This window comes from Diorhabda sublineata, chromosome 1 (assembly GCF_026230105.1).
Source record: "Diorhabda sublineata isolate icDioSubl1.1 chromosome 1, icDioSubl1.1, whole genome shotgun sequence".
NCBI lineage: Eukaryota > Metazoa > Arthropoda > Insecta > Coleoptera > Chrysomelidae > Diorhabda > Diorhabda sublineata.
In genome coordinates this window covers 16,869,382-17,013,140 of record NC_079474.1, presented here as the reverse complement: position 1 = coordinate 17,013,140, position 143,759 = coordinate 16,869,382, and the positions used below count along the sequence as shown (strand labels likewise).

General features: G+C 31.0%; 14 protein-coding genes and 1 long non-coding RNA gene across 25 annotated transcripts; 7 read left to right on the top strand and 8 right to left on the bottom strand.

The window, feature by feature from the left end:
* Positions 1-3,731: 3,731 nt before the first annotated feature.
* On the bottom strand, positions 3,732-17,218 carry LOC130444581 (LIM domain kinase 1). Of its 2 annotated transcripts, XM_056779801.1 has the most exons (14): positions 16,918-17,218; positions 16,292-16,409; positions 16,095-16,209; positions 15,910-16,040; positions 15,684-15,857; positions 14,794-14,889; positions 14,578-14,710; positions 14,119-14,492; positions 12,328-12,556; positions 12,044-12,269; positions 11,730-11,989; positions 9,499-9,653; positions 9,002-9,441; positions 3,732-8,629 (listed from the first exon to the last, which is right to left on the bottom strand). In XM_056779801.1, the coding sequence occupies exons 1-14, from the start codon at positions 16,937-16,939 to the stop codon at positions 7,683-7,685; spliced, it is 3,420 nt and encodes a 1,139-aa protein (XP_056635779.1). In that variant the 5' UTR covers positions 16,940-17,218; the 3' UTR covers positions 3,732-7,682. The 2 variants fall into 2 exon arrangements, with proteins under 2 accessions (XP_056635779.1, XP_056635788.1); XM_056779810.1 differs by lacking the exon at positions 14,794-14,889 and having other exon boundaries at positions 16,918-17,040.
* Positions 17,219-17,264: 46 nt separating this feature from the next.
* LOC130451734 (transcription initiation factor IIA subunit 2) lies at positions 17,265-20,218 on the top strand. Its single transcript, XM_056790952.1, has 3 exons — positions 17,265-17,472; positions 17,611-17,845; positions 18,863-20,218. Exons 1-3 carry the CDS (start codon positions 17,395-17,397, stop codon positions 18,892-18,894), a joined length of 345 nt encoding a protein of 114 aa, XP_056646930.1. The 5' UTR covers positions 17,265-17,394; the 3' UTR covers positions 18,895-20,218.
* A 144-nt stretch (positions 20,219-20,362) lies between these two features.
* On the top strand, positions 20,363-27,759 carry LOC130451728 (trimeric intracellular cation channel type 1B.1). Its single transcript, XM_056790940.1, has 6 exons — positions 20,363-20,529; positions 21,438-21,607; positions 21,959-22,115; positions 24,574-24,846; positions 24,902-25,187; positions 27,609-27,759. Exons 2-5 carry the CDS (start codon positions 21,487-21,489, stop codon positions 25,179-25,181), a joined length of 831 nt encoding a protein of 276 aa, XP_056646918.1. The 5' UTR covers positions 20,363-20,529; positions 21,438-21,486; the 3' UTR covers positions 25,182-25,187; positions 27,609-27,759.
* A 2,580-nt stretch (positions 27,760-30,339) lies between these two features.
* Positions 30,340-38,707, top strand: LOC130451721 (UDP-glycosyltransferase UGT5-like). Its single transcript, XM_056790926.1, has 4 exons — positions 30,340-30,742; positions 32,804-33,616; positions 38,123-38,342; positions 38,402-38,707. The coding sequence occupies exons 1-4, from the start codon at positions 30,490-30,492 to the stop codon at positions 38,688-38,690; spliced, it is 1,575 nt and encodes a 524-aa protein (XP_056646904.1). The 5' UTR covers positions 30,340-30,489; the 3' UTR covers positions 38,691-38,707.
* A 4,295-nt stretch (positions 38,708-43,002) lies between these two features.
* LOC130445497 (UDP-glucosyltransferase 2-like) lies at positions 43,003-51,095 on the top strand. Its single transcript, XM_056781146.1, has 4 exons — positions 43,003-43,283; positions 45,335-46,156; positions 48,560-48,779; positions 50,764-51,095. Exons 1-4 carry the CDS (start codon positions 43,034-43,036, stop codon positions 51,047-51,049), a joined length of 1,578 nt encoding a protein of 525 aa, XP_056637124.1. The 5' UTR covers positions 43,003-43,033; the 3' UTR covers positions 51,050-51,095.
* Positions 51,096-54,916: 3,821 nt separating this feature from the next.
* Positions 54,917-64,769, bottom strand: LOC130445504 (UDP-glycosyltransferase UGT5-like). The gene is made up of 5 exons (XM_056781159.1): positions 64,686-64,769; positions 62,443-62,623; positions 59,121-59,924; positions 56,329-56,548; positions 54,917-55,217 (listed from the first exon to the last, which is right to left on the bottom strand). Exons 1-5 carry the CDS (start codon positions 64,758-64,760, stop codon positions 54,932-54,934), a joined length of 1,566 nt encoding a protein of 521 aa, XP_056637137.1. The 5' UTR covers positions 64,761-64,769; the 3' UTR covers positions 54,917-54,931.
* A 5,424-nt stretch (positions 64,770-70,193) lies between these two features.
* Positions 70,194-83,037, top strand: LOC130445472 (UDP-glycosyltransferase UGT5-like). 2 transcript variants are annotated; one of them, XM_056781105.1, is made up of 6 exons: positions 70,194-70,281; positions 70,735-71,433; positions 76,438-76,618; positions 78,271-79,080; positions 80,064-80,283; positions 82,311-83,037. In XM_056781105.1, exons 2-6 carry the CDS (start codon positions 71,359-71,361, stop codon positions 82,585-82,587), a joined length of 1,563 nt encoding a protein of 520 aa, XP_056637083.1. In that variant the 5' UTR covers positions 70,194-70,281; positions 70,735-71,358; the 3' UTR covers positions 82,588-83,037. The 2 variants fall into 2 exon arrangements, with proteins under 2 accessions (XP_056637083.1, XP_056637091.1); XM_056781113.1 differs by lacking the exons at positions 70,194-70,281; positions 70,735-71,433 and adding an exon at positions 76,056-76,163 and having other exon boundaries at positions 82,311-82,615.
* Positions 83,038-83,279: 242 nt separating this feature from the next.
* On the bottom strand, positions 83,280-92,777 carry LOC130445486 (dynein light chain 1, cytoplasmic). 2 transcript variants are annotated; one of them, XM_056781133.1, is made up of 3 exons: positions 92,699-92,777; positions 89,747-89,885; positions 83,280-87,016 (listed from the first exon to the last, which is right to left on the bottom strand). In XM_056781133.1, exons 2-3 carry the CDS (start codon positions 89,852-89,854, stop codon positions 86,855-86,857), a joined length of 270 nt encoding a protein of 89 aa, XP_056637111.1. In that variant the 5' UTR covers positions 89,855-89,885; positions 92,699-92,777; the 3' UTR covers positions 83,280-86,854. The 2 variants fall into 2 exon arrangements, with proteins under 2 accessions (XP_056637111.1, XP_056637102.1); XM_056781124.1 differs by lacking the exon at positions 92,699-92,777 and adding an exon at positions 90,165-90,323.
* Positions 92,778-94,953: 2,176 nt separating this feature from the next.
* LOC130442012 (N-lysine methyltransferase KMT5A-like) lies at positions 94,954-97,528 on the bottom strand. Of its 4 annotated transcripts, none has more exons than XM_056775991.1 (5): positions 97,245-97,528; positions 97,016-97,191; positions 96,773-96,963; positions 96,686-96,717; positions 94,954-96,624 (listed from the first exon to the last, which is right to left on the bottom strand). In XM_056775991.1, exons 1-5 carry the CDS (start codon positions 97,252-97,254, stop codon positions 96,611-96,613), a joined length of 423 nt encoding a protein of 140 aa, XP_056631969.1. In that variant the 5' UTR covers positions 97,255-97,528; the 3' UTR covers positions 94,954-96,610. The 4 variants fall into 4 exon arrangements, with proteins under 4 accessions (XP_056631969.1, XP_056631961.1, XP_056631952.1 ...); XM_056775983.1 differs by having other exon boundaries at positions 96,686-96,732; positions 97,245-97,475; XM_056775974.1 differs by having other exon boundaries at positions 94,954-96,717.
* A 1,907-nt stretch (positions 97,529-99,435) lies between these two features.
* Positions 99,436-104,777, bottom strand: LOC130448175 (uncharacterized). The gene is made up of 2 exons (XR_008910307.1): positions 100,911-104,777; positions 99,436-100,862 (listed from the first exon to the last, which is right to left on the bottom strand). It is a non-coding gene; the product is annotated as an uncharacterized LOC130448175 (long non-coding RNA).
* A 1,877-nt stretch (positions 104,778-106,654) lies between these two features.
* Positions 106,655-108,708, bottom strand: LOC130440853 (hsp70-binding protein 1). Of its 2 annotated transcripts, XM_056774236.1 has the most exons (6): positions 108,273-108,690; positions 108,040-108,220; positions 107,767-107,988; positions 107,554-107,709; positions 106,828-107,036; positions 106,655-106,772 (listed from the first exon to the last, which is right to left on the bottom strand). In XM_056774236.1, exons 1-6 carry the CDS (start codon positions 108,459-108,461, stop codon positions 106,725-106,727), a joined length of 1,005 nt encoding a protein of 334 aa, XP_056630214.1. In that variant the 5' UTR covers positions 108,462-108,690; the 3' UTR covers positions 106,655-106,724. The 2 variants fall into 2 exon arrangements, with proteins under 2 accessions (XP_056630214.1, XP_056630205.1); XM_056774227.1 differs by having other exon boundaries at positions 106,655-107,036; positions 108,273-108,708.
* Positions 108,709-109,372: 664 nt separating this feature from the next.
* LOC130443736 (aldo-keto reductase family 1 member B1-like) lies at positions 109,373-112,257 on the top strand. Its single transcript, XM_056778514.1, has 6 exons — positions 109,373-109,587; positions 109,643-109,810; positions 109,868-109,984; positions 110,042-110,215; positions 110,271-110,489; positions 110,544-112,257. The coding sequence occupies exons 1-6, from the start codon at positions 109,513-109,515 to the stop codon at positions 110,721-110,723; spliced, it is 933 nt and encodes a 310-aa protein (XP_056634492.1). The 5' UTR covers positions 109,373-109,512; the 3' UTR covers positions 110,724-112,257.
* On the bottom strand, positions 112,095-122,945 carry LOC130443716 (ubiquitin carboxyl-terminal hydrolase 20). Of its 4 annotated transcripts, none has more exons than XM_056778492.1 (12): positions 122,863-122,945; positions 122,641-122,744; positions 121,301-122,586; positions 120,905-120,980; positions 120,732-120,848; positions 119,142-119,331; positions 118,074-119,045; positions 116,688-116,893; positions 115,430-115,576; positions 115,064-115,359; positions 114,239-115,007; positions 112,095-112,433 (listed from the first exon to the last, which is right to left on the bottom strand). In XM_056778492.1, exons 4-12 carry the CDS (start codon positions 120,974-120,976, stop codon positions 112,326-112,328), a joined length of 2,877 nt encoding a protein of 958 aa, XP_056634470.1. In that variant the 5' UTR covers positions 120,977-120,980; positions 121,301-122,586; positions 122,641-122,744; positions 122,863-122,945; the 3' UTR covers positions 112,095-112,325. The 4 variants fall into 4 exon arrangements, with proteins under 4 accessions (XP_056634470.1, XP_056634454.1, XP_056634462.1 ...); XM_056778476.1 differs by having other exon boundaries at positions 121,320-122,586; XM_056778484.1 differs by having other exon boundaries at positions 121,320-122,744.
* A 2,346-nt stretch (positions 122,946-125,291) lies between these two features.
* LOC130452363 (holotricin-3-like) lies at positions 125,292-126,541 on the bottom strand. Its single transcript, XM_056791573.1, has 2 exons — positions 126,393-126,541; positions 125,292-125,621 (listed from the first exon to the last, which is right to left on the bottom strand). Exons 1-2 carry the CDS (start codon positions 126,420-126,422, stop codon positions 125,292-125,294), a joined length of 360 nt encoding a protein of 119 aa, XP_056647551.1. The 5' UTR covers positions 126,423-126,541.
* Positions 126,542-132,654: 6,113 nt separating this feature from the next.
* LOC130444869 (ADP-ribosylation factor-like protein 16) lies at positions 132,655-134,118 on the top strand. Its single transcript, XM_056780194.1, has 2 exons — positions 132,655-133,054; positions 133,840-134,118. The coding sequence occupies exons 1-2, from the start codon at positions 132,743-132,745 to the stop codon at positions 134,020-134,022; spliced, it is 495 nt and encodes a 164-aa protein (XP_056636172.1). The 5' UTR covers positions 132,655-132,742; the 3' UTR covers positions 134,023-134,118.
* Positions 134,119-143,759: the final 9,641 nt, after the last annotated feature.

The following is a 143,759-nucleotide window of genomic DNA, read 5'->3' as shown; positions in this document are numbered from 1 at the left end:
CCCTATTCAAGAATCACAAGTACGCGAACAAAAATTTTAGCTTCAACTTTTAGTTTCTTGTTCAGTCTTCTAAAACGCTTCGTTTAATAATCCTTTAAAATATTAATTATCCCCTGTATCTTTTAGTGATTCATCTGGACCTCTTTATGAACCACTGATCTGAATGTATACCTGTTAAACCTCCCTTGGACCCATTGGGGATTCACCTGGACCACTTTGGAAACCACTGTTTCATAAAAATTGATTGTTTTGATATTTTTCATATCATTTTGACATAAAATCTTTCTTTTTCTCATTCATTTGTTGTTTTTACTTTTCTTTCTTGTCGTTTGAAGCCAGAGGTTCTCAAACTTTCAAAATATTACTAGTTTTTTTGATATTTTCATGCCATTTTGTCAAAAAATCTGAGAATATTTCAATCACTGACTCAGAAGTTCTGCAGGACTAAATTATTTTTCATCTTCTTTCCTTATATTTTTTTTTATTTCTTATCACTTTTTTTCTCATTTAATTGTTCTTTTCACTTTTCCCACCACCGAAAAATCCCTAGTGGTGATTCATTTCGGGTATTTTGAGAATCACCGTTTCAAGTTTTTGTCAAAAAAATCTAAAAAATACTTCAATTACTGCTTTAAAATAAAGAAAATATGAACTGATAAATGATAAACAAATCAGTAGTTTATAATGCAGCTGATCAATTTCAATTTTAGTTTGTTACAGTTTAGATGATTTGCTTCATTATTTAGTGTCTACCACTTTGAAATGAATCAATAAACTTTCAGCAACTACCTTTCTTTTTGTTTTTATTTTGATACACCTTGTAGATGAGACGCACCTATAAACTATGATGATGTAAATAATTTATTATCTCGGGAAAAACGTGGTTTATAAAAACAGTGAGAAATATCAAAGCGTAACATTAGCAATTATCAAAAAAAACCAACAACGATCATGGAAAAGAACCACATAAATAAAACACAGTTTTTTTATTAAATTTATATTCAATATGAGGGTTGCAACTTAAGTTTTAAGATAGACAAAAACAAATATTTATAATTGGACATGACTTTATTGTTTTTAGAAATATTATCTATTAAGATCAATACACTTTTGTATGCATTTGATCCAATTGTCGAAGCATGTTTACTATTCCGATTGAGGTACCTTCAAACCATGTGATTTGAACGCGTCAATCGCTTCTTCTTTATTACCAAAAATCGAAGCGAGGTAATCGGCACACTGCTGATAGTTTAATCCACGTCGAAAGTCATCGCACGAAAATGTTCGGATTCCATTTTTTAACCAAGAAGAATGTTTCAAGAATCTATAGACAATTTAAATAACACTCGTATACCAACACGTTCTGAGTACGTTCACCATAAAAAATGTCAAACTTCAGAATGACAATGTCAGTTTGACATATTCACATCAGTGTTATGTTTCAAAACTTAAACTGCAACCCTCGTAGAACGTATAGCTTCTACTTCGTATTGAGTAGCTATTAAGTAACACAAATGTTTTCATATTTTATAAACCAAATTTGTTTCGTTTTCATTCTCGTTTAAAAAGAGAATTAGGAGAAACAAATAAATGTAGATCTACAAGAAATGAGGTTAATAACGTCAGTCAACATTTAACTCGAGTGTGCTCATTCGGTGCTTAAAATTTTCGAATTTTTAGGATTCCTACGTATTTATGCATAGAAAAAAGGGGTTTTATAATATAGGTATTTATAGCTCATTCTTTTGTGATGAATTTAGTCAATAAAATATAAGTATAAATAGATTTAATCGTCAATAACACAACGATTACCTGGTGTTATGAATTCAAAATTTAATTACAAATTTTATATTGAATGAACTTAATAATATACATACAGAAGGTGAAATTTTTAATTTGTCATTAAAATTGTTATCCAGAAATACAATATTTATTTAGAATGTAGCACATTTAAGTAATTAATGTCAATATTACTGAGAAACACAATTATATTTATGGTATATTTAAAACACCAGGACTTCATAATCTATGGGCGAGATGGGGTGAGTACTTTTACAGAATAACGTGTCAGGGATAAAAGACTAGAGGGTATTTTGTACGATTAGAAAGTTACCTATTGATAATTAGCTATACAGTTATTAAAGTTCTGAGCTTTTCTGTTATCAGTGTCATAATGGTTTGCGAATACCTAACGAACTATAGATAAATACCAGAGCAAAAGAAAGATTACATTGTTGATAAACTAGCAAAAAAAGGAACCAAAACTATTTGGTGGAATCAGTGAAAGAATATTAGTAGGGATAAGACATGATACTGGGAACTACAACTCTTTGATGGAATCGGTAAAAAAAGTTAGACTCCTGCTACTGGAAACTAAGAGAATATTGGACTCTTGAGACAGCATTATAGAGCTAAGACAAGTTATTGATCTCTAAAATCCTTTGGTTGAATAATTGAAAAAATTTAGACTCTGAGAACTACACAGTAGGGCTGAGACATGCTACTGGGAACCAGATCTTTTTGGTGAAATCAGTAAAAGAATATTGGACTCGTGAGACAACATTGTAGGGATAAGACAAGTTATTGACCTCTAGAATCCTTTGGTGGAATAATTAAGAGAATTTTAGACCCTTAAGTCAACACAGTAGGGCTTAGACTAGCTACTGGAAACTAGAATCCTTTGGTGGAATTGATAAGAAAAATTTGAGACTCCTGGGGTAACATTGTAGTGGTGAGACAAGCTACTAGAAGCCAGAACTCTTGATGAAATCGGTAAGAGAATATTGGACTCGCGAGACAGCATTGTAGGACTAAAACTAGTTTTAGAATTCATTGGTGGAATAAGTCATAGAATTTTACACCTTTAAGACAACCCAATAGGGCTAAGACAAGCTACTGGAAAACTATGATACAAGAAATTGGAACATTGGATTAACTAAAGTAATTCTGTACTTAGGGTGCCAGCAGGTCCAATTGGACATTGTTACCTGAAGGAATCTCAGGACACTCATTTTTACATTTATTGTTAATTACTACGGAATCTAAGGGACCAACACTAGATTAATCAGAATGAAGCTGGCTTACGTTCTACAATTTTTAAATATTCAAATAGGCAAAGAGCGTGTTTTACGTCTCTGAAACGTCACCTCATCAAACATACACACACATAGAGACTCGAAGTTAGAATTTTAGGTGGTTAGGTTATGTCAGACTCGAAGTTAGAATTTTAGGTGGTTAGGTTATGTCGTTAAATTTTTTTATAGAATTTGTTTTTCTTAAAATCCAAAAGATACGCATATATCATGCTAAGGTTATTTAAATCAGTTTTTGTTTTATTAATACATTGATTATTATGAGCAATATGTTGTTTGTAAAAAGTTATTTTTGTTGTTAATACTTCGGCAGATTTATATTAGGTAGAATGGGACTCTATATAAAACGTGTATGGCGAGTGAACATCTGTAAAGGTATAAATAGCTGCCAGTTTTGTGCGATGTAATTTAATGGAATGACCAATTTTTTGTGTATCAATTATAGAAATATTCACTTCAAATCGTCCTAAAGAACTAAAAATTTGATAATTTTGAAAAAATAGTGTTTTGTGTTTTATATCGATGGAGAAAAATTTTAAATCCAAGTAGAATGTACTACTTTTGGAGTTGCTGAATAATTTTCGTGCATAACAATAAAGGAGCAGAGTAGCTAACTTTATTCATCATTTAAAAACATTATTACTGCGAAAAATTTATTTATTTACAGATTTCTTGATAAAAATATTTAAAAAAGATAATAGCAATATTTAAAAAAATGAATATACAATATTAATATATATCAGTACTTAAAAACTAGTAAAACTATTTTGTAATTAATATAAAAAAAATGTGGGACCCAATATACTACACGAAATGGCCACCTACAACTTTATATTAATGCGATACAAAAAAATTAAAAGAACTTGTTGATATTCATACCAGTACACCAACAATCAAATTTTTTTTTCTAATAAGAATTGTGAAAAATTTCATACCGACAGTTGAAAATATTTAAATAAATAATTAAATATTTAAACAGTTGGTTGGCGATGACGGACCTGTAAATTTAATAAAACCACAATTTCAAATATTTTTTGTGTAAATTAAGAAAATAAATTTACGATGGGGGGTAAGTTAGTTGTAGGGGGCCATTTAAATATCACAATAAAGAATATTAAAATGCTAGGCACGTTTTATAAAACAAAAAATTTAAACTTGGAATGATTTTATTCGATTATATATTTACATAAATACTAATTTTATCACAGCATGATTAGAGTTAATAAGAACAATGAGAAGAGAGCTAATTTATACAGCGCAATGTAATTTATTTTTATAAACACGCTGTACTGTTTTTAAAACTTTGTAAATAAATAATTAAAAAACCAACCAAATAAAATTTTAGAAAAACAATATAAATAAAATGATTTTGTTATATCACTGTTAATATATATATTAAATGATTAAAAAGACTCCAGAAACAATATTTTTAGATAGATAATGGTATCCACTGCTTTTTGTAAAAACACGAAATTAGCGCAGTCAATAGGATAAACTCCTTATAAAAACATACATAAAAGAGTCTTGTTTTTATTTAAAAACTAAAGAACCATTACAATCATCATAACCATCATTATAATACGAAGTGTCTCCAAAAGTATAAAAAAAATTATCAGGTTTTCGCAAAGAACCATTATAATATCAAAACCATCATTATAATACTCCAAAACTATAAGGAAATCATCTTCTATTTTTGTAAAAAATTCGAAATTGGCGCAGTTAATAGGATGAATTCCTTAAAAAGTACAATGCAGGATTATAAAACACAAATGAAGATTTTAAATGCAAAGGAACACGATTATTTATTATAATACAGAATGTTCCCAATACGAGCTATGAATTTCATCTGATTGCAGAGTTTTTACGTCATTGAACTGTAACAATACAGGAATATGTTTTTCGGTAGCTTCTTTTAAAAGGATAAGAAGATTCAATCGATAATGCCAGAAAATTCAATCTACCAAGAAAAATATACGAAAATTATCTTCAGTTTTCGCAAAAATCTAAAATTGGCGCAGTTAATAGGATAAACTCTTAATAAAAACATACATTTATGTAAGACATACCATCTTTATATTACAGAATGTCTCCGAAACTACAAAAATTATCAGGTTATCGCAAAAATTCAAAATTGGCGCAATCAATAGGATAAAATCCTTAGAAAAAAGACAGCGGAGGATTATAGAGCACAAATGAACAGTCTGGTAAATATTTAAGACAAAAGGAGGATTACTTATCATAATACAGAATGTTCCCAATATGAGTTTATTGGCGCAGTTAATACGATAAACTCGTTGTAAAAACACAAATTTATGTAAAACAAACGAAGATCTCGTTATATTTGAAAACAAAAGAACCATTGTAATCATCATTTTCATATCATAGCAATGCAAAGGAAGATTCTGCTTGTTATCAAAGAATGAAGAAAACAGGATTTTTGTGTAGGTTGTGTCAAAAAGATGAGGAAATTCGGTCGAAATTCATATACGTTATATACGGGAAAACTGTTAAACAGTAACAAAAACTGGCGCAGTAAATAGGATAACACAATTGAGGATTATGGTTCGTATTAAAGAATATAAGAAACAGGTTTATTATAATACAGGGTGTCTTCAAAGAGATCAATGAGTTTGGTAGAAGTACGTCTTATTACAGAATTTTTGTCATTAAATCGAAACAATATAGTTTTCATGTTTATATATAAATTTTACCAAAATTTGATCAAACTAACAATGTAATAAAATGTACAGGGAGCAATCGAAAAGATTTTTTCTTCGAAATATTTCAAGTTATATAGTTTTTCTTAACCCTTAAGTACTACCCTGTGTAGTTATCAAAACATGGCAACTAAGTATTTCTCATCGTAACTGATTCATGCGCTCTTTAGTATTCTCCTGACTGTCTATGAGGACGCGTGTTTGAGTGTTGCAGTATAAAATAAGCTACCTGAAGTACAATAGATCGCCGGCATTGGGTCAGATTGACCCGACGGTAGCAAAAACGTTATTTTATTTTGAAAAGTGTAGTCTATTATTATATTCTTTTTGTGGTTGTTTCGCGGTTATTTTCGTATAATCAAGTTTTTTTACTTCAAGAAAATGAGTCACAAAAGAAACGTTCCACTTTCTGATCAAGAACTGTTATAAATAGTGGAAAGTGATGATTTCTGGGAAGACATGGAATCAGAAAACCACGCTGAGTCACAGGTTGAATATCAATCCAGCGAAGAGTCACTGACAACAGATAGATTGCAGGCATGTACAGAACTTTTAGGATATGGTGACGAAAGTAACAAGGAAGAAGAAGATGTGGAACTGTTAAGTGAACACAATACAGATAGTGAGGATGACTGGGTGCCTAGTGATAACGAACTTGTATAGAATCAGAAAGACGACTGTGTTGAATTACTTGAAATAGAAGGAGAAAGAACTGATCAACAGAGAAATTATTGGTATGGAAAGAAAGATAAAACGAAATGGTCAAAAGAAGCTCCAAAAAGAGGAAAAACCTTAGCACCAAACTTACTTCAAGTTTTACCTTCCTTGAAAGGAAATGTTCGTCAGAATCCACCATTTACTTCTCTAGAGAGATGGAGATATTTTATTGACAGTACGATGATTGAAATTGAAAAACCAGAAGTATTCTTATTCTACAACAGAACTAAAGGAGGAGTAGACTCTTTAGATCAGAAATGTGCGAATTCTTCCACTTCCCGTAGAACAAGACGTTGGCCGATGACTATTTTTCATGCCATTCTGAACATAGGAGTCAATAGTAGAGTTGTTTTTCAGTTCGCTCAGAAAAGTATGTCAAGATCCGAGTTCATCAAAAAATTAGGCCGCGATTTATGCGTGCCACACATCCAAAATAGGTTAAGTAAAACACTGCCTCGCAGTTTAAAAGTTATAATGGAGAGCTTACTGGGTAATGCAAATCTTACACGTCCAGAACCTCAACAAAGAGGATTAGCTTCTAAAAAAAGAGATGTGCAATCTGTCCGTCTAAAAATGACAGAAAAACCAATACTACTTGTGAAACATGTCATTTACCAATATGCAAGCAATGCACTAGAAATTTGTGTTCTAATTGTATTTAACTAATGTCATTAAAAAATAAGTTTTTTCATATATTATAATAGCATTTTTTTCAATAAAACTTTTTGAAAAAATTTCCACCTTTTTTAAACAAAAAATCAAAATTGGGTCTATTTGACCCAGTAGTATTAGATATGTCACTATTTATAAACGGTAGTACTTAAGGGTTAAATAAATAGCCCGGAACGTATCCAGTGGGATATAATGGAAATTAGGAGAATAGATGAGTAGAAGCAACTGCTGAAAAGAACCAATAAAGACACTGTGAGTATATGTAAATTAGATCAATAAATATAAATAAATTTACGCGGACAAACTAAATAATTTTTCATTTGGAATATTTCAGATTTTAGCTATTTGGAGGTTATGTAACGAATTATAGTTATTCTAACTGCGTGTATCATCCTATTTCTATAGTGTTAATTAAAATACCTCGTATTATTGATACAATCGTGGTGAATTGACTTATGAAATGGATATTTTCGACTTATTTTCATCACAAAACTGTGTATTCGTCCGGACTGGGACTTCTACCGACTTTTTTAAGATTAACTTTATTGGAACCTGTCAAATTCAAAGAACATCTACCGAAGCTGCTCCTGTTTCCGAAACTCAACGGATTTTTTTTATTCAAACTATCCACCATGTTCCTTACGATACTTCCGGAGGCGGCCGCTACTAAAAACGGTTTTTTGTTAACGTTACCCGACGTATCTTCGATATTCAAAAAACCCGTTCGCCTCTGTAGATTAGGAGTTAATTTAGACAGCAGAGAAGGTTTTTCCATCAACTTTTCCTTAGAATCCGAATCAGGAGATTGTTTTTCTAAAATTTCTTCCGGATTTTCGGTTTTCGTAGGCGATCTTCTCTTCAAAATAGGAGTTCGTTTTAAAAATCTCACGTTATCTGAATCCTTGGTGTATCTTCTCCTAGTTAAAATGGATTTTCTTTCGGGATTTTCGTTGGTTTCGCTCATCGATCGATGGTATTTTGGATTCTTATTTAGATTAACATTTTTCAAATTGCTCACGAATTTTTCCGTCACTTGTGACGGTTGTGAGGTACTCACGCCGATACTGTTCAAATTTAAATTGGATACTTTAGCAACATGATCTGCATCGAAGCTTTTTAACTTAATTTTCTCTTCCCGCGCTTGGTTTTCCTTCATCTCCTTCACTAAACGGTTCCTCGTGAAATTTTTCGGAATCTTTCTTAAATGGGGAGAAATATTTTCTCTGAGGTTGTTGTCGGTGTGAGGGGTAGTAGCCGATTCGGTTCTAGGGGGGTCGCATTCTAATTTTTCGATGGCGATAGGTTTTTCTTGATCTCCTATATATACCATATCGTTTTTCAGGAAATCTATATTTTCGTAGTTGGGGAAACTTTTTTCTACATCGGAAATCATGAGACTGTTTGGAGATTTGGAGACGTATGCAGTTTCTCCTAAAAAATAAACGTATCTTAATTAAAATTATAATATATTATATTATAATAATTTTTATAATATATAATATTTATAATAATATTAAAATTATTAATTAAAATCCGATTTAAATCATTATTTTGGGGTAAATTGTACAGTTTGGTGGCTCAACTATCCTCGTAGGAGTTATTATCACTCCGTGTGCTTTTATCATAGTAATTAACTTAGTCAGCACTGAATATACAAAATTAGCCTCTTTCTACTTCTTTTTTTATCATTATAACCTCACATTTATCATAAGTTTCTTGTAATTTCAACTTGGAACCCTCTAAACTATAAGATCTCTTAAAACTTTTCCCACGTCGGAAAAATTCGTTTTTCCATCCACTTACCTTGTTTACCATTTCCATCTCCGAAATCACAAATCGTAATAACAGGTTTATCAACATTTTCCGCAGACGAGACTTTCATAATTGATCTGACATTCTCGTTGCTTTTACTTTTCCCGTTTCCATCGTCGGAATAAATTTTTTCGTTGCTCCGATTCCTGCTACTGTCGTAAATCCTATCGGAACTTCTACTCTTATTACAATCCGAGAATATCTTCTCGGAGCTCCTCTTCATATCGGCCATTTTGCCTTCGCGGATCGGTTCCAAAGCCGGACTGCGATGCCCTGAAGGTATCCCATCGGGAGTGGTACTCCCCGAAGAACTGGGACTCAGTCCGCGGAAATGTTGGATGTCGAAAAGGAGATCTGGAGGTAGAGGCATACCGACGCTGAGATGCATTGAAAGCGATTCCAACCACACTTCCATCACTTCGAACGGAGGGCTAAAATGTAAATAAACGTGTCGATATAATTTAATTTCGCATAAATAATTTCCTTACCGTTTATCGGGATTGAGATCTGTACAAAGAAAAGCGATTTTATAGAAGGGTTCTGGACAAGAACAGCAAAATTTTTCTTTGAAAGCCATTTGGTTCAATCCGAAATCGTTGGATCTCGGCATAAAATCCGGATCTGCTTGGATTCTACCTATTATCTAGGAAGTAAAAAAAACTTCTTAGTTTGATGATTTTTTGTTAGCGCGAACATAAAATTTTGATTATCAATCAGTTTTAAAAATGTAAAACAGTATTAAGCTTTTTTTTCACATGCTACCTTTTTATCTATGGATAAAATTCAAAAATTATACTTGATTTGCCCAGATCTAGCACCATGTGACTTTTTCCATCGCCATATAACTATTACTGTGGTTGAAATTTTTCTACTTTGATAAATTCGTTAACCGTACATCGTATTTTCCAGATCTGAATGCAGTGACTCCTTTTTCTATATTGATTTCAGTAACCATGCACCATATTATCCAGATCCGACATCTTATAACTTTCCATCGCCTGGTAACTTTTACCATCGTCACGGAATTTTCCAGATATGATACCAAGTAACTTTTCCATCGCCATGGTTATCATTTAGGAATTCCACTTTGAATTAGTTGATTATCACTGTATCCAGATTTGTCTCTTGGTGACTTTTGCCTTAACGCTGTGCAAATTCACGAATTCTGCTTTGAATTGATTGATTTAGCATCCACTGACTTATTCCATAGTCTACTAGTTATCTCCAAGGACAAAAATAAATTTTACTTTGAATTCGTTCACCTTACACCAAATTGAGTACCAGGTGACTCTTTCCATCGACTGCTAGCTTCAGCTAAAGCTGCTTCACAAATTGTGCTATGAAATGTTTCATGTGCAATGTACCCTACAAATTGGATACCAAATCCTCGAATTTGGGCACCCAATTAATTTTTCCAACATCAGCTAGATACAGCTGTAGCTGTAATTTACGAAGTGTAACTATAATTAGTTTACTATGAACTGTAATACTTTAGATGGAACACCAGGTGTTCCATCATCTGCCAGCTTCAGCTATAGCTAATTTACAAATTGCACTTTGAATTAATTCACTGTGCACTGTATCCTCCAAATTGGGTACTGAATCATCCAAATAATTTTTTTCAACATCAGTTAGCTACAGCTATAGCTGTAATTCACGAAGTGTACCTAAAATTTCTTCATCACACACCATATCCTCCAGATTGAGTACCAAGTGACTTTTTTCATCGTTTTCTAGCTTCTGCTATGGTTGTATCATGAATTGTACTCTGAATTGATGCGATGTACAACAGATCTGAAACCAGGTGATTTAGTTTATCATAACGAATCTATTTCATAAATTTGATGTTGTAATAATTGTCCAAACATTTCATTCTTCATATTTAGCATTTATATCAATCGCCCGCTAGCTCCAATCATGGCTATAATTCAAGAATTGTACTTGGGATTGGTTCAATATACACCATATGCTCCAGATCTAATAACAAGTGACATTTCCCTTTGTCATGAGCATAATTTACACTGACCTGTGTCCTTCAGACTGGGCATTGAGTGACTTGTTTCATCACCTGCTAGTTACAACCTAGGCTGTACTTTGAATTGGTTCTTCATGCACCATATCCTCCAGATTTGATACCAAATGACTTTTTCTCAACATTGTTGGATATATCTTCAGTTATGATTCAAGAATTGTACTTTGATTTCGTTGTTCATGCACCTTCGCCTCCAGATTTGATACCAAATGACTTTTTCTACTGTTTGTCAACTATCCCTATGGTTGGAATTCAAGAATTGTATTTCGGATTGGTTCAATATACATCATATGCTCCAGATCTAATAACAAGTGACTTTTCCTCTCGTCGTGGTCATAATTTACAAATTTCACTAGAAGTTATCTGACTTGTGCCCCTCAGACTGGGCATTGAGTGACTTGTTTCATCATCTGCTAGTTACAACCACGGCTATAATTCATGAAATGTACTTTAAATTGCTTCTTCAAGTACCAAATCATAAAGTTTGGACACTAAATGACTTTTTTTACACATTGTCAACTATGTCTGTAGTTAAAATTCAACAATTGTGATTTGATTTGGTTGACCGTGCACCGTATTCTGAAGATCTGGGCCCCAGTTACTTTTTCCTGCTTACTAATTCAAAAATGTTTTAAAACAACTTAGAATTGAATTGAATTACGGGGTTCATTGGAAAATGTCACTTACCTCACACAATATTATACCGAAACTGAAAATATCAACTTTTTCATCGTATTTATTTCCTTTCATCATTTCCGGAGCCATCCAATAAGGATTACCGACTACAGTGTATCGTTTTTTTCTTTCTTGACGTTTGGTATTAGTTTGGTTTTTGGGCGATACTTTTCTTGTACTGTTAGTAGCGTGAGAAATGATTCTGGCAAGACCGAAATCGGCTACTATCACAGTTTTATCGTCTCTAACGAGACAATTATGAGAATTGAGATCTGGAAAAGATAAAAAAGTTGATTTTTATGAAAATCAGAAAAAAAAATTAATACCTCTATGGATAATATTCATCGAATGTAGATACGCCATTCCGGCAGCTATATCTTTAGCAAAGGACACCCTTTGTTCCCATGGTAGGGGTTGACAGGAATCGTGTAATAAATCAGTTAAAGTACCACCGGAAATATATTCCGTCACTAAATGGAGTCGCCTTTCCTTATACAAAACTCCAATGAACCGTAGAACGTTATTATGATTTAAACTTCGTAAAACTGCAACCTAAAATATATATAAAAAAAATGTATATATATCCAGAAAATTCTATATAAATATTTACCTCTTTTAAAAAATTCTTCTGAGCTTCTTCGTCTACTCTATACAGTTCTTTCAATACCATAACTTCTTCCGTATCTCTAGTAGTTACTTTGTAAACTTGCCCGAAGAATCCTTGTCCCAATAACTCTCCTTTTACTAAATCGGAAGCCCTGAAAACCCTCTGTTGTGGTCTAGGTTCCAGAAACGAATAAGCTCGCGATAATTCCAAGCATCTCTTTGAATTCGGCGACCTTAAAAATATTACAAAACCATTATTAAATTTTCCTATTGACTGCGCCATTTAGTATTACTCGGACAACGTTGCCAGTTGTCGACAGCGTATCGCACCGCTTATAAATTCTAATTTTACAGGTATTCTCATTAGTGATGTAAAATCAACTGACAGCTTTAAAATTATTATTGTTTTAGTGATATGGCACTGCTGTTGATGTTAATTTTATTTAGATTTATTGAGTTAGGACTTAGGGCTAATATAAATCAGTGCCATATGATCATATAACATATAACAAGACATAATAATTTCCTATTTAAAATTAGGCAACAATGCACGAATGTCACTCAGACACAGATACAACCTCTTTTGTTGGGAACCATCAGGATCTGCTAATCATCTAGTTGAATGATACGAAGTGTCCCTTATTTTACCCTTTTACAGTGATGAATCATAAATTTACCTACCTACCTTCAATTTATTATTGTATTCGTTGAGATTTATTGTACACTCACCGCTCCTAATGGGAACCAACGTCATAGTTAAGCGATCCAAGTATCCCTTAGACACTTGAAGTTCCATTAACCTTTATTTTATATTGATGTGACTCTAACGACCATAAATATAATTATTTGAAGTTTTTATGTACGATAGGATTTTGGTATTTAAAACTGTTTGTGAACAAATACGACGTTCTTAATAGTTTGGTATTCGTCGAGTATGGTAGTCGGATTATTCAAGCAAAGTTTATATAATTATTTTTTTGTATAATAAATAGTTTTTTACATGGGACCAACGTCATAATTAAGCGATTTCAAGTGTCCCTTAAACACGGAAAGTTCCATTAACTTATCAAATTACTCTTATTTATATTGATGTGATTCTAACTACCATAAATATATTTATAGCTTTTGAGTTTGATAGGATTTTGATATTTAAAACGGTTTGTAAACAAATACAACATTCTTAATAGTTCGGTATTCGTCGAGTACGGTAGTCAGGTTATTGAAAGAATATTAAAATAATTATTTTTTTGCATAATAGTTTTTTACATGCCAACGTCGAATTAAGCGATTCCAAGTGACCTTTGAACATTATTATTTTTACGGTTTTGAGTTGACTGACAAAGGTTTTGTTTTAACACCATCAATTCTATTAGATTCACTCATTTTATCCACAACTCTTTAATCATTCTTGGAGTGATTTTATCTATGCCTGGAGCTTTTTGTGGATTCAGTAAATTTATTTCTCTACATTTTTTATTGTGCTACATTTGTCCTGGTTCTTTTCGTATAGATAGTTCTTTAATGCATTTTTGATCAGTTTCTATATTGTGTCTTTTGCTTCTTTGATCTTTGATTTTCACTTGTTGGTTATTAAAAAAACTCCATTTCAATCATACAGGGCGTTGAACTTGTTGCAGTCTCTATCTACAATACTGCTTACAACTAAAACACCATGTATAACAAAAAACTTTACATTGTTACAATGATAAAGTAGAAGAGATTCCATATTTGAAATGAAAAAAAAGGTATAGATCAAGAGTAAGACAATTTAGAACGTTTATAAGAAAAAACTCACTCATCTAATAGTCTGCTCATAGAAGAACTTCTCTCTTTATCCAAACATTGATTATCAGACAGATTATTCTTTCTTCTCAATTGTCTCGATCTAGTTCCGCTCATATAACCCTCGTCTTTTCTCTTGAATAATCTTTCTTTGTTTATCGCAGTGATATTAGGTTTTTCCGGACTATCAGGAGGTTTAAAAACATCTCTAGGATATCCTGTGAGAGAATCTGAAGAGCCGCAACATTTAATATTATCTTGTAATGTTTTTATATTTGGAATGTTGGTATCGCTAGCAGTGGTAGTTAAAGGTACATTCGAATGTCTTAAAGCTGTAAATTTGGCAAGATTATGAGATATCGTTTGCGGATCGTGTTCAATAGTCAACTGAAAAAAAAAAGAAAAACGTTTAAAAAATGTAAAATTTTCAATTGAATTAGTTTGTATGATTTGTAAGGAAATTTTAACATACCTGTAACACCGTATCGGAATACCTTAATAGATTTTCTACGTTTTCCAAAGAGGTATCTTTGACGGGCATACCATTTATTTCTAAAATTTTGTCGCCAATATGCAACGACATAAGATCGTTATTCACATCTAACCTGAAATATTAAAAAAAAATAGGAATAAAAATTAAATTTTAATATTTTTTTTTACTTATTAATACGATATTAATAGGACATACCTATAAGGGGGTAAAAAATAGCAGCAAATGTTAAAAGCAGATGTTAAAAACGCAAAAGCCACTCGTAGTAATTTCCCTTGTATTTTCCATAAAAACCTGGATCAACAAAGAAAAAATTTCTAAATTTCTGGATACGTCTATGATAATCAACACTAAAACAACATTCTACTACCACTATACCAACAATTACGGTCTAGTACTAAGTGGTAGCAAGCTGATTAGATTGTAGCCCAAGGTGACATATTTTAATGAAAACTTTCTTATTTCTTTAAGGGGGTAGTCTGGTCTGGAAATTAGAAAAAACCGATTGTTTTTTTACATATTTTCAAAGCTTAGACCCTTCATAATATGTCCTTAAATGGATTTTTAAAAATTCCCATTATTTCTGGAGATACAGTAGATTTTGTGACATAGCGTCTAAGCCAAGTGTTTGACATGATATCTCAATATCTACCTGATCGATTCCTTTGGAATTTGGTGGAAATCTTTTCTTATACATCTCTCTATCGCGTCTGCCTTGGATTTTAAAAAATTTTAATTTGGAGTATTTTTTAAAAATTCGAAAAGGTCAAAAAACGTAAGTGTTAGTACAGTAAAAGTACAAAGGATTCAAATAACCAATAGTTAGTAGAAAAATAAATAATCGAAACACGAAAACATAAATTAGTTAGAAATTTGAAAACAAATTAGCAAAGCGGTATAATTATATATATATATATATATATATATATATATATATATATATATATAGTGGGCGCAGAGTCGATTTTAGCCCCACTACTTCTTAATCCAACACTGTATATCATGCAGCAACAATAAAAAAGCATTTTAATAAATAAAATTAGAAATCTACAACAAAACAAGCAAATATATATTTAAACAATACTTACTCTGATATAGTGAAACATTGTGTATTACAACCAGGCTGTAGAGCATTTTTAGACAATTTAATGCCTTTTTGTCCCCCCGGTATCTCCACCAAACGTATAGAATGTGGTTTACGAGCAAAAGGAAACCCCGCAGTTTTCTGCAAAGGTTGCATTTGCCTTTTATAGCATTGTCCACTAAAAAAAAGTTTTTTTATCATATAGTTTAATTAGAAAATATTTTACTTACCAGTATAGTTTGGAACGTTCCACAAGGGCGTAAGAATCACCATCTCCTATAAATGCGCTACAAGATCCACAACAAAAACATTCAGGGTGAAATTTATGTTCTCCGGCTACCATTACAGGTCCTGTTATTATCTGAAATAATACATTTTATTAGTGTCATAATTTATGGTTAATAAAGTTATTTACCTGGCTACATTGTTGACAAGATTCTCCATAACGTGCCCAATAATCGTCTTTACAAAAAAGAAGACCGTCTTTTTCGAAATACCAGTTGGATAAAGAAGCATCACATGCGGAACATCTATATAAAGCGATTAAAAACAGTTTTACATACAAATTTAGCATTTATCATATAATAAACTTGAAAATTAATATTATCAAACCTGAAGCATTCCATATGCCATTCTTGTCCAAGCGCAGATACAAACTCTTCATCATCAATTGCATTGAGACACCCCGCGCATATTATTTCAGAATGAGGGGCACTGCTATCTTCTCCCTCTAAACAAATATATTAATCACAAGCGATAAACCCAAAATATTCTATTTAAATTAAAATTTTTCTATACAAAGATATGTACGATTCACTAAAGTAGACTTAAAATACATAAATGTAGTAAATAGTTTTATTATTATGGAAATAAAATTGTACAAAGCCTTTGTCATTTAACAAATAATATGGAAAATTAGAGGAAACGAAACCAAAATATTTTGATAAAACAATAAATTGACAGGAAAGAAAGAAGGACAACAAAATATTTATTATTGTTAAAATCCAATCGAGTTATTTGAAATGGGGTAGGTTATTCATATAGGGTTTGTTTTGAAATATTAGAAACATATTTTAATGTTTTCTTTGACGTTTCTATTGTCACCCACGCATTTTAGAACATTATCAAATATTGGATAATGGATATAGAAAAAAAATGGAAAATATGTAGATTTTTAACAAAATATTAATTGAATAATCTAATATTTAAATTATAAAATTTAGCCTGCATATACTTACCATTTTCACAATGGTCTTGCATATTTTCATGCAAGTTTTTATCAAATTTAATACAAAAACATGTTTGCAATGCACCAAACACTGGTACTTTTCCTTTTTTTAACACTAGATTTCATTTAGCACACATATTATACCAACCAAAAAAGGTTGAAAGATATGTAAATCCCCATAAATAATTTGAAATATGAAGATACATTTATACATAATTTTTTAGCAAATGTATTCATTTTAATAAATTTACAAATGAAATATTTCCTATTATTATTAATCTTAAAATGGTCTTCTATAATTTAATTGGCTCATATTTTCGTGAGTGGCAGTTATATTAATACTCGAAAAAGCTTGTCAATTCAACTGTCAAACGTCAAGTCAAAGAGCTCAAAAGATAAACACACTTGAAGAATTTTAATTTTTAATGTTTTTATTTGTGAAAGAGGGTTTTTTTCAAACTTCATAAACCATTTTTTTATTTAATTTATGATAATGTCGTATCAACTGTATAGAAATACCACTTTGGGACATACTTTACAAGAAAGTTTAGACGAATTAATTCAGGTAGATGTTGTAATTTTCATATAATAAAATATGCGCGTTTGTAATCTTTCATGTGGAACTGTGATATTTTTGCAACAAATAAATACTTGTACGTTTTATAGAAACAACTACAAAGTCTTATATTTTTGATTATTCCAGTATGGACAAATAACACCCCAATTAGCTTGCAAAGTATTATTACAATTCGACAAATCGATAAATCAAACTTTGGCCACAAGAGTAAAAGCTAGATTAACTTTTAAAGCTGGTAAACTCAATACTTACAGATTTTGTGATAATGTATGGACATTTATGTTGAACGATGTGGAATTTAGGGAAGTACAAGAAATTACTAAAATCGACAAGGTTAAAATAGTAGCTTGTGATGGAAAAAGTAAGTACTAAACAGTAAATTTATTAATTACAAATATAAAGTTCCAATCTGAGTATGTTGATGATGACTTATTGTTTCAATCACTTGATTAAATTTCACAAAAATATATGAAAGAACTCAAAAAGTTACCATTTTAAACAGATCTTTTAGTTTATTTTCTAACTACTTGAATTAATTTTTTTATTAATACTTTTTGCACAATATACACCAACCCCAGACTATAATCAAGTCACTACAATGCTTGATTGTTGCTACTATACAGTCTGGCATCATCTTTTCTTAGACACTAGTCCAATCTCAATGGGTATGGGCCCACTAATTTTGTGGTAATTTCAATGCAAGTGATTTGATTATGTCTTTTTAGACAGTTTTTTTATCAATTGATATAAGATAGGAAAGTCATGTGTATATTTTTACATTGCTTTGGTTAATACAGTATAACATCATAAATCCGGAATCACTGGGAAAGGATTCTGCACTGCAAAAAATACAAACCACAGATCACTTAAAGTTATAGAATGAAGCTACCGATACTGAGAAAGGGGTTGGTAAAATTTGGTAGGATAAGGAGGATTTTTATAAGGAGGAGTGTTTGTTGGAGTGGGCCCTGATATAGGAATTGCTCCTCTGCAGGGCTGGGGTTGTGGTGGTTCCATGGGGTAGTGTTTGCTAACTTTTCAGGAGTGGAAAAGCGGAGATTTTGGCCAGAAGAAAGCGAAAGAGAGCTTGCAAGCAAAACGTTTCTTCTCGCATTGGGTTTTTGAAAAAATTTTGTGTTTCTGTCAACTCGTTGAACCAAGTCATATGAAACGACAGATTTGCATCTTTAGCCCCCTTCATCATGCACATCATTATGGCCATCTTTAAACTTTCGACACTAATCACTCACAACACCATCGCGTTTGGAACTCCGGATTTATGATGTTTAACTGTATAAGTAAAGGGGAGATTAAAAAAAATGGATGTTCTCATAGAATTGTCAATTTTTTTTGTACGAAATATTAATTTTCTTTACAGATGTTAATGAAGAAGGAAGTTCTAAAAAGTAAGGTATATAGTAGATTTCAATTAATTATTGTGTACATAGACTGCTATCTGTATAATTTAGTTTATTTTGTTTACAACATCTTTTTAGAATTGGAATAAGCAATTATTTTATATATATATACAAAAATACAGCTTGGTTAGTTGCGTTGAAAATATTCTTATCCATGAATTTTATTTATGATTAAAAGTTTTATACAATTTTTTTTTCTTAGATCGTTGCTGATTTCAATTTCTATCATGACCTTTATGTATGAATTTTTATTAGGAAATAGAATTATCAATTATCAACTTTATATTTAAAGAAATTAATAAAAAAATTTAGTTAAAAAAATCTGATATATGATTGTGGATAATGTTTTTTTCTACATTTTTTAATTATGAAATTCAGCATGATGCTACTCAAAATTTAAATATATATAGTTCAGGAAATGAAGCTCAAAAAAGGCAAAACCACGCAATTTTTTTCGTCCTGCATCGATTTGTACAAAACTAATTTCACCCTCTAGTTCATTTTCTATATTAAACCGTTCTACGTTTTTTGTTTTTTAAAGATGAAAACTTCCCCTAAGTGTAAAAAATTATAAAATAACATTTTAAACCTTAACATGGGTAAAATTTGGCTTGGATTAGTTAAAGTTGAAAAATTATTCCCCTCTATCGAATCAATTAAGTCCTCAAACATCGTCAAAACATCACTGCACACGTTAAAGATGTTATTGACGTATCCCCTCCACGCTCAATATTATTGACAATATCCCCTCCACTTTTCGTTGTCAATACCAAACCATATTGTTAATATTATTGACCGTGTAAGGTCCGTTTTAGTTTTTTTACGGTGTATCGTACATTTTAATTGTGAATTCTTTGTTGTTTCTAAATAAAGTAGGACAAGTCAATGGCAGTACTTTTAAGTGTTGATTTGAATTTTATATTTCCTTTTTATTTTTTTTATTCTGTGTTAATTTCGTATTATCCTGTACCAGACAGTTTTCGAAATAAAAATAAAAAAACCATAATTGGGTATTAATTTCGTATTTTCCTGTACACGACAGAATTCGAAATAAAGGTAAAAAACTATAATTGTGTGTTAATTTCGTATTACCCTGTACATTTCTCGAAATAAAGATTAAAGAAAACTTTAATTGTGTGTTAATTTCGTAGCACCCTGTACATGATATTTCTCGAAATAAAGATTAAAAAAAACTTGAATTGTGTGTTCATTTCGTATTACCCTGTACATGACATTTCTTGAAATAAAGATAAAAAGAAACTATAATTGTGTATTACCCTGTACATGACAGTTTTCAAAATAAAAATAAAAAAAAATTTAATTGGGTATTAATTTCGTATTACCCTGTACTTGACAGATTTCGAAATAAAGATAAAAAAACTATAATTGTGTATTACTCTACATGAAAATTTTCGAAATAATCTAACGGAAAGTATGTGAGCGTTTTGGTAAGCGGCTAGACTTTATTTCAGACCTCGCCAGATCAACGAGAAGTTGAGCATACGCTCCAGTTTAAATTTAGACGTCTGGTAAAGCTTAAAAAAACTTCCGCACAGAATTCACTTCTTGACAGTTACGAGGTGTGGACCAATCATATAGTGTTTGATAGTCCAGGAAACTAGAGAAGGTAAAAGTGGAAATATATAATAAAATATTAATATACAAAATAAGGTTATTACGTTGAAAATAATTTTATTAGAATTATCAGTGAAGTTTTACGTAATACTTTCTAAACTAATATTATCAGGTTAAACATTTTATTATGCAACCAGTAATACACCTTGGTCACGTTCAGTGATTATTACGATGACTTTTTAATGTAGTTGTTCTTTATAAAAACAGCTTCTTTATTCGTGAATGAAAAAATTAATTGGATATATGTTTACATCGAAAGTTTTATGGAATTACATTGAAAAATTGTTTTAAATAAATCTTCGTACGAGGGTTGCTACTTAAGTTTTGAGATAGATAAGTAAAAACAAATATTTATAATTGGATATAGATTTAATGTTTTTTGACGTTGACCTCGTAATTTATTTTTAATCTACGGGAATAAGAAGAAATCATTGGGGGTCAAAGTACGGTTTTTGTTTGAACTGACTTATGAGAGTCTTGCATTGTCGTGGTGGAAAATGATTAGTCTTGTGTTATTGGTTTCCCTGATTTTTTCGAACACTTCTGGCAAACAAACACTCAAACTTGACCGTCCAAGTTGCTCTAACGTAACGTCCAGTTATTTCGGAAAAACAGGCGATCATTTGATTCGATGTGCTTGACATTGAAATCATTGTTGGTATATGACAAAACTTAAGTAGCAGCCCTCGTATTAATAAAGATGTCCAAACATTCAAACATGATATTTTCAATAGAATTATCCCTGGACTATAAAGATAAGTTACAATTTGTTTGGTCCACTTTTTTATACCGTTTTTCTTTACGTTAAAAGTGGTAAATACTTTTAAAATCTAGTAGTCCGTGGTCAGCCATTCCGAAAATGCATCAGCGCTCCAGATTTCAACATTTTTAAAATTTCAGCATCTAATCGAGTAGATTTGACGAAGGAAAATTTTAGTACGTTAAAAAAATGGATCCCGAAGCGTTTTTAGATATCGCCAATCAAGTGGTGAAACTGAAAATGTTTCCCTATTTTGATATAGCGCACTGCACGTTGTGTGCTTTGGGTGTACGAGAGGATCTTGGCAGTGGTAATAACTTTTATATACCTATATGTTTTTAAAACTATAATAATAATTATATGTAATCGAATTACTTAATTCCTCTAACAAAATTTATGGTATTATCAGTTTATTTCAGATAAGAAATACAAAAATTATGAAACAATAACACTGAGATAACCTTAAATCGTTTTATACGTTATACAGGGTGAATCAACTAACGTTTACTTCATTTTATTACGTTCAACATTTTAAATATCAATTTTTTTTGTATTAAAAAGACTTAACATAAGTAATAAATAAAAATATTAGTTTTTTAATTATTGGTATGAATAATTATGAGGTAATAAGTTTCTTAGATTCACTTTTCTAAATATCTAGGAGCTCAAGCGTTTTCTCGAAAGCATCCTCTTGCATGTTGGTTATCGTACATGCTGGTGGTGTTTGCTGGTGGTATGGTTGCCAACGGACTCCTCGCTGAACCGATTTTAGCTCCACTGAAAAACACTCCACAACTTTTAGTAGCTACAGCAGTATGGTAAGAATTATTTATTTTTAATCTTGAAAAAATAACGGTCGAGAATGATTATTCTCAATATGATTCGTTCAAAATTTATCAGCTGGTATACGAATACAATAAAATACAAGGACAAGACATTTAGTGAAAAAAATTACAAAGGCCCAAATTGTGGAGGAGTATAAAAAATTGTATAAAAATTCGTACGGACTAAAATACCGGGGGTATTGAGCTCATATTGTGAAGAAGTACTTCAAAAGGATGAATCTATCAGAAAAAAAATCAGAATCGTACTATGAAGAGTTGTAACACAAATACAGGGTGACAAAAAATTAAAAACTTTAAAAAAATAATCGGTTCAGTTATAAAATCGTACATACCGAAATAGTTTAGATATTGTACTAATATTCTGCATAAGAAATCTCAAAGGGTGTATAAATATAGAAAAAAATCAGGAGTTTTGTCGGTGAAGTAATAACCCAGATTCAGAGCGCCAAAAAAATTGTGTAAAAATTTTCAAAAAAAAACATTGGTTTAGTTATGAAAATCATATAGACTAAAATAATTTAGATACCGAGGTGAAAGTCTTAGAAAGCATTCTCAGAAGATGTTTCCGTCGATAAAAAAATCGAGAGCGAAAATAGAAACATGGTAACCTCCATACCGGGCGACAAAAAAATTGTGTAAAAATTTTCGAAAAAAGCGTTGGTTTAGTTATGAAAATCATACAAACTAAAATAATTTATATATCTAGCTGAAATTCTCAGACAATATTCTCAGAAGATGTTTCCATGGATAAAAAAATCGAGAGCGATAATGGTAACCTCGATACCGGGCGACAAAAAAATTGTAATAAATGTTTAGTAAAAACATTAGTTCAGTTTTAAAATAATACAGACTAAAAAAATACAAATATTAAGTTCAAATTTTGGTAAAGTTTTCTCCAGGGTTGTATCCAGAAAGAAATAAATCAAGAGTGGGATTGGAAATGTAAGGACCGAGATACCGGACGGCAAAAAAATTTAGTAGAATTTTCGAATTTAAATTCAAATCATTGGTTGATTTATAAAATTGTACAGATCAAAATAATTTATATATTGAGCTCATATTTCAAGTAAACATACTCAAAGGATTTATCTCTTATATCATAAATCGAGAATGAGATCGGAAAAGTAGTAAGCGAGATACAGAGTATCAAAAAATCGTAGTCAAAATTTCGTAAAAAAATTAATTCACTTATTAAATTATATAAATTATTACAAAATTATTCGGATATCAGAATGAAATTATGAAAAAATATTTCCATGATTAAAAAAAATCGGGAATGAAATAAGAAATGTAGTAAATATACTGGAGACACAAAGTGTAGAATTTTCGAAAAATCAATCAATTTTTCATAAAATTATTCAAATCAAAAGAATTGAGATATTGAGCTCATGTTTAAGGAAAGTATTTAAAAAAAATATATCCATAAAGACAAAAATCAAGAATAAAGTCGAAGAAATAGTAACCGAAATAACGGGTGCCAAAAAATTGTAGTGGATATTTCAAAAAAATATTGGTTTAGTTATACAATCATACAGACGAAGGCACGAGAGATTTTGAGCTTATATTTCAGGAGAGTATCATCAAAGAATGTTTTTCTAATAAAAAAAATCAAAATTGTGATCGCTATAGTATTAACCGAGATACCGGGTGCTAAAAAAATGTAATAGAATATATGATAAAACATTAGTTTAATCAGAAAGTCATACAGGTCAATACACGTGAGATATTGAGCTCATATTATGGAAGAGTGTTAATAAAGAATGTATTCATAACAAAAAAAATCAGCAACTATATCAGAGGATTGGTAACCAAGATACCGGGTGCCCAAAAATTGTAGTGGATGTTTCAAAAAAATATTGGTTTAGTTATACAATCATACAAACCAAAGTACGAGAGATTTTGAGCTTATATTCCAGGAGAGTATCATTAAAGAATGTTTTTCTAACAAAAAAAAATCAAAATTGTGATCGCTGTAGTATTTACCGAGATACCGGGTGCTAAAAAAATGTAATAGAATATATGATAAAACATTAGTTTAATCAGAAAGTCATACAGGTCAATACACGTGAGATATTAAGCTCATATTATAGAAGAGTATTAATAAAGAATGTATCCATAACGAAAAAAATTAGCAACTATATCGGAGGATTGGTAACCAAGATACCGGTTATCAAAAAATGTAGTAGAATTATACATAAAAAAAAGTTGGTAAAGCATTCCACAACAACCGTATTTGGGTTTAGATTTTCTTTCAGCTTGTGAAAAACATTGTTAATTTCATATTTTATAAATTTTCAAACCCGGACTATAAATGAAGTATTTCCGGTTGCCCTCTAAACTAGAACAAATTCAGGGAAACCCGAACTGTTGGCCATCCTTTTAACACGAATTTTCAGTAAAAGTATATAATAATTGTTTCGATGCTTTGCAGGTATGTGGTATTTTACACACCTCTTGACTTGGGATATAAATTAGCCAAATTTTTACCTGTGAAAATAATATTTTCAGCCATGAAAGAAATCTATAGATGTAAAAAAGTGTACGACGGTGTCACCCACGCCGCTAAATTATATCCCAACGCCTATTTGGTGATGATAATAATCGGAACTATCAAAGGAAATGGTGCCGGATTCACTAGATTATTGGAAAGGTTGATCAGAGGTGTTTGGACGCCTACCGCGATGGAATTCATGCAACCCAGTTTGTAAGTTCCATTTACCGACAAACGATTCACTTTTAAATCGATTTTTCTTCTTCAGTTACACCAAAGCTTGTATGGTGGGCTCTATAATATTCATCTTGGACAAAAAGACAGAATTGATTTCAGCGCCACACGCTTTGGTTTATTTCGGCATCGTAATTTTCTTCGTTTACTTCAAATTGTCCTCCATCATCTTGGGTATCCACGATCCTTTCGTTCCCTTCGAAAATCTCATGTGCGCCTTGTTCTTCGGGGGAGTCTTCGATACTTTGGCTAAAATCTTCGGCAGAGGGCAACTCAAAGAAGGCGAAAGTAAAGATATAAAGAAGACCAATTGATTAAAAGTATGTAAAGCGTTGCTTTTTTCCCTATTTTTGATTATTTATTTTGGAAAAAAAACATCTAGAAACATTGATATCTAAAAAAATCAAATTACCACTCGAGATATTTGAAATCAACGGTCGACTTTCTTTTCGGATAAGACATAGACAAAGCGCATAAGTTTAGGTGATTCCCCCCCTTTTATCTGTTGAATTTTTGGCCTCCAAGGGTTTATTTCAGTGATCCAAAGTGTGGTGATAAATTCGGACTGTATTGGGGGGTGTTCTACTATCTTCCGCCCAGTTCTGATATTATTTCAAACGTGAGACGTTGGATATGAAAACCCGCGTTATCCTCGAGAAGAATCGCATTCAACGATGAAATGCTTTCCAGTTTCGAGCGATAATCGGTTTTTTAATGTGTTTTCAAAAGGTTAGAGTAGAATGCAGCATTTATGGAATATCTAACATAACCCGCGGACCTGGTTGTCTTCGCTTAGTCTGACGCCTCTTGTATATGTACCATTTCCCATCTTCTTTTCATGGAGCTATACGCAGCAAATGTATGTCAAATGTAACACATCAATGATCCTCTGATATACGTATCAAATTTGGATTTCGCAAGCGAAAGATCCTACACATCGAGAAAGGAAACAGATATGAAGGGTCCAGGCATATTAACGTACTCTTTTGGACTTCTATTCTAAGGATAACACGATCAATGCTGAACAAGAACAAAAACCATCACTCGAAGTTCTCCAATGTTTAAGGTGGAAGAGGCTTGATTAACCCCGTTACCCTACAACGCCATCCAAAGTCTTAGACATCGAGAAACTGGATCAATGGTCACATCATCACGACCTCAAACAGCTGCATATTGTCAAAGAAGCTTTAAAAATCTGGCCTAATAGGTCTTTATCCAGAGATCGAAGGTTTCGTGATGGCTATTCGGGATCAAATGATCATCACTCAATCCGACGAATGCAGTGTCAACAAACAGCCGCAGAAGGTGCCTAGACCCTGGACGATAACATCGGCAAACATCTTCGACGACATTCAGAAGGTTGTGGAATTGAATACTTTCCACACAGTAACCCTGCAAATAACACCATATCATAGCCAAAAACCAAGTATTTGTTGAAGATGTTTAGTTGTTTGAAATCTTTTATGGGACGATTAATTTCCTACGCATAGTGATTTAGACATAATTCCGGATCGAATGAGACTTTTAGATTATACTACCAGTCCCGAAGAATTCGCTTCCGTAGACTTGTAGAGTAAACATCGAGCCAGCGATGTCGAGGTGGATAATGATTCTGCGATCTTTTCGAACACTCGCTGATGTACCATTCGAAATTGATCGTTCTGGAGACAGATTCACCAGAAACGATAGTTGCTACACAAGTTTTGATAGACAAGAACAAATATTTGTAATTGGATTTGCACGAGCATCGACCGCTTCTTCAGGTGTAGAAAAACGTTGAATTCGCTATTCATTTTTGATCTGCGCGAATAAGAAGAAACCATTGGGTGTCAAATAAAGATTGTACGCCGAATGACCTATCGATTCGATGGTTTGACTGTTCCAAAACGTTTTTGTTCGAACTGATGTACCAGAGCTCGCATTGTCGTGGTGGATAATGATGCGTCTTTTGCAATTAGTTTTTCCTGATCTTTTCGAAAACTTGCTGATGTATCATGCAAAATTGATCATTGTACGTTGCTTCGAAGTGTTTAGATCTACAATTCGTTGCCTGTCACAATCTTTGGAAGCACCGCGTTGGAGTTTTTTCTGCATTTCTTTGTATAAATCGACACGAGCTTTGTTTCCAACAGCTAAATATCATGCAATATTAAAAGTCTACTCTGCTGGGACTAATGCTCGAGTATGACTCAATCTCACGCAGTTTGCGCATAGAATCGATGCCTTTTAGCACAACAGCCGATTTTGGAAGACATTTATCCTGTAGCGAAGTGATTGATTTAGGAAAGGCAGCGGTGCTTCATCACCAAAATTCGAAGCGAGTTGATCGGATGCTGTTGATTTAATCCACGTCGAAATTGAATGTTTCAAGTAGTAAACATCTCAAATAGCACTAATTTTGAGTAGATCCATTATTAAATATAAATATTTGACATATTTACCTTTATATTCAGCGATATGTTACATGCGTTACAAGGAAGAAGTTATAAAATTAACCTTGATTTTCATAATTTTTTATCACGTTTAAATTACTCTATATAATAATGATTACTTATATTTTAACGTATTGACGTGTTTTTTTTTTCAAAACTTGTCGTAAAAATAATTACGTACGTTAAATTACATGAACGAATAACCGATTTTGTTATAATTGTCAATCTTCTAAACTAACTCGAATAAATTCCGTTTACATTAAAAAATACACGAGCGCATTTTATTTATTTTCTTTTTTTTTCTTTCAGCATTTCAACGAACATGGAAGAGATAAATTTGTCAAAAGTGCGGATCGTCAAATTTATCTCTTGATAATATATTTCACCATGTTTTTATGATTCTCAAAACAATTGTACCGAATTATTTATATAAATAAAAAAAATGTTATGAAACACGAAATTTTTATTTCAAATCAAAACATTTACCCGCAATTTGAAGTCAAAATGAACGTGTTAAGCCGGTTTTACACGTGATCAGCTCCTTGTTTGCACCACGCTCAATAATATAACATAATATTATTTTATTCGTGTGAGCCCATCTTAATAATCGATGAAAATGTATCTAACTTAAAGTCTAGTTTCCTATACTTTGTTCCTAGATTGATCTGCCTGCATTAATAGAAATCAAGTTGCCAAACTGAATACACCAACACTCACAATTACACTGTCTGATATGAGCGTTTCGATAACCTAGTTATCATCTTCAGAGACTAATCAACACTCATAATTACACTATCTGACGCGCGTTTCGATAACAAAGTTATCTTCAGAGACTGAAGGTAAACAGTTTAGTCTCTGAAGATGATAAATGGGTAATCGTAAGTGTTAGTGTAGTGCTAGAAATAAATAGTGTGTTCAGTATGAATATCAGCAATGGTTCCAGAAACTCCAACTTAGTTATAAGTTGGAAAATGTAAATGTTGGTAGTGCATTGGATTTCCTAGGTAGGGGCTGTATGTATTTTCTGGAGTTTTTTGTGTTTTACGGCTATTGAGAGTTGACCTAACTATTATTATTTTCTTCTAAAATATTGTACTTTCTATTATGAGATCATAAAGCCGGCGCTGCATGCAAAAATAATAATCGAAATACCAAAGAAACAGATTTTGGTTTCCAAAAAATAAAAAACGATTTGGCGAAACAGTTTATAGGACCCTGGGGTCGAGAGGAAAAAATTAATTCAAAATATGGTAATTGAATGTCGTAAATCACAAAATAATACATACACTTCTTATTTTTTCCAATAATTATACTTATTTTTTGTTGTTGAAAATTCACTTGTAGAATTTATTAACAAAAACGGTTTTAGTTTGGTTAACAATATTTAGATACGATACCTTTTCTTATGTGCTATTTATTTTAGAGCTTGTTTGCTTCATTCATTTCGATAGTTCCATATAATGCAACGTGACTACGTTTAAAACATTGTTTATTTACAACCATATATGCAATGCTGTCATTACTAACTAAATTGAAGGTTAGAAGGTGTTCTGAGTACGTTCACCATTAAAAATGTCAAACTTTAGGACAGATAACACGTTCTGAGTACGTTCACTGTTAAAAATGTCAAACTTTATAATAGAAAACACGTTATGAATACGTTAACTGTTAAAATATCAAACTTTATGACAGACAACACGTTTTGAGTACGTTAATTGTTAAAAAGGTCAAATTTTATGACAGAAAACACGTTTTTAGTACGTTAACTGTTGAAAATGTCAAACTTTATGATAGACAACACGTTTTGAGTACATTCGCTGTTAAAATGTCAAACTTTATGATAGACAACACGTTTGAGTACGTTCACTGTTAAAAATGTCAAACTTTATGATAAACAACACATTTTGAGTACGTTTACTGTTAAAAATGTCAAATTTTATGATAGAAAACACGTTTTTAGTACGTTAACTGTTAAAAATGTCAAATTTTATGATAGAAAACACGTTTTGAGTACGTTAACTCTTAAAAATGTCAAATTTTGTGACAGCTTTGTCAGATTTGATATATCCACATCAGTGTTGCCATATCTCAAAACTTAACTAGCAACTCTCGTTGTCATTCAGGGCACAACACAGAGATTATGAATTAATAACTAGACCATAGTAGACTAACGAAACATAATTATCAGTGCACTAAAAATTATTTATATTTGCCAACCGTATGTTAGGGGTCTCAAATAGGGCTTAAAACGGATTATAAAACTTTAACCTCGAGTCATCTACGTGAACCGTCTATAAAATGGATGCTTCGTGAAATATACAATTGATCAAATAGGTTATCATCTCATCTTCTCGATATAGCTGATATAAACAATAAATATTTATATTTTTTATATACAACAAACAATGTAATTATATAATACACTGGTGCCCATGATATAGGATCTATCGAGCCTGATCTAAATAATTGTATATCTTAACAATACCCTAATTAAAAAAAACATTGTTTTCAATGATTTTATGAATATTTTTGTGCTGATTCTTTTTTTTTTCAAAATATTCGTTAATTTAATGAAAATATTACATTTTTAGAATGTAATATTTTCATTTTTCATTTTCATTCTAAATTTCCTCAAATTAAGATAAGAATCTAGTGCTGCATAAAAATCTGGTGCAGATTTCTCCCGTAAAAGATCTTGTAATGGCGTTTGACATTTGTAATTTGATTAATTCAAGTTGTAAATTTTCTGGTGTCGTAGACACGTCCACTGACGAAGGATTTTCAAATGTGAAATTCCGCAAATCTGGAAATTGCAAAGTCTTAAACATTTTCTTTTTTTTTTGGAAAACGATCATTTTTCCTTTGTTTTATTATGAACTTATTTTACACAAAAATACATATTTAGTGTCATCTCGCTCGCGGGCACCGCTTGTATAGTACAATCTGGAATAAATTGAAGTGAACTCACTAATTTTTTCATTTTTATCATTTTTATCTTTAGTTATAAGTACAACTTGATTTCTATCTTCATTTTATGTTTATTATAGTTAAATTTGTGCGACTATGGAAAGTTATAAATAATCTGAACGTGTCTGTATTATCATTATCCGAGTCTAGGCACGTAGTTTATTTACTGCAATCTGTATACACGTTGAGGTCATTTTAATAAATATAAATTAGTTGTCTCAAAATGAACGATTGCTTTACAAAACTTTTATTTCTATTAGTACCTTTATTTTGTGTTAACGAAGTGATAGGTTATAAATATTTAGGGATATTCCCTTTTCAAGCTAAAAGCCATTATTTTTTGGGAAATGAGCTGATGAAAGGATTGGCCAGGGCTGGCCACGAAGCCACCATTTTAACTAGCCACGAAGAAAAAAATCCACCTAACGATAATTATAAACAGATTATTTTGGAGGGGTTTTTAGATCAACAGAAAGGTATGTGGAATTATTAAAAACTGAAAAATATTAGTGTAGGTTGTATTCTCTTGGAGTTGATACCGGTGGCCGCAGAAATCGGTTTAACTAAGGCCCAAATAAATTAATAAGACTGAATTACATATTTCGTTTTATCTTTGTTATCGCTTTAGTAGTAAAAGATAATTTATCTTCACATGAATCTCCAATTAGATCTTTCGGAATCAATCTACCGGGTGGACAAGAACGACCGTCGACCATAACTCAGGAACAGATAAAATTTTCAAAATTGATATTGTTTGAAACGGTTTTTGTCTGATAATACAAAATATATACATTCTAAGCCATTTAATCAGTATCTCATACACTTGTCTCGCTCCCTTTCCATTTTCAACGATCTTTTGTGATAAAATTATACCTAAAAATATCATTTTGTGTTCAAAGTTTAAATTAAATTTGAGAAATGCCTTTCTAACAGAATTGGACCTGGAAAAGCCTTTTTGCCCAAATAAGGGCTGAAAAACCCATTTTTGAAAAATGTAGACTTGAAAAATATATTTTTAGAGAAAATTCGACACATAAAAAAAGTTTTTCGCTTAAAATATATTTGAATTCGTTCTTTTGGGTTGTTCAAAGTTCAAATTAGACTGGAAAAGCTATTTCGGTTTCAAAATAGATTTAGAAAGCCCTTTTTAACGGTCTTTTGTGACAAAATTAGACCTAAAATCATCATTTTGGGTTGTTCAAAGTTCAAATTATACTTTGAAAATGCCTTTCTAACAAACTTGGACTTGGAACAGCTTTTTTGCCCAAATAAGGCCTGAAAAATCCACTTTTGAAAAATGTACCCTTGAATAAAGCTATGAAATTCGACATAGAAAAATAGTTTTTTGCTTAAAATATATTTGGGTTCGCTTTTTTTTAAAAATTTTAGATTTGGAAAGGTTATTTTGGTTTCAAATTAGACTTGGAAAGCCGTTTTTAACGGTTTTTTTGTGACAAAATTAGACCTAAAATCATCATTTTGGGTTGTTTAAAGCTTAAATTAGACTTGGAAAAGACATTTCTATAAAAATTGGAGCTGAAAAAGCCTTTTTGCCCAAATAAGGCCTGAAAAATCCATTTTTGAAAAATGTACCCTTGAACAAAGCTAGGAAATTCGACATAGAAAAATAGTTTTTTGCTTAAAATATATTTGAATTCGTAATTTTGGGTTGTTCAAAGTTCAAATTAGACTTGGAAAATGCTTTTCCAACAATGTTAGACTTAGTAAAGCCTTTTTGCCTAAATATATTTGGGTTCGCTATTTTTTAAAAAATTTAGATTTGGAAAAGCTATTTTGGTTTCAAATTAGACTTGGAAAGCCGTTTTCAACGATCTTTTGTGACAAAATTAGACCTAAAATCATCATTTTGGGTTGTTTAAAGTTGAAATTAGACTTAGAAATGGCCTTTCTATAAAAATTGGAGCTGAAAAAGCCTTTTTGCCCAAATAAGGCCTGAAAAATCCATTTTTGAAAAATGTACCCTTGGACAAAGCTAGGAAATTCGACATAGAAAAATAGTTTTTCGAAAAAAATATATTTGGAAAAAGCCATTTTTTCAAAATAATATTTGGAAAAGCCAACCGATCCACAAGAAACTATTTTTTCATATTTATATTATTTTATATTGATTTCGACGCTTAGCACACTCGAATATCAAACTTTTAATAACACAGGGTGGTCTGTTGAGTTTGATAGAAACCCTTTATTACCGAGTACACGATTTTGGGGGTGTTTTTTCCTTTCTGTCACAATGACATCCCTATGACTTGTGACACCCGTGCCCCCCTCTCGCACCCGCCTTGGTACGCTTCTGGGGAAATTCAAAGATTAGCCTCTATAATCAATTTATTGAAGTAACTTTGAATGTACTCACTTTTTTTTTAATTCTTGGTATTACTCTGGACATTACGCAACAATATTAAATTGTTTATATTTGATTTTATAACCTATTTTATAGTAATACTGTGTAAAGTATTATAAAATTAAATTATGTCTGTAGAACGAGCTACTGAGAAATAATTTCTTTTTTTTTTTAGTACTTCTAGACAAATTAAAACACCTCCACACCAACAGCAGTATTTTCACGAATCCCGCTAAAGGCTTCTTCACTTTCATGGAAACCCTCGACTTGATCACCGAAATGACGTTGAATCATTCGACTACTCAAAAAATGATCAAAGAAAAACCCAAATACGATGTCGTCATTATCACGCATTTTAATTTCGAAGCATTAAAAGCACTAGCTCCACATTTTGGTGCACATCAGGTGGTTTTCTTCAATCTCGGTGCTAGCAATTGGATAAATCATTTAGTTGGTACTCCTAGTCTTCCTTCTATAGATCCGACGTTGATGTTACAATATACAGGACAAATGGATTTCAAACAAAGATTGTTCAACACGATTTTTTGTACAATTCAATATTTATATAACAACTTTGTTGTATATCCTCGTCATAAAGAGCTGGTGCATAAATATATATCTGAAGATCTAGATTTGGACAAAATATTGTACAATGTTTCTTTGGCTTTATACAATTCGCATGTCAGTTTGGATAGACCGACCGCCGAAGTACCTTGCACTAAGAATATAGGAGGTTTTCATATCAGACCCCCGAAGAAACTACCGGAAGATCTACGAAAGTATTTAGACGATGCTAAAGATGGAGTAATTTATTTCAGTATGGGTTCAACTGTACAAAGCGCAGATTTTCCTCCGAGGACTAAGGAAGCCATACTGAAAGCTTTTTCTAAAAGAAAAGAGAAAGTTTTGTGGAAATTCGAGGAAGATCTACCAGGGAAGCCTCCAAACGTTAAAATCGACAAATGGTTACCTCAAATGGATATATTAGGTAATTTTTTTCTAAGTGATTCATCTGGAATTTTTTTATACGACGTGTGATCAAATAGTAGGGCGAATTAATTTATTTAGATCAGTTTTTGGGGGAATCAAAGGTCACAATGTAATAAATCTGACGAGGAAAGTTTATTTGAACAGACTTGGAGACATTTAGTAACTTGGGATGGAGCGTTGTTATAATGAATAATTGCCTTTGGATCCTTTTCCGAATCAATCAATTTTATTATGCAAGACATCACTATAAAATAGAAAGATTTCATTGATTAAAAATTTGAATTAAAGTTCTTCAAAGTACTACCCTTAATTAGCATTACACTTCTTATAACCTTTTGTGACGAAATTAGACCGAAAAATTAATTTTGATTCAAATTAAACTTGTAAAAATCATTTTGCTCTGAAAAGGCTTGAAAAATCCATTTTTAATAGTGGAGATCTATTTTTAGAGGAAGTTGAACCCAGGAAAGAAATTTTTTCATTGAAATTAACTTAGGAAAAGCGATTTTTATTCGAAATTATACTTGAAACACCCTTTAAATTCAAAAGTATACTTTTGAAAATATTGGTAAGAAAAATAGACTGAAAAAATAATTTTTTGGTTCATATTCGACTTTTATTACAAGATTGAGACAATTTTTGTTTATGTTAAACTTTTTAAAAGTACACTAGCTATTGGCAGAAAAATTTGGATCCAGAAAAAGGAATGTTTCGAGTCAAATTAGACTCGGGTTAGCCAATTTTTGCAAAAGAAGATTTTATAAAACTAATAGACAAAAAGAAACCCTAAAAATCATTTTTTTGAAAATAGTAGATTTGGAAAAGCTATTTTGGTTTCAAATTATACTTAAAAAATCGTTTTTAACGGTCTTTTGTGACAAAATATGACTTAAAATTATCATTTTGGATTGTTCAAAGTTTAAATTAGACTTAGAAAATGCCTTTCCAACAAAGTTAGACTTGGAAAAGCCTTTTTGCCCGTATAAGGCTTAAAAAATCAATATTTGGGAAATGTATACTTGAAAAATATATTCGACACAGAAAAATAGTTTTTCAGTTGAATCATATTTGGGTTCGCTATTTTTTGAAAATTGTAGATTTGGAAAAGCTATTTTGGTTCAAATTAGACTTGGAAAAGGCCTTATTAAAAAAATTGGACCTGGAAAAGCGTTTTTACCCGAATGAGGCCTAAAATAACCATTTTTTCAAAATGTAGACTTGAGCAAAACTATAATCAGAGAAAATTCGACACAAAAAATTAATTTTTGCTTAAAATATATTTGTGTTGGTTATTTTTTGAAAATTTCAGATTTGGAAAAGGTATTTTGGTTCAAATTAGACTTGGAAAAGACCTTTCTAACAAAATTGGACCTGGAAAAGTCTTTTTGCCCAAATAAGGCCTAAAACAACTATTTTTTCAAAATGTAGACTTGAACAAAACTATATTCAGAGAAAATTCGACAGGAAAATAGTTTTTTGCTTAAAATTATTTGGGTTGGTTATTTTCTGAAAATTGTAGATTTGGAAAAGCTACTTTGGTTTCAAATTATACTTAAAAAGCCGTTTTCAACTATCTTTTGTGACAAAATAAGACTTAAAATTATTATTTTGGATTGTTCAAAGTTTAAATTAGACTTAGAAAATGCCTTTCCAACAAAGTTAGACCTGGGAAATCCTTTTTGCTCGTATTAGGCCTAAAAAATCAATATTTGGGAAATGTATACTTGAAAAATATATTCAACACAGAAAAATAGTTTTTCGGTTGAATTATATTTAGGTTCGCTACTTTTTGAAAATAGCACATTTGGAAAAGCTATTTTGATTCAAATTAGACTTGGAAAAGGCCTTATTAACAAAATTGGACCTGGAAAAGCGTTTTTACCCGAATGAGGCCTAAAATAACCATTTTTTCAAAATGTAGACTTGAGCAAAACTATAATCAGAGAAAATTCGACACAAAAAATTAATTTTTGCTTAAAATATATTTGTGTTGGTTATTTTTTGAAAATTTCAGATTTGGAAAAGGTATTTTGGTTCAAATTAGACTTGGAAAAGACCTTTCTAACAAAATTGGACCTGGAAAAGTCTTTTTGCCCAAATAAGGCCTAAAACAACTATTTTTTCAAAATGTAGACTTGAACAAAACTATATTCAGAGAAAATTCGACAGGAAAATAGTTTTTTGCTTAAAATTATTTGGGTTGGTTATTTTCTGAAAATTGTAGATTTGGAAAAGCTATTTTGGTTTCAAATTATACTTAAAAAATCGTTTTTAACGGTCTTTTGTGACAAAATATGACTTAAAATTATCATTTTGGATTGTTCAAAGTTTAAATTAGACTTAGAAAATGCCTTTCCAACAAAGTTAGACTTGGAAAAGCCTTTTTGCCCGTATAAGGCTTAAAAAATCAATATTTGGGAAATGTATACTTGAAAAATATATTCGACACAGAAAAATAGTTTTTCAGTTGAATCATATTTGGGTTCGCTATTTTTTGAAAATTGTAGATTTGGAAAAGCTATTTTGGTTCAAATTAAACTTGGAAAAGGCCTTATTAACAAAATTGGACCTGGAAAAGCGTTTTTACCCGAATGAGGCCTAAAATAACCATTTTTTCAAAATGTAGACTTGAGCAAAACTATAATCAGAGAAAATTCGACACAAAAAATTAATTTTTGTTTAAAATATATTTGTGTTGGTTATTTTTTGAAAATTTCAGATTTGGAAAAGGTATTTTGGTTCAAATTAGACTTGGAAAAGACCTTTCTAACAAAATTGGACCTGGAAAAGTCTTTTTGCCCAAATAAGGCCTAAAACAACTATTTTTTCAAAATGTAGACTTGAACAAAACTATATTCAGAGAAAATTCGACAGGAAAATAGTTTTTTGCTTAAAATTATTTGGGTTGGTTATTTTCTGAAAATTGTAGATTTGGAAAAGCTATTTTGGTTTCAAATTATACTTAAAAAGCCGTTTTCAACTATCTTTTGTGGCAAAATAAGACTTAAAATTATTATTTTGGATTGTTCAAAGTTTAAATTAGACTTAGAAAATGCCTTTCCAACAAAGTTAGACCTGGGAAATCCTTTTTGCTCGTATTAGGCCTAAAAAATCAATATTTGGGAAATGTATACTTGAAAAATATATTCAACACAGAAAAATAGTTTTTCGGTTGAATTATATTTAGGTTCGCTACTTTTTGAAAATAGCACATTTGGAAAAGCTATTTTGATTCAAATTAGACTTGGAAAAGGCCTTATTAACAAAATTGGCCCAGGAAAAGCCTTTTTACCCGCATGAGACCTAAAATAACCATTTTTTCAAAATGTAGACTTGAGCAAAACTATAATCAGAGAAAATTCGACACAGAAAAATAGTTTTTCAGTTAAATCATATTTGGGTTCGCTATTTTTTGAAAATTTGAGATTTGGAAAAGGTATTTTGGTTCAAATTAGACTTGGAAAAGACCTTTCTAACAAAATTGGACCTGGAAAAGTCTTTTTGCCCAAATAAGGCCTAAAACAACCATTTTTTCAAAATGTATACTTGAACAAATCTATATTCAGGGAAAATTCGACAGGAAAATAGTTTTTTGCTTAAAATTATTTGGGTTGGTTATTTTTTGAAAATTTTAGATTTGGAAAAGCTACTTTGGTTTCAAATTATACTTAAAAAGCCGTTTTCAACGATCTTTTGTGACAAAATAAGACTTAAAATTATTATTTTGGATTGTTCAAAGTTTAAATTAGACTTAGAAAATGCCTTTCCAACAAAGTTAGACTTGGAAAAGCCTTTTTGCCCGTATTAGGCCTAAAAAATCAATATTTGGGAAATGTATACTTGAAAAATATATTCAACACAGAAAAATAGTTTTTCGGTTGAATTATATTTGGGTTCGCTACTTTTTGAAAATTGCAGATTTGGAAAAGCTATTTTGATTCAAATTAGACTTGGAAAAGGCCTTATTAACAAAATTGGACCTGGAAAAGCCTTTTTACCCGAATAAGGCCTAAAACAACCATTTTTGAAAAATGTAGACTTGAAAAAAACTATATTCAGAGAAAATTCGACACAAAAAAATTATTTTTTGCTTAAAATATATTTGGGTTGGTTATTTTTTGAAAATTGTAGATTTGGAAAAGCTATTTTGGTTTCAAATTACACTCAAAAAACCGTTTTCAACGATCTTTTGTGACAAAATTAGACTTAAAATTATCATTTTGGTTTGTTCAAAGTTCAAATTAGACTTGGAAAAGGCCTTTCTAACAAAAATGGACCTGGAAAAGCCTTTTTACCCAAATAAGACTTGAAAAATCCAGTATTGAAAAAGTTTAGACTTGAACAAAGCTATTCTTATAGGAAATTCGACATAGAAAAATAGTTTTTCGCTAAAAATACATTTGGAAAAAGACATTTTATCAAAATAATATTTGGTAAAGCCAACTGTTCCACAAGTAAATATTTTTTCATACTTATATTATTTTATATTGATTTTGACGTTTAGCACACCCGAATATCAAACTTTTCATAACACAGGGTGGTCTGTTGAGTTTGATAGAAACCCTTTATAACGGAGTACCGACGATATCGATACCAGTACTCGGGGATCAATTGAAAAACGCCAAAGTGGCTGAAAGTAACGGATACTCGAAAATTATTCAATTGGGCACGCTGACTGAAGAAGATTTTAGCGCTGCTATCGAAGAAGTTATTTCCAACGATAAGTAAGTTCACATCGGTCAGACTCACAGGGGAGATGAATTGGATTATTTTGTGTTCGTAGATATCGAAAAAACGCTCAAGCGCAGTCTAAACTTTTCTTCGACAGACCTGTGAAACCCATGGAAGAAGCAGTTTATTGGTTGGAATACGTCGTGAGACATAACGGAGCTCAGCACCTAAGAATGAAACATTTAGATCTAGCTTGGTATCAATACTATATGCTAGACATAATCGGTGCTATAATTTTTATTATATTTTTAATAATTTTCATTTTTATAAAGTTATTAAGCTGTATTTTAGGTGCATGTATTAAACCTAAAAATAAATCAAAGAAGGTTAAAAAACAATAAAGAATATTTTGAGAATATTGAGTTTATTTTTAAAACCGTTATTTTCTAACTGACAGTAAATATTCCCACCTCTAATTATATTACAGTTTTCTATAATGATATAAAATAATTCACGTATTAGGTTTGCAATTCTATTAGTAGATGGCGTCGGTGATAGTTCTATTATTAAATTAACCTTGAAATAGAATAAATTAAATATTTCTATTAGTATTTAGGTATTTAGATGATTATTTCATATGATGTTGGCGTCTTTAGGTATTCAAGGTCAAATTTCACAGTAAATACGTTTCCTTGGCCTTAGATCTTATTTACATTCGTTATATAAGATATGAATGATGAAATTTCGTTCTAAGCCTTTGTACAAATAAATTTGTCTGATATTTTTAGAGAATATTGTCCTGTATAACTTTTTCTCAGAATGATAACCCTTTTTATGACCTTTATCCTTGATTATTGCTAACGATAAAAGTTTTTTAAAATATGTAGACCTTTAATAGTCCTTCTAGAACAAAATTGTACATTTAAAGATCTTTCCTGACGTAAACAAACAAAGGAAAGTCAATTTTCTGGCCAGAAGAAGCATTTTTTTTAAATGTAGACTTGTAAAAACTATTTTTCCACAAATTACACCTGGAAAAGCACTTTTATATTTATAGATCTTTCCTGACGAAAATAAACAACGAAAAGTCAATTTTCTGACCAGTAAAAGCATTTTATTTTGAAAAATGTAGACATGTAAAAACTGTGTTCCCACAAATTACAACTGGAAAAGCACTTTTACATTAAAAGAGCTTTTCTGACAAAATTAGACCGATGAAATTATATTTTCTGACAAGAAGGAGTTTTTGTGGAAGATGTTGATTTGTAAAAACTACTTTTAACCAAACAACATTATATTTTGGTTGAGACCAGAATTGGAAAAGTTATTTTTATGAAAAAATTGAGAAAATCTTAATTTTTAACTAAACTTGGAAAAGCCGTTTTTGCCAAAATTGGACTTGGAAAAGCTATTTTTGTATGAATTTAGATACAGAATTTTTTTTTGTTTAAAATACGGTATTTTTCTACAAATTAGATTTCAAAAAATACTTTTATAACAAAATTAGAGCAAGAAAATCATTTCTTGCCTCAAACTAGACTTCGAAAAGTAATTTTTAGGACAAAATTGAGAAAATCATAATTTTTAACTTAACCAAACTTGGAAAAGCCGTTTTTACCAAAACTGGACTTGGAAAAACCATTTTGGAACATCAAACTTTTCAAACTGACAATTAGAAATTCCCATCTCTATTTATATTGAAAGTTCAAAATGTAGATGGCGCGGCCTACAATTTCATTATGACAGTAGTAATTAAGAATGTTCATAGAAAGTTCTTGCTCTAACAAAATTCTTCCATTAGATATTAGGCAACACAAATCACAATTTGTTGTTTTGTTCAAAGACGTCAATCCAATTTCGCCTTGGCAATGAAAAGATTAACTTTTTAGAAACAATGACTTTAAGAAGAAACATAGAAAAAGTTATGATGATACGAAATTACTCAAATAATCATTTATAATCGGTTTTCTGCTGAAACTGATGAAAATATTCAAATAATTAAGTGTAGAAAACTTGATATATAACGTATATAACGGAATAATTATATTTTTATTGGCAAAACATAAAATGTAACATTGCAACATGGTTAATATTGATATTATACTCATTAATCAAATCTCTAATTTAATTTTGTTGTAATGATAAGGCAACAGGAATTATTTAATCAGGCGATTAATCAAAATATATAGCACAGGAATCTTGGTAGCATTTATTCATATAACAAAGCATTCTGTCGAATACTGTTAAGCACCTTTTGGCGTCACTAGGCAAACTATGAGGAGGATGCCCAGAAGGGGGAGTCGTGTCCCCACTTATGTGGAGCTTAGTAGTAGATGAACTCTTATGCGAGTTGACGGAGCTCGGAATACCCTTCCAAGGATATGCAGACGTAAAAGGATGCTTTAAGAATACACTCTGTGACATAGTTCAAAGAGGATTGAACTATACAAAAAGGTGGTATCGATTGGTGGGGCTAAGCGTCAATTCCAACCTAATTTTCTTTATTAGGAAGAAAAAACTTAACCTCAAGACCATCGAGCTAGACGGGAAAATATCTAGGACTCAAACTAGACAATAATCTTGGTGTAATTACTAATTTATTTGAGCCGATAACTAATTTAGCTTTGGGTAAAACGTTCAAAAAGCTACTGAAAAACAAACAACGTGTTGACGCTATTGACTGTGTTTATTAAGTACTACTAAAAAGGATAGAAAACAAAGGAAGACAATACATCCATTAGGTTACAATAAATGAACATAGATGTCGCCACACGTCTCGTGAACTATGGGTATCATTTCCAACAAAACTTCTCTGGAACAAACATGAAAAAGAGATCATCACCGAGGCCACAAAAACCCTGATGGTATGCAGAAACTTTGCAGAAAGTAATTGAGGTTGTAACCCAAAGATCTTACGGTGGAAGTACACGGAAAATTGTGAGACCAATCATCACATAGGGGACAGAGGTTTGGAGTACTAGAACTAGTCTGAATACCACGAGGAACAACATCTCTAAAGTACAAAGACAGGCTTGCTTATGTGCAACTTTGGCCATGAAATCTTGCCCAACAGTTGCACTAGAAGTGAAACTAAATCTACCATGTCTCTACATAGCTCTGGAAAGCGTTGCAGAGAAAACATAAACAAAGAAAACCCGTTCCTAGATAATGACCAACCCTGGGACATGCCCCAGGACGTCACATCGAAAAAATTTAGCTTTGAAAAAACTTCACTTCAATAGGAAACTTTAAAAGCAAATGGGACCATTGAACCAGTAGATGGAACTGGAATAGTAGTGTGCGAGCCCAGAACCAAACACTCTGAAAGCCTGGGCAGCATATTTAGAGCAGAAATTTATGCAATTGGAAAGTGTCTTCGATTCAATCTAGAAAAGAACCATCGCAAACTTGAAATCATCATTCTATCCGATAGTCAAGCAGTCATTACAGCTCTAAGCTCCAATAACATAAAATTCATACTCGTTTGGGATTGCCTAGAGAAATTAACCTAGCTAGGCAAGAAAAATAAAATTACCCTGGATTCCAGAACACATCGAAGCGAAGGGAAATAGCTGATAAGCTCGCTAAAGCGGAGGCATGGGGCCTGAACCCTTCTGTAGTATCAGCTACAGATTAATGGAAAAAGCACTGGAAAAGTTGGTAGATAGGAGCAAAATCAATTATTGGGACAAGCTACAAGAACTTAAATAGGCAAAGACTTTTCTGGGAAACTATAACCAGAGTAGATCTGCAGTATCTGCAGGACAAAACTTCTTTCCACATTCTATCGAAATGTGAAACATCAAGGAGCTCCAGAGCACTAGGAGCGTATGAAGTAGAAGACGAAAACCTCTGGCAATTAAAGCCATCACACATTCTAGACTTTTTAAAAGTGGTATTGATGGGTCAGTTGTAAACACTGGGTTCTCCAGTATCGCATGAAGAAAGGGGGACACAATAGGTCCTTTGGATCGTGTATAAGTGTTCAAACCGGTCATTGATCAATCACAGATGAAGTCTTAGATGACCGTCATATATCTCCCTTGTAAGTAGAGTTAAGAGACGCTATAGCAATAATTTTGACTACATTGATGGATTTGCTTCTTTCTTACACTCCAACTCAAACCTAGAGTACACCGTTTCAGCTGTTATGGCTTGAATGGTATCTGAGATTACGCATATCTTCAATATTCAACTCTATATTGGGAACTACTGCCTTGCCATAATTCTAGAGCATTGTAGAACCTCAAGTGTCTTACAATGTCCAACTTCTATCCAGTTACAGTTAATTTTTTATAGAAACGTCTAGAAAAATAGTTCAAGAATCGTTTACACAATAATATATAAACCCACTCATCATCTTGCACTGTATCAAACTATGAACAACGCCGTTTAATGGTGTTAAGCTGTGTACCCGTCCGAATATAGTTTCCAGTACATCCTGTTATGGACGGGCCGTAAGATGGCGTGCGTATTTATGCAGATAATTCTATTTATATTGAAAATTCATATTAATAAGATGTTACAAAAGGCTTTACCAGTTCTGCCAGCTCTTATTTCGTTTTTTTAGAATACCAAATTCAATTGCTTTCGAATTTTTAATAATTTAATACAAATTTTAAACGATTTGCCAAATTTTTTTCTATATTTACCGGACTACGTACAAATTTATCGGTTTTATCGAAATCGAATGTCGAAGAAAACAAAATTCTCAATCGACAGTAATTTAAAATGAGTTAATATCATGGTGAACATTAAAAACATATTTTTTTTGTTTCCATTCATCTTGTACTGTGATAATGTAGCGGCTTACAAATATTTAGGGGTATTTCCCTTTTTCGCTAAGAGTCACTACTTTCTCGGCAACGAACTTATGAAAGGATTAGCAAAAGCAGGTCATGAAGTTACCATTTTGACAGTGTACGAAGAGAAAGATCCACCGAACGAAAATTATAAACAAATAGTTTTGAAAGAACTATTAAGAGATCAAATAGGTGAGTAACTTTAATTAGAGAGAGAGTGTGAAATGCTTTATTGTGAAAAAATTACAATTTGTGGACAAAAGCTTGTAAAAGCTGAAAAACAAACATAAAAATAACTAAATAAAGTTACAAATAAAACAAAATTTCAATATTCAGAAGAAAACCATTAGAAGAAAAGATGATATCGATTTGAATTCACTTGGCAAGAGATTGTGCATTTTTTTGCATTGTAACATATTGAGCCCTTAACTAATTCTGAACGTAGAGTAGGTAGATCGTGCAACGATCTTTCTGAAATAGGAGAAGCGTGCTTACGAATTAGGCAAACGAATTCAAAGATGAAAAAGGAAGGAAGAGTCAGAGTTTTTAATATTTTAGTCTCTGCTGTTTAGTCCGACTAAAGTTCTCTTTTGTAGCTTGAAGATTCGCTCAAATTGAGTCGCACCACACGCATCCCAGAAGTCTTTTCGAGTTTTTTTTGTCTAGTATCTTGTTTGTGTATCCATTCAATCAAGAAAGGCTTCTTCAGGGGACAAGACTTTTAATGAAATGCTCAAATTGAATGTTGATTACATCCTTTTATATCGGCCTTGAATTGTTAATTTGGGTCTTCTTCAATGCTTTCCTGTACAGTTTCTTCATAGCTCAATGTACCAGGTCTCAAGGAATGCTTATTATCAGTAAGAGGAAACACGTAACCCAGAAAGATTTTGAGATTTTGTTTTGAATAGTACTTTTTTTATGTATCCATTCAATAAAAAAAGGCTTCTTCAGGGGATAAAAAATCGAATGAAATGCTCAAATTGATTGTTGATTACACCCAGATCCTTTTATATCGGCCTCGAATTGGTAATTTGTGTCTTCTTCAATGCTTTTCTGTACAGCTTCTTCATAGCTCAATTCACCAGGTCTCAAGGAATACTTATTATCAGTAAGAGGAAACGTGATCCATTGTTATTCGATAAGCTGATCTGAACGACGATATTTATATCGATAAGTTTGTGGAATACATTATTTTGATATCAATATCAATAATAGCTAGCGTTGTTTTGGTGTGTTAGTCTAATCATTATCAATTATCAAATCAAACTCAAGAATAAGCAACTGACAGATGTTAAATGAGTTGTCAAATAAATCAGCATTGCCAACTCAAAGTTGTGAATCTTTGAAATTTAATTTTTCTCCTTTTGGTCTTTCTTTACCTTCGGCTTCTGCGAGGTTACTTTCTAAGTGAAACAGAAAGTCTTTTTGAGGTTTTGAATATCGTCGTTCGTGCATCTTTTTTTTGACAGTGGGGAAGACTTTACGGGAGCTGTTATTCAGAATTCATCTGGAACGATTCTATGAAATGCCGTTGAATAAGGTATTGTCAATGTCAATTTAATTTCGATGTTGATGGATGACTCGGGTAGGCGGAATCAACTGTTCGATTGTGAGTTTCTTTCTTCGGTGGTGACGATCTTCGACCAGAGTTTATCTTTGTTGGAATCCATATTTTATGTACCTCTGTTTTGTTGAAGTTTGATGCATTTTTATGAATTTCTATAGCTTTCTTGTAGAGTTTGATCTGATACGACGAGTCAATACGCAACGACGGATTTTTCGGTGTGTTTCAAGCGTCAGATGCTAGTTGATTCTTGTGTTTACAGACCTATTTGTTGTTCCTATGTATACGATTTTTATTTTCTTTATTAGTTTATATATCGTTTTTATGTATGAACTTTGAAGTAAATTGTAAATTCTGTCTGTTACTTTGGGAATATATGGTAGAATTGTTCGGACGTTGGTTGACTTTATTTATGTATTCCGTCTAAATAAATTTTCTTTGTTTTATTTCTGGAAAATATTGATTATATCATGCCTGAGAGTATGAAATTCAACTGTTGTCCTTCCAGGAAGATGTTTTGATTAATCTGGATAATTAATTTCAAATGTTGTTGATGTAGGAATGTTTCTTTAAGTGAGTTTCGCAATCCTACTGACTGCGCCAATTATGTTTTATTTATAAAATCAATTAAAAATTGTATATGCATGAAGTTATATAGGAAACTATTTATTTTTAGCTCTAATAACAAGAAATACAAAAGCTAATGCAGACACATTCAAAGATTACTTCTCGTATCCAACGAAACATTATTTAAATTTAATAGAAATATTAGATGCGATAACAGAAATGGTACTGAATCAAACAGAAGTACAAAAAATGATTAAAGAAAAACCAAAATTCGACGCAGTTATTATAACTCATTTCAACTTGGAAGCTTTAAAAGCTCTAGCTCCGCATTTCGGAGCTCATCAAGTGATTTTTTACAATCACGGCGCGAGTAATTGGATAAATCATTTAGTCGGTACTCCGAATAATCCTTCATTCGATCCCGTGTTAATTCTGGGTTATACTGGACATATGAACTTTAAAGAAAGATTGATTAATACTTGGTTTACCCTGATGCAGTATCTAGTTAATAAAATCATTCATTATCCACACCAAAATGGATTAGTTCGTAAATATATTTCCGAAGATTTGGATTTGAATGAAATATTGTACAACGTTTCTTTAGCTTTATACAATTCCCATGTCAGTTTCGATCGACCGGTTGCGGCCGTACCCTGCGTCAAGGACATCGCCGGGTTTCATATAAAACCTCCCAAAACTTTACCGGATGATTTACAAAAGTATTTAGACGAAGCGAATGAAGGCGTGATATATTTCAGTTTAGGTTCGCAAGTCAAAAGTATTGATTTACCTTTACCAATAAGGGATGGTATAATGGAAGCTTTTTCTAAACGTAAAGAACGAATTATATGGAAATTTGAAGATGACAGTTTACCTGGTAAACCGGAAAACGTCAAAATAGAAAAATGGGTACCTCAAATGGAATTATTAGGTAAGTTAAACTGTTTATAAAATTTTATTGTTCAGTAAGAGCTGTTAAGTGGGGTGTTTTAGTTAGGTGAAGTTTCCTATGATCTTTGGATAGTTGGTTAAGATCCTGTTTATGATTTCATGAACTAATACCCGAAATTCGAAAAAACAAACGGAACTATTTTCACAATTTTCACAAATTTAGATGAAAAACTTTTTGATTCGAATGAGAAGTAAAATGAGCGTGTCCTCAATCAACCATATTTGTTTCCAAGTGACAAACCGAAAGAGATCATGCTCACGTACAATTATAAACGTTCCAACAACAAATCGAATTTGTTTTGATTACAGATTGGAACATATTGATTTCAAAACAATTTTTATATCGTGTATCGTGGTTTATAACATTGTAATGGTTTTAAGTTGAAAGTAGTGCATTTAGTTTGTTGTATCGTACAAAAACTTATTAATTTGTTCTATATCCTCTTGTTCAGTGTGGCCAAAAAACTAATTGATTTGTTCGTCACAAAACTTATTAATTGGTTCTAGATCTTAAACAAACTCATTATTCTGTTTTATATCGTCAAAAAACGTATTAATACATTCTATCTATATAGTCAAAAAAGTCATTGATTTGGTCTAGATCGTCATAAAACTCATTATTCTGTTCTATATCGTACAAAAACTTATTAATTTGTTCTAGATCTTAAAAAACTCATTAATCTGTTCTATATTGTCAAAAAACGTATTAATACGTTTTGTCATTTTAGTCAAAAAAGTCATTGATTTGATCTAGATCGTCAAAAAGCTCATTAATTTGTTCTATATAGTTAAAAAACTTATTAGTTTGTTCTAGATCTTAAAAAACTCATTAATCTGTTCTATATCTATATCGTCAAAAAATGTATTAATACGTTCTGTCAATATAGTCAAAAATCTCATTGATTTGGTCTAGATCGTCAAAAAAACTCATTAATTTGTTCTATATGGTCAAAAAACTTATTAGTTTGTTCTAGATCTTAAAAAACTCATTATTCTGTTCTAGATCTTAAAAAACTCATTAATCTGTTCTATATCTATATCGTCAAAAAACGTATTAATACGTTATGTCAATATAGTCAAAACAGTCTTGATTTGGTCTAGATCGTCAAAAAACTCATTAATTTGTTCTATATGGCCAAAAAACTTATTAATTTGTTCTATATGGTCAAAAAACTTATTAATTTGTTCTATATAGTTAAAAAACTTATTAGTTTGTTCTAGATCTTAAAAAACTCATTAATCTGTTCTATATCTATATCGTCAAAAAATGTATTAATACGTTCTGTCAATATAGTCAAAAAAGTCATTGATTTGGTCTAGATCGTCAAAAAAACTCATTAATTTGTTCTATATAGTCAAAAAACTTATCAGTTTGTTCTAGATCTTAAAAAACTCATTATTCTGTTCTAGATCTTAAAAAACTCATTAATCTGTTCTATATCTATATCGTCAAAAAACGTATTAATACGTTATGTCAATATAGTCAAAAAAGTCATTGATTTGGTCTAGATCGTCAAAAAAACTCATTAATTTGTTCTATGTGGTCAAAAAACTTATTAATTTGTTCTATATAGTCAAAAAACTTATTAGTTTGTTCTAGATCTTAAAAAACTCATTATTCTGTTCTAGATCTTAAAAAACTTATTATTCTGTTCTATATCGTCAAAAAACGTATTAATACGTTATGTCAATATAGTCAAAAAAGTCATTGATTTGGTCTAGATCGTCAAAAAAACTCATTAATTTGTTCTATATGGTCAAAAAACTTATTAATTTGTTCTATATAGTCAAAAAACTTATTAGTTTGTTCTAGATCTTAAAAAACTCATTCTGTTCTTTATCGTCAAAAACGTATTAATCTGTTCTATATCGTACAAAAAATTATTAATTTGTTCTATATAGTCAAAAAACTTATTAGTTTGTTCTAGATCTTAAAAAACTTATTATTCTGTTCTATATCGTCAAAAAACGTATTAATACGTTCTGTCAATATAGTCAAAAAAGTCATTGATTTGGTCTAGATCGTCAAAAAAACTCATTAATTTGTTCTATATGGTCAAAAAACTTATTAATTTGTTCTATGTAGTCAAAAAACTTATTAGTTTGTTCTAGATCTTAAAAAACTCATTATTCTGTTCTTTATCGTCAAAAACGTATTAATCTGTTCTATATCGTACAAAAAATTATTAATTTGTTCTAGATTTTAAAAAAAACTCATTATTCTGTTCTATATCGTATAAAAATTTATTAATCAAAAACGTGTTAACTTATTCTATATAGTCAAAAAAGTCATTGATTCGTTCTAGATCGTTAAAAAACTTACTCAATAATAGCTAATAATTTACGTTCGTTCTAGAATATACTAATTTTAATATTAATTTAGCGCATCCAAATGTAAAACTGTTCATAACCCATGGGGGAATATTAAGCAGCATAGAAGCCGTATACCATGGAATACCTCTTATAACTATACCTATTTTGGGAGATCAATTGAAAAATGCCATTCTAGCTGAGAGCTTAGGGTATTCTAAAACCATTTATATGAATGATTTGAACGATAAGCATCTATCGGCAGCCATCGAAGAAGTCGTATCCGATAAAAAGTAAGAAATTTTGTTCCTGGAATGAAAAAACTTCGGGAGCTAGTAGATAACGCGAAAATAATGAAATGATATGAAAGAAATTCTGTTATACGACCCCTCGTTTCTGAGTTATAGGCCGAAGAAACCGTTCGCCATAAAAAGACATTCTTAAAAAAATTATCATAAATTATTTTTTGAAAATACTCATTGAAACACAATCAAAGACTTCTAATTGAACTTTATACCGTCAAATATCGTGTTCTTATATAAAAAAAATATTCGACATGAGTACCTTGCACTTCTACACACTTCCGGAGTCTACACAGGCGATTTCTTTGAACTTGGAAGAGCTTTCCAAGTTCAAAGCGTCACAATGGAAGTTTATTCTATCGATCATTCCGTTCCTTGTGTTTATAGGGGTTGCATATACCAAACTTTTAAGATATTCCCAAAATATAAAACCATTGTATTTAATTCAGGGGAACGTAGTGGCCGTGCAAATGGAGCTCCTTGACTAATATTGGGAAAAATGTTATTAAGATGATTTTTTACATTATTTAGGTAGTTCATGAACCACATATCTCTGAGAATGTTTAGAGACATTCTTAGTTACGCTGACCAGGATTTTAATCTGCCCAAAAATGTAAATGTAAAACCAGTTGTTTATCTAGAAACCAACGAATAAGTCTTGCTGGATAATCCCTACATCTAATGCATTTTGATCAACAAATCCTCCCCCAATCCTCAACTTCCATGGTGTGCACATTCTGGATGTGAAAGGGATGAAGAACTCATGGGTAGTTGTCGATGGTGTTTAAAACGTAGTGACATTTTGGGTACGCTAGTTGTGGGATTAGCATCAACTACATCTAACGCATTTTGCTCTAACTAAATAGTTCGTTCTTGACCTTTGACACTTTTTTTTGGTAGTACACTTTTACTAAAAATAAAGGAAACTAGTTCACGTAATTTATGTAAAAAAACCTGTTTTCCGTAAACTGCAATCAACCCTAATCAAAGTAGTACAGTCTGGTATAATTCTGCACGGAAAGCGTACAATTTACAACCTACTGGTTTTTACGAGAAGCCAAATCATACATCAAATGCATGTCGGCATATTCACAGAAAGTAAATTTTACCTTAATGAAACTTTAAATACGATATGATCATTGTTGATGATAGGTTTTGAAAAAATTGACAGACAACTGTCATTAAAAAATTAATCACAATTTTTTAATTGTGTATAACCTATCCAATCAAAAATCAAAAATGGTTTTTCAAAATTCCTGAAGAAAACTTAAAAAAAAAATCACGATAGAAATAATTCTTTATATCTGGAATTTAAGTAGTTTCCAAATTCTATAAATTTCTATCAATCTTTAGAAAACTTTAGAAATTTTTGAAAATCTTGAAATTCATCTTGGAAGTTTGGATATTCCCTCCAAAATTAAATGATTTTCCAAGAAAATTTTGGAATTTTCGAACGATTCTTATACATTTTACGAAAATTTTGCATTTTTTCAGGAAAATTATGAAAAAATTATGTTTTGATACCTCAAATGAATAATTACAATTTATGATAATTTTCTTGGCATGTACGACGATCCAAAAATCGAAATACCTCCTAAACCACAAATTTTATCGAGTTGAACAAAGAGTAACTTTTTGTTAAAAAATCAATTGAAAAATTGATTTTTGCTATTTTTTGTTTGTCCAGGCTGGCCCCCTAGCCTAATTATCCATTAAAAATTCATAATGTTTGAATGTAGAAAATATACTTAAATATAAATTCTGATTTTGCAACTTTAAATGCATATAACTCAGAAACAAAAAGTCATATGAGAAATTTTTTAATGTCACAGCATTATTTTCATGCCATCTACTCACTCCCGAACTTTTTGCATCAACCCTGTAAGTTATAGTCAAATGAAACGATTAGTGAAAAATTATTCCCGAAAATCCTATAAATGTATTGACGATTCCTTTGGTTAAATAAAATTTTTAGGTTTGCAGAAAAGGCGAAGGCTCGTTCAAAGGCTTACCACGATCGACCTATGGATCCAATGAACGAAACTGTTTATTGGTTAGAGTACATTGTGAGGCATAACGGGGCCCCACATCTTAGAGTACCGCAACTAGATTTAGCTTGGTATCAATATTATTTATTAGACGTTGTCGCTTTTATATTTTTAATCACATTTTTAATGATTTATTTGATTAGAATGGTTGCGAAAATTATTTATCGTGTTTTGTGTTTTTGTTGTCGTTTAAAAAAAGTTAAAAAACAATAAAAATATGCAACGAATTCTATAATTATCATTATTGTTTTATTTACTGAACTTTATAAGTGAAAAAATTCATCCAGTAAACAGTGAAAATTTAAAAGGCGGCAAAATTTTTGAAATACCAGTCAAACGCATACAAAAGTGTATCGAGTTTTGTAACAAATTAATTTTCTGAACTCAACCATAATAATTGACATTTGACAACCAACTATTTGTCTATTGATGAATCTTGAGTTTTGTAAAAAATTAATTTTCTGAACGCAACCATAATAATTGACATTTGACAACCAACTATTTGTATATTGATGAATCTTGAGTTTTGTAAAAAATTAATTTTCTGAACGCAACCATAATAATTGACATTTGACAACCAACTATTTGTATATTGATGAATCTTGAGTTTTGTAACAAATTAATTTTCTGAACGCAACCATAATAATTGACATTTGACAACCAACTATTTGTAGATTGGTGAATCTTGAGTTTTGTAACAAATTAATTTTCTGAACTCAACCATAATAATTGACATTTGACAACCAACTATTTGTCTATTGATGAATCTTGAGTTTTGTAAAAAATTAATTTTCCGAACGCAACCATAATAATTGACATTTGACAACCAACTATTTGTATATTGATGAATCTTGAGTTTTGTAACAAATTAATTTTCTGAACGCAGCCATAATAATTGACATTTGACAACCAACTATTTGTAGATTGGTGAATCTTGAGTTTTGTAACAAATTAATTTTCTGAACGCAACAATTATATTTGACATTTGACAATCAACTATTTGTAGATTGGTGAATCTTGAGTTTTGTAACAAATTAATTTTCTGAACGCAACCATAATAATTGACATTTGACAACCAACTATTTGTAGATTGGTGAATCTTGAGTTTTGTAACAAATTAATTTTCTGAACGCAACAATTATATTTGACATTTGACAACCAACTATTTGTAGATTGGTGAATCTTGAGTTTTGTAACAAATTAATTTTCTGAACTCAACCATAATAATTGACATTTGACAACCAACTATTTGTAGATTGGTGAATCTTGAGTTTTGTAACAAATTAATTTTTTGAACGCAACCATAATAATTGACATTTGACAACCAACTATTTGTAGATTGGTGAATCTTGAGTTTTGTAACAAATTAATTTTCTGAACGCAACCATAATAATTGACATTTGACAACCAACTATTTGTAGATTGGTGAATCTTGAGTTTTGTAACAAATTAATTTTCTGAACGCAACAATTATATTTGACATTTGACAATCAACTATTTGTAGATTGGTGAATCTTGAGTTTTGTAACAAATTAATTTTCTGAACGCAACCATAATAATTGACATTTGACAACCAACTATTTGTAGATTGGTGAATCTTGAGTTTTGTAACAAATTAATTTTCTGAACGCAACAATTATATTTGACATTTGACAACCAACTATTTGTAGATTGGTGAATCTTGAGTTTTGTAACAAATTAATTTTCTGAACTCAACCATAATAATTGACATTTGACAACCAACTATTTGTAGATTGGTGAATCTTGAGTTTTGTAACAAATTAATTTTTTGAACGCAACCATAATAATTGACATTTGACAACCAACTATTTGTAGATTGGTGAATCTTGAGTTTTGTAACAAATTAATTTTCTGAACGCAACCATAATAATTGACATTTGACAACCAACTATTTGTAGATTGGTGAATCTTGAGTTTTGTAACAAATTAATTTTCTGAACGCAACCATAATAATTGACATTTGACAACCAACTATTTGTAGATTGGTGAATCTTGAGTTTTGTAACAAATTAATTTTTTGAACGCAACCATAATAATTGACATTTGACAACCAACTATTTGTAGATTGGTGAATCTTGAGTTTTGTAACAAATTAATTTTTTGAACGCAACCATAATAATTGACATTTGACAACCAACTATTTGTAGATTGGTGAATCTTGAGTTTTGTAACAAATTAATTTTCTGAACTCAACCATAATAATTGACATTTGACAACCAACTATTTGTCTATTGATGAATCTTGAGTTTTGTAAAAAATTAATTTTCTGAACGCAACCATAATAATTGACATTTGACAACCAACTATTTGTATATTGATGAATCTTGAGTTTTGTAACAAATTAATTTTCTGAACGCAGCCATAATAATTGACATTTGACAACCAACTATTTGTAGATTGGTGAATCTTGAGTTTTGTAACAAATTAATTTTCTGAACGCAACAATTATATTTGACATTTGACAATCAACTATTTGTAGATTGGTGAATCTTGAGTTTTGTAACAAATTAATTTTCTGAACGCAACCATAATAATTGACATTTGACAACCAACTATTTGTAGATTGGTGAATCTTGAGTTTTGTAACAAATTAATTTTCTGAACGCAACAATTATATTTGACATTTGACAACCAACTATTTGTAGATTGGTGAATCTTGAGTTTTGTAACAAATTAATTTTCTGAACGCAACAATTATATTTGACATTTGACAACCAACTATTTGTAGATTGGTGAATCTTGAGTTTTGTAACAAATTAATTTTTTGAACGCAACCATAATAATTGACATTTGACAACCAACTATTTGTAGATTGGTGAATCTTGAGTTTTGTAACAAATTAATTTTCTGAACGCAACCATAATAATTGAAATTTGACAACCAACTATTTGTATATTGATGAATCTTGAGTTTTGTAGCAAATGAATTTTCTGAACGCAACCATAATATTTGACATTTGACAACCAACTATTTGTAGATTGATGTATCTTAAGTTTAGTCACAATTTAAAGTTCTGAACGCAACCATAATATTTGACATTTGACACCCAACTAGAAAAGATGATGAAACAATCATAAAGGGAAAATACAAAGGAGATGATGTCTTGATCCTGCGTATACCGAATTCACCTTTAAACGTTTACAATATCCGGTACGTCTGGATATTGCGATGACTATAAATAAATCCCAAGGCATGTCGTTGGAAGTTTGCGGAATGGACTTGGAGTTTCCCTGTATCGCGCATGGAAAGCTTTAAATTTATTAACAGACTGTATCATAACTGTATGTGTCTGTCAAATCAAATTGAAGCCTTATAAATATTAAGTATATATAGAAAATCATGTTTTGTGTAAATAAGCAACATAATTAATCGTAAATAATAATAAAAACTTGAGGCAGTACGAAGTCCACAGAGAAAGCTAGTTTTGAAATAAAAAAATTAGGTAAAAGTTATTTAAATTTATTTTATTAAAAAGGGCGACGCATCGAACGGGGCCTAGGGTGGCAGCGATGTGAGTTTGGAAGTGATACTTTTTTCATCCCTTAACCTCAACTCTACTCCTCTTTATTGATACGTCGGGTCTAGTGTCTTTTACAAGTTTATAAGGAAGGAATCTCGCTCTATTATTTTTTTTATTATTGTTATTTTTGAGACAAGCTTTAAAAACAGATTGCAAATCGATGGTTAAATTGCAAAATCTCGTGTCAATTTTTATCATTTATGGGTTTTTGATGTGAAAATTTTTCAAATAAATTATTCCTTTAAACTGCAAAATCACGTGAGTTCATGAACAGAAACCTCTTTGGTAATGAAAAATTAAAGTGAAGTTAAGTCTTGAGTCGCGCCAAAAATCATTTCGCAGTAAGCCAGCTTAAGGTTTGTTTTTGTGCCCTAAACGTTCATAAAATCAAATATTTATGTCAGATAACCGATAAAGTCGTGGTAAATATATTGAAAGTTTAACATCCAACAAAAATATTTTTGGCCCGCGGGACGTATCTTTGACACTACTTCGAATTGACAAACAACATTTTTCGGTTCTCCTAAGACAAATAATCCTTAATTTTCACGTTTTTATTGTTTTTTCGATTTGTTGGGATAACCAATTTTGAAAATATATTTGATTAAACGATACATAAGATTTTTTATAACCAAAATTAAAACGAAAATGATACAACCGAAGAATCCGTATACGTCCAGCAAATAAAACTGGATCCAATTCAGTTCTAAATAATTTACTCTCAGATGTTTCGCTCCATTGTGTCTTGCCACATATTCTATCCAATAAATCGCTGTATCCAATGGCTTCATAGGTCTGTCGTGGAATATTTTCGATCTCATTTTGGCATTCTCCGCGTATCTACAAAATAATACAATTCTGTTTGTCGTAGACCATAATTATCTCAATTTTATTTTGTTATGATCGAAAGTTCTAAAACAATTATGTATGAAACAAAATATTACAGTAGTAGTTCCGAGTCTTAAAGATCCGTACTGATCTAAACATTCGCGCAAACGAATGCTGCTTGGAGTGGTTTGTCGCTTTTTCTCGAAACATCTAATGGCTTTCGCGCTCAGTCTGAACATGTTTGTTAAAGGATACACTCTAAGATGTTTCGAGAAAAGTCGATAAACCACGAAGTGCGTTAGTGGAAACGCATACCCACAGGAAAATTTGTCATCAGCCCTCAAATTGTTAAAAAAGACAGTAAATACATTTTTATATGATAAAACTTTGGTTTTAGAAACGTTGGGACATCGAAAATTAGAATAGCACCATGATTTAATGGTGATTAGGTTACTAGATATGGAGTGCCGTGAATTCAGAGTCTAGTACTGAACCTTGGGGCACTCCACATTCTATTGGATTGCAAGAAGACATCGTTGTATCAACCCTCACAAGCTGACTTCTGCTTGTAAAGTATGACTTAAACCATAGGAGAAGTGTTCCCAAAAAACTGTAGTTATGCAAAAATATATATTAGAGGTTAGGTGACGAATGACACGTATAACAAATGCGCACGCGCCGTATACAATGAACGTATTCCGAATACGTTCGGAATTAGTTCACAAACACATAATTTTAAATTCCGAACGTGCTTTATTAGCACCGCCACAGTGCAATTTCAAACACTTTTTAGCATCTCTAGCGCGTACAAAGATATTGTGCTCAGTTTGAGCAAGTTAACGATATCAACGTTCGTACAAGTACAAGTGCTCAGATCAGTACGCAGCTTAACAACGCAAAAGATACTAAATTTTCGAAACCACTCAAGTTGTTAAACTGAAATGGAAAATCCAATTGTAATTAAAAAATTGCTGTCAAATCGTAAATATGTGAATCAATGAATTTGGTAAATACAAAACATCGTATTAAAATCAACCATTACCAAAATTGATTTCTGTACTTTTGGAAATTGAACATGCGTCATTCCATATCTTTTGGTGCTATTTGGTATGGTCGTACTTACATTTGGTTTCCAAGTACCTCTTCTAGCGCTTCCGTAATTTTATCTTCAGTGATTGTTGGAAATTCGATAATTTTTGTGAATCCCATATCTGCAGTAAATCTAGTATTCAAAATTTGATCTCCAGATATTGGTATGGCTACGGTTGGTAATCCGTGATGAATTGTTTCAATAGTACTCAAAAATCCACCGTGAGTTATGAATAATTTTGTATTTGGATGGGCTGAAAATAAGTATATAGATTGTTTTTTATGATAATCCGGTCTATTTAGACATTCGAAGTTACATAAATTCCCATCAAGCTGAAAATCAGTAAAATTGTTTAAAATACAATTGAACATAAAATTTGAATGTTCCTCATCATTTCCGTGTATGGAAAAAATTTTATTCAAGATCAAAGGTCAAAAAAATGAGTTTTTCGCAATTTTCAGCAAAATGGTGAGTTTTATCATAAAAATACTCTAGACAAAAATTATAGATCATTAAATTATCTACAAAAAACGTATCAATACTTTTTTTCCTACGAGTCACCGTTTCTGAGATATAATGATTCAAATAGTTGTAAAAGTTATAATCCGGTCAATTTAGACATTCAAAATTACATTAATTCCCATCAAGATGAAAATCAGTAAAATTGTTTAAAATACAATTGAACATAAAATTTGAATGTTCCTCATCATTTCCGTGTATGGAAAAAATTTTATTCAAGATCAAAGGTCAAAAAAATGAGTTTTTCGCAATTTTCAGCAAAATGGTGAGTTTTATGATAAAAATACTCTAGACAAAAATTATAGATCATTAAATTATCTACAAAAAACGTATCAATACTTTTTTTCCTACGAGTCACAGTTTCTGAGATATATTGATTCAAAAAGCTATAAAGTTATAATCCGGTCAATTTATACATTCGAAATTACATTAATTCCCATCCAGCTGAAAATCAGTAAAATTGTTTGAAATATAATTGAAAATAAAATTTGAATGTTCCTCATCATTTCCGTGTATGGAAAAAATTTTATTCAAGTTCAAAGGTCAAAAAAATGAGTTTTTCGCGATTATCAGCACAGCGGTAAGTTTTATCATAAAAATACTTCAGACAAAAATTGTAGATCATAAAATTATCTACAAAAAACGTATCAATACTTTTTTTCCTACGAGCCACAGTTTCTGAGATATATTGATTCAAAAAGCTATAAAGTTATAATCCGGTCAATTTATACATTCGAAATTACATTAATTCCCATCCAGCTGAAAATCAGTAAAATTGTTTGAAATATAATTGAAAATAAAATTTGAATGTTTCCCATCATTTCCGTGTATGGAAAAAATTTTATTCAAGTTCAAAGGTCAAAAAAATGAGTTTTTCGCGATTATCAGCACAGCGGTAAGTTTTATCATAAAAATACTTCAGACAAAAATTGTAGATCATAAAATTATCTACAAAAAACGTATCAATACTTTTTTTCCTACGAGCCACAGTTTCTGAGATATATTGATTCAAAAAGCTATAAAGTTATAATCCGGTCAATTTATACATTCGAAATTACATTAATTCCCATCCAGCTGAAAATCAGTAAAATTGTTTGAAATATAATTGAAAATAAAATTTGAATGTTTCCCATCATTTCCGTGTATGGAAAAAATTTTATTCAAGTTCAAAGGTCAAAAAAATGAGTTTTTCGCGATTATCAGCACAGCGGTAAGTTTTATCATAAAAATAATTCAGACAAAAATTGTAGATCATAAAATTATCTACAAAAAAGGTATGTATACTTTTTTTCTATAAACCACTGTTTCTGAGATATAATGATTCATAAAGTTGTAGAAGTTGACGTATTTAATAGTTTCACCATTTTCAGCAGTAAATTTTTCTTACAAAATTGAAATGAACCGAGACTTGTTGTGGATATTTGTGAGAAATTATCAATTGACGAAGATGCTGCTAAATTTTGACGGTGTTGTTCTGCAGCTTTGGTATTTCTCGTACAATCATTATAGCCATTAAATACGACACTAAATCTGAAATAAAACTTTTTGAATCATTATATCTCAGAAACTGTCACTCGTAGGAAAAAAAATATTGATACGTTTTTTGTAGATAATTTAATGATCTACAATTTTTGTCTGAAGTTTTTTATGATAAAATCTACCGTTTCGGTGATAATCGCGGAAAATTCATTTTTTTACCTTTGACCTTGAATAAAATTTTTTCCATACACGGAAATGATGGAAAACATTCAAATTTTATTTTCAATTGTATTTTAAACAATTTTACTGATTTTCAGCTGGATGGAAATTAATGTAATTTTGAATGTCTAAATTGACCGGATTATAACTTTTACAACTTTTTGAATCATTATATCTCAGAAACGGTGACTCGTAGGAAAAAAAGTATTGATACGTTTTTTGTATATAATTTAATGATCTATAATTTTTGTCTAGAGTATTTTTATGATAAAACTCACCATTTTGCTGAAAATTGCGAAAAACTCATTTTTTTGACCTTTGATCTTGAATAAAATTTTTTACATTCACGGGGAACACTCAAATTTTATAATCAATGATATTTTAAACGATTCTACTGATTTTCAGCTTGATGGGAGTTTTATATAGCTTCACTCTTATTTTTTGGTCTAATTTGACCGGACTATAATACAAATTCCCATGATAAGAGTACACAATATTATTAGTTAGTAAGCCCCGGAAAAATTCTAAAGGTCGCCAATGAATAAAGAAAAAAATATCATTTCTAAATGAATCACTGTATTTTGAAATATATTTTTTTTAATTCTTACCTAAAATATCCGTCTGCGGGAACCATTTCGCGACTTTGACATTATCAGATAAACCAGATAAATTCGTAGCGTGAAATTTCCATAATACTAGCTCTTTCCTCTTGGAAAATGCCTTAACAAAATATTTTACTACATCCCAATCAGAAATATGTACATTGGAACCTAAACTAAAATAAATAACACCGTATTGAGCTTCGTCCATAAACTTTTGCAAATCCTCCGGTAATTTTTTCGAAGTTTTCACGTGATATCCGGCGATATCTACCATACAAGGCACCGAAGTAGACGCTGAATTAACAGAAGGATGAGCGTTCATCAACACCAGGGAAACGTTGTAAGAAATTTTTTCCAAATCTATATCTCTCGATATATATTTATGAACCAATTCAGCTTGAGAAGGATACAAATATAATTTTCTGGTTAGATATATTCCCAAAGTGAGAACAGTATTGAGGCACCTTTGGAAAAAATCCATTTGTTTTGTGTATCCTAAAAACATCTCCGGATTTATCGAAGGTAGAGTCGGATTTCCGACAAAATGATTCATCCAAAAAATCGGCGGACCTATGTTTAGAAGTACCAGATGGGCGTCGAAATACGGAGCGAACGCTTTCAAAGCTTCGAAAACAAATTGAGGTACTACAACAACGTCGAACGTTTCGTTGGATCTTAATAATTTCTGAACTTCGCTATCGCTAAGGGTCGCTTTCATCACAGTATCGGCAAACAAGATAAAATTCCAAAACGACGTGATTGGGGTTTTCTTATCGGCCTTACGCACTTTGATAATCGCTTGGTATGTATCTAAAAATATGCATATTGAATCATTGAAGCTCTAATTTAGCTAGTTTATTTATAAACCAGCTGGATAGTATACAAACTATCCAAGTGAAGAGGTTCTGTCCATTTAATGATTCATGGCTTTGGTATTAGTCCCACTGAAATTTAAGATGAAGTACGAAGTGGAAAATCACTGATTTCGTTTTCGATTGTCCAGAAGATCCAAAATGAGTTGCGTAAAAACCGGAAGATCACTACATACTCCTAAAACCACCCATGGTACAATTGGACCAAATAGGTTGTGTTGTAGCAAGGTTTGTACTCGCTGCATCCCTTTGATGTTAATTGTCGGACACAAATAGCAACACCTCGACTGTGTTTGCAAGTTTTATTCTCGAAGGGGTAGTAAGCAACAAGGAGATGAAACGAAAGAATACTCTTGTCAGTAGCGAAGCTCTGGTTTACCACGATAAACTCAAAGATAAATTGTGAAACATTGACCAAAATCCGGTGAGCAATCCAGACTCGATGAAGTACGAAGTGGAAAACCGCCGATTTCGTTTTTGAATATCCAAAATGAGCTGCGTAGAAATCGGAAGGTCACTGCATATTCCTGAAACCTCTCATGGTTTACTTGGACCAAATAGGTTGTGTTGTAGCAAGGAGTAGCAATGTGAAGGAGTAGTAGGCAACAAGGAGATGAAACGAAAGAAAATTCTTCTCAGTAGTGAAACAATAACGACAATTTGACCAGACTCGCTGGAGAGGACGACGAATGACTGGGTGGACTTAAGCGATCGTTACCTCTTCTTCAAGGTAAAGGAACACTTGGGTGGAAAAGGCTTCAGGAGTGACGATGAGATCTGATCAAAGGTCGAACGATTCATCAACGGAGTACCCTTGGACTTAGGAATAAAAATGCTGGAGCACCATCTTCAAAAACGTGGACCATGTATAAATTAATAATAATTTTTGTAAAAACTATGGTACAACCCTCGTATTATTATATACAAAACGCCTGAAATTTTTCATATTGAGCGACCACTGCCATCGTTAGATCTTCCACAATATATCTTCCCAATATAAAGTATGTCCAATTAAATTCTCAGTATATATAACTTTTTGTTATTAATATTATCAAAAAAAAATTCGCACGATGTAGATTTGTTTGAAATTCCTTTAGTCTATGACTTTGAAGATACCTACGCGTTGATTATTATTAAAGTGACAACCTAAAACATAACCTCAACGGATGTTCGATTAGTGCGACTGTCAAATCAACAATCAAACTGTCAATACTGTCAATTTTGAGTCCCCTGCGAATATTATTGAAACTGATCGTCCGATTGAAGCAGTTATAGTTCGTTTGATACTAAAAACCAAACAATGCGGATTTATATAATGTTTCTAAGCAAAATTTAGTAATAATACAGTCTGTAATTGTAAATTTTTGATCCATTGATGTAACTCCTTTTTGCTTTTATTATTCCAGTGTACTTTCTGTCATAATTTCGTTATTCAGAATATTCCAAAGATGTAAGGTGGAACTAGGACACTGCTTTCTGACTTTTCTGTCCAATTTGTCCAAGACAACTCAATAGGATTGAGGTCGGGAGACTTTGACAGTCAGATTATTACTTTCAGGTATATTCTTCTTGTACGAATTCTTTCAAATACTCTTTGAGGAATATTTGAGATCGTTGTCATACTGTAAGATAAATTTAAAGGATCAAATTTGCCTTTTAGATTTTTATAGCCCATTTTCTTATTTTTTTCCAGTTTTCACCAAGTTTCTAGTCGCCCTTCCACCAAAACATCCTCAAACCATCACTGAACATCCACTGTGTTTTATAGTCAAGAATACACATCTAACTTTCGAACAAACACTCTTTTTTTAATCTCAGAAACCTCAATCTTTGACTTATTCCTCCATAAAACTCTCACCCAATCTTGATACGTCCAATTTTTAGTTTCTTAAGCCCACCAATACATTTGGTGTCAGATTTTTCTAATCTTCTTTTCGAGGCTTCCCTGAACGTTGTCTATCATCAAAACTTCTGGAGGGTGCATATTTTTTCTCGTTGTAGTAAAAACTTGAGATTAATGTATGAGTTTCAACCGATAGTTTCTTGGTTTTACCATTTTTAACACTTATAAATCCGAATTAACGATAACGAATACAATTCGTATACGTAAAAAGATGTCTTTGTCTAAAAAGTACAAATCAAAGCTCGTCGTTGCGTCTCAAATGGATAACTGGGACTAAACTACAATCATAAACACATTTATGGAATAATAAACAAACATAAAAGTGTACTACTTTCAATGTTTAATTGTTTAATGGTCTGCGATGTAAATTTAAAGTAATGAAATGATAATTTATAGTTGTTTTATTTATTGGATGTATCTTATGGGTCAAATAAAATTAGGAATAATTTGTTATTGATGCCTTTGTGACTAAATTATTGAAGCTCCTAGTATTTCTTTTTATTTTTATGTCGGATGATAAGAAAAATCAAAGTTTACTACTTAAATTTCGTACCTAATTGGTTTTCAACAGCGTCTTTCATCAAGATTTGTTTACAATTCTTATAGTTAGATGGAAACGTATCTTCTTTAACTGTTAATACTGTTACATCGTGTCCAGCTTGGCACAAACCTTTCATCAGCTCATTACTCAGGAACGTCAAACTAGGTGCAACAAACGGAATGATACTCAGAATCTGTAATGAATAAACATCAGTATTTCTATAAAAATTGCGATAATTATTCAAGGAAATCACACAAATTTCATTATAATTTGAATACACACATTTGAAAGTGTAGATTAATCCCACCAACACTCAATGACTGCTCCTAGGATTTGTTTATAGTCTCAGCGAAGACAAACCGAAAACTGCATTCGTTTAAACTAAAATGTTATGTCAGGCGTGCTACCCCCCATTTAAAAAAATCGAAAAAGGAAACAAAAAAACGTATATTCCCAAATTGAGATGAGATTTTCTCTTCTGGACAATGGTCGTTCGCTTTTTCTTCTATCAGCTCCAAGACAACCTCACGCAACCTGAGTAACCCTAGCCCTACAATGGAGCAGCTCCTCTATCAGTGCCAACTCCATCAAACACTTTTTTTAATTTATAGAAACGTTTAATATCTTAATAATTCATATCCTAACCAAAATCTCATAAAACGAGATCTACTGTCAGTAAATTAGTGAAATAATTTAACGAAACTCGTTCAGTAAAAGATTTATCGAAATCAGGGCGCAGAAAAACTGTAAAAAAATCTTTAAATGTTAGAAGACGATCCACACTTGAGTACTAGACGAATATCCATGGAACTTGATAATTCCATCCAAACAAGGTAACGTTGGTTCAGGAGATGAATTTTGAAGATCTTGATAGACGTGAAGAATTTGTAATGATGGAAAAATGTTTCAATCAAATATCCAAATTTTTAATGTAATGTTGTGTTTTGCGACGAGCGACGTTTTGTATTAATGGTAAGGTAAATCAGCATAATTGTAGATACTGATCACGTAACGATCCTCGTAAGATACGTTAATCCCACACTCAATATTTCGCAAAACTGAATGTATGGGCTGGAATAACGACAAAATAATTGCCTCAAAAGGTCCGGCGTATTTAGATTTATTGGAAAATAGTATTATATTTGAGTTGGTTCGGATATTTCCAAATCCAGTATGTATTTTCAAAAAAAAACTTCAATATTAGAATTAACTTTTCAGACAATAAAATCTCAAACAACAATATTTGGCTACAATAAGGTGGTGAGGCATAACCTAAATAATATGTTTCCCAGAAGATGGATTGGAAGACGTGGTTTTATCGATTAGCCCCCGCGATCACCCGACGTGAATCCTTTAGACTATTTCCTGTAAGGTCACTTAAAAAACATCGTTTATAAATCAAAACCTTCCGATATTCAGAAATTAAAAGATAAGAAGAATGGATCAGTCAGAAATGTCACAAAACGTATTGCAAAGTTTTAAAAATCGCATGAATTGTTGTATTGAAGTAAATGGACAACATTTTGAGCCTTTACTGCATGTTTTCTAAAATTCATAATTTTTCTATTTAGTTTTCGTTAAACTTTTTACTAACTTTACTGACACTAAACCTTGTTACGAGATTTGTATCAGCACACAAATTATTAAAAAATATTCAAATTAAACGAGTTTATTCAATCCTAGCCATCTAAATATTAAATATTTGTTGTAACTTTACTGTAAACTCCGAAGATATTTAGGTATAGAGAATATATAGGGTGATCCATTTGAAATAACAAAGTTCATTATATTTCCGGAAAAACGAAAGATCTGACAACAAAGTAGATACCACCATAATATCGGCCGTATTACAAGATGGTTGTACACAAAAATTTAGAAAAATCGTACAAGCCGTTTTCGAGATAATTGAGCATAAAACTCACTCTGTATTATAGAAGATAGAGAATTGTTGTTTTCAGACTTTTCCAAGCAATTTTTTTTAATTTTTCTCTCCGTAAGAACCATCGTCGCACTTCAAAGAATATTATAAAAAAAATTGCGAAATCAGTTAGCAAATTCTAATAAACAATTTCAAATAAAACGATTCAGTTTCAAATACAGGGTGATTTAGAAGTATCCTTTTAAATAAGGGACGATTTGAAATTTGTCTATGTTAGTTATAAACTTTGAAAGAAAAATTATCATAAACAAAAAACTATTCAATAGAAATCGGTTTCTACATTTTATGAATTTTTTGTTATTGTTTGTGAACTTGCCTTGTAGGTAGACACTTGGTCAAAGCACACAATCAAGAGAAAAATAAGAAAAATTAATATTCCGTTACGGAACATTGTGAAAATATGACTAATCAATTTCCTCGACAACCCATTTTATTAAGTCTTATTGATAATAATTGTTGATTTAGACAGTTGTTTCTTATCGCTTCAATTAAGGTTAACGATATTTAAAAAAAATAAATAAAAAGCGCACTTTGATTGCAGTTCGAACTAGAAATTAGGAAATAATATACCCCAAATAAGGGTAAAGTGATTGATAAAAGATATATTTTTAATATGTATAAAAAAACGTGAGGTGTTTTCTAAGATAATTTGATGACTATACTTTAAAAGCAACTATTAACATAAAATATTGAAACACCCCACGCTTTTTTACATTAAAATGATATCCTTTATTAATCATTCCACCCTTATTTTAAATATAATTACACTTGTGAGCAAAAAACTCGACTTTAATCACATCCTCGCAATCAAAAGTCTCAAATCTGTAGCTTCAATTTTTTTTCTGATTCTAGCATCTCAATGCCATTAGTGTTAGCTTTATAAACAGAGATCTATGTTGTTATTGGGCTATTTTTTTGTTGTTAAAGAAAAAATATCGAACAAAAAGGAATTTGAACAACGAATAATCATTTGTTTGAAATTAACAACAGCTTCCAATCGCTTTGTCATGGATCGAATAAGTTCCTTAACTCGATCTTGATCGATGACGTCTGGTGTCCAGTTAAAAGTCCAGTTACCAGTCGAGTTCTACACGTTTTGGCTACATACAGCATGGATTCTCACCCCATTGGTGGATTTACCTTGAGCGAATCTGCTTAGTTGTTGCCAGAGTGACCAATATCCAAACGAACCGGATCTTGAAGTCATAAATCACCAGTATTTGTATGACTATCTCCACCACAAGCCTTAAGCACACAGTTATAGATTGTATGGCAGCTCGGCTTTGTAGATACATGTTTCTATGGCATGTCCACATTCGATAACAGCGAATACCTCGGCTTAGAAGACTGTAGAATGTTCCCCAAGCGAAAAAACTTCGTCTATTCCGTGATTTTTTCCGCAGAATCCTTCTTCTCCTCATCTTGAAGGAATCTGTGTACTACAAGTCAGTAGTTTACTAATAACAATCTGTCCAAGCCCTTGTTATCATAGATTCTCACCCCATTGGTGGATTTACCTCGAGTGATGTCTTTTTAGTCGTTGCCAGAGTGACCAAAATCCAAACGAACCGGATCTTGAAGTCATCAACCACCAGTATTTGTATGACTATCTCCAACACAAGCCTTAAGCACAACGTTATGGCTTGTATGGCAGCTCGGCTTTGTAGATATATGTTTCTATGGCATGTCCACATTCTATTACAGCGAATATCTTGTCTTAGAAGACGGTAGAATGGCCCCAAAGCGAGAAAACTTCGCTTATTTCGTGATTTTTTCTGCAGAAGCCTTCTCCTCCTCATCTTGAAGGAATCTGCATACAAATGCGCTCGTTTAGTAGTATGGGGAGCTAAGAGTCATCAGTCCACTATCCTTTACCACTACCTCCAAGCCCAGTTTGATCAATGTCCATCAAAATGGTTGAACATTCACTAGCGACCTGCGTTTTTACATGGACAGTTGGTCCAGCCGATAGTTCTTCGGGATTATTTATCTTATAAATTGTACTAGTGGCTTCAATTGTTGGATCTAGAGGTGGAAGATCTAATAGGATTTCAAGGGCTGTACGCATGGACCCTGTGATACGGGCGCTGAACTCTTTCCAGTCGCAGGAAGAGGAGGTTTGATCATTGAAGTATCGACGTGTTTATACCAGATTAATTTTGTAGCCACAGCTGCCACCTGGAGAAAAGAAGGGATTTGGTTTTTTTTTTGATTAATCTTAAGCATTTCAGACTAACGGCAACTTTCCACTAGTCTCAGGGACTCTGTTATAGACTTCAAGAGGCGGCGGCTCCCTGTCTCGGGATGTTTTGTATAAATGTTTATTTTAATTAACTTATCTCAATAACTTTGTGTCTTATTCGCAATATAGGTCAAACCAATTATCTCAAAAATCAGCAATTTCAATACTGTAAATAATAATAACAATAATTTATAAATATTTTTTTATCTAAGAGTCAATATTCCCAATCTCTTATGTTTAAAAATACAATTGATAACTGAGGACAAGAAACGATTACAAACACGACAATGAAATACTTTAAGGTCAAAGTAAAAGACAGATCTCATTGCAATTAAAAATTATTTTTAAAGTTTAGTAGCCAGATCAAAAATTGATACTTTCTCAAAAGAAATGTGTGTTTTCTCTAAAATTTCCATGGATTTTATTAGGAGAAAGAAAGGATTGTTGAACGGTCACCGGACAAGAAAAGTATGAATCATAAAGCACGATTTTATCTCATTTCTGTGATTGATGATGATCCTGTCCATCTTTTGAGAATTTCTCGCATATTTGGAGCTCGGTTCCCAAGCATATCCTGAGGATGTTCGACTCAATACAGAAGAGCTGACCGCAAACTTGAATACAAACTTGTTTAATCAGCTACCAAGTATTACAAACTACAGAAGTTCAAAATCCATATCCGCACCACTCGAACTACTCGAGTGTAATAGGGTTTACCTTCTGGTACTTGCTTTTCACATGTCTGAGAGTGCAAACTCAAAAATTTGAAATTATTTACTTTCCATTTCCATAAAAAAAATATTTATGCACTTATAAGCTTCACTATACCTTAACTATATTTAGTATATCGTTCTTATTCACACACGGTTGTCACATGACTAAGTGTGACGTAAAAAGTAAGTAAACAGACTTAAGTGAGGTTAGAAGTAAATACAGTTTAAACAGAGTGGTTGAGATCCTTTTAAAAACATATGACGTACCAGAATGTACGAACGCTAGTATAAAAACACCAAATAAAGTTTTCGTTCAAGTCCATTTCAATGTAAGTTTTATCTATTTGGAAAATTATTTAATGTGGTAACTAACACAATGTAAAAAAAACTCACAGATTGCCAGAAAGATCGGGAAAAGGGCATTTCGTGAAACACCTCGTCCGTTGGCATTAAAACGACATTATCGAAGAACTTCTTAGCGCTTCAACTTCAGCTGACTGTTCAAAAGATGTAGAAACATCAATGGATATCAATATTACGGTTGTAAGTCGCAAAAAGTGATTCCCCGTCAAACATTTTAGAAGATTCTTAATAAGAAATCCATCCTCAGAAATTACAGTTACGATAAGACCACATTTTCGGAGTAAATATCTACCAAAATGATTTGTAAAAGTTGTTCACCGTATAAGTTGAGTCAGCTACATCGAAAGCTTGGATCAAAACATAACCTCAAAGCTATCATCTTTATGATTTTACTCCACGTATTTTAGCTGAAGTAAACAATTGATTATTAGCAAATCTATCTTAGGTAGATTGTCCGATCTTGCTTCGATAAATCCTATTTCGTTATAATTTCAATTAGACTAGTCTTTGAAACACTTACAAAAACACAAATCACACTAAACAACTAATTACCTTCTTTCACAACAACAGAAAGGCGACACTGTCCTGAATTTACTTACTTTCTACGTCACAACCGCAGTAACCAATAGAAACAGATTTTCTCACCCGTGTTTATATTCAAATTATCATCAATTTATATTTGCGATTTATAATAATAATTTTTTAATAACATTAATTTTTTTTCACTCAAATATATCAAACTTTGTTTCTGAAAAATTGTTTTTGCGGGAAGTTCTTCTTCATTACTTTAATATGAAGAAAAATGCTGCCGAAAGTCATTGCATTTCGGTGGAAGTTTATGGTGAACATACACTAGCTGAGCGAACGGGCCAAAAGTGGTTTGCACGATTTAAAAGTGGTGATTTTGGCTTGGAAGTCGATGAACGTCCTGGGAAGCCAAAAAAAGTTTGTAGATGAAGAACCGGAAGCATTACTCTATGAAGATTGTTGCCAAACACAAGAAAAGCTCGCAGAATCTTTGGGTATCACTCAAGCAGCCATTTCAAAACGTTTAAAAGCAGCTGGATTTATTCAAAAGCAAGGAAATTGGGTTCAACATTAACTCAAGCCGAGAGACGTCGAAAGGAGGTTTTGCATGTCCAAAATGCTGCTGGAACGTCATTTTTACATCGGATTGTTACTGGTGATGAAAAATGGATCCATTACGACAACCACGAGCGCAAAAAATATGTGAAATCCGGCCAATTCAAAGACAAAACTGAATATCCAAGGCGCCAAGATAATGCTCCCTATTTGGTGGGATCAGAAGGGTGTGCAGTATTATGAGCTGTTAAATCCTGGTGAAATCATCAATGGAGACGCTACCGAACACAATTATTAATCCGTTTGAAGAGAGCAATAGCCGAAAAACGCCCGGTATATGCGACCAGACACGAAGCAATAATTTTCCATCATGACAACGCTCGGCCCCACGCTGCTATTCCGGAAAACAGTGTATAGAAGCTTTACTGACTACCATTTATTCCGGTCGATGCAGAACGGTTCACATCAGAGCAAGATATCAAAAATTGGCTTGATTCATTCTTGACTGCCAAGCCGGCGCATTTCTTTTGACATGGGATCCACAAATTGCCATAAAAATGGTAAAAGGTCGTAGCTTCAGACGGGCAATACTTTGAATAATATTATTGTACGTGGTTTTCTTGAATAGACGTTCAAATTTTGAAAAAAAAAACGCTAAATATAGACCCTATTGTAGTTCATGTTCAAATTGAGGCGTAGGACTTTTCACATAATGGAAACCGACGTTACTATAAGACACTCTGTATAAAATTCTGTCTATTTAGAATAGGAAAAATAAAAAGGAAGACATTAAAATAAATCGAATCGACCTTTAAGCAAAGCAATTACATGACGAAGTTATCTGATTGATATTTTTGAATGTATCAATTTATGATGTCATAATAATCATTCGCAATATATAAACAAGTAACACTTGACCTTGATGTAATACGATATTACGTAATAGTATCGAAAAATTGAGGAAATATTTTTAATAACCACATTAAAAAGTAAACAGTACTGCACCTATTTATTTTTTATTTATTATTCCTACTATTTCCGCTACGTTTCTCTCCCTGTTATTTTCCTACGAGTTTTGATCAAAAATGGAATTGATCCATACTTAATTATCCGATAGATTTGCAATTACACCATCAGCGTATCCAAAAAAGTTTACACAGGGATTTTCAAAACGTTTTTCCACGGGCGTAGCCAAGGAGAGGGTTTTAGAAGTTCAAACCCAAACGAAATAAGCAAAATATTACCTAATATACCGATAATATAAGAATTACATTTGAATATTATATCGTAACGCCTAGCGCCATCTTTTCACGAGAAGTAGACGCAGTTACTGTCGAACTAGTGGGCGTTGTGCGCTGTAACGCCATCTCTTGTCGAGTAGCCGAACTATTGTGTATTGTATGAAAACTTTGCGTTGTTTCTCGATTATTTGCCAGACATCGGTAGAAATGGTTTGGAAGTTTCTGGACGGCTGCTGGCCCCTAATTTTTCCAATGAATTTTAATTTCCATGTAAGTATATTCTTGTTGTTTAATTTACTTCAAACACACCCTCCCCCAAACTAATTCCTGGCTACGCCCGTGCATTCTTTTATCAAACTTATTTCTTTCCAATGTCAATAAAAAATGTTATAAATTATAAAAAAAAAAGTCGAAAATAAGAGATATCCAAACAATATTATGAATGTTGTTATGACTTAAGATAGCTTTATTATTAAATTCTTTTTAATTAATGAATTGAACCATAAATCAGATTTATAATATCTCCAGTCAAAATTTCAATAATCATATATTTATAATTTCCATGACGACCTCAAGAATATCTCGTATTAATCAATTTAATTTAATTTTCGTGTAAAAATTGAAACAGAAGAAAAGTTAAGGAAATATTAACTAGATAGTGCTGTATCCCTGAAACGATTAATCATTTATTGTAACTGCAAAATAATTTTTTTCATCATACAGGGTCTATTCTGAAAGTAACAGCGAACGTGCGGACGTGAGACGTTCTGCGTGCGCACGTTTGGAGGAGAGGGATATTAAGAATGCCGGAGAAATCGGCAATCAACGATACGGTTTCAAATTTTGCTTTCTGAGAAGGTAGGAAAAAAGTAGAAGATGATGACCCCTCGAGTACGCTTTTCGACCATTAAAACCAACGAAATTGTGTCGTGGGCGGTGTTGCTTTAAAGAATTCTAATTCTTTGTACTATTTTCATCAATAAATATTTTTAATGGCACTGAATAGACGGCGTTAAACGATAAGTACAGACTTATTCGATTTTTATTTAAGATCAGTTATGTCAAAACTGTTCAATTAATTCTCTAATTAATCTCTGGTCGAAATGTACTATTCAAACATCTATTTTATCTATGTATCTAAAAAGTAGAATAATTCGAAAAGTTCGGCTAGTGCGCTGATGTTTTCGCGTTATTAAAAATGGCGAAAGAGCCGTAGACGAGAAACGGTCGTGCATGGACGTAACCATCCATCAGATCCGATACAGCTTTTGTTAGCAGATGAATACTTTTCAGGTGTAACAAATATCATTGTATTTTTAAAACTGTTATAATTAACATTTGTGTACTATGTTTATGAGAAGTTTCATTGTTTTAAACGTACTTTTAATTGGATTTTGTGTCAAAGATGTCGGAAGTTACAAGGTGAGTCTTTCAGTATTATATAAAAGATCATTTGTAATAAAACTTTTCTACTTGTGAAAATCAGTTTAAAATTATATACAAACTGACTAGAAATATTAGAATTTGTATAGATCGTAGAAATTATCGACATTTTAATGTTTTAATGAAATATCAGTTAATATAGTTTTGAGAGCTTCTCTTATTACATACGGCATGTCCCATGGATGGAGGATGTTCTTTAAAGAAAAATTAGATACAAAATCAGATAAATTTAAAGTTTTTCTTGTTGAGTCAATAATAAAGTTAGCATAGTTGTATCTTGTAGCATTAATTTACATGCTTTGAACCTATAAATCATACAATTTTTTGTTTTTCTATGTTTTTATTAAACTTTTCCCATTATTCTATTTGTTAGATCATTCTAATAGTTCAAGAAGAAATTTTTCGTTGATATTCATTAAAACTCAGTTTCATTGCTAAAATATCATTTTTTTATTTTTAAAATTCGATCTACTAATTTTTCAGTACCTTATATTCACTTATTCAGGCGATGTGAATATAGTTATCTTCAATATAGCCATGGATTGATTTTAGTTTTGATTTAGAATTTTTGAAAGACTTCTCGTCAATAATTCCAAAAATCGCTAGAAAATTCCAATTATATCGCTGGTATTAATTCAAAAAGAGAGTTACATTGCTAAAATAGTGTTTTTTTGTTTCTCGATATTCGATCTACTGATTTTTCGTCATTTTTAAATCGATTGTAATATTAATCGATTATATTCACTCAATCAGGTGTTGCGAATAAGGTTAGTTTTAGTATCAGAATTGATTAATTTCACTATTAAATAGTTTAGATCAATATAGAATGTTAATAACAGTTCAGTAACATCAATAATTCCAAAAATCGCTAGAAAATTCCAAGACTTCTCTCACGTCAACATTCCAATTAAATTTCTTATACTCAAATTTTGAACTACTAATGTATCGATCATAAATCGATTGTATTTCGAGAAAACAGTGCTACTTTTAATCGAGCAGTGGCTGTAATGATACGCATAATTGATTTAAACTAGAAACTTTTTGTAAAAATTTAATTTCTTCTATTTTTGTATGAAGTTACGAGGTACGATAAAAAAGTAGATTGAAGTAATTTCAATAGCCAATTCAGTCTGTTGAGCACTACTACTACTATTCGATGAGCCCTATTGCTAAAAATTTTGAATATTGTGTCGATGTTGAATGGCACAGTTAAGAACAAGGAAGGTCATAGATTCATTGTTGGTTAATTACATCAAGCTTTTAATAAAATGATTAATTCCTTTTTCTAAAACCCTCCAATTGTTAATTTTAAGCAGGTTTAAGGGAATTTATTAATAAAAATAGATAATTAATACTGGAAAAATTTTTGAAGATTTCTTTCATATCAATAAAGATAAAAAAATATAAAGTAATAAAGATGAAAAACATTTAGAATTATTGGGAGTTTTCCGTTGATCCAGTTATTGAAATTGCGTTTTAATGATCGATTTTTGAAATTGAAAATTTGTAACGTCCGTCATCTAAAAAAAATTCTTCCATTCAGTAAGTTTTGAAAAAAAATTTTGTGCAACATACTGATTTTCTATTGTCAATATTTTTTGGGTCTCTCTAAAGAATTAGATATATACTATATACGAGAGTTGTTTTATTTACAATGGATTGTAAAGAAAAGACGTGTGAATATACAAAAAAGAGTTTATTATCAAAAGTAAGGTACAATATTTTTTCTCTACATAATCACCTTGACGATTAAGGCATGCAATACAAAATGTCAATGCCAATAATTGGGAGTGAGTTTGTCAGTTTGGCAACGCCGCCTTGTTTATGTGACTGTAACTAAACGGAAATTGAAGTCCTTCCTCTTCCCTGACTTCTATGGTAGATTCGGATTTCTTCGTGGTCGATTTTTATGTTCCGGTTGGATCGGTGTTGAAATCGCTAGTTACTGAGCTTTAGGGCGAGAAATTACAAATGAAAATATTAATCACAAAATACTTACTATTTGAACTACTACATTTTTTTTAAATTACTGACTCTCCTTGTAATATAAAAGAGTTGTTTTCGTTAATTATGATTCAAAGTAGGTGATTATATCTATAAATAACTACGTAATGCAATACATATATAATTAACGCGCTTATTGGGTTCTTAATGTTCTAAACTGGCACAAACAACAAAAGATAAATAAACCGGCATTAATTTGAGTGTCAATAAGGTCATTTAGATTAGGAACGGTAGTAGAGTTGTTATTTGAAATGTGATACTGTACGTTGTTCAGCAAAGTATCATAAATATCTCGAATAAATAATAATCTTATGAAAAACGAAGATAAAAATACGAGGTTATGTAACGCGTCCTTCGAATTAATTTTACAAATCTCAAATTATAACATGGAAATTTCCATTATTACTATAAAAAAAATCCAAACATTGATCTGATAACATATTAGTATACGAGGAAAGTGAAAAATGTTGTAAAACTTTCGTTTTTAATGATTATCGAAAGTATTTAAAAGTGAGGTTAAAGTCAATTATAAACAATAGACGAATAAATTACGAAATTAAAATCAATAATACAATTAAAATGATGGATGATATTAAGCATCAAAGTTATGCTTTATATTGTATAAATAAGAAAGTATCTAAATATCCCAATCGTTAAGTTATATACCAGGTTAAGTTTTAAAGAACCACATATACCTATTCTTATGGAAATTTCCATTATTACTACAAAAAATAATCCGAACATTGATCTGAATAACATATTAGTATACGAGAAAAGTGAAAAATGTTGTAAAACTTTCGTTTTTAATGATTATCGAAAGTATTTAAAAGTGAGGTTAAAATTAATTATAAACAATATGGACGATTAAATTAAGAAATTAAAATCAATAATACAACGATGGATGATATTAAGCATCAAAGTTATGTTTTATATTGTATAAATAAAAAGTATTTAAATATTCTGATTGTTTAAATGATATACCAGGTTAAGTTTTAAAGAACCACATATAATACCTATTCCTATGGAAATTTCCATTATTACTACAAAAAATAATCGAAACATTGATCTGATAACATTTTAGTATACGAGGAAAGTGAAAAATGTTGTATAATTCTCGTTTTAATGATTATTAAAAGCGTTTAAAAGTGAGGTTAAAGTTTATTATAAACAAAAGGCAAATAATTTACGATCGTTAAAGTGATATACCAGGGCGAGTTGTAAAGAAGCCCATATAAGACCCATTCCAATGACAAAAATAGAGAATATTAGACAATAATACGCGAGTTAAGAAAAATCCAGCTGATTATTGACATTAGATCAAATATTTAGTTTGATTTCGACTATTGCCAGTGACAGTTCGCAATGTTTTTTTTTTCAAATTTGCAATTTTGAAAATCAAGAATCTATCATTATATCATTTCAACCTGAACATTCTTGTCTATCATAATACTATAGATGGTGATTAACCTCCATGGGGCAAACTTAAATGAGCACAAAATATCTGAAAACGTCGTACTGGAATGGTCAATAAATCCCCCCGGTCAAATATAACTATAGAGGGTGTCACATTAATGATGTCGATTAATAGTAGTCTTAGAATCGAGTACTTAAACTTACTATTATAAATACCAAACAAAACTAAATTTTGTTGCGCGTGCCGAATCTCTAGGAGCTAGATAGCTCCTCGGAGATCTGGTCGCTTCGTTGTCCCGAGACAAAATCAACTTCTCTTGAATACAAATCGTCTCGCTTGGGCTCGTTTAAGTGTATTGGTTTTTCCTAAAACGTGTGCCAAGAATAGCGGACTGAATTAACTGTTAGGAGATTATAAAAGAATGGTGACTAGGATTTCTCCAAAAAAAAGGTAATTTGAAAATCGGAAGTGGAAGGATTTATGTTTTATTGAGAAAGAAGTTCGGGAAAATGCGTAACTATATTATGTATAGTCTCAGTATTAACTCAACTTTGAGCAAGGGCTTTGAGATCTCGATAAAACAATTCTTTGGACTTAGATGCAAAAAAGCAACAATTTCGCCATGGACCTGAATAATTAATAATCTGACGGTGCGAGGTCTGGCCTAAGTCCTTTTATTCAGCGTAATTTTCGCAGTATGTGGTTTAGCATTGTCCTGTTACAACTGGTTAACTAAACATGGATATTTATCTGATTAAACCTCGTACATATCCACTATATAACTCGGCATTGATAGGTCAACCATATGGGATAATTTCGAGGTACACTAAACCTTCATAATATCACATTTCAGTTCAAAACGACTTCTGATAATTGTCCTTTGTCCAACAACTGATTTTCTATATATAAATTGTTCAGATAAAATCTTCTACTGGTTTCCTTATAACCTCAATATCCCATCCAGGTGGACGACCATCTTCAAGCGTCATCATTAAATTTAGGTGAGGAATTTTCTAGTTTTTCTCACATTCGCAGTAAAAATTTTGTTTTTTTTTTGTTTCGTAACTTCTCAAGAAAAAGTATGTCGGTGCTTTGGCATCTTTCCCAAAAAAAATGTATGCCTACTCAAAGATATTGCTATTTATAAGAAATTTTGGCACAACGTTTCATCAGATATATAATCATCCACGATGCGTTCATTGTTAATACAGGGTGATTGATTAAGATAAAGTTCAGTGCTTATTTTGACATCCCCACTACGATAATATAGGATCATAATGTGATTTACGAGGTATTTAAAAAGTTTTAACCAATTTTTCCATAAAAATCGTAACAAGCTATATTTCAAAAGTAAAAAAATTCAACTCGAAAGTTTTGGTATCGTTATTCAGCATACATTTGTCCTTTTGAAAATTCTGTAACTGCCAAAATATACGTAAAAGAGTGTGTTAGATCTAGAAGAAAAAATATCTTGAAGGAAATTATGTGTTTTGGCCAGATATGCCATGAACGTAGTGTAAAGTGCAAGGAATTTAATTGAATCTTTTTCTTGTTTACTGTTACAGGTTTTGGGAATATTTCCGTTCATTTCTCCGAGCCATTTTTATATGGGAACGGAGTTGATGAAAGGTATAGCTGAACACGGTCATGACGTTACCATGTTGACTGTATTTGAAGATAAAAACTTACCAAAGAACGGTTCTTATAGACAAATTATCCTTGACAAAGCTTTAGCAGATCAACAAAGTAAGTCATGATACTATTTTGAGATTTATACAAAGATTTTTAAACATACAATTTATGGCCGACAATTCCTTCCTTGTTTTTTTTTTCTCGAACTTTTTAATGTTGCGGAATTGGTGCCCTTTTACGCCTTTTTTTCGTGAATAGAAGTCACCAGTCAGGCCTTGCATCTTTACCCAAACAGTTTTTAACATAGATGGCTGCTTATAGTGTTGGAAAAACCTTTTTTCTGTCTGCCACATAAACCTTTCTTGATGTTAACTGTTCCACAATTTGTTTTAATACTTCCAAATCAAAGGTTTGATTGACGTTGTCTTTAATTCTGGATTCTAACCATAGCACCATGACTTATCACCAGTAATGCCATTTGACAGAAAATCTGAAAATCAGTTTGAGTACTTTTGAAGCTCAATCTTCTTTCGGATTGTCATTCGGACCACGAATAACAAGCTTCGCAGCAACCATTTGCATTCCCAAATATTCTAAACAGAGCTTCAAAATAACTAGGCGTCAACAAGGTCATTCGTTCATTCTAGTTTTTCCCATGGCATCAATTTTGATGGCTGTTTTCAAAATTAAAACAGTTTCAGCAGCATCTTAACCAAGTAGAAAACAAAATTCAACAGCTGTATGTTACAGCGCTGGTAAATAAAAACATACAGAAGAGACCACGGCGTTATCCCAGACAGTACTGATCTGCTGAGCCGGGAAAAGAACGGAAAGAAATTTCTAGACAGACAACTTTTCCTGCACTTATTCAACCCCTGCTTGACTTTCTCACTTTCCTCGATGTTGGAAATCAGCCAACGCCAGCACGTTCTCATTCCCAAACTCGGCAAAGACTCTACAAGACTGAAACTTACCTCCCCGTCCTGGATAAAGTCTTTGAACGCTTGATCAAAAACAGAATATGGGAATTCCGTACTGATCACAATAAAACTACAAAATTTCCAATTCCGATTGGAAACACAACCCCATCACCAATTTTCTCGTCGTAACCATAACTCCGTCCGGTAACATTTCTATCGAGTCTAACACTTGATATATTCACATCTCACTGGTATCAAAATTGATTCTTAAATATCCACTTCTCTGACGGTCCATTTATGAGGGGACGATATCGCATTAATTGCATCAACGTTCAATTCTAAAAGCTCTTGACCCAATTCTCAGATTGGTGCTGAAAATATAGACTGACTTAAAATTCTCAGTAAAAATAAACTATCGTCTTAAACATCCCAATAACCATGAGCTAAAGACTTCTACCACGAAATCGTGATTTGTATCATCGAATAAAAAAATTCTAAAGACACTATTTTCACCCCTTGGTTCACGATTAGGCAATTCCTTTCGTCTAAACCCAAAAGATAACTTCCTTATCCTCTGCTTCAGCTTCTAGCAAAAGCCTACGAATTACTCTCAGAAAATAACATCGGTAATTCTCTCATTGTCATCAGGTGCAAACCGTTACCAAACCCCACCTCTCCAATCGTCTGTATTGCAGATTTTCTGCTGTTTTTTTGTAACCTGGTGAACCAGATCATCAGCCAAATGGCCGACGTACGTCTATTAAGCTCACCCAAAACTTTTTTTGCTACCATTATATCCGTTTTTTTCTTTTTACCTCTCGTCTCTATCTCTTTTAATTGTTTTAGCGATGCTCCAAGAAGTAACACAAATTGACGACAAAAAGATGAAGACTCCTCTAACCGCTTTGAAGATGTTCAATCGCTTCGGTTCAGTTGTATCCGAAGCGGCATTCAACGATCCAAAACTACAAAAAATTCTCAAATCGAAAGATAAATTCGATTGTGTCATCGTTCCTCAATTTACTTTCGAAGCAATCAAAGCTATAGCCGCGCATTTTAACACGCACCTCGTCGTATTTTCAATATTTCCTGCGAATACTTTCCTCAATCATTTCATCGGGAATCCGAGTTTACCTTCCATTAATACGGAGATGGTTTTGGGTTACGTGCACGAAATGAGCTTCTTACAAAGGTGTCTCAATACTTTATTCAGCGTGGCTTTTTATTTGAACCGACAATTCATTCTCTATCCCGAACAAGCGGAGCTGGTCCGCAAATACATCTCCAAAGATTTGGATTTATACAAGATACAGTACAATACGTCTTTGTTTTTGATGAACGCCCATCCTACGATTAACACCGCGACCAGCTCAGTACCTAGTATGGTGGATATAGGTGGTTTCCACATCAGACCTCCGAAGGAATTGCCGGACGATTTGAAAGAAATCTTCGATAAATCTAAACACGGCGTTATACTTTTCAGTATGGGAACAAATATGAAAAGCGCTAATTTCCCCAAACAATTGAAAGATGATTTGTTCAAGGCATTTTCTAAAAGAAAAGAGACGATCTTGTGGAAATTGGAGGAAGATATAACGGTCGGAAAACCTCCAAATGTGATTATTCGGAAACGTTTTCCTCAATCTGATATATTAGGTAAAAACGACACAAATCGATAAAATAATAGCTTTGTTCACCCTCCCCCCTCTATTTCAACGTTTCAACGATGATAATTAGACAGATGAAATTTGGAGCGTGAAAATCGGTGACGTCTCCAAGTAATTTAAACGCCAACTCGTGATTTTCATACCTATAACTAACTGTTACAATGTACCAGCTCGTGATCGTGGTTGTCATGAATATTAGACTACTCCTCGGTAACTTGGAAAAAACGTTCCAACAAGATGGTGATCCCCGTAGATGGATTGGACTACACGGTCTAATAGAATGGCCAGTTCGGTCACTATCTAACACTTTGAAATTTTTTTCTGTGGGGATACCTTAAATCTAAAGTTAATCTATAACTCCTAACAGTATTGACGTTTTAAAACAGAGAATTATTGAAGAATTTCGTACTATTTTCCCTAGCACATTTTATCAAGACAAGAGTTTAATAATTGGTTGTTTTTTTGCCAGAAAGTAACATCGCAAACCAAAAAAAAAATGTATGATCTATGATCAAGGTCCCATACAATATTATTGGTTTCATTTACCTGGGAAAGTCACCGATGCCTTGAGTGCTTTTTACGCTCCAAATATCTCTCCCTAGATTTTCATGGAGAATGGAGAGATAAAAAGTAGAAGAATTAGGTAGTTGAGGCTGGAGAGGTCAACCGGAAGGGTAAACCAAGACCAAGATGGTATGATCAAGTGGGTGAAGATGTAAGGATACTTGTTGGAGAAGTAGACATGGCTGAGGATTGAAAATTAAGGTGGCAACTTGGATTTAAGTGGCCACAGTAGTAGGTGTTCATACAAGAGAACACCCCGCACTTTCTAAGCAAGTGCCGAGTTATACAACAGGGAACAGCTATGTGTGTGTCCAAATTTTATCAGTTTAATTATCACCGTTGAAATGAAAATTGAGGAGAAAGGGGCTTTCTTCGATTGAGATAAGGGACAGATGATTTCTGTTTTAGCACATCCGAAAACTAAGCTTTTCATTACGCACGGAGGTTTTTTAAGTACCATCGAAACTATTTATCATGGAGTACCGGCCGTAGCTATACCAGTCGTCGGTGATCAGATTTTGAATAGTAGATTAATAGAATCCATGGGCATGTCGACTACTGTAAATTTCGCTAAACTTGACGAAGAAAGTATAAGTGCTGCTATCGAGGAAGTATTGAGTAATAAAAAGTGAGTACTTGTACGTTCTATACCGATAACTCGTGGACTCGCGGCTGCTAAAATCTCGCTTTATATATTAAAAACACTTTCTGGATATTTCGAATTCTCGAAATCTCTAGAATGCCGTAAACAAACAAAAATTTTCTCTATATAAATAAAAGATATACAGATCTTTGAAAAGACGTACTTAGTGTATACGCAAAGTTTTAGCTTAGATAACGTATTAGAACAGGACCGGCTTCACGAGTATTTTCTCGTTCTCATCGATAAACGTGGTTTTTATTTAATAATTGTTCCGCCACATTAATTTTAAGTTTCTTTTTGTTTTTTATTTGTAAAAAATTGGTATATTTACCATATTATTTCTAAATAATAGCTAAATGTCAAATTTTCTACACTCAAATTAATCACGAGTATTCTAACCTTATTGCTTCAAATTATCATTTTAATACAAGTTGATTTTAGCATAAATTCAAAATATTTATGGGTAAAAAATGTCGAATTTCATTTTGGGGTGGAGGAAATACAATAACACTGTATAATGTACAGGGTATAGTCGAGAAGACATGTCAAAAAATTGATACCATATTGACACCATACCAATAAAATATTGTAAAAAACGGCTTAAGACACGTGACGAATCGATGGCAAATAGACATAATAATCGTTAATTATACTGTGACAATAACGGAAACATCTAAAACCTAATTCATTGGTTAGTCAATAGATGTAGCCACCCGCTATACACGGCGTTTGCCTGTGTACCCGTCTAATTACCAGCGATTCAAGTATTTCATGTACATTTTTTTGTTAAATCCATTCATCCAATCGGAGCTACTGTCCTTGAAGAATCTTGAACTCCCAGATAACTGTCTTCCATTCTTCTGGATTATTGTAAACACGTTTTCTGGTTACCAATGATAAATGATACAAATTTGACACTGTTTATAACAACTACAATTCGCGGATAATAATGAAAACACGTTATTTCAGCGTTTTCGAAATTATAGCATCCATTTATCGATGTTCCGGATAGGGAAAATTATTACTTCCGGTTTTATTCGATTGATTTTTGAACTGGATATTTGAAATAAATGAAAGATTCCAATCCGTGAACGCCTATTTTTAGGAGATAGAGGTTTGGTTGAATGGAGAACCCACGATTTTTATTTATTTAACTTTTATTTACATTCGAATTTGGAAATGTCGGTTCGGATCCATTTTCTGTGTTTCGGTTCACTCTAGCTTCGATTAGGTTAGGTTTACTTTGATTTGGTTAGGTTTATTTTAGCTTCAATTATGTTAGGTTTACTTTAGCTTCGAATTGGTTGGGTTTACTTTAGCTTGGTTTAGGACGGCTTACTTTAGCTTAGTTTAGATTCGGTTTAATTTGAAATCGATTAGGTTAGGTTTACTTTAGCTTCGATAAGGTTAGGTTTACTTTGGCTTCGATTAGGTTAGGCTTACTATAGTTTATGTTAGGTTTTCATGATCGGCCGATAACTCTGAGTAAAGTTATTTTCTTATTTACAAATCTAATTATTGGTAAAATCGGAAAAACTAATTTTCGACAAATGGATTCGGCGACTCCAAAAACTCCAAATTATAGTGTTGTTTTTTTTTATGCACCGGGTAACTACGAAGTTTATTTAGTATAATTTATATTCTGACATTTTCACTTAGTTGAATTTCATATGTCAAAAATATTCAATTTTACCCTCGGTAATCAAAACGTATAACCCCCCATTAGTTCTGCTTCTTCCGTATCTTTTTTAAGTTTAATTAGGGAAAGAGGCTAAATTGGAATTTTTGGAAACGTTGTTAATATTCATACTCAACACACTGTTTACTTTTAGCACCACATCAATATTCATAATTACACTATTACAAAATAAAGCGTTTATTCAGTCTCTGAAGATGATAATTTGGTTATCGAAACGTGCGTCAGACAGTGTAATATGAGTAGTGGTGTAGACAGTGTGTTCATTAAGGTAACAGGTTAATATCTTTCCATTTTTTATTTATTTTTGTAACAGATATGCAGAAAACGCGAAGTTTCGTCGAGAATTGTACCACGATAGACCGAAGACACCTTTAGAAGAAGCAGTTTATTGGATAGAATACGTTATTCGACACAAAGGAGCCCATCATCTTAGAGTTAATTATTTGAATCTTTATTGGTTCCAGTTTTATATGTTGGATGTATATGCTTTCTATTTTGCCGTTATTTTCTCTATTTATTATATTATAAAGTTGTTGATAAAAAAATTGTTCTCGAAAAAAAAGACGGTCGGTAGCAAAAAGGAGGATTAAGACTGTATTCGATTTATGTGAATAATTACAGTTATTTTTTTTTACCAATTCGTTTTATTTACCTAAATCACTTTGTAACTTCAATGAAGTTACTTCATAAACCTATGGATGTCAAAATATTACTAACTCACCGAGTGGTTGTTGATATGTTCTTTTTGATATTACCGATATCAAAATGTTGTCAGTTGTTCACGGTAGAAATCCTGAACGTGTCCGGTCGTCAAATTCACACGCAGTTTGAAATTGTGCGTTCGCGGTGTGAAATTGATAATCGCGCACGCATTCGCCTTCGCTTTTCCCCACCACTTAGCAGCCGTTTGTCTCTTTGGGGTTTCTAGGGAATACCCATAGAGTTTAACGCTTTTGGTATCGTAGTTTTCGGTTTCTGGTTGGATTATTTATGTTAATGTGTCTTGATGTATAGTTTTTAATAAAGAAAATAATGTTCAACCGTTGTTTTTTTTTGCTTTCTTATAAGACTCCGAACCTCAAAAAGCTTCGTACCAGTACCAGGAGAGCAAGTAAAATCTGTTCAAGTGGTTTTCGTGTCTTCTTCATCACGATATTGACCCTTGGAGTATTTTATTTTCCTCACTGATACCACAACTTCGACGAAAGGACGTTACAAAGTATAATAAACAATTTCGCGTATAATCCTCGTAATATAGGTCCAGGACAATGAAAAGATATTGTAGTCTTTAACCATATATTATTATTACATTGAGAAATACATTTTTTTTTAAACAACAACTGTTCGAAGTGAAATTTTCGTGGATTTGTTACATTCACAAAATTTTTTAGGAAGATAGATTTCGTTCGAAGTAAAAAGTAAAAAAAATTATTTCTAAGATTTAGAAAAAAAAAATAAAAATAAAAAAAATTCCAAATTAAATAAAATCTACATACAGGCCATTATTTGTAAGAATCCGAGTAGTTAAGAATAAAAAATAATAAGTATAGTTCGATACTCATTGGGATATATAATTTTTTTAAAATACTTTTTATGGACGTTGTATACTGTCAACGAAAATTATATAAATAGCTGCCCCAATTATTAATAAGCGTAAAATGTTTGAACGTTGAAACCATCGAGTTCATAGTAGTAGCGAATCAAAAAATCAAAATAAAAATTGGACTTTTCATAGCACTTTATGATCTACACATTTTATTTGATAACTTTTCTCAGTGTAATCTGTATTTCATGATGAAAATTTGCTTTTTCTCGACTCCTTATAGTTTTGCACATTCTGTTGTGCCCATAATTAAAACCAAACATAATATACACACTAAAAAAACAAACCTAAGAATAAATCCTCAATTCAAATTTCAAGCCCTTTTATAATAAAAAATAATAATTTGACGAAAAAATCCCATTTGAACCAAATGTTTTACGTTTTTCGTAGATTTACAAAATTTCAAAATAAAAATTGGACTTTTCATAGCACATTTTATTGGATAACTTTTCTAAGTGTATCTTTATGTACCAACTAATTAAAGGAAAATGCAGCATACACACTGAGAAAACAATCTAATTTGTTTTAATTTCAATTGCAAAGCCTTTTATTATAAAAAAATCTCATTTAGTTCAAATTTTTTCTTACATTTTCAAAATTTCATAATAAAAATTAAACTTTTCACACCACCTTAAAATTTTGTACATTTTATTGGATAACTTTTTTCAGTGTAATCTGTATTTCAAATTTAAAATTGGATATTTCATAAATCCTTATAACTTTGAACAATTCATTGAAAAAGTTACTCAGTGTATTCTATTGTACTAATAATTAAAACTGAACGTAACGTATACACTGAAAAAACAAACCTAAGAATTGATTTATTCAAATTTAGTCCTTTGATTTTAAAAAAATTATAGATGAAAAAATCTCATTTGATCCAAATGTTTTCGTTGATTTTCAAAATTTCAAAATAAAATTTGGATATTTTAAGCTCCTTATAATTTTGTACATTTTATTGGATAACTTTTCTCAGTATAATCTGAAGTTCAAAATTAACATTGGATTTTTCATAGATTCTTATAATTTTGAACAGTTTATTGAAAAACGTTTCTCAGTATATTCTGTTGTACTAATAATTAAAACCAAACTAACATACATACTGAGAGAACAAATCTAAGAATTACAAATTCAAATACTTTCTAAAAAAAATAATTTGATATAAAAAAGTTTTTTATCAAAGTATTTATCAAATTTATCAAAATGTCAAGATAAAAATTAGATTTCTTAGGTTCTTACACATCTCATTAGAAAGCGTTTCTCAGTGAATTTTGTACTTCAAACTGAAAATTTAATATTTCATAGCTCCTTATAATTGCATCATATTTTATTATTGGAAAACGTTTCTCAGTGTATCTCTACCAACTAATTAAAGGAAAACGCCACATACACACTGAGAAAACAAACCTAATTTTTTTCAATTTGAAGTCCTGTTTCTTAAAAAAAAATTGATGAAAAAATTCATTCTATCAAAGGGTTTTTGTAGATATTCAAAATGAAAATTAAATATTTAATAAGCGTCTTATAATTTTGTACACAATTTTTCTCAGTGTATTCTATTGTGTACAGCTCAATTAAAAATTATGCGTCTCAGTTAAATTTCGGGCCTATTTTTCCATTCAAAGTTAATTTTATTTTTGTTGATAGTTCGGATTTAAATTTTGTAAAGCACAGAGGTGAATTTAAACAAAGAAATTTAAGCCAAAAATTTTGATCAGATTGAATATCTTTAAAATAAAATATTCATCTAGAAAAAAAATGGTCGCTTGTCGGCTTGATAACTGAGGTTAAATAAAATAAAAACTTGCTTGTCATTCTACAAACTGTAATATTATCAAGTTGGTAGTAATTTATTTATCAAAAAAATCAGATTCTTCTAAAATTATCATGATTTATAAGTATCAGAATAGATCATTTTAGTTAATTGTAATGGTTGATAAATTAGGTTGTTTCTATAATTTTGGGATTAACAAGAGTTTTTTCTTAAAAAGTGTATCAAATACAAAAAAATCAAAATTATGATCAAACCATAGGTAAAAATTTGAAAATCAAGTCAATTCTAATAAAATCTTTTTGACAAAAATATTAAAAGTTTTTAATAATCAATTTGCGTTTTTTTAAATTAGAGGTTAGATAAACGTCAATGTCAATTGTCAATTGAAAAAACGTGACAACATAAAAAATCTAAAAGTTATTACTAACTTACATCTATATCATTGAGTTGGTAGATAGGTTATAAAGACCAAGTCACCTGTCAATTTAAAGAACGTGCCAAATTTAAACACAAAAATTGACCTTTCAATGTACCAAACTTTTAGAAATAAAATTTTAACCAAATCTACCAAATTTTTCGTTATAAATATTTTCAAAAACTGTTTCATACGTTCAAACATTATATTTAATTGAAAAATTTTCAACGAAGCTACTGCCAACATAGTTTTAAAGTAAAAAAAAAACAACGTTCATAATCTCGGTCTAATTTCGGTAACGTATACTTACCAAAAGACAAATAAGACCGAATAACAACATTTAGATGTTAATCTTTTTTTGTTAAATATACTTTTCTTTTAAATAACAACTTAAGACATAGTTTAGCTAACTATATATGTACAGGTCGAATTATTTCGGAACCAATTTTTTTTTTCATTTCTAAAACATTTTCCTAAGCAAAATTCAAAAACTAAGTACATCTACCCGGCGTTCTTCAACTTGCGATAAAATATTTAGTGTGTGCAAATTTTCAAGTAAATTACATACACATTTCCCCCCTTTTTTATTCATTTATAGTTGAATCCAACAAGGAATGTTTACATTAAGATATGAGATTGATTCGCAAACACTAAATGTCACAGCCAGATTATAATTCGATTCAAAAATAATTCGAGCTCAAACAAACACAAATTTTCGATCGTGCGTGCACCAAAATTATAAATTTCCAAAAGAAAATTTGTGCGTAGCAAATATCCCTCGATTCCAAATTGAAAAATGTCATTATCAACAAAATAATTTTATTCCAGAAATATATAAAACCATCATTAAAAAATAATAGAAACTCGAAAATTTTTTATCAGTGCGCAAAATTTCCACGTTTAAGAAGAAAAATATGCGCCAAAATGTCCAAAAATAATCAATATTCGAACAAAAAAAAAGTAAGTCTAAAATTGGAATACTGAAACTGGAGGGGGATTTGTGATTTTTTTTTATTAGAAGGGGGGCAAAGATCTGGTATGTGAGAGAAAGAGGGTCGAGGGGGTTTAACCACTCTTAAACAACAGTATCGCCACCTGGCCTAGATAAAAGTAGATAAAGTGGCGGGTCTCGTGGGTCACGTATGATCCGAAATTTCTACCGACGATACAATGCCATGTTGGATTGTACTTTTTGTCGAATTCCTTCTTAATGTATGCCGCAATATCCTAAAATAAAAAATATATATTATAAATATATATTTATGTTACAAAAATAGTTGTTTTTTTTTATAATTTTTGAAAGACGGATAAAAATTATAAAAAAATTAATTTTAAAACAAAACAGACCTAAAATCAAAACGATTCAGAAACATAAACATATATAAAAAGTTTAAGATATCAAAGAAATTTACTTAAAACTGTACTCTATAAAATAACTACAATGATAAACAATTTTGTGTAGTTTCAAGATATTTTTTTGTAAAAAAATTAATCATCATCTAAATTCGACAGCCCTTTAAGCCACCTCATTCACAAGCTCTTCCCTTACTGGCATTTATGAAGCTGAAACTAACGGCCACAGGAATCAGTTAAACAAACAGAACCTGGTGCCAAAACAAGGCACTAGTCAACATTTTCGATGTTTCAATATCAAATGAAAAAACTCAAAGACAGATCTTTGGCTCAATATTTGTGATTACTTTAGCTCTTAAAGAAACTTTTTTCAATGTAAAAACTGAAAGGTATGCTCAAAGCTTATTGACTCTCCCCCAAAAAATCCTCAGATGTCAACCTATTAGAAAAGAAATCAAAATCAATCTGTATATTTTACGATTACTATCACCTCAAGACATTCACAACACCTTTTTGAAAAAAAAAATAGAAAACATTCTCTAAGCTAATTAATTCTTCTCCTGATTCACCCCAAACGTTTATTTACAGATCTGCAAACTATAAGGGGTTGTTTCAGGATAACTATTACTTCAAGACATTCACAAACACCTTCTCGAATAAAAAAATAGAAAACATTCTCAAGCTAATTAATTCTTCTAAATCACCCCTAGACGTTTATTTACAGAGAAAAAATGGATCTGTGAGCATCAAACTGGAAGAGGTTGTTTCAGGATAATTATTACTTCAAGACATTCTCAAACACCTTTTTAAATAAAAAAAAATAGAAAACATTCTCTAAGCTAATTAATTCTTCTCCTGATTCACCCCAAACGTTTATTTACAGATCTGCAAACTATAAGGGGTTGTTTCAGGATAACTATTACCTCAAGACATTCACAAACACCTTGTTGAAAAAAAAATAGAAAACATTTTCTGAGATAATTAATTCTTCTCCTGATTCACCCCCAGACGTTTATTTACAGAAAAAAAATGTGTATCAATCTGTAAGGGGTTGTTTTAAAATAACTTATTGCTTGGAGCATTTAGTAGTACTTAATCCCATAGAAAAATATAAGGCATATGGGAAGCTCATTTGATTTTTTTCACTGAATCATTCTCGAAAAAAATAAAAATTATCAGAATCAACGTTTACAGAGGTTGCCCAGAATAATCATAAACTGCCAGGTATAGAACAGAATATGACATCTACTAGATAACAGAACAGAATATGACATCTACTAGATAACCCCCTTGAAGGCAAATAATAACACTTTATTTGAATAAATTGAGATATTTTCTAAAAAACAGGTCTGGTTAAAGTAGATGAAAAAATATCAAAATTGATTATGCACTTGATTTTTTATTTAATAAAGTAAGTAGGAATCCACAACTACTGATAGCTGTAGCACAACTTTTGCTGTAAATAAATGTATAAAGATGGTTAAAGAAAAGTATCGATAAGCTTTGAGCATGCCTTTTAAGTTTTTTATGAAAAAAAGTATTTCCTGAATGACCTCAACAAATAATAGTTATCGCCAAACAGTCCCTGTAAATGTTGATTCTCTAAAATCTAATTTTTTTGATAAATAAATGTCCAAAGATAATTCAGTGAAAAAATCAATGAGCATCCAGCATGCCTTCTAATTTTAGGGAATACTGTGTTCCTGAATGCCTTAAGCATGTAAAACTGATTTTAAAACAACCCCTGTATAATTTTCTTCTCAGTATTTTTTCGTGAATAAATGTATGAAGATGATACAGTGTAAGTATAAATAAGTTTCGAGCATGCCTTCTAATTTTTTTATGAAATAAAGTGTTCCTGATGCCTGCAAGATATCCTGAAACAGCCCCTGTATATATTACTTCAGGGTTCTTCGCATTTCTTGGGAGCGTCTGAAGCAACAAAATCAAATATCAAGCAACAAATTATGAGCCAGGTCCGAAACATTTACTCCAAAATGTCCCCCACAGCTTAATATAAATATTGCACCACTGTTACCTAAGGCAATCGTAATATGAGATAGTCATAATTTTCCCACACCTTCAAATGTTATTTAGACTACATTGTCTTTCCACGATAATTAAACGAATCAGAGAACTATTTGCACTAGATTTCTTTGAAGACACCCAAATAAAATTACCAATTGATGAATAAGATGGTTTCATTATTTCTAAGATTATTTCAAATAACTGATGGATCCTCAAATAACAGCAAGAGAAACAAAATCAATATTTCATGTTACATGAAGAAAATTCTCCAAACATCAAATGAATTGTTCAATTAAAGACATTTACACCCAATCTAGCTGTCGAGATAAAATTATTTATAACACCATAAATGACAAAAAAAAACATTTTAATTTCAAGTTATAATTGTTGAAAGTTTAGCTGTAGAAATGCATGTTTACAATTACGAGTATCTTATCATATAAGCCAGTTACAAATAATTTAAATTTATAATGAATCAATGCCGAATATCAAGGATATTACATCTACCTACATAAATATATAACCAATTGAATAATCAAGATGTTAAATGAATATTAAATGAAAAAATTCACATACCTTTTCAATATTGTATTTCTCGATCGCCTGAGTTGCACAGTCTACAGCATCCTGCTGCATATCTTCACTCATGTCGGCATTTTTAATCACTGCTTTACGGTCAGTCATTTTCGATTCCCTTTCGTTTGGAGTGCTTGACCTGTAATAATAAAAAAAATTATAAATTATTGACATTAAAGTATTTATAACCTTTTTGTGTAAGATCGAATATTTCTTATTCTTACTATAGCATGGGCTCTAAGCTCGCCCATAACTGGTACAACTAAGAACCATGCTGTTTTATCAATAGATCATGACATATTTTCAAAATCTATCGTGCGATATTATAGGCAAAAATTGATTTTAACGTCCCACAATCCCCGATAAATCACATGCATTCGGTTATCGTTTTTATCATTAAAATTGAATTTATACTTACGTGAATTTTACGTTAGTTCACAAACTGAGAATTAAAAAAATGTGTGAATTGTCACTTGTAACGCTCTCAATTTTTTATTTTGTTGAATAATGCGATATTCAATTTTTTTGATATCTATCTACCCAGCTCGTGTGACCAACTGCCAAAAAATATACAAAATAACACAGCCCATTGGCTCGCGCTAGAGGTATCTGGCAGAGGTTTCTGCCAGAGGTCTCTGACAAAACGATTTTCATTGGATCGCGATAATTATGATGCCAGTGCGGTAGACGGGGAAATAATTATTTGTTATAATATCTACAGCAGCGCCACATTTTGAATAAACATTAAATTATCAATTAAATATGAAAATTACGTATTTTTCCAAATATTGTTAGCCTATATATAGTAGTTAGTAAGAAGAATTCGTTAAATATGTGTCTCCTAAAAAAATGTTTTAAAACATTTTTGTGACACTATTTGTTAGTATATTCGGACAAGAGGTGTCGGAATATCAAACAGAAATAATAAATTTCTTCAATTTCTTATTTCTTAGATCGTTTTATGCGTTTATGCTTCTAAATGTTCTAGATTTTAGGTCTCTTCTGTTTTAAAATTAGTTTTATAAAGACTCAAAAAGTCGAAATGTCAATTTTTATCTGTCTTTCAAAAATTATTAAAAAAAACTAATAATAAAATAGAAGAGACCTAAAATCAAGGACATTTAGAAGCATAAACAGAAATAATATCAGCCTTTTAGTACACTAAAGGTATATGAATAGTTTTCAAATAACATGTTCCATTTCAATGTTATTAATTTTTTTTTATGTTTATTTTTGAGATTTGAACTGAAAGTATAAAAGTACAATATGGCAGTATCAACAAAAATATATTTTACCCGACCACAAAGGAATACGTGACAAATAATATAGATTAACATAAATTTTGTAATAAATTCAACAGAAAATAATACGTAAATATATTTTGTTAATGATAGATGGCGCAGCTAGCGAAAATAGTGTAGAAGGTATGGTATCCTCAATACAACCGGTCAAGGAATAGAAAGGTCTACATTTTCTCCACACAATCCAATTTTGTGACGTCACAACTACGTCAAAATAGTGATTAAAAGCTTTCATCTTAGTGACATTGACCACAGCAATGGCCATATTAATTTAATTTTTTGTGCCTGTTTCTCACTTTATTCACCTAATGAAGTTATTCTTAAAGTATTTGTTTAAATTTAAATTTGTGAGTTCAGAAGACAATGTGACAGATTTGGTTAGATAGATCGTCCTTGACAATCGATCACCAAATTTGATAAATCAAATTAAAACGTCAAAGAGTATTTGAATATTAGTAAAAAGTATAAAGCTCTTAACGAAAATGAAGATGTTATTAGCTTAAACTATAAAATTTTAAAGGTTTATTATTAACAAATTAATTTATAGTTTTGTAATTGTGCAACAATTTATTCTGCCGTATAAAGGTGCAATTTCATGTTGACGCTCGACGTTGACTTACAGTGTCAAATAAGGTGACGTGACTTAATTTTTATAGGAGCACTACCTTAAACGCAGAAAAAACACTAAAATATAAATTCTGTTATTAAAAAATAAGTGATTGTGCTACATTGAATATTATATTTAAACAGTTAAACGAATTTTAGTTTTGACGCTGCATTAATTTAAGATGTCGCTCCAGTCAAAATTTGACGCCTTGACGTTGAGCGTCAACATGAAATTATACCTTAATAAATAACTGCTTTTCGTCCGTTTTACTCGTTTGGGTACGCAGTTGATGCGAATTTTATAATTTTTTTTAATAAATCTATTTGTCGCTGAAACTTCTTTTATTCACCTCTTCAAAGTTCCAGTTATTTATATACTTTTACATCAATTTTGAAGAATCGCGTCTAATTTTCGAAATCAAATGTTAAAAATTATTCGAATATGAATGAATAGTAAAGAATTATAAACGAAAATGAAGATGTTATTAGTTTACTTCATAAAATTTCAACGGTTTATTTAATTTTAAAATTGTAACTGCGCTCACATATAATAAATGAAAATAGGTTATCTTCCACCTCTATTCTACGCAAAAGGTATTGAAATATCGATTCTTTATATTTCTATTTTAATCACCACCACCACCTCAACAAACGTTTGCTTTATATAATTTTTTTCTTAATAACAATCATACACATGCATATAGTATATATATGGAAAAAAGCCACAACTAACATGCATCATAATTTGATAATTATCGTACCAAGTTATATTCAACTTTATGTCCTCAGAAAAGGATGCTTTTAAAACAGTACTCATTAACCATTTATATTCAAGGTATTGAGAGTTTTTGTGTATCTAAAAAGCAATAAAAACATTCACATTGTATTTGGTACATTTTAAATAGAATCTACAACGGGTAATGTGAAAAAACTGAATCTACTTAACTAAAAAAACTTCATGTAATAAAACACGTGACAAAATCATGCATATTATTGGTTTCGTTTTAAAAAGAAAGTGAAAGCGTGGAAATAATATAAAATGTACCTATAAACTAATAAACTCTGTCTTCTGCGCTATAAAATTCGTATTCAAAAAATGACACGCATGTGAGAGTGCCGAAAACGACGAGTTTTCACTTTTTATGCGGCTAGAGAGGAAAAATCGATGTTGGCAAGACACGGCGCAGTCGTCGAATTTGTTGTTTATTCTTCCACATGCAATAACACAACTTTTTATCACAATAAAGATAATTAATGAGTAAAATGTCTTTATTTCGTGTCTATGCAACGTTAAGATAGTTAGTAGCGTTTTCTTTATAGATTTTAACCCAATGATATATTTTGTGAAGCAGACAAAATAGGTTACAATAAATAATTTTAAAAGAAATATTAATGTTTAAATCTGGTAAATTATACATTAAAATGATAATTTCTGGAAAAAAATTGTTAAAAATCGTCATTAGTCTCTATTTGAAACAATTTGAAAATTATCAACAAGAATTTAATTATGAATAATTAGAGGTTATGTCGAGCTAGTTAGCAAAATGGTAGTGGATATGCAAATTTGTGGACGTAGGGGGCTGAAAAGTAAAGAATTAGATACCCGTTAACAGGAGGCAAACCTCGCAAATTTTAAGTCGACTTGTTATTATCATTTTATAGTTTTTGATAAAGCATAGCTTAGACGATACGGCATCTTTGATCATATATTATGGGCACCTTACATACTCTTAGAAAGCTGAAATGCCTAGTCAAGTCGCCGGCCTTCATGTTTTGTTCCTTGAATGCCTTTATTGCTTAGCTTTCTATAAAGGTCTTCAAAAGGGACAATAAAATAATAAGGCGTTTCTGTTTGAAAGACCTTATTATTCTGTTGCAAAAGTGTTAATTATATGTATTCTAATTACTATTAGGGTCCATACATAAATAACGTCACACGAATTTTAGGACTTTAGCCCCTCCCTTCATCCTTGTCACATTTTTATAATCCCCCTTCTCAAATGACGTCACACATTTTTTGAATTTACGCGTATATTTGAAAACAAACACTTTTTATATCAAATAATCTAATAAAATAAACATCAAATAATTAAACTAAGAAAACTATGTCACTGAGCAAAAGAAGTCACTGCGCCTGCGCATGCGATAGCACTTATCTAAGGTCTCGCTTACAGCCGACGCGCGAACAGTAAAAAAGCAAGCGGGGACTCGTAGACAATTATCTAAACCCTCCCCATTTAAAATTCTCGTGAATTTGAGTATCTCACACGCATCACAACGCCGCTCTAGAATAGAGAATAGAGATATAATCTGATAGCGAGAATTATCAATAAATATAAATGAAGTTCGTAGATAAATTTCACGTTTTAGTATTTTGAATTTTAACATGTGACGTCACAAAACTTTTGATCCCCTGTCACGTGTCACACATTGTCATATTTCGGTGATACCCTCCCTCCCAATTAACATGTAACTTAATATATGGGTAACCCCTTATTAAGCCAAATTGTCATTTTATGTTATGTCTGACTGACTGACTCTAGATCCAGTGCAAGCAGTACAGTGAAAACTAGTTCTCTTGCACTGCTACTAATAACAGCAAAACTAGCGCTGGTTCTGCTACAAAGCGTTTTAATGTACACTTCCTGAATTAGTTCTGCCAATGCAGTTACTAAAAACAAACGTTTTATAATGTGCAGATGTAAATTTTTAACTAATGTAATGAAATGTTTTTTTTAATATTTAATAAAGAAATAGTAATGAGAGTTTAGGACATGTTACTTCTATTTAATTTGATTTTTTTACTATGTTGAGATATTTTTGTATCTAATTTTAATGCGTTGTTACACTATAAAAATTCTAAATAGTTTAATATATGACCAAAGTGACTTGTGGCAAAAAATGATTTTTTTGCATAGAAATGTTCAAAAAACTGATATTCTACATATACTTCCATTTCTATTATAACATTATTGTGTATTATAATAAAACTTAGTAGTTTAAATAATGGGATGCCACTGAGAGCGGCAGAATCGTTTGTTATTTCTTTCTTTTACTGTATATTTTGCTTTTGTGAATAAGAATGGTATTACAATATACAGTTCGTAATAAAATAAAAATACATTGTTATTTACTGCTTAGATGTTAAATATTTCATTGTGATTCAAATGCCGTTTTGGTCTATTAGCTCACAGAGGGAATTTTAGGGAAACAGGATCTAAGGACAAGTTTTAAAATAAATATTAAAATTATTAGTAATTTTTAATTGGTAAATAAAATTTTACTAAAAAAAAACAAATATTCATAAAAAGTTTTATTTTAATTGAATAAGGATGATACACAAAAAAGCTTCATAATTAATTATAAAAAACTGAAATTTGTATGTAAACAATTAAATTTACATTATATTTGTATGTATGTATATTTCCTCTATATATACAATACTGGATTTTATTGAAAAAATCGTTTTACCAATTTTTTTTGATGATTTGAAATGAGTATAACTATAAAAATCTTATCAAAAAAAATGATTTCAGAATTTAAGAGTTGTTTGTTGGAATTTACACTTTTATAGGGTTGATACAGTCCTGATGTATGTGAAATAGTAGAATAATAGGAAGTTAACAAAAAATTTCTACAAAAAAAGAAAATTTTGCAAGACAATTATGGTGAAAAATTAAAACATCTTGAAAAAATCAAATTTGTTTTTTAAAATGTATCTTAGAACGAGCTTGAAAATGCTGATAACTTTACTGGAATTTAGAAATTCCAACTGCTAATGGAATTACAATAAAATACTTTTCTATACATGAAAATCGATGGAATCTGATGAAAAGTTTTATGTTTATATAATCAATGTTGCAAATACGTCACCATATTACAGGGTATATCCAAAAGTGTCCAAACCTTGGGGTTAGACACCCAGATGTAACAAAAAACCATTTAACTGTTTCAAAACAAATCGACTATTGACTGTTTTTAAAGGTTCGTAGACAAAATGATAATTATTCATCTGGTAGAAAAATCAAATAAGTACATAATGTTAAAATTTCCATTGTTGAGTGCATAAAACACAATTTTCTCAAGGTAAACCAATTGTGATTTAAAAACAAATCAACTGTTAACTTTTTTGAAATGTTCGTATATAAAAAAATAATTATGCATCTGTAATAACAAATAAATATACTCTCTTCAAAAAATTAACCTAATTTAAGAGTATAGCTAAAATCAATGAAATATTTTATTGTCATATTGATTTTCAACAATTATAACAATCAACCCAGTATGTGGATGTATTTGCTACCAAACCTTCACACTAGAAACAACCTACAAAGTATATAATTCAATGAAACACAACGGATTCAAACAAACTTTGAGATATATGTACTATTTCACAATGATAACATGCATAAGTTGAGGAAAATAAGACTGTAAACAAAATAACACTTTGTTCCTGAAATAGACTTGACCTTTGAAGACAAAATATACTCAATTATTACAATAGAATCAAATTATGTTTGTTTTTCATTAAAATATCAATATTTCGGAAAAATATAAACCAATTTCAGAAAAATTACAAACTACCCTATGAACAGGTAAATATAAAACAAAAAGGGACTCAAACTTAGCACAAAGTATTACAAAGAATAATATGAAATAATATGAAATGAAAAAAACCACAGAAATCTTCAATTTATACAAATTTAGCAATATCTATCACTTTGATACAATTAATTCCAAGTTTCAGATAAAAAAGAGAAATATTCAAATAAATAAATAAATACAAGTAAATGAGATGATGAAATTATGTAAAAAAAAACTTTAAAAATGTTAAAGTTTAATATTTTGTACCATCAAAGTGCTAACCAAGGATGATGTTCCAATGATTCCTTTGATCTATCACCATAATCATATAAAAGTTCCTCACCAGGTCTTATATAAGTCTTAGCTGTTAGTATTAACCTCGGTATACTGTCGACCAAAATTGTTTTAGTTTGTAAGTTACCGTTTCTAGAATGATTCACTAACCTACCTAATCTACCGGTTTCTTCTGTTGCATCAATACTAAAATTGAATAAACTGCAAGCCTTTAACTCTTTATATATATAAAAAAACTTACCAATAATGCTGTTCTTTAAATTTGAAATAATACATATAACATCCCATGTTTTCATCTTTTTCATATCTTTGTTCACGTATGTAGGCTTCGTGTATATCAATCAATTCTCCACTATATTCTACTACAAACTCTCCCTTAACAAACTCTCTAGTCGCAAATACACCCCTACCTTTATTTTCGCTATATTTGACCTTAAATAATGTAAATTTCAGAATAGATTGAAGAAATAATTATACTAGTTACCTCTAGTCCATCCTCAACACCTTTACGTAAAGCAAATTCTATAAGTCGTCTTTTTTCTTCCAAAACCTCTCGTTTAGTCCTCCTATCTGATTTTCTTATATTAAAATATTCAGTTAATTTGTGATTTTGCTCGGAAACTAGTTGTTTCTTTTTTATATGTTTTGGTTTGATAATTGCTAAAAAAATTGCTTCATAACCTATACAAACTAAATATGTAATTTGTATTTACCTCTAACCATCCTTATTTTATGTAATAGTTTAAATCAAACAAATAAACATATTATTTCTTTAATACTTATATGTTAATATGCATTACCGAATATTAAATGCATAAATTTAACGTATTTTCTCTTTAAATTCATAATATACGTAAGTATTTAAAAATATGGAAGACGCTATATTATTATTGTTTTTAGTTTCTCTTATCTTGTGTACACAAATGACAGTATAATGGCAGATAACGTGCCTTGTGATTTCGGAAATGCATATCCAATTTCCGTTTAATCTCGTCTTACTTCAATCTAATGTTTAAGAAAAGGATAAAGATAGAATATGAATTATGCAATATATAATTCAAGATTGGTTTAGATGATTGATTTGTCATCAAAATTAACCAATCATAAACTATTCTTCGTAATTAAGCAATATTTAGATTTCAAATTTCATACAACTTTGTTGTTCAAATGAAATACACATTGAATATTATTATTAATCATTCATTCATAGTTAAAAATATATAATAACTGATTAGTGATCTGATCCCTACGTTTCGAAATACAGAAATATCTGGATAGGGGTAATGACAATATATGTATGTTGAGGCTGGTCAAGAATTTGGATGCCAGTAATTCGTCGAGATTATTGTATTTGCAGAATAAATTGTGGCCTATTGTATTATTAATACAATACTGGAAAAAATATATATTTGGTATCTCAAATGTCAATCTCCAGAATATTTGAAATGAAAACTTCCACTAATGCTTTGTTTAATTAACAGAAACATCTTACTTGTAACCAATCATTAACAAAATGGCGTCAGTTTCGTTTACGTTAAATGCGCCTATTTAATTGGAGAGAAAATATTATATAAATTGTTCCTTATTGAATTTTGGATAACTTTAGAACTATTTCAATTTTGGGAGCATATACGTTGAAAGAATTGTAAGAAAACCATAGATAAAGATAGAGAAAATGGAAATCTATTATTGGAAGAGAGAAAGAAGTCCATCGGTTTACCACTTTCTATCGCTTTTAAAATCGAAACTTGCTATTTTCTTCTTTTCAACGTTATGGCAAATTGTATGTAGTTGAGAGATATATACAGTGGTTTTCCGATGCTCTTTTTTCTCTACCAGTTTCCTTAAACAAGCTCTCTATATTTTATATTAACTCTATGAATCAAACACGATCCTTAGTTTAAATTTGGCGGCGATATATACGTCAATGCACTGAAATAAGTTAACAAATGGTAATCGTGACGTCATTTTCATTGGCCAGGGTACTGATGAGTATATAATCTTAGTACTGATGTATATTTCGGAGTATATGTCTGGACAATGCTTTTTAACAGAATAAGGGCTCCGGGTCAGGAGTTTACTGTGATAACTGGAAATAAACAATAACCTATTTACTTTTTTATACATTTTGTTATGAATACTGTTTTTAGAAAGTGTCTCAATTATTAGAATGGATCAAGTAGTAGAAGAACTTGAAAATAAGGTGCTTTTCATGGTCCAACTCATATACAAATCGTTTAAATGTTATTCTTTTAGATGAAAAAGACTGATGAACGTATGGACACTTTAGTAGTTCAAGTAAGTAATATCGAGAACGAATTTTTCGTCGAAAATGTAGAACAACTCGAAGTAAATGATTTATTAAAATCGGTAGGAGAAGTGAAATCAAACTATCAAAATCTTCGTAAAGAAATATTGGAAGTTCAAGACCTCCAACGGCAATTAAGTAGCTCTTTACACGTACAACTTAAAGTTATGCAAGCACAATTCAACACTTTGAAGGAAAAAATCTCACAAACTCCTGCTAAATCAGGTCATTCTTCTAAGAGTGAAACCGGTAAAGGTCAATAAGGAAGAAAGGTATTTTCACAGCAGTTTAGCAAAATAAACCAATTGGGTACAAAACTGTAGAGGACCAGAATTCAAACGGCTTTTCGCTTATTTTTGTTCAAGTAGTTTCAAACTAAAAAAACCCATATATGATGGGTCTTGAAACAGATGTAGTTTATGCTTTTGACGTTCTTTTCCATTGTTAAAAATACTTTTTACATAAGACAGATATATTTTAATTATCTATGTAAATATTTCGTTCCTTAGTGAAAATATTCATTTAAATTCGACTTTTCTATTTAATAATGTCGTAATTTAATTGTTGGTTTTGGAAATTACATTAAATAAGATAAATTTCAGTATTTATAAATATATTTTCTTCGGCGCATTTACATTTTAAATGTATTGAATTTATATTGATACTTGATAAAAGAATGGATTTTTTTTGCACAATTCAAATTTAATGAATAAAAAACTAATTTAATAATATATGTGTTGCTAAATCTCAATTTGAAATATACTGGGTGGACCAAAATATTGATCTTTCTGCTATAGGTCTTTTTAATGACTTTAATAACTAAAATATAGTGATAATTAGAGCCTACCACAAATTGGTCTTAAAAAACGAAAAATTAATATTTTTAGTATTTTTTTCCCATTCTGTTCATTTTTTCGGCACATTTGAAATAATGGAATCAAAGTTCCTAACCTAACCTAACTAAGATTTCAAAACTTTTTTTGTTTAAAAAAAATCCCAAAACCATTAATTTCCCGATTTGTCTTCAAAAACTGTACTTAAAAATTGTTTTCAAATAATGTCTTTTTTCCAGAAAGTAATACATACAAAAATGAGCAATTTAAAAAAAAATGTTTACAAATTAAAAAAATTCTCTATTTGATAAAAAATCGAAGAATTAATATTTTTTTACTACCTTGAGAAAAAAATGAAATAAAAACCAAAATCTGGTTGTTTTGTATCATCAATCAAATTGTAGGGATTTATATTTCTAGTTTCGATTCTTTTTCTCTTAGTTATTCGATAGAATTCGATAATAACAAGTCTACTGGAACCCAAGCGGTTCCACTTATCATTTGCGATGATAAGATCAAAATTTAAGTGCACATCTGCATGCGATAATGTTAAAATTCTTCATTTGAGCCCTTTCCATTAAAAGTCTATTACATGTAGAGAGTTGTTCGGAAACACCAGCCAAGTTTTTGAGTAATCATATTTTTACCAAAACAGAAAAAATCGAACGTCGATTTAGTACAACATATCGATTATTCGATTTCAGATACTAAAACGTTATTATTTATAAATTAAAGATTGTTCATAGTGAGTGAGAATTTTTTTCAGCTCAATTACGTGTTATAATTACAAGTTTTCATATTGTCTGCAAACATTATTAACAGTTCAATAAACTAATTTCTAGTCACTGTCACTATCTAGTTTATTAATAAAAATAAATATAAGGGGGTGTATTTCATCAATTCCTTTTTATTACATATTTATTTCCCCCTTGACAGCACACAACCTCAAAAACTTTCATCCTGTAAACTTTAACGACATTAAGAATTATTTAAATAATCGCAAAAGACATAAATATTATGGAATAGTCAAATTGGTGTATTCAAATTATTGTTTTTCTTGTTCCAATTAGAGATTTATTCTTCACGATTTTTACGAATCTATCGTCTGTCGTTCCATTTTTCTTACGCTTACCTAATCATTGTTGTTATCTACGTATGATGTTTGTAAGTTTGTTTCCCCATACTACGTTCTGAAAACATCCATCGACCTTATTTGCTTTGACTACTTGCCATTTTACCTCGATTCTTTGTGTCTATAACTGGTTATATCAATTCCAAGGTAACAAATATTTATCATAACCTAACCAAGCAGGTTTCTCCTAATCACTAAGATATTCATTTCATATTCAATATATAGTTTATCGTATCAAATATTCATTCAGGTTTGATACGGTACGAATATTTATTTATTAAAACATTACATATTGTTACCAACTTTTTTTGTTGAAAACTGGTTTATAAAATCTGAAATTAGTACCACGACTTTTAGGTTAGATTCTAAACAATGGAGGTAACAGCATTTAAATATCTCATTAAACTTGAAATATTTACCTTTGAAATAATTTTTTTACAAAATGAATTGAAAATATTAATTTTAATATTATCATTTAATTAAATGTTTTGGCTTTACCGCATGTTTTATTTTCTATCGTTTGAAGTTGTTGTATGTAGTGTTTGCATGTTGTATAGTGTGTTTTCAAAAATATCTGGCACAAATATCATCAAAAACATTCCCGTTAAAATTTTTCCGTTTCATTTTATACAAAACACAGAAAAAAACCAATTTTAAATAATATTTAATATCTATGTTTATAATGTTAAAAGTTTGTCAAGTATAAAAGTCAATTTATAAACTTTTGCACCCGCGTTGAAGCCCTAGTTTGCTTCCAGCATTATTTAACTCGTAGCCAACGTAAAGTTGAATGTAAAGTCAATGAGATCGTCAGCGCGGGCGCAAACGTTGGGATTAATAGTTTTGTTCTAACCCGTCAAAACACCGTCCTTGGTACGGTAAAGATTCTGCATAATAGAGATTACGTGTTCCAACCCTTATACGAACGATTCTGTTTTGCGTTCCAACCGACTTAGGTCCGTTGTGAACAGTTTCCATACTTGGTTGATACAAGAACCGTGCATAGCCGGAAATTGCGCAGAAAATATCTAGAAACGCTTCCAAGAACGGTCCAGACTAGCAGGTTGGAACAAACGTAATAAATCAAACTCATTCTGCTATATATGTTATTCCAATGTGTCATAAATTGACATTTGTCGTTTAGTATGCATGAAATGACTTTCACCATAGAGCATCGAACTCGATAAAGATTTATCAATTCGATGCCATAGAGTTATTAACTCCATGCTTTTACGTAGAATAAATATGATTGGTTGTGATCGGTTCTTTTCGTTCGTCTGTCATATTCATTTGGTCATCAGCTTAGTACGTATGATGTGTTGCATAATATTAACTCTATACTTTTACGTGAATAAATACGATTGGTCGTGATCGGTACTTCTCGGTAGCGCGTCAAATTAATTTGATCGCCGGCTTAGTATCGAATAATGAGCTGCATAATATTAATTCTATGCATTTATGTGAATAAATATGATTGGTCGTGATCGGTTCTTTTTGATCGTCTGTCAAATTCATTTGGTCGTCAGCTTAGTACGTATGATCTGTTGCATAATATTAACTCTATACTTTTACGTGAATAAATACGATTGGTCGTAATCGGTACTTTTCGTTCGTGCGTCAAATTCTCCCCTCAGACTTTCGGAGAAACGATTTCAACTTACTAAATCGCGGACAATGTTCGATTTGCCTCGTAATTACATTAGGTGGACAATTTTTTTAAGCTGTTGTTATTTGTGGATATTCTAATAAACAAACTGTATAATTTGTTAAAAAGAAACAAGAAAAATTTGTTATTAAACTTGAGAAAGGACGTAGTTGATAATTTCAAGGTTGAATGTGCCCAAAGTATGTATGTATTTTTATCGTTTTGTCAATACATTAATTTTTTTGAATAGTTGGACGACAATGTATTATATCTGCAATATTTTGAATATATATATATGTAGATAATTCTATTTTTTTGAATGTTGTTTGATTAAGAGACGTAAATCGTTGTATCTTACAACTTACAAACTAATCATACAAGAAAAAATTGTACAAGTTGTGTAAGAGAATCTGATCAATTTCAACATCAACAAACAAAACTCTCTAGACAGTATCTTTGTTATAAAGATATTGTCTCCCAATTTGTACAATTAATGTTTTCCAAAATACAACAGGTTACCTCTTTCTGGGAGCAAGGTAATATCCCCGCCAAGTCGAGAAAAAAAAGCGACAGGGCCGTACCACGCTTTTCTCGAATCTTTTTGGCCCCTTATAACTTTGTTGCTGATTAAACTAGAAGCCTGAATTTGTAGTAACTAAGTAAGCATTGTATCAATACGGTATATTTCAAATTTCATTCAATTTGAACCAGTAGCTTAAGAATTATAACTAGTCAAAGTTCCTCACTGACCGATCGATCATTAAAACTTCTAGTAAACATAGAAGCTTCAAATTTTGATTACAATTAGTTTTTAGTGTATTAATTACGGAAAAACTGAAATATTTAGCAATTTCAATCTAGTTTTCTAGATACACCAACTGTATAAATTACTTTGTAATCACATATGATCCACACGTTGGTTATTGATCACGAACATTGCTTGTGATAAACAAAGTTCTAAACACCAACCACAATCGCCCATCCATTGAATTTTTGGAACCGTTGGCGATATTCATATTGAATACACTGTTCACACCACCACTACACCGACACTCACAATTACACTGTTATGGTTATCTAAACGCGTGTAATTATGAGTGTTGGTGTAGTGGTGGTGTAAACAGTGTATTTAGAATCCACGTACTTGGCGAACGTTCCGGATCGGCAAATATGGCGGATGACGAGCTTGTGGTATCTTTGGGTTGATTTATTTTTATTACAAATTCATGAAATAAAAATTACTGATCGCTGCTAAACGTGTGGATATATCGCAAATTGTTTACCGAACATTCTTTGATCTGACAAGAAAAACCGACACCGATGCCGAACACTAGCTTGTGGATGGGGCAGAGGTGAATGTGAGTAAGGCGTGCGCACATGTGAATGTCGCCAAACAAGCAGCAACCTCGCTCATACGCGCGACAGTCTTCATGCTGCTAAGATGTATCTAGAAATATTATTTTCGTTTAATATTTCGATTGCTATATTAATTTGACGACTTATCGATTTACTGATATTATTTATTAACGGTTTGGACGCATTTTAAAATATATTGATAAGTATCAAGTACTTTGAAGTCCCGTTTATCTATTAATCGTATTCCTACACAGAAAAACTCAACCTTAACCACAATGGGTTGTTCCTAGATATACCTGGTGATGATTCGTATTTACTACTTTGATACCTGATGGATAAATTGTATTGTTTCGAATGAAAAATTATTTATTTAAGTACTTTTAACAAATTGGCAACCGCGTAAAGAGGTTTCTAAACGTTTGAAAGTTTCAATTTTTTGTTCCATCAATAGTCCAAATAATAAATGAGATCATATCAATTTTTTAAAAAACTATATCTATTTATATTCATTAACATAAATATTTATATTTTTTTTATTATTATATACCATAAATTGTGGATATAACTCGTGTAGATACAATAAAAATATACTAGACATTAAAAAAAATTGAGTTTGCAATGTAATATTTTGTTAAATACGTATTGGAATGAATTATTTAATATCTGATTGGATATTCCATTATTAGAAATAAATTTCCTTTCTCTAATTATTGTTTTTATAATTTTAAAAAATATTTTCTCCATGTGTCAATTACAAAATGAATATTTTTGTAGATAACACAATAGTTAAATATGAATTTAGATGGAACATCTATTTGCTCAATCTTAGGCACAATATACACCTTTCATATATATATATGTAACTTCCTATACAATTTTTAGCACAATAATTAAATATAATAACTACCTATCTGCATAATGTAATTAAAACCACCCTATTGTTTTTATAAATATACTTTTGTTGAAAATTAAACACGATTTGAAATTTTAGTGTTTTTTAATCCACCCTATATACTAGTAGAAATTGATCCAAAAACCATCTATATTTTAATAATAATATATAATATGTTATTTATTAATAAGAAAAAATGTTTATTTCTAAATAATACTGCATCCTAACATGTTTTATAATTATTTCATATCGAATGTTAAAAATTTTACTTCATTATTGTTTATTCAGTAGCCATCTTGTAAAACTTTTAAGAGGATGTGGAAATGTATTAATTATTAAACTCGTAATAAAACATAATATTTATTATCACAATTTCGCTAAACTAATCATAAATTAGTAGAATATACAAACATAACGCAATGCGTAACTTTTATAAGTAAAATAACTTGACGTCTATTAAATTTTTCGTAAAGTTCCTGTATATGAAAGTGTGGACACGAGCTATAACACCCATGTGTAAGAAAGAGAACTCTGTGTCTTTTTCTATTTACTCCGCGCAGCGTCGATCTCACCTGTCATGTTGTCTCGCGAATATAAACAACTTCACACATGAATTCGTAATGCAACAATATATTGATTAAATACTTAATCCTTTAACTCGTTTCTTTTTGTAATTTCATTATTTATGTCTATAAATGTTATTTCCTTTTTTAAACTTCAGTAATTTGAATATATATCTCAATAGTCAATAACGTCGATCATTTGAATTGACCACTGTTTCGCGCGATTCTCTTATTGGAGCTGTCATTAATTTCTTATCTGGAGTCCAACCAATCGCGTGAACGATCACTCGTGTCCAGACTTCTTTACTTTTTCATCATTTTACTTGCCACCTAGAGATCTAATTAAAAATTTAACCTTATGTCATCTGTCATAAAACAGGTTTAATTTTTTAACTGATCATAGTAGGCTTAATCTACTAATTATACGTTCGAAACATTTGACGGTCGTGATTGTTGACATTTCTATTGCTAAATAGAATTGCGGTTACTGGTTTACGTGTTTGAAAAGTGATTGCTAGCAATGGAAAATAATTTTGAAAAAGAATTACAACTTATCGAATTACAAAAAAATTGCACCGATACGATTTACGCAGACATGATACAAAAAATACAAACTTACAGTAAGAAAATAATGGAAATGCACAATAACATAGCATTTATGAGATTCGAAGTACATAAAACGAAATTACAGTTTTTGAAGGTTCAAGAAATGTTCGAGAAATTGAGTGAATCTACAACAGAAAAAAATTTGATTTATCAGAATATTTCTGAAGACGTAACATTCTAAAATATCGGGATGACTTATAAGTTTATTATTATTAAGTGTTGTGAAAATTTGTTCTTGTATATTATAGAATCTTAAATAAAGTAAGTAGTTATTATTTTTATTATTTGACTATTAGTTATTTTTATCGGAATTAATATATTTTGAAATTAAAAAATGCGATATTTAATTCAACTCAAATTAAAAAAAAACATTTCTTAATATATAATTTGCTTATTCTACTGAATTTCATATATAACACAGCCAATATCTAAGAAAATCTGGCAGCACCGCTTTTCAGTATAATCCAAATATGCTGATTAGTTGAAATAGTAAGTTTGTTCTTGGTAGCTGCACTGGCAGAACTAGTCGAGGAAGTGTACACTAAAACGTTCTTTATAGCAGAATCAGAACTAGTGGGCTGTTTTTAGTAGCAGTGCAAGAGAACTAGTTCTCACCGTACTGCTTGCACTTGTTCCGCCAGGAAAATTTTTTGTCAAAAATTCGTCGAACAAAAAAATTTTATTAAAATCGTTTTTCTGAAGACAAAAAATCGAAATGACAATAAAAAATCACCCTTTTAATTAATACGCAGGTGAATTAGTAAATAGGATTAAATAAATCAATATTAAGTAATAAATATTTATTATTAAATTTTAAATGTTTAAAAAAAATTATTTCTTTAGATTAAGTGATGAAATTTATGATTGCAACATGTGTAAAAGTCGTTTGCAACAATTTTCTTCTTCCTAAAAAAATGCAATTCTCATTCCATCCTAACGATTCAACAAATTTCACACTTACATAATATTCTTCCTTATTATTAACTGTGGCCAGATACCTCTGTAAAAATTCTTTAATGTTCGGTGAATAATTCTTGAATTGGACCACACCTTCTGGTTTATCTTCAAGAATTGTAACCAATAATGAGATAACATGTTCATGACTAGGAGAATGATCCATTAAAATTAAGGAAATCAGTTGTGGTATACAACCTAATGCAATCAAATCATCTAAAAATGGAATTTTTTTCAATTACTTTAGCAGAAGTCATTTCAATAAATCGTATGATTTTCATTAATATTTGAACAAGTTAGAAGCCCCATATTTCCAAATCCATAACTCTAAGCAACATCACAATTTTTTTCATTATACAAAGATCCTTCACAAACATCCTTTCAAAATTTGAGCTCAATATTTTAATCATTACAGTCCCAATGATTTTTTAAACCAGCTTATGTTTTTCATTTAATGATTGAGCAACTTCGAAGCCTCATATTTCCAACACTATGGAATCTAGCAATTTCCTGATTTAATTTCAACATACAAAGATCCTTTAGGAACATCCTTTCAAAATTTGAGCTCAATATTTTAATCATTACAGTCCCAATGATTTTTTAAACCAGCTTATGTTTTTCATTTAATGATTGAGCAACTTTGAAGCCTCATATTTCCAGTACTGTGGAATCTAGCAATTTCTTATTTTACATACAAAGATCCTTTAGGAACAAAAAAAATATTAAAATCTACCTTTTAATTTAGGGGATGATCTACACAAAGCTCCCATGAGGAAAGCAGATTTTATAATGACGTTTTCATGATTACTCTTCAAACATTGTATCAATATAGACAAACCATTGTAATTAATTAGTTGTGAAACACCTTCTGGATTATCTCTAACGATACCTAAAATAATATTATGATAAACACATTTTAATATTAGATATAAAGTTCTTGTTTTACCACTTAGTGCATATATTGCTTTTGTTACTACTTGCCCGTCGTCGTCAGTGTTGATCATGGTTAATAGCTTTGGTACGAACTCGTTATCTAGTACTACTCGTTGACAATATGGGTTGTTTTGACATAAAACTGCTAATAATTCACATCCTCCCGCCCTAATTTTCCAATCAGAAGATTTGAGACATGGATAGAGTATTGTAAAACCACCGATTTTGTGAAAATCTTTAAAATGAAAATTAAATTATTTAGTAAATATTTGTATAGAATACTTACCGTTTGCAATATCTATGTTATCAACATATTCTAAAATAGTTTCTATAGCTTCTAAATATTTCGTATTATCCTCATGTGCTTTCAAAGATTCTACACCCCTCAGTAACTGTATTTGCCTTTGAAGAACTTCCACTATATCCACTGTCATCGATTTCAAGGCATTTTCGAGAAACTGTTTTCTCTAGAAATTAATATATTTCATTGAAAATCAACAGTTGAATTAAATTTCTTACTTCTTCGTCCATTGGTAATAATTCTCCATTAAATGGGGCATCCTCTGCTCTTGTTGCTTCCATAGAAAAACGTAAAAGACCTTGCAGACTTAAAGGTTGTCTTGGTTGAGATCGAGTAGATTCTTGATTTTGTACATTCGAAGACTCATCTGTTGGTAATAAGGCCATACTTGTATTAACACCAGGCATTACAATCAATTAAAAATTTTGTCTCTACGTGTCACGATAATTTGCCCTTTTTACACAAATTTCACAAACTATTGCGGATTTGAAAATTCTAGATTATTCCAGGTTATAATAATTAACAATCGAATGTATAGAAATGTCAAATCAATTTGATCTAGAGATGAGACTTCACAATTGAAAGATTGGTAAATAACCGCACTAAAAATACCTAGGCGTGTGCACTTCAAAGTAAAATAAAAGTGAATAAATAATTTTCTATTTACTAAACGCTATAATAAAAATTTAATAATACAATAAAACATATGGGGTTTTCAGGAATTATGATTGGGTTAGCCCGATCATGATCTTAATGTTCGGAAAGTAATCCGGATCCCGTACACTTATTTATTTTTATTTAACTTTAAACGTTAATAATTCCTCGTATATATTAAATAATTTTTATTAATTTAAACGAGTTACTGAGACTTGCCACTTCTGTACTTTTTGGGCTCTTCAATATAAAAATGAGTTTTCTGGTATAGAAATATGTTGCAAAATAGGTTTGATGGTAAATCGCTGATAACTACAAAACAATAATTATTTAATCTTTCAAAATCTATCACATAACTGAATTAATGTCTAGAAAAAAACAAATAAAATTGTATTTAAATTTTCTCAATGTTTGAACTCTAATAAAAATCTCGTTCTGAATTAGGATCCGCAATCAGCTGATAGGTGATCGGCTTGATCTAAAATCACAATCGAAAGTAGATTTATTTTAAATTTGGTTTAATTAATGGGCTCCAGAAATGTTTTACAATCAAAGAACTTTTAAATTTAATTGGTTTCTTATGGATAATTCTCATTTATTCAATAAAAAATAATCTATCAAGAAATTATTTCCTCAAATCTTTTTTCAGTAGTTCAAATGGACTATACTAGTTTCGCTTTTCGCAGTAGTTCATTTGAATCATATACTCGCCAAATAAACAAAACATCACGTGTTAGGTAAATTTGAAGTCATTTTGAAATTTTATACAAATTAATTAATTACGTAATTTATTTAATTAATAAAATGTCAAAAATACCAAAAGTTTTGAAACTTAATAACGGATTTTCTATACCTACTATAGGACTGGGAACTTATAAGGTAACTATTATAATAAATTCAATTAAAAACATTATTTTAAGTCATTTTCGTAAAGTCCTCTCCAAATGAAGTTAAAGATGCCGTTGAATATGCAATTAGTATAGGATATAGACATATAGATACTGCTAAACTGTACGGAAACGAAAAAGAAATAGGAGATGCTCTAGTGAATATACTAAAAAGTGGTAAAGTAAAACGAGACGATTTGTTTATTACCACTAAAGTAAGTATATAATAAAAATATTTTCGAATATATTCTCACTTTTATTAATTTTTTTAGTTGTGGAATAATTTTCATCAAAAAAATCTTGTGGTACCTCAAATTAAAGAGTCGCTAAAGTTATTAAAATTAGATTATATCGATTTGTATCTTATACATTGGCCGTTTGCATTTAAAGTGAGTTTTCAGTATATCCTAGCGTATTTTTAGTATTTTATATAAATGTTTTTGAAGGAAGATGCTGAGCTGCTACCAACTGATAGTTCAGCTTATAGTGAAGTTGATTATTTAGAAACTTGGGAGGGAATGGAAGAATGCGTCACTCAAGGTTTAGCAAAAAGTATTGGACTTTCAAACTTTAACAAACAACAAATTGACAGAGTTTTGCAGAATTGTAAAATAAAACCTGTAACTTGTGACTCTAAAATGAAGTAACCTATAAATAATTAGAATTATATTTTAGGTTGTAAACCAAATTGAAGTTAATCCTAATTTAAGTCAACCTGAACTTATTAAATTTTGTCAAGATAAATGTATAGTAGTGACAGGGTTTTGTCCATTGGAAAGATTTGGGAATAGCCGGGATCCTAATTATCCTGGACCTACTGCTCAAGATCCTAAGGTTATTGAAATTGCCAAAAAGTATAATAAAACCGCACCGCAAATCATATTAAGATATTTGGTAAGAAAATAACGTCCTTATATTTCAATTTAAGACAATAGTTGTTATTTTTAGCTTGAATTAGGAATTAGTGTTATACCAAAGTCTGTGAATCCCACAAGAATAAAAGAAAATTTCGAGATTACTGATTTCGATCTTGATTGTGAGGAAATAGAGTATTTAAAGTCTCGTAATAAGGGTGCTAGAGTTTCTGCAATGCTGCAGTATAAAGACCACAAATATTATCCTTTTTAATAATCTTCTGATTTATTTTGTGTGATAAATTATTTTAGATTGGAAACAGGTTGTTTTTTTGTGTTAATATCTTGACAGGATATTACAAACTTCTTTGGCTTTGACACATTTTTTGATCATAATATATCTAAAAATCAATGTTTTTTCGGTATCTCATCTCTTTCTGTTTATGAATCTTCTTGATTTTAGTTTTTTTTTAATTACAAGGATTTTTTTAATAGAAATTACTCCCTGATATTTCCATATAAATTCAGTTTTCATCAAAATATAATGAATGAAATTAAAAACTTGCATCATCATTCAGCAAAGCATTTAAATTTTGATGAAGATCATATTCAATTTGAAGCGTCGAAATTTTTGTTAAAATACCAGTTTCAATTAAATTGAAACCTAAAATCAAAATGTTGTATCAACAAAATAGTTAATAACGAAGTTAATAAATTTTGTTTCATTATGAATTTGTTATCAACTATTAGAAGAAATATCTTAATTATAAATTTATAATTTTTCGGTGGGAGATAATTTTGTAAACTATAGCTACTCTAACTTTTTGAAAATCAGTAACCTGAAAAATTTTAATGTAACAATTATGTGTAAAATTAAAAGATATACAATTTTTATTTGAAGATTTTCTTTCTAACTTTTACCGTTTTTACAAAATTTTGAAAAAACACTTTATTTCTAATCTCAACGCCCTAGCTTTGTAAATATCAGTATTATAGCAAAAAACTTCAAATTACCATTTTTGTGTGGAACTGAAAGATCTACAATTTTTAGTTAAACTTTTTCTTCCTTGTTTATATCGATTTTCCAAAATTTTGGAAAAAGATCTATCGCTATTACCCTAACCACCGTAACTTTGTAAAGATCAGTAATACAAAAAACTCAGGGTACCATTTTTGTTTGAAATTGAAAGATCTATAACTTTCATTTGAGGTTTTTTTTTCTAATCTTCACCGTCTTTCCAAAATTCTGAAAAAATTTCATTTTTTTCCAATCTTACCCTAACGCCCGCCATAACTCTGTAACTATCAGTAAAAGCGAAAAACTTCAAAATTTCTAAAATCAAGACTTTGGTCAGTTAAAAACCAATTTTAATGAAAGAGACCCAAAATCAAGACGATTCACCCCAAAATCAAGGTTTCAAATTTGAAATTTTGACTTTTTTTAAATTACAACTATTTCGATAAAAATTTTTTAGCCACTTCAATTTTTTTGGATAATTTTGAACAAAGTAAGAATACGTCTATCTTATAACCATATACTTAAATATTCAAAGAAAAAGTTACAGGAGGAAATAGAATTATCTTAGATTTTCAAGTTTCGATAAGTCTTTATGAAGCAAAGTGATTTTTGGGTTGAAGAAAGCAATTTTAAACAAAAAACAAAACCTATTGCCGTTTATTTAAAATAAATAATCCAACAAATTGACACAAATATATATATATATATATAGAACTTTTTTTAAAATATCTTACAATATATTCACCCATACATCATCCTCCACAAAATACACAAAATAAACAAAAAAAAACACAATTTTTGTTAAACGTTGTCGAAAAATTTTTAATTCATCGCATATTTATCATTAATTATTGTACATCAATTTTTTCTTCTTCTCCTATGCCGCTTGTGAGGTCTGACTTCCGCTTTTTCTTTCTCTTCTTTTTCCGTATCCTCCGAAAGGTTATCTACATAATTATTTGGCATCTGAGATACAAAAAAGGAATTAACCAAATCAAAAATTATTATAAAAATGTCAAATAAATAGATAGAAACATCAAATACAAGGTGAGTCAAAATAAACAAAGAAAATCATAAAATTCATTCATTTATAAAAAATAAAATTCATATTCTTATGCTCAAAATGACATACGATAAAGTCTAAACAGGCTTCAAGTCATTTTTCGAATCATTGATGGATTCAACCAATAATATTTTGAGGTTAACGGAATATGAACGTTTTAATATAGCCCCTAGACGAAAAATATTCTTTATTTCAGTCGTTAACTGGCCAATTAATTGTTATTTCTCACTAGTCTTTTAGGAAACTGGTCGTTGGATTCATTCCGGATAGGAAAGTGGTTGTTGGATTCATTACGAATAGAAAATTGGTCGTGGTTCCCTATGGATAGTAAATTGGTCATCGGGTTCACTATGGATAGGAAATAAGTCGTTGGGTTCACTAAGTTGCCGAGAAAAAAATTTTATCAATAGTTTTAATGCTTTGAAAAGATTCTAAATATTACATCAAACAAAAAAAATTTACTACATAAATTTTTCCATACAATTTGAAATATCGTCAAAACTACCTAGTTTGATTAAAAAAAATATTAAATACAGGGTTGTCAAATTTAAAATATTAATAAAAAAAACTGAATTTGCATTTTGACTCGCCCTTTATTAAATATAACGAACAGCAAAATTGTTTTATCGAATTTGGATGATCACTGTAACACTATGGATCAAATGCATCGTTGCTTTTGTAAATATTTGCCTTTATACAGGGCGTTTAACTTGTAATATGTTTTGTCGACAATATTGGTTACAACTTTTTAAATACCCCGTATAACATATTATAATTTTACATTGTTAAAAGAATATTTTTAATTCGAAATAAGCTATAGGGTGCTTATAATAAGAAAACTAACATATTTGTTATTGTACAGGGACTTGTTAAGATTTATATCGACATTTTATTTTAACTTTGTTTTGAATACCCTGTATACAACTTGTAATGGTATTTTAATTGAACTACATGGTGTTTTATTGAAAAAACATAATTATAACGTACTAGCAAATACACAAATATCTTATTAAGGCAAAATTCAGGGGATTTTTAATTTAAATTAAAATACAGGGCGATTCATAAAAAATACTAACATATTTGTTATTATAAAGGGACTTCTAATTTGTGTCTACGTTATCACCTTTTAATATTTATAACACCCTGTATATAACTTGTGTGTTTCATTTAAAAAAAGAAATTATAACTAGTATCAAATATTTAGATATTTTTTTGAGGGGAAATGCACCCTCTGTACAACTTGTAATGATATTTTATATACACTACAGGGTGTTTCAATAAAAAACGTAATTAAAATGTAGTAAGAAATATTTCTGTATCTTATTAAGAAGTGAAGGCAATTTAAAATAACATACAGGGTGTTTTAGAAAGATATATTGGTATATTTGTTATTATACAGGGGATTCTAATGATTTATATCTACATTATGACCTTTAATTTTTTACATTATCCTGTATATAAGTTGTAATAATATTTTAAATAAACTACAGGGTGTTTCATTAAAAAAAAAACGTAATTATAACGTAGTATCACATATTTAAATATATTATTAAGGGAAAATGCAGTGTTTTTTTAATTTAAAATGAAATACAGGGTGATTCATAAAAAATTCTGACATATTTGACTGACAATTTGTTTAGGTTAGGTTAGGTATTAATGGAAAAAAAAACAAAATTTTAAAACTGAAAAAAAATGAAATTTTTCTTACTTTAACAGAATCACTGCTGACTACTCCGTCATCTTCTACACTCATTTCAACGTTATTTTCTACATTATTACCCAATTCTTTTGCATCTTCATTTGTACTGTCTTCGTGTTTGGCATCATCTCTGATTTCTATCGGTTCGCCTTGTCCGTAAACGCTTTTATCTTCCTTTATCCAATTCTCGCGTCCTTTCACCGCGTACGATCGTTTATCGACCACATCCGGTATACTTTCTTCGCTATCCACATTTTCAGGATACTTCGTTCGAAAATTAGGACTTTCAGTTCGATCCGTCGGCGTTATTCTAATTTCAGGTCCGCCACCATAGATGTTATGGAAGAATTTCCATAAACTTTCCGGTACTTCCGCAGCTTCTTCGAGATCCAGTTGTTCCGGATCGATTTTCGAATTGTCGATCGGTCCTGGAGGTTCTCGACTTCGTTTTTGCACGAAATTGTGCCACTGGGTGTACCAAGAAGTTGACATATAATGCGTTTGAGGGGCGGTTAACGCTTGAGCCTCTCGACTAACTTGTAAAAACGTTTCCATTTCGTATAAAAGTCGATTTTGCATCGCCAAACAGGCGGGACATACTGTTAAGTCGGTAAAGGGGGGACATCCGCCGAATCTACTGTGTAAATATTGGTAAACGTCGTAAGGCACCACCATGGCGATTTTGTGGATATCGATGTCGTGTTCGGGGTCGACTGCACCGTGTTGGCACAAAAAATCCGAGTTGTCTATTGCTCCCGGTTCGGCGCAGTAATAAAACCTAAAAATATTCGAATAGACTAAAGATTTATTGACGAAATAATAAAGTTTTTTCACCGATTCGTCCACTGTCTTGATATATAAGTCCTTTTAACGCTCTCTCCAATTCTAGTTTCCGGTGTAGACTCTAATATCCTTTCGGCTGCGTCTCTAACTACATCAGCGGTGGTACTGACTTTTTGATAAAAAAGTACGTAAGCTTCGCAGCTTTGTACTTTATCCGGTGAAACTTTGGTAACGTATTGATCATCGAACTCGTACCATTGACCGGAATTTAAAGCGAAACAAGTATAATGGCCACCGCCGGCTGTACCATGGTGACATATAACGGAAAATAATTCGTAAGATGATACCTGAAATTTATTTTTCAAACTGTAATTAATTTGAAAAAGACGAAATTGTTGTTTTGGTAAAAGTATTTACCTTAGATACACAATCGGTGTGTAAGTAGGGCCTCATTTCCAAACCTTTCAATGGGAAACTGACTACGGATGAAATTTTACTGCTGAACATCAATTCGTGCCTAAATCGTTTCAAATGTATACAAAGCACTTCAGGCAATTGTAAAACCTGCGATAACGATACAGTTAAAGGTAGTTCTAGACAATGGAGCTTCAACTGCAAATTCTGGGTAAGTTTTCTTCATTTTCAAAATAAGTACAGGGGAAAAATTTGTGAAAAGATTTTTTTTCTAAATTTTAAAGGTTAGAGTAAAAGGGAAAAGAATCAATAAAAAGTGTTTTTTTAAAATTGTGCAAAAACGGTGGAAACTAGAAGAAAAAACTTCAAATAAAAGTTGTAGATCTTTCAATTTTACACAAAAATGGTCCTCTGAAGTTTTTTGCTATTATTGATATTTACAAAGTTAGGGTGGCTAGCGCTTAAGGTATGATAATCACAGCTTTAAAATATCATAACTTGCTGAAAATTGCAATTGAATATGTTCAAGAAGTTATGAATTTTAATTAAAAAATATTTTTTTATTATTCACATCAAGGTTATAACCGTTTAATGGAATTTTTTTTGGTTTTTGACTTATGCAACAAAATACTTGAAAATAAAAATTTGATATTTCAATTTGATATAGATTTGTTATAAACAATTGAAGATAATTATCTGAATTGAAAATTTATAATTTTTCAAAAGTGTACAAATATTTTTTTTGTCAAAATCGCACTTCTCTAGCGAATTACAAATTTTAGATGTAATTATCAATCCTTAACTCCAACCACCCTAACTCTGTTAATATTACTGGTAGAAAAAAATTCAAACGACCATTTTTGTGGAAAATTAAAAGATCTAAAACTTTAATTTGAAGTTTTCTTTTCTACATTCCATCGTTTTTGCATAATTTTGCAAAACACTTTATTAATTTTTTTCCGTTTTACCCTAACCACCCCAACTTTTTAAATATCAGTAATAGCAAAAAAATTCAAAGGACCATTTTTGTGGAAAATTAAAAGATCTACAACTTTAATTTGAACTTTTTTTTTCCAACTTTAATCGTTTTTCCAAAATTTTGGGTAAACACTTTTCATTAGTCATTTCCAACCACTTTGTCATTTTTATTACTTCAAAGTAATTTATGTTGAAACCTCAGGAACTTATCCAGAATTCGCATTAGATGACCCATTTTCTTGGACAAATTTATTAAGGTGATTTACTTAAAAAAAAGACTCACTTTACTGAATTTAATTCCGTTTCGTAATTTATTACACTTTTCGCAACTGTACATATTATCCCCTTTTAATTCATCTGTGCTAAAAAATGCGGCTAAACAGTCGTGTAAGGTTACCGTTGGTCCATAGAACCAACTCCTGAACCACGACCATATCCAAGACACCCAACCGTCTTGTACGGGCATTAAAGCTTCTGAACATGTAGCACCTATGAAAAAATAAATCAAAAAACACACAAATATTCGATGTACTTTCAGTATTATGTAGGCATGTATAATAAGAAGAGACAATAATTGAAATTTAGATAATTATTAAAAAATTATTAGTATTTCCAAATTGGTTGAATATACAAATTTTTTTAATGCTGTATCTACTGAAAAAAAATTGCTTCTTAAACTGTAAAATTCTACTTTTTTTATTATTACTAGTCCTTGATGTACCAGACCTTGAAGTCGATTTATAATTTTATTTTAACTGATCTTGATAAAAGAAATGACATGGTCCTATATTTTTGCTAATATCTCTGAAACCCTCAAATATGTAGATTCATTCGAATGTTCAGTCTATTTAGGAACTTTTGCTGCATAAACTGTCAAATTTTCGAATTCTTACGGCCATTAGTTTTCGAGATACAAGACCTTAAAGTTGGCATCTATTTTTATTAACTCATTAGAAATTTAACCAAATAACATGGTCCTATAAATTTTCTAATATCTCTGAAACCCTCAAATATGTAGATTCATTCGAATGCTCAGTCTATTTAGGAACTTTTGCTTCATAAACTGTCAAATTTTCGAATTCTTTCTACTACTAGTTTTCGAGATACAAAACCTCAAGTTGACTTCTATTTTTATTGAATCATCAAAAATTAGACCAATTGACATGGTCCTATATTTTCGCTAATATCTCTGAAACCCTCAAATATGTAGATTCATACGAATGCTCAGTCTATTGCTTCATAAACTGTCAAATTTTCGAATCCTTACGACCATTAGTTTTCGAGATACAAGACCTTAAAGTTGGAATGTATTTTTATTAACTCATTAGAAATTTAACCAAATAACATGGTCCTATAAATTTTCTAATATCTCTGAAACCCTCAAATATGTAGATTCATTCGAATGCTCAGTCTATTTAGGAACTTTTGCTTCATAAACTGTCAAATTTTCGAATTCTTTCTACTACTAGTTTTCGAGATACAAGACCTTAAAGATACCTCTAATTTTTTTTTTTCGTCTGAAATTAAAGTTGAGAAATATATCAAATACTTCATATTTGCTCCATTTTCTCCCCCTAGGTAGTACTTTATAAATCTCTACTTAGTTTCTAACTGTTCTGCTGTAACTGTGTTATATATTTATTAGAAAATAATCAATTTCTATACTTACCTACACCTGTAGATTGGACTGAAGTGCGCCCATGTAAAACTACCAGATGATCCTTAGAAGGAATGGGAAGCGAAAGATCCTGGAACGTTTCTATCCTACTAGATATCCTGTCGCAAGTCAAACATTGCACAGATGACAACAACTTCCCATCGAATATATCAGATATTATGGAACGATACTTTGGTTGTTTCTTATTATTTGATACTTTCGAAGTTGTCGGTTGACTATCGATGACAGAATTACTATGCAACCTCTGCCTTTGTCTCCTGTTCGGACTTCCGCATCTACTCAATCTCCGTTTCGCATTATTCGGCGGTCTTTCGGTGTCGTCGCTCAAACTAGAACGTTCGCTCACTCCAGAATCACACGTTTCATATTCCCCTTCACTGGAATCGTAACCCGAACTGACAAATGGTGCAGAAATTGGTTCTTCCATAGCTAAACTGAAAGTATCTGCATCGGGGTTACCGGAATTCCAATTCGGCGATGATAACATCGGTGGTTCGAACGGAGCGACTTGTTTAAGCTCTTCGTGCAATTGATCCATGAAATTCCTCAAAAATTCCTGCGTATCGTGTTGTTGATACCCTCTAAACATCGCGTGTACGTTTCTTATACCATACAATATCCCAGATGGTGAAACGTAACCTTGAGTAATATTTTTTATCCAAATATCTCTCATCAAAGCTTGATAGGTGCGACTCAATCCAGGTTTCTTTCCATCACTCAATAAATGTACCATGTAACTGCATTCCAGGAAAAATTTCGTTAGAGGTTTGGTGTTGCTTAAAGCTTGCAAGGCGGCATTCATATAACAAGTGTTGCCTATGTTTTGAAGTCCTACCAAACCGCAAGGACGTTCTTGTGCATAGTCTGGGTAATCCTCTTCAACGTCTCCTTCACTAGAATCTGAACCGTCACCACTCATGCCTACTGTTAAGCTTGCCGCCCTATCCAGCACAGGAACCGAAACTAGATATTAATAGATCACAATAATTAGTAATTGAAACACATTTTATAGAAATTTAGAATAAACTTGCAGTTCATTTAATTTATTTGAAACTGTACCTCTTTCTGGTGTGTTGGTACGTAAAGTACTGTAACTACCGTGTCCTGAATCTTTGGATCTTGCAGTGTATGTTTCAACTTCTTGATCACTGTCATAACTTTGGGTATACATGAAAACCTCTCTTTTACATTCATAACACCATATTCTATTCGTCGATAAGTTCATATGAACACAATGTGAGGGGTTATTCTAAAATTAACCATTATGATTTTATTTCTGTTTAAAAAAAATGAATTTTGTTCTAAACTTCATGCCAATAGATTCAGAAAAACGACCTGAGTCGAACTGCACTAATTTCAGATTGATTAATTTATATATTTAATTAAATTAAGATTTATGATTTACACTCATAGACTAGCTTAATAGCTACAAAGTCATCACTGATGTTTCCCAGACATCTTGTCAACTATTTATTTCCTCCTACGCATCAATGATCCACTCATTAAAACTACAAACTGATCTATCTACTTTATCTACAATAGCAAACTGGTATTGTTGTTTAAATCTGCCCCAATAAGCTCAGCTAACACCGAATCCCTTTGACAACAACAGATCACTACCACCGATACCAATTTTGAGAATGAAGCAAAGGCATTATGTTCTTTCATTGGGAGCAATATGTCCTGGCATAGCCATGTGGCTGAAATAGCTAAGGCAGCTTCACAAAAACTTGTACCCTTTTCAAAAACCCTCTGAAACAGCATCTAATCCTCAATGACCTAATTCGTTCAACTTTGAGTATTGCTTGCACCACTGCATATGCTAATTTAAGATGTCCAGCATATTCCTTTTAGAGCAGTATTTACAATATCAATTTGATGGGCAGACGTAGCTCAAGAACAATAAGTTCACCTAGAAATGTCAATTTTATTGAGTCCACTTCTTTTGAAGAAGTGCAAGCCTGTGGATCTACTAAAACAAGTCTTTCCAGAGCGCCACAACTTACAAAAATTCAAGACCAGTATCAACATGCATCTCCACACTGCAGGTTCCACTGGAGCTATTCAAATTCAAAAACAAGAGTTTGATCTCTTGTGCTTGCTTTTTAAAAACAAAAAGTTCTACACTATACAATAGCTTCTAATCCTCTACCAGTTCCAGATTAGTCCATTTTTTTGAGAATTTCCCACAAATCTGGAATCTGCTTTCCAAGCATACCCCGAGGATGATTGGCTCAATACAGTAAAGAGCAATTCCACTTATAGATGAAGAAAGGTCACTGAGCTGGCTCTGTTTTACTTATTTTACCAATGCAAATGCAAACACCAAGTTCACCTGGAAACGTCTATTTATTGGGATTACTTCTTTTGGAGGAATGAAAGCCTGTGGAATTAGCTTCCAAAGCATATATTTCCCGACCATCCGACTGCAGACTCCACTGGAGATACTCAAGTGTGATGGGGTTCAATTTCTTGTGCTTTTTTTTAAATAACAAACAAAACAATTGTTGCCAAAAGCAGTAGACCTTCAGTTAGGTTAGCAGATCCAACTGTGTTGATTTAAATTGATAGAAGTCAAATATTAAGTCAAAAATGTTCATGTTCCTTCCATGAGACTGTGTGCGTTACATATACAAAATATTAACTTACCACATTGTGTAAAGTACTATGATCATTGGATTTTTCAGCACACCCTATCCTTAGACAATTTTTATGTAAACAAATCCACAAATTTGGGCCACGACAATCACAATCTGAACAAATCAACTGGAATGGAAGATACTGTTTAAATTTAAAAATAACATGACCTCTGTGATTTTTACCTCCTTAATATTTAATAATGTAGAAATTGGAATGTTTTCTGCAACAGCCACATGACTACAAGTCATAGTCATTTTCCTAGAAATAACAGTCATTATAAAATACCTTTGAACTACTTAGAAAATATAGACTAATTACCTTACTTATAATATAATTATACTGAAATTTCATCAAGTTATGTCCACCATAATTTAAAATAAATTTATATATTTTTGATATGTCATATTAACATGACAAAATTTATAACATATTAAGGTTAGGAATTATGTCAGCATTATAAATCACGCAAATATAACTAACTGTTAAATATACATAAATAAATATATTGTAAGACTTTTAAATAATAAGAATTTATTACTAAGTAAAACATTTTTATTTTTATATATTTATCTACTTACTTTGGTATGAGGAACTTACATTAGAATTAATTACTAATACAATTCAACAGACATAAATTGTTATAGATTATTTTATTATAATTTCAAGTTGTTTTAATTATTAATTTGACGTTCCATGTTAAAAGTGACATGTCACTTGCATTATTGTTTTTTTTAAGAGTTGTGTGACCTACGGAATTTTGTAAATAATCACACATTAACATACAACGTTCTTTAAATTCTTTTTTTGTCATCACGTCTTACCATTCGGTGAAGTGTCATCTAATGAATAAAATATCAAACGAAGCTTTAAATAACAATGTCAATTTAATGTCAATGTCAATCAGTCATCAGTTTACAACGAACGCATACATCGTAATATAACAAACACTTTTGTTAACCATTATTAATTTCATCAACGGAGAATGAAATGTATAAAACCTGTAGTACGTTTTCCATATAAAATGATCAATTTCTGTCTTCTTTATAAATATCTAAATGGTTATTGTGTAATAATCATATAAATTTGAATCTGAAAAACAACTAAAAAATTTCATATAGTGTTCGAATTAGTATAGTGACAGTGTACATTACTAACAGTTCTAGTCTTTGAGATATATATGATAATTGAGCATTTTGATTCATATTTCTGGTTTTACGCAAGTGAAATAATAGTGTTATTCGCAGAACCGATTTCGAATCACTTTATTAGAGACCTGTAGTATGCACACTGTCAAAATTGGCACTCGCGATTAGCTCAGTTCTGAATTTTCAGTAATAAAAACTGAGCTAACCGAATTACTCGGAATTAAGGCCGTGAACAAAGCGTATTAAACATTTTTATTTTTTATAATTCATTAAGTTATTTGTCGTGCGCCATCTATTAACTTATTTGATACTTAGAATCTTCGTATAATTCACAATAGATAGCAGTAACATAAATATTTTAAAGGTTTGATTTGATTAAATAAAAAACAGTTCTGAATAAAATAAAGATCTATTAATAGATTTAGTGAAGATAATGATTATAATTCAAGTAGTTTTAAAAAATAAAACCCATACTTCTGTTTAATGCTTTTGAGGTTCTTTTTTATCAATAGAAACAGTTCCTTTTACCACATGCTCTTCATGAGGGCTGAAAATAATTAAAAAGATGATTATATTGTAGGTTATATATATATTTCACTTACTTAAAACCAGTAGGATGCGGTTTAGATAGTTTCAAGGTAGGTGCTTCTCTAACTGGTCTTTCAGCCTTTGGTTTCGGATTTAAACCAGTGGCGTACTGTTGTTGTTCTCTATTGGGGCTAAATATATACACATAAAAAATTGAAATATATATTTTTTAAAATTTAACTCACTTTAATCCAGTGGCATGTCTTTGTGCTTCTCGTGGAGGAATGAGTCCAGTAGCATGTTGACCAGAGCTAACTTCAAGACAGAAGTAGATGGTTAAACTGGCTAACTAAAATCGTAATAATTTTTCATAAAATTTTGAAAATTTTTTAATGAAATTTGCTAATAAATATGAAAAAACCAAAATTTAATTCTTAGTATGTAATTTATTATTATTAGGCACTTACGAGTAGTTTGGCGATCATGTTGTATGTTGAGTTTTGTTGTGATGGAAATCGCCTTCTAGATTCTTTATATATGGTTGACTGTTATTAGATTTTTCACAATAAAATTTTTTCTATTTGTTTAAACTAATTGGAAAATGGATTTGTTTTAACTTACACGCAAAAATGTGAACATTTAAATCATTTAGTAATACTAAATTTAATTCAAAAAATTTCTATGATTATTTTATATTCATTAATTAACTTAATAATTAAAAACAGCATTTTCTGGAGAGACATTTTTTATCATTCTAATACGTATTCTTGAAATTTGTTCCTCAATAACTTTGTACTGTTAATAATTTGTTGTTTACCTTTTGGAAAAAACCTATTGACGAGAAAATTTTTTTTAGTGTAGATTGCAAACAAGTTTTTCATTAATACATTTTATTTTGTATAAATATAATTATTGTTTATATAATCGAGGTATTACCAGAATTCCTGCTATTTTCTGTTTGTTCAGATTTCGAAAAATCACTAATGGATTTGAATTGTTTGAATAAATAATAATTCCAATATTTGTCGAGTTTTTGCTGTTTATGTAACTGATGAAGGTCGAAACCAATAAATTGAAATTCTACTAATTACCGTTTAAACAAAAAAATCATTCACGAAATGAGGGAAATTAGTTATATTACATTTATTATTATTTCTATAAACATAAGTCATATGTCGTTAAATATCTTAACCATAGATAAACACTTAAGCATAGAGGGTTAATCATAAAGCATGGATATAATTGGTAGACGACCTTATTTATGAAAGAAGAAATTATTGTTTATAAAATATTTAATAAATGCAAAAATACTTCATATTAATGTTGATTGCATGATGATCTGTTATAATTTTGGAATTTTATTAACTGTTTATTATAAGTATTTAGAAACTGTTACAAAAATTTATTTTTTTCTGGAGATTGATCATCGTAAACTAAGAGAAATATAATTTTCTACAAGATATGCGGTAACATCTTAAGATGCTTATAGATGCCGAAATAATTTCGATTTTAGTGAAAACACACGATTCTACTTCCAGCGAAAATATAATAAAGATATGGAGGGGGAAATAAGCGTTATTATGCGCGAACGTACTAATACTGCTAGCTGCCATTTTGATCTTACCTTCGGCGGAAAATTTGAAAGTACCGTAATCTATAGGTTTTAGAAACTTCGAAAACACAAGCCCCAGAAAATAATCAGCTCAATTAGATGTAATAACAAACACAACAGCGTTGCTAGTTGATGCACAATCATCATTAATATAAAATTATAAATTTTAAATATTGGTATTATTTATTTTAGCACTGTTTATGACAATACCTATTTTAACATAATTTTTGTGAAATGATTATAACAGACACTTAGTAACGCTGTAAGTCATGCGAAGATCAAAATGGAGACTTATTCTTCTCCTGCATCGAGCAATCTAACAAATTTTCAAAATCAGCTGATGCCCATTTAAAAATGGCCGCCGTGGGGTGAACAAATCCAATTTGGAAAATGATGGAAAATAAGCAGGATTTTAACTAAAGCTCTTTTTTGATTTAATGAAAAATAGTTAGCCTCGCCTTTTTATCTCTTTGCAACCTACTCATGTTGATAAACTTGAACATTGAATATTAATTTCCAAAAAAAAAAATATAAAGTATTCTAAATTGTGTGTACAATTTGGTGTTTTTGCTGTATAAAATTCACAGAAAAAGATTTAAAAAGTCTATATGGAGTCCTCTTAATACCACAAAATACTGAACAATACAAAACAATCAAATTACCGGAAAAAAACAAGAAAAGCTAGCGTATGAGAGAGAAAGTCGACCCCACGGCCGTCATTTTGACGTAGATCAGCTGTTTTCTTAAATTGCCTAATATCTCTGGAATAGAATGACAGTAATATGAGGCATTTTTTGGTGATAATCGTTCAACCATAGTATTCACAGTAGACACACGTATATAGATGTCAAATTTGATTGGATTTTAATTTTAACGATGAGATACTGTTAAAACGGATAGAAAAGTTTCCAGAATTATGTTCTTTGTGCTGTTTGTTGTGATGTAAATTCTGTAATTTTGCATTTACAAACAAAACTCGAAAAATAAAAACACAGTTCAACAAATTGAAATTTAGGCAACCAATATTACACGTATTTTAAAAGTAATAGTTCAATTACGAGATCAGACAAAACATGAAATTTTGGAAATTATATTAATTGGAGGATAATGTTAACTTTACGAATAATTTAAATAGGGAAATAAATACATTTTCAACTTAGTTTTGCAAATTTTCATGAAAATTTAATTTGAAATGAAATATTCCAGTAAATTTTTATAAAATTTTATTTAGTAATACATAGAATGATACAAAAAGGTACAAAAGTGACTATAAGAAGATTTTTTTTATTTTCCGTATCCTCCTCCTCCTCCAAAACCAAATCCGAAGCCTCCTCCATATCCGCCACCTCCTCCGCCACCTCCACCACCACCTCCGCCGCCGCCACCACCACCTCCGTATCCTCCTCCATATCCTCCTCCGTAACCTCCCCCATACCCTAAACTATGGCCACCTCCATAACTTTGATGACCATATCCTCCTGAATATCCCACTTTTTTTATTATTATAATTTTCGACACCCCTCCACCACCACCATATCTTTTCCAATGAGGATCGGGTGCAGGAGCAGTTGAACCATCATGAATTACCAGCAATAGAATGAACAAGGAAAATACCTGAAAATTGATAAAAGTTTTATTTCTAGAACACAACTTCATAGTGAATATTGCAAATAGAGAGAGACTGAGAAAGCGGCATGTGGAATTTTACTACTGAAAGAGAGAGACCACTCTGTATCTCTCTCTACTCGCTTCTGATTCCTTTGCAGTTTCCACCACTGGAAACTTCAACGTCATGGCGATCCAATCAGAATAGAGTAGAGAAAGAAAGAGAGAGAGAGAGTGGTATAACGATGTTCTTTCTGATGTACGTATCTCTTAGACCTTGTAGTTAATGGACTGCTATTCCTTTTATTTTCACTAAACTAAAATGACAAAACATCTATTAGGACTAGAAATATTTCCATTATTTAGGTGTCAACAGCAGCAAAGGCACTAATAGAATATTCCGAATATTTTCTCAAAGTAACAGTAGATGTAACTGGTCTGTTCAAGCATCCGTATGTTTGAATTAACGTTAATACCTTTAATATTTAATTGATTTAATTTATTGAAATAGTTATTACGTCAAAATTCACTATTTCAATATTTTTGGTTAATAATGAGTAAACTAAATGTTTAAGCACGCGGTTTTACCAAATTTTTTCCGTTTCTACGTAATTATATAACTAGTTTGAAGAGTGATTAATAGCATTGATAATTCTATTTTCTAAATATTATTAATTGCCTCCATTGAGATTACTTAAATATTATAATTAAATACAAGAATTTGTTGAGCGAAAATATTGAAATTGTATAACCTCAAAAATCGTTAAAAGTTTGACTCACCAGCATCATCAATTTAAATCCTATCTTCATAATTATGAAATTTATTACAACTCCAACACTATAATTAATCTTCTCATCTACTTAACAGTGCGTATCGAAGATTAAGTTTTAATTCAAGATATTAATCTTTATATAGTGTTGTGTGAGATGCTTCTGAATATATCAAGGATATTTTTTATTTGAATCCGGGATTTTACGCTAGAAGGTGATGAACACAGTTGAAAAGCTTATAATTAACAATAAGTGTAAACTAGAGTTAATTTTTGATACACGACTTTATGGTATAATAAAATTTAATTTTTTGAACGAGTTCAATGGTATAGGCAACTTTTTATACAATCCTACAAATCCCATATTACATATAATTATATTTATATATTATGATTTTTATGGAATCTTCCCATATTACTAATAAATGCAAAATAATTGATACTGTATTTTGAATTGATTATTAAACGTGAAATAAATATGTAATTTAAAGAAATCTAACATAAAATACTATCACTGAGATCCCTACTTCATTTGGGAAATTTAAGAAAAAATGCTTTTTCCAAATACCCCCTCTAGTGGTGGACTCAAAGTTCTCGTGGTCACTGTTTTCATAATTTTTTTTTTCTGAAGAATATAATCCGTTCCTGAAATATGGCCGAGGCCGTTCTTAGTTGCCTTTCAGAACATAGATGGTAGTAACCTACCTTCACTTTAAGTTCAATGAGTCACACGCGTCTTCGATTTATTAAATGTAAAATAATGTTAATAAATTTGTACGCATCTTTTTATTTATGCTCTCACAACCACCAAAAATTTTTTAGTAACAAACTGACTACGTGATGGTATAATATACGTACTTCTTTTAAGTTGAAAACTGGGAAATATTTTGTAGTTTCCAGAGCCACGACGTTTATATTTAGAACAATCTCAAAAGTTATCTAAAGGACTTATAGAAGTTATTTTTTTATTAATGAGATGTGAAATATTTGGAAAAATGTTGATATGGAAAATAGAAACTTGGAATTACGGCTTAATTAGAACCAGTATGTCTATACTTAGTAATTTATTCTCGTAGCCAACCCTTGTGGTTGCCTAACTTTAGGAGACATGTTTTCTTTTCACTCAAGAATTTTTAGAAACATCGGCGAGATGGCAGCAGGAAAATGAGTCGACATCAAACATATTTATAACTTTGTTTTAAACTTGATAAATTTGTTCTATAAACGAATAAACATCGAATTGTTACAATCACCATACCGTATTTTACACAGTGCAAGTCTTAAATCGAACTAACAATGATTAATATAGAATATCCATTCAAAAAAGTAAGAAACAAAATGTATCACCATTTGTTTCTTGGTTTTCCATACTATACCGGTTGTCCCAATAGTTCTTGGCCAAACATCAGATATCATTTGTAGTGCAACTTGAGGGATAACGATTATGATAAAAGTGGCTTCGAAAAATACTTGTAAATAGTTTTTATATTTGTATATCTAGCTAGAATGCGTATTTGAATAAAAAAATTACTAAAACATCCTAACTATGGGGTCGAAATCTATTGTTATTGGGACAGTCGGTATATATAAAATAAATTATCATTAACCAAGTTTTTGGGTGATTACGACCAAATTATTTACAACAAACAAATTAAAAGTAATCTAAAAAATACTGGAGGATTTCACAAAAAAATCGCAGGTATCCATTAAGAATTCTATTTATTTTATTTATTGAATATAATTTGTCATAATTAATAGTTATATCACTGAACATTATGGAAACAAACTAATAAGAATGTTTTTGTACGTGTTGACCTTGACTTTTAATATTTTCAACCAGCTTAAGACATAATATGAAATGTATTGGGTGATTATGAAATATGTATTATAGAATAAAACATTTTATAACTAAGTAACGAAAAGAGAATTCCACATTTTTAAGATGGTTTTCAAAACAGATGAATTGATACATTTACTTCTCCCTTATCGATTGACGAGTGAATTTTAGATTAGTAAACAATGAGTTGAATGAATGATCTCCTATTGATTAAAAATTGACGAATATTGAACTTGAATCACCATGTTGGGTAGTTGAAAAAATTATTAGTTCAAAAAAAAATATAGTAATCTTGTTATTACTTTTTCATGTTCCAACCCACAAGCTAGGCAACATACTATACTGCCATTACATCAAAATGTGTTTCACGTCTAACATTTAATAATAATATGTACATAATGAGATCTTATAGACTTGAATTTCCTTATTTATTCAAATAGTAAACCAATTTTTGTCTTCATATGATTTTTTTTGAACTATTTAAATTAATCTAGTCACTTAAAAAACATAAAAACTTCCAACATTAAGTACTTATTGGATTAAAACAGTGACACCTCTCATGTCGGCAACACATTATACAATATCTCATAAAATACTTCTCGTTTTTTAGGATGTTGAATATCATGTCATTACTTTGGCAATTTTTGTAGCAATATATTATTTTATTCAAGTATTATCTGTACTTTATCTATGTAATTGTAAGTCCATTACATAATGTATTAGGAGATTGAGTGTAAGGTCTGCATATAGTCTGCTATTCTAATGAAATATGGCCGACAGGCGGAAACAGAAACAGTTGCTTATCAAAAATATGATGTCATATTATATATATATCCGCCGCTTAAGCGGTGATGTCACATTCCAAAGAAAACAAACTGCGTTCATTCTTATTTCCCAGAGAATATTGGAAATTACATCTAAAAGAGTATTTGGGTTCAAAAAAATTGTGTTAATTAGATTATAACTTGACGATAAGATTATAAATGTAAATAGAACCAAAATAATTATTTCTAACGATATCTTCATCTTAATAAATTTATATGAAGTAATATAATTTGTGTATAATTCAAATTGAAAAGATATCAATCTTAATTAGTAAAATTTATTTGTTTAGATACTGACCTAAACTAACGTTAAAGTCACAATAACACCCCGTATTTTTATTTGTAATAAACATAATTAATATATGCAGTCACTTGAATTTATGATGAATATCAACAACAAATACTAAATTTGTAATTATAGAGACGTGTAATTTTCTAAAAAATAAGATATAATTTGATAAAAAAATACTAATTTCTTAAAAACAAGGTTAGGGTGTTAAGGTTTTTTTTCGACCAAAGGCTTTTGGATAACAATACTTTTGTCTCATTACTGGAAAGCTTTTCACAAAATTACTGCTTTCAGCTTCTCATGGTCATTTTGAAATCAGTAATGTTGGATATTTGAAGATTTCAGGACATCTCTTGGCGGTTATTCACCTCATTAATTAATTTTCAGTACGAAATTATATACACCTCAATGTATTATTAAATATTGTGCAAAAACCTTTTTTATATACAGACACGCCACACTTCGAAAAAAAAATTAGTAAAAAGCTTCTCATAAAAACAACAAACTATATAAGATTTATCTCTCTATTTTTTTTCTCTCATATGTTAAACTAGGAAGATGATATTTAACACTCACTTGAAGACTGAAAAAGAGAGAGATAGATAGATAGAACAGAGAAATATATTTCATTTAGAAACGTATTGTTGACAAACTATGTTGTCGGATCAAAAAATATAATACATACTTAAACAATAACTGATAAAGTTTAGTTTACTTTGATTTTAAATAGTTATTGATTAAAAACTTTATCTAATATATATATTTTTAATCAGATTAGATATTTTAATGTTTCTTATATTTTTAACTGTTTACTTGGCAACATCTTTATGTCATACTTTCTCGAAACATTGAGGTTATTATGTTTCAATTTTCAATTGGGTTATTTATTTGCGAATATTTAATATTTGGTTGTTAATTACCAATTTTTGTAGAATGACTAGGACTTAACGCCGTTTTATACGTACCTAGCTGTAAGGACTTAAAAACTACTGATATGTATCACCGGTAAGTTAATTCTATTTATAAATGGTCTCTTGGTTAATCCCATAATATAATATGGTTTTTCTGTCATCGATTAAAAATATATAATTTGAAATTTGAGGTAACCACACACGATTTATAACATGATTATTTTGAACTATTTCTAGTAATATCAGATTGAACAAATAACTATAGGCAACTAAACATACACTTGTGTATGGATAATAGAATAATGTTATATTCGGGTAATATTGTCAAGTTTTGCATTGCCAAATAGTAGACGCTAAAATAAAAATAGTAGTGAAATATATTTAAATTATATAAATACTACATTTTCTTTCCTCCATTATTCAGGCTACGATTTAATTATCAATCTTATATCTTATAGAAAAACACCATCTAACGGCAAAAATAAAAATAATAACACACTTGAAAATTTTGCTGTAAAATCACTCTTCCATAGTTTTTTTAAGTAATAAAATTTTTAAATAACGAATAATTTTCAACATACAGAACTTTTTTTATCTATCCACCCTGTATTTATATAAATAAGAGATGATGTCATATTATTTTAAACGATGGATTCCAGTAAATATAAAATATAATTCTAAGTGAAATACCTATTACGTATTTATATAATTTATTATTGTAATTAAGTAAAATTCTAAATAACGATATAAATTGATAAAAAATTTAATTTTATTGTTTTTATTTACTGTGTATGCTTTCTAATGTATGGAAATGTTATTGGAATAAATCAAAAGTAACCAAAAAACTTTTATTTTTCCATAAAAGGAAGCAAAAATAACAAACTTTCAATACATATCATGTAGGTGTTTCCTGACACCGCCATCGCCTAACAGATGGCACAATCCGGAACATACTGTTAGAGGATTTGCACACATCTGCATAAAAGGGTTTGAGTACAAGTATTTCCACAATGACGAAGAAACTTGCACTGCAAACAGGGCTCATCACCCGGAAACTCTTTGCAGGTTTTCTGTGGGAAATGTTCCAAGTTTCAAGATAGAGTTGAACTTTTTTCATTTTTTCTTTTTATCCTTAACTTGCTAAAGCAGCATTTGCACTAAGTTTCGAGCTGAAGTATAGTCATCGATTCTACTTGGCAAGTACTCAGAAGCAGAGGTAGTGACCGAAAATAAATCTCTTAATACAAAAGACAATTAACAATTTTCAAATTTGGTTTCTATGTATGAATCGAGATTTGCTGTCAAAACTTCCATTAGAGGTTTCTATAAACACAGCAAAACAATTGAAGACTGTCTTTTGTGATTAAGATTTCTTCGGGGAACCTCGTCAGTCCGGCACTGGTAGATATAATTAAATTATTTTGAAATTCATTATTGACGCTATGGTAATACATGGTGTTGAAATTACGATTTATCGAAAAATTTGCAGCAATTACATTCAAACAATTATGACCTCTTGATGGAATCTGGTATTACATAAGATGCTATTTATTGAGATGTTCTGTTTTTATTCTTTTATGTTTGTACGTATTCATGTAACATATTATGAAACAGTTTTCTTTTATTGGCACTGTATTGTAATAATACAGTTAATTCAACAAAAACTTTCCTATTAAAAAGAAAGATATACTATTGTTTTTTTGCTACCGTAAAATAGATGGCGTTAATATTTTTGGGACGGAGGTAAATAGCATATAATTAGTTTCATTCTATAATTATTATTATTTTATAAATAGCATTATGTGATATATAAATAAAACTTTGAGTTAATTTCAGTTCGTGAGATTGTTTATTATCGATCAAACTAGATACTAAACAATAATTATTTTAGTTAACATTCTATTGTCGCTACCGTAAAATAGATGGCGTTAATGTTTTTGGTATGGTAGCATAAAATTAGATGTATTCTAAAACGTGATATTATTTAAAATATGACGCCATGTAATTAAAACTAAGGGTTGATTTCAGTTTATGTGATTGTTTATTATCGATACAACTAGATACTAAACAATTATTTTAGTTAATATTCTATTGTCGTTACCGTAAAATAGATGGCGTTAATGTTTTTGGTATGGTAGCATAAAATTAGATGTATTCGAAAATGTGATATTATTTAATAGATGACGTTACGTGATATTTAAATGAAACTTTAGGTTAATTTCAGTTTATGTGATTGTTTATTATCTATCAAACTAGATTTAAACAATTATTTTAGTAAACATTCTATTGTTGTTACCGTAAAATACTTGGCGTTAATGGTTTTTGTACGGTAGGATATAATTAAATGCATTCTAAAATGTGATATTATTTAATAGATGGCGGTATGTGACATTTAAATGAAACTTTAGGTTAATTTCAGTTTATGTGATTGTTTATTATCGATTAAACACAATACTAAGCGAAAGTTATTGTATGATTGTGTAATGAGAAAATAGTAATATGATTATTTGCTTGGGTCCGGTGGGTTCAGGTAAAACTCTACTTTTAAAAAGTTTACAAAACAGCTCTAATGTCGATAGTACAACAACAGCAGTTTCTACTAACGGAACCGATATTGTAAATATAAAAATAGAAGATACGTCGTACCAAATACGAGAATTGGGAGGTTCCATGGCACCGATTTGGCCTCAATATTTTGCAAACGTAAATAAAATCATCTATTTAGTTGATGCTTCTAATTTGTGTCAGATTTCAGCTGCTGGAGTCCTTTTATATACAATTCTAGTGCATCCTTTATTAAAGAATTCACCGGTAAGTAGAACTGGTGCAAAAAAATTGTACTAGTTCAGGTACGTTTATTGAATGATATTTTTTGATAAATCGTATCGATTTAAGGTCTCTTTTCAAAAAAAAATGAAATAACATGTAAAAATATTCATTCAAAAATGATCCGTTGCTTCCTAATAATGAAACTAGGTGGAATTATTTGAGTGTTAAAGGCCAATTCATAAATTTGACATTTCGTTTATCTTTGCCGTTTTCGTGTGACATTTGCCGTTGCCATTCGCGAGTGACGTTTACCGTTGACGTTCGAGAGTGACGTTTGACGTCTATTAACTCTTTTCATAAACTTTACGTTGCTGCGGATAACCTAAAAATTTTTTTATTCTTTTTGGTGTGTATACTGCTTTTTTCACTTTACTTTTGTGTTTTTGTAGAAAATAACGAAGAGCTTTTTTTTTGGGAGTATTAGACAAGATCACGTTACAAATGTAAACGGATGTAATTGGCTGTCTTCTATTGCTAGGAAAGGCTGAGGGGAAAAGGTAAAATTAGTTTATTTTGTCGAAAGTTACAAATGGCAGACGGCGACTTCAAACGGCAACTATGAATGGACTTATGCATATCGATGTTTTCAATTTTGAAACAGCAAGCGGAAAGTCAAGTTTATGAATAAGGTTAATGGACGGCAAACGTAATCCGCGAACGGCAACGGCAAACGTCACTCGCGAATGATAACGGCAAATGTAATCCGCGAACATCACTAGCGAACGGCAATTGTAAAGTCAAGTTTTTGAATCTGCCTTTGTTTGTAGATTTTGTTGGTATTGAGTAAAATGGATGCCAGTTATAGACAGATGAGGAACGAGGCCTTGCTGATGTTACAAATGAGAAGATTACAAAAAGAAGCAACGCAAAAAATCACTATTACCGAATATAGTGCTATTACAGGAGAAGGAAAAAAGGATATAATCAATTGGATAACTCAAAAAATTTAAACGTTATGCTGTAGAGTGGTTTTTATTAGCACTTATAGAAATATACGTTCTTTTCTATATAATCTATAATATTCAATAAATTTATGGAATTATTCAGTTGAAAAACTTTATTTTGAAGTTATGTCACGGCCCACAATGCTATAATAAACGTTGTACACAGCTCGCCGGGGCGGGATCTGGGAGAAAGGGAGTCAATTTGTACGTTAGTTCCACCAAATCCCGTCTAACGGCGTTCCTAGCGTCCGCAGCTCCTGTTTTTAAGGACAACCCTCATTGTGTACCATGTTTCTTCAATGGTATATAGAACGCCGAAATATAGTACAATAGTGTACTGAATCCAGGTTGTTGTAGATTATCTATCATCTGATTGCGTATTTTAACCAGAACAAGATCAAGGTCACAGTTACCAAACGTCGCAAAGCTCAAAAATCTATAGACAAAGGGAACAACCCGTCAGCTGATCGCATTTACCAGCTCTATCAAGATAGCAGCGCCATATTAGCAAAAATCAATGAATAAATATGCAAATTTTGTAGCTATTTAGTTGCTGATCCTGCGATTTTGTTGCTTAGGCTGTAATTAATGCTAAATTCATACGAAGCTAGCATAAAATTTCGATAAATCAATAAATATCGAGTCAACTACTGAACCAAAATTTGTTGCTGAAGTAAGTACTATCGAAAATTAGGAAAAAAAAGACCAGACCAATTTTTTACACTAGCAGTAATTTTCTTGACAAACGTTACCTTGAACTTGACTTGTTGAACAAAAAATGCTAAAAAAATGTATTCGCTACATTGAACAATGTTCAAATGAGCCTAAAGAATAAGCAACAAAATGGAAACTAAAAATCGGCCGAACCTTTCGATCATCAACAATTTTTCTAGTACAAGCTAGCTTGAACTGGACTTGTTGAGCAAAAAATAGTGAAGAAATTTATTTGCTACATTGAACAATATTCAAATGAGCCTAAAGATTCAGCAATAAAATGAAAACTGAAAGTCGGCCGATCCTTTCGACCAGCAAAACACGTTTTTCGCTTTTTTTCGACAACTCACGAACGAATCAAGCGATTTTGACCAACTTGGCGGCAATCGACGTGGTTTTTTGATGTTAAGAGCTGATTAGTTTTTGAAATCGATCGATAAAGCCGTTGAAAAGTTATTTCAAAAAAACCACAATTGAGAAAAAAACTTCGTAGTTTTTTTGAGATTTCTTAAAATCTATTGGCCCGAAAGTTGTACTCAAAACCTGAGTTTTGTCAAACCTTTTCGAATGACTCTAACCGCGATGGAATCGGTGGAGCCATTCAAAATATACGACGGTCACATACATACATACGTCATATGTCTGTATGTATGTATGTGACCCTCGTATAAATTTTGATAGACATATGGACATTATCGCGGAAATATTAAGGGAAGCTTCCTAGGGCACCAAAACTCGAGATCTGAGGTAAATTCGATTTTCGTAAAAGGAGGTAAAATCAATAACTTCCCGATTTTTGAAAATTTTCAATTTTCTTAGCGGAAAGTTGAAAAACAACCTTATTTTCTGTTTTCTTTCTCTAACGATAATTCACAAACAAATCAACTAATTTCGACCAGACTGGCGGCAATCGACGTGGTTTTTTGAGGTTAAGAGCCGACAAGTTTTTGAAATCGATCAGTAGAGCCGTTTAAAAATCATTTGCTTATTCTTTGGGCTCATTTGAACATTGTTCAATGTAGCAACTAAATCTTCTCTCCATTTTTCGTGTAACAAGTCGAGTTTTAAGCTAGCGTGTGTCAAGAAAATTACTGCTAGTATAAAAAATTCGTTCGGTCTTTATTTTTTCTAATTTTGTTAGTACTTACTTGCAGCAACAAATTTTGGTTGACTATTGACTCGATATTTATTGATTTATCCAAATTTATGCTAGCTTTATATGAATTTAGCATATGTCATATGTCTAACAATGACCGTTATCTAGGTTAGTTTCCGAACATTCAGATCATGATCAAGTGAACCCGATCAAAGTTTCCGAAAAGTTTTTATATTATTCTACGGTTGGCGACCCTACATTGTTAATACTTTCAATTTTGAAACGTTGCCATATACACAAAAGAGATTTTGGTTAGTGGTAGTCATGATGCAATGTATAATGTCAAATGGCGTGCAATATTGTGTACTTATTGACATACTTTCGTATGCTTTTTGTACCACATTATAAACTACTTAATCTCGACTTAATATTTAGTTTTTGTTGATTTAATTGATGAAACTATATTTATTTGAAAGTTTTGTGTAAATAATAAAAAATTATCGATAGAAAACGTAATGACGTGAGGTTATATTTGAATATTTATTAAAAATTATTACCTCGACTCAGTAATTTGAGTCGAAATATAAAAAAAAAAAAACGTTTAAATCACGAACTTTAAAATAAATGAGCTATTAACTCGATGATATACTGACTGATAACCTAATACTGCGAAGGTTTTATGAAAAATGGAGCACGTTATTTTTATTTTATCGAAATGACAATACAAATGTCGAGAATATTCGTTTTGGAAATCTTGAATGTTGATTAATTACCAAGGAGCTTATCGGTAGAAGTCGAAGTGCAAATCTTTTAGAAAGGCGAACGGATTTATTTGTATCAACTCAAATAATATCGTAATTGGATAATTTTTTATTTCAATACATAACCGTAGACAATAATTGTGTAACGAAATGCTTTTTTTATATATAAATAATACTAAATACGCTCAATCATTCACTATACACCAAGAATTATCACTAAACACTTATCTAATTTTTAATATACTAATTTATTTAAATATATAGTTTACTTTATATCGAATTATTTATTATTTACTACTTCTGTTCGAAATTCGTTTCTATACACTAGGATCACATCCAGAACGTTTATACACAAATAAAACTACCTTCTTAGAAATTATTTATTGTTTATTTAACCACAAAACGGTGGGGTGAATTTATACATACGGTGTATCATCCTTATTTTATTTAAATTATTCGAACACTAACACTAAATACTATCAATTATTCACTAAACTATACACCAAGACTTATTACTAAACACTTATCTAATTTTTAATATACTAATTTATTTAAATATATAGTTTACTTTATATCGAATTATTTATTATTTACTACGTCTGTTCGAAATTCGTTTCTATACACTAGGATCACATCCAGAACGTTTATACACAAATAAAACTACCTTCTTAGAAATTATTTATTGTTTATTTAACCACAAAACGGTGGGGCGAATTTATACATACGGTGTATCATCCTTATTTTATTTAAATTATTCGAACACTAACACTAAATACTATCAATTATTCACTAAACTATACACCAAGACTTATTACTAAACACTTATCTAATTTTTAATATACTAATTTATTTAAATATATAGTTTACTTTATATCGAATTATTTATTATTTACTACGTCTGTTCGAAATTCGTTTCTATACACTAGGATCACATCCAGAACGTTTATACACAAATAAAACTACCTTCTTAGAAATTATTTATTGTTTATTTAACCACAAAACGGTGGGGCGAATTTATACATACGGTGTATCATCCTTATTTTATTTAAATTATTCGAACACTAACACTAAATACTATCAATTATTCACTAAACTATACACCAAGACTTATTACTAAACACTTATCTAATTTTTAATATACTAATTTATTTAAATATATAGTTTACTTTATATCGAATTATTTATTATTTACTACGTCTGTTCGAAATTCGTTTCTATACACTAGGATCACATCCAGAACGTTTATACACAAATAAAACTACCTTCTTAGAAATTATTTATTGTTTATTTAACCACAAAACGGTGGGGCGAATTTATACATACGGTGTATCATCCTTATTTTATTTAAATTATTCGAACACTAACACTAAATACTATCAATTATTCACTAAACTATACACCAAGACTTATTACTAAACACTTATCTAATTTTTAATATACTAATTTATTTAAATATATAGTTTACTTTATATCGAATTATTTATTATTTACTACGTCTGTTCGAAATTCGTTTCTATACACTAGGATCACATCCAGAACGTTTATACACAAATAAAACTACCTTCTTAGAAATTATTTATTGTTTATTTAACCACAAAACGGTGGGGTGAATTTATACATACGGTGTATCATCCTTATTTTATTTAAATTATTCGAACACTAACACTAAATACTATCAATTATTCACTAAACTATACACCAAGACTTATTACTAAACACTTAACTAATTTTTAATATACTAATTTATTTAAATATATAGTTTACTTTATATTGAATTATTTATTATTTACTAGGACTGTTCGAAATTCGTTTCTATACACTATAACCATATCCAGAATGTTCATAAACAAATAAAAATGTCTTCTTGGAAATTATCTCTATAAAAAGTCACAACACGTTTAGGAATTATACCCGGCGCGTCCAACAAACTCTGTATTCTTTAATATAATCGAACAGGACCGATTTCGCGGTCTATGTCAATGTTCAGGAGTTCGTTTGAGGTTTATTGAATTATATAAACTCAAAAACTTTTTTCAAGCATATTGATCATTCGAGATTATTACATTGGCACTGAGGGGGACAATTTTTATTATAAAAGTGCGTAATCGTAAATTTTTTTGCTTCCATTATAGTTTTTTGGTGTTGCTTTTCGTTATTTACATGGAAATATGAATTATAGGGACTATTATTAGTCACGGTAAGATTGCGTGATATGGAATGGCTCTAAAAAAAAGTAAATACCATCTCTGTGTATTTTACTGCCACCATTAATGTCAAATAAATCGCAGTCATACGATGAAAAACTTGCTCGGAATCTCTGATGGCAATACAATCATTCCAACGCTTCTCTAACTTCGTTACCGTGCTTAGAGAAAGATTTATTTATCTTTTGTTTCAAAATAAGCTCAAATTTCAGCTACTGCTTCTTCATTTGAGCTGAATTTCTTATCGACGAGTATATTTTTTGATATCAGCTAATAACCAGTCACTAGGTGGCAAATCTGGTTTATACGGTGGCCAAATACTGCTTTGAATCATCAACACGTTGTTGTTTTTTGATCGACTTTGAGTAAACGCTGGTTCTACTCCCAAAAAGCTTCCTCATGGTCAAATGTTCATGCATAATTGTTTATGGCCTCAGCATTTGTGGACATTTTTGATGTTTTTTGAAGTAACTACCTCAAATGAACGACTAGAACGTTTAAATTTAGCAAATTGTTCTTGATCTCGCTTATACAGGATTCACCATTAAATTGTTTCCGGTACGTCTGGTCTTTGCGTTGACCATAAATAAATGGCAAGGCCAATCGTTGGAAGTTTGCGGAATCGACTTGGAGTTTCATCAAATATCAGAATCTATGGTTTCGTGTTGTGGTCCACTCTGTATATATAATTACAAATCGGTAGATTAACAAATGAAATTCTCAAAAGAGCAAAGTATCAAAAAAAAACACTAGATTTCTTAACATAGTATTATGAATTGATTGACTGTTACTATTTAAATATATTTTAATGACTCGCAGTTATGCAATTCGAAGCACGAATTATTTCCAGATGAGTTATAGAATCTTAAAAATCAAGACAAATCTAATACGTTGCGCAAAATACGAATAATTATTATAAACGAAGCGTTCACTTCTGTGTACCGCTACACACTTTTCTAAAAATTGAAATGATTATGTGTAATAAACCAAATGGACGGGTCTAATTTAGCAAGTTTCAAAATATCGTATCGAATAATCCATTTGGAACGCAGATTCCAACCTCATTAATGGAGTTTTAATTCATTCCCTAATCGAATTAGAACTCTATAATATAAATAGGTAATATGGAAATTGACTCATTGTACTGTTTTGTTGAAACTTGCAGAAAAATCTACGAGAATCGTAAGGTCCGTCATAAACAAACGTGATCATGTGGGAAAGTATATGTGGGCACTACAAAACGATCCTTAAATACCAGTATTAAAGAACACAAAAGCCAATTGCCGTCTGGAGGTAAAAGTTGATAAGTTAGCAGTAGCAGAACGTGCATAAATCAATTTAAGGGAGTAGTAAATTGTACAGAGCGTTCGATTTGTATCTGTGTAAGCAGAGTACAATTAACATTGTCTTCACAATGGATCTTGTTTCTATTCCTTGCTTTGAGATTTGAGCTCCACATCGAATTCGTAAAACCAGGAAGTTTCCTGATTTTTCTGCTACCAACAACCATCTGCTGTGGTGTCTAGAGTTTCTCACACAAATTCTTCATTTCAAATTTTTGTTAACGATTGTTTTGGAGATTGACAGTTCGTCGACTATCATTCTGATTGTCAATCTACATCCAAGCTCAAATTTGTTTAATAAACTCGATGTCGATGGGCGTCCCAGGGCTTTTCACTTCTCGGTCTTCTAGGAACTTTTTTCAACCACTTTTTCACGAGCAACCACCTCGTACTTGATCAATCACAAGACAACAATTGACTTAAAAGTTTGAATATTTATTATTATTAATAGTTTTTTCGAAATTTGACGTTTATTATATGTATGTTTAGTCGTTTTTAAATTGAATTTAACCAAAGAGGTAATGGGCCCAGTACCTAAACTTCAAGAGGATGTTCATGAATCAACTAGTTAGTTTTGAGGATGGAAGTGATCGAGTATGTAAAATCAAGCGCAGCTTTGATCGACTGAAGCAGTTAACCCGCTGCTGGAATGAAAGGTTTGTACAGTTTATGGTATATCAAAAGATAGTGTCTTTTCTTCGAAATCAAATGATCCTGACGTGATCGTGATCACACAGCCACACACCAGTTCACAAAACAAACTTGATTAAGGCACTTCTACAGTTGGGATAAATCTGGGCCCATAACCTTCTTCGAACAATCAATAATCTCACGACCATTCTAGCCTAGTTTTGCAAGAAATTTGATGTCGATGCTCACTCAGAGAAAGAGCTACATGTCGACGGTAGATCAAAAACTCTTAACAGTCAGGTATTAACACTTGAAGCTCTATTAATCGAAATAAGCGGTGATGGGATTGACTACATTCAAATTTTAAACGTATTTACCGGACAAATCTCGTATACGAGGAAGTACCCAAAGTAACCGGAATAGCATTGCCATGGGTGGAGCTTTTGTAGTACTGATTTCCGCCGCTAGGGCCTGTCTAGCGCAACTCGTCACCATTTCAGTGCCGCGCGGGCCGTCGTTGACCTGCCACGTTCTGTTCGTTACTAGTGACCGTTTTTGCTAGTGCTGTTTCACTGCTGCCGTGAAATTTTGTTTTCTACTCGGTAAAAACGCTACAGAAACTGTTTTAATGTTGAAAACTGCTTACAAAGATGATGCTATGGGAAAAACACAAGTGTATGAGTGGTTTTCTCGATTTAAAAATGACAAACCTCGTTCTGGACGTACATCAGACCGTCGACAGACAATTAATCAACTGTCTGAAATCAGTGGAATATCTTGGAGCTCGGTTCAGCAAACAGGTAACTGGTTCTTCCACCTGCACACTCAGCCATCACTGTTAGACACTTTTTGGTTAAAAATAACTGCCCCACGCGCCTTACTCGCCTGACCTATCTCAGTGCGACTTTTTCTTGTTTCCGCGCATGAAAAGGGGCATGAAAGGACGGCGATTTGAAAACATTGAAGACATCAAGAAAAGAACGAGACAGGAGCTTGCAGGTATCTCTAAAGATGAGTTCAAACAATGTTTCGAACAGTGGACAAATGTATTACTTGTAATGGAGAGTTTTTTTTTAAATGGAAAAGGTCGTTTTGTAAATATATAGCATTTTAAACATAATTCCGGTTATTTTTGGGTACCCCCTCGTATGATTTGAATCGATTCAACTTTGCTTTTTATGCGACTATTGGTTTCGTAGCCACTGCCGACAGTAAAAATTTAATATCTCGCATTAATATTTAATTCATCTCCATCCGAGTGTCTAAGTGTTCGATGTAGTTTTTATAATACAATAGAGATTGGATTTTATTATAAAATATGACGCTCCCGTCTATCTCGAAATGAAATTATTCGTAATACTTACAGGGTGCTCTTTTATTATATCGATAGATAAAATTTATTTACAAACAGAACGTAACTGTCAATGACAATCGTTCGAATGGGAAATTATAAAATATTAATTACCGTAATCTCCGAGTAATCATAGTCAACGAACAGAAATTGAATCAACAATAGACGTTGAATTTGGCCTTGCTCTACATAAATATGAAAGAAACGTGGGTGTGTTGATTGTCTGGATTTGTTGCAAATATTCTAATACGACTATTACTAAACGTGGTACTTAGTCATACGTATTTCCGGTTCGAATTATTTCGTTATGGTAATTAATCGATTGAAAGTAATCAACGAATCAACTGATACAACTGATTGCTGTCGTCAAATCCGACATTTCAATCAAAATGTTTCAGATTTATGGTGAACGTACTCATCTTCGAGTTTAGGTGATTAAGCACCATCTAGACCCACCGTGTTTGGATGGTTTTACGAATTAAATCATGGTCGAACTTTGCTACAGGATGAGTTGTGGAAAAGTCGTTCAAAATCGGTTGTTGTTGTGCCAGAAACATCGATGCTGTGCGTTAACTGATATTGCAAAATCGTCATTGGGAAATTGAGGCATTAGTTTCAGTATCATACATTCAATATTACATGAACATTTAGTTTTCAGAAACATTTGTTTGCTCAAAAAAGAGTTCGTGTCGATTGGTGTAAAAAAAGCTGAGGAAATTTCATCGCGATGTTTCAAAAGATCGTGACAGGCGACGAATTATAGATCTACGCACAAAACCCCGAAACTAAACAACAATCGAATTAGAGTAACGTCAACTCTGAATGGTACACCAGCATTTGTATGCAAGAAGTTTTCGTAACAATTTTCGCAGAAGACATGCTCAGTTGAAATAAAATCGTTTTTGAATATCGATCTTAATGGAGAATATTATGGAGAACAGTTATAAAACTCCATCCACCAACCATCCATTCGGTTGACTGTCGATTGGACTCTATTTTTACATATCTGCGTGAAATTTATAGCTAATCACGATTGAAAAGCCTCAAAAACTGCTTGCAAGGCACCCATTTGGAATAGAGCTTCTGCATACTCAAATATTCAATCTTAGATATCTCAATTAGCTTCACTTTTGGTTTTTGGGGCGTTTACTGCATGAGTCGCTCGGTGTTCAATTCGCCTAGTATTTAGTCTATTTTTGTGTACGATATGTAATGCAAAACGACAATTTTCATAAATGTACCTGAGCTACCAAGTTTTCTTGCACTTATTGGTTTTTTATAACCATAATTTGTCCAGAAAAACGGTTTGGACAGACCGAAAGCCCTATGTATTAAATATTACAAAGTCGCATCATTGTCAATTAAGTTTTATTTCCAAAAATCCTCAATAACGGAATATTTCCGAAAGAGCTTCCATCTCCGATGGAGTTGTAAGTCTTCTTTGCTGCTCGCTTTCCATCTCGCTTCCTTAGGTTTGTGACAGTGTCCTTCTATCCTTTTCTTCAGGATAATGATTCGCATTACTAAAAATGTACTCGACGACAACGACGACGGATTCGGCATCCTAAACCTACCGTAATCAGATTTTGCAATTTTCTTCTAGCAGTTTTCTCCTCAAATCTTGCCAAATCCTGATGAACTATT

Coding starts and splice junctions, on each gene's coding strand:
- LOC130444581 (XM_056779801.1), bottom strand. CDS start 16,939: ATGCAAGACCATTGTGAAAATG. Junction 12,557..14,118: donor ATGAGCAGACTATTAGATGA/GTGAGTTTTTTC, acceptor AATATTTTTAAG/GTCGCCGAATTCAAAGAGAT. Junction 9,654..11,729: donor TCGGTATAATATTGTGTGAG/GTAAGTGACATT, acceptor TTTACTTCCTAG/ATAATAGGTAGAATCCAAGC.
- LOC130451734 (XM_056790952.1), top strand. CDS start 17,395: ATGATAATGTCGTATCAACTGTATAGAAATACCACTTTGGGACATACT. Junction 17,473..17,610: donor GTTTAGACGAATTAATTCAG/GTAGATGTTGTA, acceptor TGATTATTCCAG/TATGGACAAATAACACCCCA. Junction 17,846..18,862: donor AGTAGCTTGTGATGGAAAAA/GTAAGTACTAAA, acceptor TTTTCTTTACAG/ATGTTAATGAAGAAGGAAGT.
- LOC130451728 (XM_056790940.1), top strand. CDS start 21,487: ATGGATCCCGAAGCGTTTTTAGATATCGCCAATCAAGTGGTGAAACTG. Junction 21,608..21,958: donor ACGAGAGGATCTTGGCAGTG/GTAATAACTTTT, acceptor CTAAATATCTAG/GAGCTCAAGCGTTTTCTCGA. Junction 22,116..24,573: donor TTAGTAGCTACAGCAGTATG/GTAAGAATTATT, acceptor GATGCTTTGCAG/GTATGTGGTATTTTACACAC.
- LOC130451721 (XM_056790926.1), top strand. CDS start 30,490: ATGAACGATTGCTTTACAAAACTTTTATTTCTATTAGTACCTTTATTT. Junction 30,743..32,803: donor GTTTTTAGATCAACAGAAAG/GTATGTGGAATT, acceptor TTTTTTTTTTAG/TACTTCTAGACAAATTAAAA. Junction 33,617..38,122: donor ACCTCAAATGGATATATTAG/GTAATTTTTTTC, acceptor TTTGACGTTTAG/CACACCCGAATATCAAACTT.
- LOC130445497 (XM_056781146.1), top strand. CDS start 43,034: ATGGTGAACATTAAAAACATATTTTTTTTGTTTCCATTCATCTTGTAC. Junction 43,284..45,334: donor ACTATTAAGAGATCAAATAG/GTGAGTAACTTT, acceptor ATTTATTTTTAG/CTCTAATAACAAGAAATACA. Junction 48,780..50,763: donor GAAGTCGTATCCGATAAAAA/GTAAGAAATTTT, acceptor TAAAATTTTTAG/GTTTGCAGAAAAGGCGAAGG.
- LOC130445504 (XM_056781159.1), bottom strand. CDS start 64,760: ATGTTCCGTAACGGAATATTAATTTTTCTTATTTTTCTCTTGATTGTG. Junction 59,925..62,442: donor CGCTGTTGAAAACCAATTAG/GTACGAAATTTA, acceptor GCATATTTTTAG/ATACATACCAAGCGATTATC. Junction 55,218..56,328: donor GAGGTACTTGGAAACCAAAT/GTAAGTACGACC, acceptor ATTATTTTGTAG/ATACGCGGAGAATGCCAAAA.
- LOC130445472 (XM_056781105.1), top strand. CDS start 71,359: ATGTTTATGAGAAGTTTCATTGTTTTAAACGTACTTTTAATTGGATTT. Junction 71,434..76,437: donor AAGATGTCGGAAGTTACAAG/GTGAGTCTTTCA, acceptor TTACTGTTACAG/GTTTTGGGAATATTTCCGTT. Junction 79,081..80,063: donor TCCTCAATCTGATATATTAG/GTAAAAACGACA, acceptor TTTCTGTTTTAG/CACATCCGAAAACTAAGCTT.
- LOC130445486 (XM_056781133.1), bottom strand. CDS start 89,854: ATGACTGACCGTAAAGCAGTGATTAAAAATGCCGACATGAGTGAAGAT. Junction 87,017..89,746: donor AGAAATACAATATTGAAAAG/GTATGTGAATTT, acceptor TTTTTATTTTAG/GATATTGCGGCATACATTAA.
- LOC130442012 (XM_056775966.1), bottom strand. Junction 96,964..97,015: donor GTGTTGAGGATGGACTAGAG/GTAACTAGTATA, acceptor ACATTATTTAAG/GTCAAATATAGCGAAAATAA. Junction 96,733..96,772: donor TTTAAAGAACAGCATTATTG/GTAAGTTTTTTT, acceptor AAAGGCTTGCAG/TTTATTCAATTTTAGTATTG.
- LOC130440853 (XM_056774227.1), bottom strand. CDS start 108,461: ATGCCTGGTGTTAATACAAGTATGGCCTTATTACCAACAGATGAGTCT. Junction 107,989..108,039: donor TAACATAGATATTGCAAACG/GTAAGTATTCTA, acceptor TTCATTTTAAAG/ATTTTCACAAAATCGGTGGT. Junction 107,037..107,553: donor ATCATCCCCTAAATTAAAAG/GTAGATTTTAAT, acceptor TTCCATTTTTAG/ATGATTTGATTGCATTAGGT.
- LOC130443736 (XM_056778514.1), top strand. CDS start 109,513: ATGTCAAAAATACCAAAAGTTTTGAAACTTAATAACGGATTTTCTATA. Junction 109,811..109,867: donor ATTTGTTTATTACCACTAAA/GTAAGTATATAA, acceptor TAATTTTTTTAG/TTGTGGAATAATTTTCATCA. Junction 110,216..110,270: donor AGAATTGTAAAATAAAACCT/GTAACTTGTGAC, acceptor ATTATATTTTAG/GTTGTAAACCAAATTGAAGT.
- LOC130443716 (XM_056778484.1), bottom strand. Junction 119,332..120,731: donor ATAGTACTTTACACAATGTG/GTAAGTTAATAT, acceptor GGTTAATTTTAG/AATAACCCCTCACATTGTGT. Junction 115,008..115,063: donor TCAAGACAGTGGACGAATCG/GTGAAAAAACTT, acceptor GAATATTTTTAG/GTTTTATTACTGCGCCGAAC.
- LOC130452363 (XM_056791573.1), bottom strand. CDS start 126,422: ATGAAGATAGGATTTAAATTGATGATGCTG. Junction 125,622..126,392: donor GATTTAAATTGATGATGCTG/GTGAGTCAAACT, acceptor ATCAATTTTCAG/GTATTTTCCTTGTTCATTCT.
- LOC130444869 (XM_056780194.1), top strand. CDS start 132,743: ATGATTATTTGCTTGGGTCCGGTGGGTTCAGGTAAAACTCTACTTTTA. Junction 133,055..133,839: donor CTTTATTAAAGAATTCACCG/GTAAGTAGAACT, acceptor CTTTGTTTGTAG/ATTTTGTTGGTATTGAGTAA.